At 41.6% G+C, this 103609-nt stretch overlaps 2 protein-coding genes and 1 long non-coding RNA gene across 8 annotated transcripts; 2 read left to right on the forward strand and 1 right to left on the reverse strand.

Moving 5' to 3' along the window:
• Positions 1–10319: 10319 nt before the first annotated feature.
• On the reverse strand, positions 10320–13863 carry LOC123979296. Of its 2 annotated transcripts, none has more exons than XR_006827198.1 (3): positions 13683–13863; positions 12355–12497; positions 10320–10773 (listed from the first exon to the last, which is right to left on the reverse strand). It is a non-coding gene; the product is annotated as an uncharacterized LOC123979296 (long non-coding RNA). The 2 variants fall into 2 exon arrangements; XR_006827199.1 differs by lacking the exon at positions 13683–13863 and adding an exon at positions 12879–13060.
• Positions 13039–28763, forward strand: vrk1 (VRK serine/threonine kinase 1). Of its 3 annotated transcripts, none has more exons than XM_046063161.1 (13): positions 13039–13195; positions 13735–13894; positions 14165–14220; positions 17204–17273; positions 17860–17947; positions 19215–19323; positions 20850–20942; positions 21747–21879; positions 22137–22257; positions 22459–22517; positions 24690–24859; positions 27563–27656; positions 28415–28763. In XM_046063161.1, the coding sequence occupies exons 2-13, from the start codon at positions 13735–13737 to the stop codon at positions 28579–28581; spliced, it is 1320 nt and encodes a 439-aa protein (XP_045919117.1). In that variant the 5' UTR covers positions 13039–13195; the 3' UTR covers positions 28582–28763. The 3 variants fall into 3 exon arrangements, with proteins under 3 accessions (XP_045919117.1, XP_045919119.1, XP_045919118.1); XM_046063163.1 differs by having other exon boundaries at positions 27566–27656; XM_046063162.1 differs by lacking the exon at positions 13039–13195 and adding an exon at positions 13270–13422.
• A 4449-nt stretch (positions 28764–33212) lies between these two features.
• si:dkey-288a3.2 (protein phosphatase 1 regulatory subunit 37) lies at positions 33213–90903 on the forward strand. 3 transcript variants are annotated; one of them, XM_046063467.1, is made up of 14 exons: positions 33213–33327; positions 33432–33711; positions 35901–36014; positions 36120–36299; positions 37558–37658; positions 48700–48745; positions 52320–52420; positions 52612–52731; positions 53587–53734; positions 56873–57028; positions 58034–58146; positions 61110–61251; positions 61972–62138; positions 89522–90903. In XM_046063467.1, the coding sequence occupies exons 4-14, from the start codon at positions 36149–36151 to the stop codon at positions 89672–89674; spliced, it is 1398 nt and encodes a 465-aa protein (XP_045919423.1). In that variant the 5' UTR covers positions 33213–33327; positions 33432–33711; positions 35901–36014; positions 36120–36148; the 3' UTR covers positions 89675–90903. The 3 variants fall into 3 exon arrangements, with proteins under 3 accessions (XP_045919423.1, XP_045919424.1, XP_045919422.1); XM_046063468.1 differs by lacking the exon at positions 35901–36014 and having other exon boundaries at positions 48703–48745; XM_046063466.1 differs by lacking the exon at positions 35901–36014 and having other exon boundaries at positions 33214–33327.
• Positions 90904–103609: the final 12706 nt, after the last annotated feature.

The raw sequence follows: 103609 nt of genomic DNA on the forward strand, positions 1-103609 counted from the left end.
ATGAAAAATGGTACAGATATTTATAGTAGTGTTAATGGTAACAGTCGTAATGTTAATGATTATAATAACAATAGGACTAGTAACAATAGTTGTTGTAGCAGAGGGTGCCGAGCAAGAACACGGGGGCAGCAGGTGACTCGCAGCCACAGATCCAGACTCCACAGCTCCAGAGCCAGAAAACCTGCAGGAAGTGATAGGAGAGAGGAGAGGGACGAGAAAGCACAAGACTACCGGAAAGGGGAGAAGTTGTGTTAGTAACATGCAATAATGGGATGAGGTTGCATACAGAGGGAGAGAAAGTAGAGGAGAGAGGAGCTCAGTGCATCATGGGAAATCCCCCGGCAGTCTAGGCCTATAGCAGCATAACTAAGGGATGGTTCAGGACTACCTGAGCCAGCCCTAACTATAAGCTTTATCAAAGAGGAAAGTCTTAAGCCTACTCTTAAATGTGGAGATGGTGTCTGCCTCCTGAACCCAAACTGGAACCTGGTTCCACAGGAGAGGAGCTTGATAGCTGAACGCTCTGGCTCCTCCTCAATTGAATAGAATTGAATTCAAATTGTGATGCAAATTTTATTGATTAAGCTTTTATTCAATTTAATTATATATAATACATATTTGATCAGTTTGTCTCCTGAAGTAAACTTAAAATATGATATTTCTGACGCCACAAGACATTTTGAAAGTCATAGAAAAATTCTCAGATGAATGCCCAGATGTTTTTTTTTTTCAAAATAAATAAATCATGAATATCAGACCCATGTTTCAAACACAGATCATGATATGCATACATTTGTGGGAGAAAACATTGAGGTTAAAAGATTCATCAAATGTATTCCCCAAATCCGGCACTTCCATGTACAACTACACATATGCATATGCATACACACACACACACACACACACACACTGGGCTGCGAGCAGGCATGTTTTCCGGGCAGACATCTGAAAGTGGATCCTCAGAGCTGAATTTCCATGTAGTATTGGACCCAGGAGAGCTGGTTTACAGGGCAAAGAACGAGCCTCGCTCATTTAATTACCGCCTATCTGTGGCATCAGTGTGGAGCTACCAGTTTAAATGGAAAGTGGGATGAAGCAGGCACTGGCATCGAGGGCAGAGAGCGAGCATGTCGAGCTGCTATAATAGTTTCATGCATAGATTTGAAACTTTCCTCTCTGGTAGCTGTTGTTTATCTCTCAGCCCTCCATGCAAATGCGAAATATGCAGTGATTAATGAAATAAGGCGAATCACGTGTGAGATTCACTCTGATGTCGTCTTATGATAACACATACTTTACTTAATACTAATACTTTGTTATGCACTAAGTATAATATAGGTTAGTTTTGAAAGCAATATGAATCAAACATAATTCAGATCAGTTATGAGATCTGTTTCTCCAAGACTTTGATGAAAAAGTCTGGGTCACCTGACTTTACGCTCACTTAATTTGAAATATAAATAGAGACTGTCATTTTCATAACCGTGGATGTAAGACTAGGAACCTTTGTACTCACAGATCAGTTTTTTACAGCAGCCGGGGAAGTCATAGGGATTCAGCATCTTTCTTGAGGACACATGAGCAGGAGGCCTCCTGACACAAGAACCAGTTGGACTCTCTGCATCCCCGTAAATGAACCTTCATAAAACATGTAATTTATTAATAATTATTTCCTTTCTAGTGACCTGATGTTGGTACGCCAGAAATGTTCAACACTTAAGTAAATGGTATGGGATGGATTAAGGAATTCATATTCATGGATCACAGAGATTGATTATTCATAAATTCAATGACCCCTTCCGCAATAATCCTAGTCCCATGATACCCTGTGTGAATAATGGTGCAACTTCCGTTATTTATTTTACTGAGAGTGACTGGATGCTATAGGTTGTGTTCCAACATCATTTACTTCCCCAAAATCTCTAAGAAACCTCCAGCTAACCCTGCCAGAAGTTCAGAAATAACAAAACGTTATTAGTTATTAGTCACACAAGTTATCCTGCAGGCAGGAATATGGAACCACAGTCAGGTTAAAAAGTCCTTTTGCTCCATGGTATGGTACAACATCATTTACTTGTAAAGTGCTGTGGACACAGAAGCATTCTTGAAGGGTCTCCAGCAACACTGGAGTTTCAGGGTGAGATCCACCACATCAGATCTGGCTTGTAAAAAGGGGGCTCCAGGACACCAGGACACTGTAATACAGGCCACAGGTGTAGCTCACAGTTTTTATCCTCTTTCCTCTTCACAGTATTACTTTCCCTTGGGTGCTCACAATAGCCCATGGGCCCTCAAGTCCTGAGCACTCTTGCATTCAGAGCCTATGGCAACATGGATGCACATTTAGTCATATTTTGACCCCCCAGAGCTTCAGCCGGGAGTCGTGTGCAAGTGGAGAGTTCACTACATTACACACGCTCTCTTCGCTTTTTTTAGTCTAACAAATAAACAAAATAAAGTCATGAGAAATGATTTATTAGATTATTTATTTAATTATTGTAAAACACAATGGGATTCAGTCAAACTGATTTGAAGTCATTAAAACTGTCTTGGTTAGTCTTCCCACTGTTCCAACAATCACCAACTCTGGTTTAGTGGAAACAACCCTTTAATTCGCCAAAACAATTGTAATTCCTACACTTTACACATTTATCTGTCTGGAACATACTGAGCATATGGATGGTTGGGATCCATTTTATTTGACCCAGATACCAGCGGAAGCCATTGCAAAAGACTGAATGCAAGCTGACCACAGATGCTGTTCTCCATCAGAGGAAACTACAAACCTTCTAAGGTATGTTGGGAATTTATCCAACACTTTCATATTGTTAATAATGAGCACCTCTAAGGGTGGTTAGAAGGACTAGTTTTGTATAATTGTCAAGAAGTGAGTCTGGTTTGAAAACCACACCTGTGACACAAAAGGTTCTCAATTTCAATGTAATTGGTCAAAGCACTTAACATTGTTCCTAATTCAGCAACAATCCCACGAGGTACACAAATGAATTCTGACTGCTAGATCCATTATTAATCCTATTTACAATTATATTTTTAAAAAGAAAACTAAACCCACACAAGAGAGGCTCAATCTGAGGACAAAAGGAAGGGTTAGATCTGTTCTCCAGCTGACCACAACTCTGATGTTGCTGAACCCAGAGAGTCTCACCACAACATTGTTCTGTGGCCCCGGTGTAGGACATTGCCTGGGGCTCCCCACCGGCCCTCAGTGTTCACTGAAAGAGCACGACTTCCCCATGGATTACTGACAAGCTCCTCAGAAGCCGTCCTCTTCCCATGTACTGCAGCCCAGCCCTGGTCAGAGAGAGCACTGCCTGGGGCCAGTCTACCAGCCGGACCCTGTCGCCACTTCCAGACATCCAGGGGAACAAAACAGGCTCCCCCAGGACTGAGCGCCCCTCCCCACATACTTTCTGAAAGAAAGTGGTGTTAGGTAGCTATATGAAAGGCTTGTGTGATGTATAGAACTGTGAAGTGTGCGAAGAACATGAAGAACATGATGAAAGATTAATTGGAAATTCTACTTTTCAACCATGCTTGGCTTCACCGTTTCTCTCTTGTGGCCATTCTGACTATAGGTCATGCTAACTTTGCATCTGCCTCTTCTGGTGTAGAGATTTTATACAGTCAGAATTAACACAAAACATGTTCATATGCACTATAGAATGTCAAACAATGTTATATGTTGTAACCAGCAGAGGCAAAGAGAACACACAGCACGATACAAGTTCCACATAGAGATGTAAAATAATAGTAATGGTAATGGTTTTTTAACATGTACACATCACCATGCACCGTCAGTGCCAACACAAATCCTGCATGCTGTATGAATGCATATATTCATCCACTCCATGTATACCCATTCAATATTTATTACTTTGCACATTTTTATTGATATATTTATATATACAACTCACCGAAACTCTTTGGAATTTCCTGGATTTCTGCATAAACTGGTCACAAAATGAGATCTGATTTTCATCTAAGTCACAATAATAGACAAACACAGTCTGCTTAAACTAATACCACTCAAGCAATTATATGTCTTTATGTTTTTATTGGACACACTGTGTAAACATTCACTGTGCAGGGTGGAAAAAGTGTATGAACCCCTAGGCTAATGGCTTCTCCAGAAGCCAATTGGAGCCAGGAGTCAGCCAACCTGGAGTCCAATCAATGGTTTGATTGATTGGTTCAAAAATTTGAGGTCAGCTGGGGTCAATTTTGAACAAAACTATAACAAATGTGCATATTCTTACCATGATTAAATCTTGTTAGATTCATTTCCATGCAAATGTTTGATCAAAATAATAATTTCATTTCATTTAAAAATGAGGAGCTATGGCCTTTTGGTGGAAGCTCGTGCAACCCCTTGCCGCCACGTCTGCTCGTGCTGCTGTGTCCAATATATGTCGTTATGATGGAGTCGTGTGTCCAAAATTTCCACGTCAAAGCAGCCACATATGAGAATAAACAAAAATGTTGGTAAATACAGTTATGTTACTTTTGTAATAATATCATAACCATATGTCTTGTCTGATTTGATTGAAGCACTGTAAAATTCCCATAGTATGATATTCTTCAAGCAGTCTGATGGTGCAAACAAAGAGCTCCCCTGATTAGCCTCCAATAGATGTTCCATGGCCTGAGGTGCAAATTACTTAATAACTATGTCCACATAGGTTTATTTCCTCTTAATGGCACTCCCAGCATGGCATCCATTAGTGGCTGTGACCCAAATGAAGAACCATCACTCACACAGCCAAATCAGAGCACAGGCATGCTTCTGCTGATTTTATGATCCTGCCAAATACGTCGACACACAGCAACTCCTGATCGGCGTGCAGAGAACAGGTCCGTGCTTTGGCCTGGGTGTCGTGATGTTTTGTCGAGGTGTGAGGTGGATAATGGGGTGAGACTAAAGTTTAAGCCTCATTCCGAGGCAGCCACTTCAGTGGTAGTTGGCATCAGGGTGTGAGGGTTTGGCCACACAGCATGGGACTGAACCAGCGGTATTGCAATTAATAAAATTGCAGCCATGTTCATACAATGTCTGACAAGAACAGTGGAATCAATCACCTCTATGGTTGCAACACAGGCGAAAGTCACACAAGAAAGTGGCACAGCTGAGGTCATTCACACATCCTTGAGAAACAGGTGGGTCGTGCTATCTAGCCAGGAAACGGCAAAAGCTAGAGGTAGCATCACTAGCTCGCAGTGGCTAACAGGATAATAAGTCAATACAGTTGTCTTTTTACCATTGACTCCCATGACTGATCATGAATTACGTTTTCTATTAAAATATTGAGGAACTGTTGTTAAGTAATGTACGCAAAAATGTTGATTATGTTTTCTGCCAAAATCTTGCATTTATACTATCCACTTTTAGTGATAACAGCATTGTTACTTTTTTATGGTTCATATATAAAACGTCAGCAGTGACTTGAGACATAAGATTTTAAACATTTAACAGCATCTTTCCCTAACCTTAATCAAAGTGCTTTTGTTGCCTTACCCTAACCACAGACTGGAGTCTGGACATGAACCCTGGATTCCATCCACCTCAACTACCTTCCTCAGCCTGTAGCACGGCACACAAATGTAGAGGTTCATTCGCTCAAAGACACGTTGTCGCTGAACAACCCAGGCAGCGACTACGTTTGTCACCACAACTTTTTAAGAAAACTAATTGGTAATGTACAAAGAACCCATTGGATCGGATTATGGCCATTCCATTTAAATTAAATCATTGCCCTGAAATGTTGTTGTTTTAAATGCTGGGATTAGCATCATTTTCAGTGATGACTCCTACACACTGCTCCTTGATTCACATTGCTTTATTTCTGCACTTAGGCTTCAGTCTTCCAGCCTTCCGAGTGATTAGAATCATCCCAAAGGTGAGAAAATGAATTGACAAGTGAGAACTTGCAGCTTTTAGCCAAGATGGTTCATTTTGATGACCTGCAGAAACCTGACATATGTTACTTTGGTTTATTTGGTGGACTGATAATAGACATAAAACAAATAAATTGTGCTCGTGATTTTGAAATTACCCCCAGTAAATGATTCTAATCCTTTTGACATATTGAGGTGATAAAAGGACCAAACTCTAAACCAAAGGTCATGCAATACAAGTCACTTCAAGACAGTTCAAGTTTTATTTATATAGCCCAAAATTAATCCAAATCAGAAATTTATGGTTTTAGAATTTGTACAGCATGCAACGCTCTATTGTTTCAGCCTTATTTAACGTAAACATAAAAGAGACTTCCCTCTTCATCAGACTGTGGTAAGATTATAGTGGTTGTGTTGTATTTAAATACAAAAATTATCACAAAGGACCTCAAACTTAAACATGAAAAAACCTTCAAATCTACCCCGTTATTCAAATGTGTCAATGTAGATAAATCACAGGAATGGTCAGAAGTCAGCGTCCTCATTCAAGCTTTAGGAAGGACGCACTGGAATCTGTCCAGCCCCTTAGTATTTAATACTACTACTACTTTGGGTCCTAGTTGCCTTCATCTTTGGAAGTCAAGAGATAAACAGGGTTTTGAATTTAGTGTCTGAGACTGGTATTAACGTGATCTGTGCCTGGACATCTCATGTGGGGAAAACATGTTAATGCAGGTGTAAATACACACTGAACATATTGCAGATTCCGCGAGACCAGTCATTGATCTCAGCTCACAGTAAGCTCACGCAGGTAGAATGTGTCCAACTTGACGGACAAATGCCATCCCCCCCCCGCCCCTGCAGTCACCTGCAGCTCACATTAAGCGTAGTTCACACTATACGATTTTTAGCCCGATTTGCCGCTCGGCGACAGTCAGGCTGGGGGGTATCAGTGGTCAATCGGCGGTCGCCAGTCATTATGTGTGAACTACACAAGAACTCATCAAAAAACCTCACCGACACATTTCTGCCACATCGCAGACGCCAGCCAGATATCTAGCATGCCAGGTATCTGGAAGAGTCGGCCGATTCGACATCCACATCCAGCCAATGAGAGCAGGCAGCTACTTTTTCACTGCAAAACACTTTTTACTCCCCTGCAGCTCTCTCTGTAGCTCAGACGATCCCTGCTACCTGTGTGTGCTAATCCATTCTTTCACCCAGATTCTTTGTCTTTATAATTGCTATCTTTATAATAACAAACAACAGCTGTTTCGTGTGAAGGTTGGCGTCATTTCCCGTTTCACATTGCACGTGTTTTCTTAACAAAACGTGGTTTGGAGTCCAGCAGCTGTCAGCTCATGTAGTGTGTGACCCCCTGTCACCAATCGTAGTGTGAATGACACAACGACTTCAAGACGGCACGGCCATTGGCCGACGCTGAAAGTCGTGTAGTCTGCACAAGACTATCAAGTCTGCGAAAGTCACCCGCAGTCATCTCGAACGCACCTATTGTAACTCTGCCAAGTGCATCTTGGTCTTTCTTTTCGTTTGCGTGCGTAGAGTCCTGGCTATTTGCGTGGTGGACAGTGCTGTAACTCCATCAGGTTAGGTAATAGGTAAATATACAGATATCTTGCTAAAATACAACTTTAAGTTAATGTCCTGGAATCGTTCCGCAAGCCGCCGGCCACTGGGTTCTCGCTTGCATCGCGAGGTAATGTTAACTGATAAAGTAATGAAGAAAGTCTCGGCAGTGCTGTAGTTCTTTGTTAATGTGAAAGTGGTACTGATTTGAAATGTTTTTAACTATTTCAAAGTAGACTGTGTGGAAGTGTATTTATTTGGTTTTATTTAATGTTTTTGGTCATTAGCCGATGCCCTCTGACATATCTTGTTTTCATTGTTTTTAAATCATGTTTTGTGAAATACTGCTGGAATATGCTGCTTTTAGAAAGGGTTCTACCTCATGCCCTAAAAGACCTGGAAATATTGTCAACATTAAAGATCAAGAACCCCAGAATGAATTATCCTGTGTGGCATCTCATTCCACGGGCTACAGTAGTATACATATAACAGTGTGTGTGTGTGTGTGTGTGGCGGGGATTAAGCGCTGATGAACACATCTTTTGATGACCATCGAGCCCAGTCAACACCACAGCCAGCGACAAATCAAATTAAAGCTCCCATTTGGCCTGCGGCCGGCCTGCTTAGGCACCCCTGTCCTCTTGGAAGAGTTGTTGACACTCATCGTGTTCTTCCCCAGTGAACACATACAGCCCTGAAAGACACGCACATGTATTTACAACAGGGAGAATCAACAACTGTGAGACTTGAAAGAACCTGTTCTTTTCCTTAAGTTCCCATTTCTCTGCTGCTTCTCCCTCCGAAAAAAAAAGAAATGAAATGTGTGTGTACATTTTATCATGTCTGCTATCGTCTTTTGAAAATTGCAGGTAGCGGAGTGTTTAACATTCTCTTGTCAAGCGTCCTCCTGCTGGGACAATAAATGCCTGTCCAGTTTTGCTCACAGCGGCGGCTGCAGATTACAAACAGCAGGAGCACGCCGGAGTCTGAACACAATACCGATAAGGACGCCTGTCTTAGTGCCGCCGCTTTGGCTGGCTTCTCTTCACGCCAGGAACCTGCTGCTTTCTAATATTTACACACAACTAGAATGGCAAATGTACCGTAACTTCAGCCACACACTCCCCCCACACCTGGACTCGGTGTGCATATGTTTCTCTGTTTTTGTCTTTTGGGCGACGGGGTCTGTTTTTGACAAAAAGGGGAGGGGGGGTGCTAAATTATTGCACAAACACAGTGAAATTTCCCTTGCATCTTTTCATTCAGGAGTTTTAGGAGCAGGTAGGTGTGAATGATTGCAAACTGTTGGAGGGGTTTTTTATTGTACTTTTTTTGGGTAGAAGGTGTGTGAGAGAGTTTCTGTTTGACTTCTTTTTAGGTGAGGGTGAAATGCACATTTACTGTCTATGCTGTGACAATTGAAGAGCCAAGGAACTGCAGAGGGAAGACGCGGGAGGCCACTGACACACTGACATTATTCACAACCGCAAGACAAAGAAGCCCATATGATTTAGATTAAAAGACAATGAAAAGAAAAATGACTTCTTTTTACCTTTTCATAGCTAATTCTCAGTCATAACAGTTTTCTTTTCAAACAATCTGTCGTTTTATTCCTCCCTTCAACTGAAATCATAAACTTTAAAGCTGCGTTGGTTGATTTTTATGGCAACTTGGGAGCAGCACAACAAGCTGAAAACACATCTGATATTGTCAACCTATAACAGCTGGCTATTTGGACATCCAGCAGACACAGAGCAGCATTAGCTTTCATCTGGAGTCCTTTTTGTGTCCAACATTCACTCTCCCTTTAGCTCTGCTTTGCTCTCTACCAAACACTCCTGAGGCTGGGATTGACATCAACTTTCACTGTAACAACTGTATATTACAACATATATTCCGTGTATTGTTTATGACCATGTGGGGGCAGTGCAACAAGCTGAAAACATCATGTGACATTTCCTTTTCAGCTAAATGCTCCACTATGTTTTATGGATGAAATTCCCGACGGTCTGTTTTACAGCTTCAGATTTAAATTAAAACCATGTTTGATTACTGCGCTTTGAAAACTCACAGCAAATACTGTCCAGTGTCAACCAAAGTTAGCAGCTGCATCTCCCAGACTCAGGCGCAGCATGCAAAGTGGCTTCGTTTTGGCTCAATGAAAACATTGCGGAAGGCAGTGACAGTGGAGATTTTTCAGCCTAGTCCTCAGAGGATTAAGGCTGAAGTGTGGTCGGATTTTGGTTTTTGTAAGAGTGCTGAGGGAAAGAAGATTAAAGTAGAATGGTGCGAAAGGAGGCAACACACATATCTTATGAGTCATCTTTGTGACCACCACTCACTCCTTTTTAGCTAAATCAAGGTAAGTTAACTTATAGGTCAATGCATGATGTGGGAAAATGTCTAACAAAACATGTCCCTACCATTCTCCAGCGACTACTGAACTGCCCCTAGCAATAATTTATATAATATTAGGGCCGCCGTTAATAATAGTAATCTGAGATTTAGAGAACAAATTCATAATATGAGAAAAAAAGTTGGACCATTTATATTTTAATAATATAAGTCTTAATAGAACAGGTTGCTAGTAGTCATACAGTATCTCACAAAAGTGAGTACCCCCCTCACATTTTTGTAAATATTTGATTCTATCTTTTCATGTGACAACACTGAAGAAATAACACTTTGCTACAATGTAAAGTAGTGAGTGTACAGCTTGTATTACAGTGTAAATTTGCTGTCCCCTCAAAATAACACATCACACAGCCATTAATGTCTAAACCGCTGGCAACAAAAGTGAGTACATCCCTAAGTGAAAATGTCCAAACTGGGCCCCAAGTGTCAATATTTTGTGTGGCCACCGTTATTTTCCAGCACTGCCTGAACCCTTTTGGGCATTCTGTATTTCTACTTTCTACTACTGTCACCTTTTCAAAATCTCCAGAAATAATTGTATTTCAAGCGTGTGATGATTCTTTAATTTGTAATTAAACTCACCTGCAGCAATTCACAGGTGCTGGCAATATGGAAATCACAACCAGTTCAAATGGAGAAAGGTTGACTCAGCCTTTGTGTTGTGTATCTGTGTGCACCACACTGAGCACGGACAACAGAAAGAACAGTAAAGAGTTGTCTGAGGATTTGAGAACCAAAAAAAAAAAGCAGGGACAATCTCAAGACAACAAGTCCATCTCCAGAGATCTTAATGTCCTGTGTCCACTGTCCGCAACATTGTGAAGAAGTTTACAGCCCATGGCACCGGAGCCGATCTGCCTGGATGTGGACGAAAGAGAACAATTATTGAAATATTGCAACAAAGTATAGTTAGAATAGTGGACAAAGAACGTCGATCGACTTCCAAGCAAACTCAGTCTGACCTGCAGACGCAGGGTACAACAGTGTCAGCTCGCACTATCAGTCGCCATCTGAATAAAAAGGCACGCTGTGGTGGGAGACCCAGGAAGACCCCGCTGCTGACACAGAAACAAATCTAACCTAAGGAAGCCAAAATGTCCAGTGGACAGATGAGACTAAAATGGAGCTTTCTGGTGAAGCTCATCATTCTTGTGTTTTCAGACAACGAAATGAGGCCTTCAAAGGAAAGAACATGGTCCCTGCAGTCAAACATGGAGGAGGTTCACTGATGTTTGGGGTTGCTTTGCTGCTTCAGGCACTGGATGTCTTGGATATGTGCATGGTATTATGAAATCTGAAGACTAAGAAAGAATTCTGAGGTGCACTGTAGGGCCAGAAAGTGTCAGAAAGCTGGGTTTCTGTCAGAGGGTTTGCAGCAGGACAATGACCCAAAGCATAGTCCAGATCTAAATCCCATAGAGCACCTCTGAGATCTCAAAACAGCAGTTGGGAGAAGAACCCATCAAATCTCAAAGACCTGCAGCAGTTGGCAAAAGAAGAGTGTTCCAAAATTCCAGTACAGAGGTGTAAGAAACTCACTGATGGTTACAGGAGGCGACTGATATCAGTTATTTTCTCCAAACAGTGTGCTAGAAAATAATTCTGTCCAGTCCATTTATGGAGTTCTGTGTGGAATGTCTCAGATTTGGCTTTTTTCTCTGCTTGTTCTGTGTTCTTCCAATGCAAGCAAAAGAAATAAACATGAGAATATCAAAGCATTTGTAATTGCAACAATTTTCTGGGAGAAGTAGTGCATTATGTGACAGACATGCAGGGGTGCTCATATTTTTGCTCATGACTGTATATCAATCACCCTTGTACTAGACAAAAAAGTTGTTTTGTGTGTATTCTTAATGGTATTTTAAAGTTTTCCAGGAAAATAATAAAAACTGACTGACTCATCCTGCACTGGGGGGCGTGTATGTATTTAGCGTCCATTGAAAAACTTTCTCAATTTTTACAACGCCGCTGGAGCATCACCAGGCTTCACTGATTACTGTACAAACACACAACTGTATTCACTGATTTGGGTGAAATCTGTGAATACTTCATAATAAAAGTCAACTTATGTTTCACCAGTTAAATATATTTAATGTGAAACTGCAGCAGTAGGAAATTTGCATTAGCAGTAATGTCGCCACAGACCCAGTTTGTGATACTACAAGTATATAAATGTTACAATACTTTCATCAGTATTTACCTCATTCAGCGAGAGATAGTGGCTGAACAGACATTTATTTAAATGAAGATCTTTGATATTGTTACTTTAACAAGATACAAATTTAATCAAGCGCATTGTAGTGCAGAATCTTCTGCAGTGTTTCATGGACAGGAAAGAATGAGAATGACAACAGATAGGTCTCACAGTGATTTTTGTATTCTGCATGTAAAATTCTTATAAACTTTTTTCTTTAATAGCAGTAATGATGTCATACTCACATGTGCCACATCACTGCGATTCCCAGTGCGTTCAGCTGGCCTTGACTCGATCTCTCTGAGGCAACAAGACAGTGGGATTCACAGCTGGCCCTTGCTCAACTTCCTACAGCTGCACTTGTGTGTTTTCACCCTGGCTACTCTCACTGCAAGACAAAACATCTGTAGTTCAAATTGTTAGATTACCAACCCTTTGACTAGGTTAACCATGTGGCAATTAGTTGATGATGATTTGATTAATAGCACATTAATCTGTATCCACTACTTAAGCACTTTACAAATTTCATCACAACCTAATCATGAGGCCACATCATGTAAAGGAGTAAGTTCAAATCTACTTTAAAGTCCTTTCTTTATTTAAACTATTTTTGAAATATTACTTTGCTTATTCAAGTTGCCACTAAAATAATTATTATTTTCTAACTCTTACATACACAGTGCACATAGATTTTGAGAGCTAGGTGGGAAAATGACAGCATAACACACATTACTTTATAAGCTTGTTTAATAAAAATAACAATACTAACACTAATGCCTTTGAAAAAGCTTGAGGGGTGATTTGTGGCTTTATTTTGCATGTAGAGTGTGTTGATACAAACACTGAAATTGCTGTCATATTTGACGTGCGCTTGCAGCGAGTGTAAACACAACTTGGGTGTTGAGCCTTCTTCCTTACGTGTGCAGGAAGCACAGCACGTCCGCACTCCTCTGCCGCGCTGTACGCAGTGTCATCGACCAATAGAATAGCAAAGTGTCATGACGCCACTTCCTGACCGGTGGCTTTGCGGGAAGTTTGGTCCTCACACAGCTAAACGTAGAGTCAACACCAAACAACACAGTCAAGGTGTGTATTCATGTTATGGTTTAATGAAACGTTGAAGGGGCTGTTTTTACTGACAGCGTCGCAGATATCTAAGAGCTTTTTGCTTTAAACGGCGCCATGTAACTTAGCAGCTAACGGGAGGCGTCGATGCTAACGAGACAGCGCGGTTAGCTTGATGGCGAATCTACATTTATAAAAACGTTTTCCGGCTCACCACCTAACGTAGCGCCTCTCGACCTGCTCCGCCGGTAAGCGCTTTTTATTTTAGGGCAGGGGCTGTTATCTTTGCGCTACACACGCTGGTAATGAACTTAGTGGTAACGTAACTAAAGCTACAGCGCGTTTAAAGTAAGTACGTCGTTAACGTTAGCTAACTTCGCTAAGTTAGTAAATAGAAGAACACGACATCCATGTAGCATCAAATACGAAACCTCATAGTTCTTTATGTTTCGATATGCTCAAATCGGGTCATATGAGAATTCGTTGGGATGCTCGCTATGTAACATACGTCAGTATCCAGCATAGCATGTCACTGAAGCCTTGATGACTGTGCGTTTCAGATGCCTCCTAAATCCAAGGCGGCAGGGAAAGGCAGAGCTCCAGCTAAGAGGAAGCTGGCTGAGGAGTTCCCACCCGGAGAGGTCCTGACTGACACTGGGAAGAAGGCTTGGAAGCTGGGGGCTCCAATCGGCCAGGGGGGCTTTGGTCTCATATATTTGGGTAAGAGTCGATGGAATGCTGATGACGCAGTTCAAAAGTCAACTATAAATGATATGACTGCATTTGCATCATTACTTCTGAGACAAAAGTTCATGTCTGAACTCAGACTCAAGGCACCCACGTTTGTAATAGTTAGATATGTCATGTATTTAAATCCAACAATGTACAGTGCAAGATATAACCTGCAAAGTCTGACATTGCAATTATATATATTATATATTTTTTCAAGTACTACTAAGTATTGAAAGTATTCTTTTTCTTGATCCCCAGCTGATGAGAATTCTGCCAAACCTGTAGGTGAGGATGCTCGCTATGTCATCAAAGTGGTAAGACCCCCCAAAAAACTCAAGACATGATCTGAAATGTTTTTCCTTTCATATACTATATGTACACATCCCTAAAAAGCCATATAAGACCTCCTAGAAACAAACATAGCCATCTTCCCTGCCCAGCGTCGCTCCTTATTTAATGCAATCTCCTAGTTTAAGGCAGTGGATTAGCTGTAGTTTCTTACCTTTACAAAAAGGACATACAAATGGACAAATCAAGCAAAATAAATTTTATACAGTAATATTCCTCAATGTCCCTTGCACTCCAAGCCAACATCGGCTGCCCCCTGTGCTTCTGTCTGTACTGTGGTTTGTTCACTGTAGCCTGTCATGGTGCTGTCAGACCTGAAAGCGAAGCGAGCGTTTGGGGTGGTGAGTTTACGTACGAAGTCAATGCAAAGACGCATAGAGCCGTGATTTCCTTTTGGGCAGCGAAACAACAAAACAATGCGAAGGGGGCGGTGCCGGCGACGCGAAGCGAAGGCACCACCACAGGTTGAATAGTTTCAACTCTCATGACGCTGAGCCTGTCAGCGTTGATATTGTCCGTACGTCACTGACGGCTTCAGAGCGTTGTGTGGAGAGGGCCAGGCAGAGCAGGCGATTGAAAATCTGCTGGCCGGCGAAGAGCTGCTAAACTTGGGAGAGAGGAGCCGGGAGCAGTGCTCCAGCTTTTGGACTAATAAACACCCGTCGTCGGACTGGATTATGCTCCTGACAACTTCGCTGTTTGCTTGTGGGAGGAGCTCGGAGGAAACTGCTTTTATTAAATTAGCTTGTTACTTTAGTTTTTGGGATTACAACGTTGATTTATCTTCACTGGAGCTTCTCAGCAGCTAGCTTCTGTGCACATCCGGTTCCAGTGTTGTTAGCGTTGTTAACCGGACAAAACTGGACATTGATGGGAGAAAAGAAAGCGAGGAGGTTGAACTACCTGGTGAGTTCAGAAAACATGTGTATGTAACTTTAGTCCAGCTATCATTGTACTTTACTGTGACCAAGTTAGCATAGCATAGCCCTGATCAATCCGAACTCCATTCAGAAAACAAACATTTTAGAAGTTGTTGTCCTGCTGTCTTGCTGACAGACCTGACAAAGCATGAATTAATTTGTTTAACAAATCTGCGTCATATGACCCGTTTATTGCTATTTAATCACAGCAAATTGTTTACTTTGGGTTCATACAGCTGTAGTAACGGTGAGTTGTGTTTATTCCGGGTTTATTCGCGTTATCGCGTTGTTTGTGAACACTCAGCACTTGTCCATCGATAAAACCCCTGTGAGGAGAGCGTTGCGTGGATTACATTCGCATTTGGTCTGAATGCCGCATTAGTGTTGCAGCGCTGCTCTCTCTCCGTAACGACAGCCGTGCTCTGCAGTGATGTTCTTACAAGAATTTGGCAAAATAGAAGGATTCTCTGAACTCCGACTGTAGCAAATCTGTTCTCTCTCCTCTTATTAGCTAAGCTTAGTGTACCATACTTTCAGGTAGCTGCTTCTCACTCCACAAAATGACACGGGTCATATCAGCTGTCACAAATTAACATCAATTCAAAGAATTACTTCATGACCGAACAAAATGAAACTTAGCTGTTGTCGGGTGTGTGTGCGCTCTGCAGCCGGTGTTTGTACTCATCCACAGACTGCTGGTGAGGTAGAGTGAGAGAAGAATGACTCTGTAATACAACTGTACAATTTCCAACAAAGTGACTTATTTCATCGTACTGGGTCTATTTCAGGAGTCACATTCTCCCAGTTAAACTTTCCTTAATATTAGATATATATATTTTCTGCTTAATCCTTCAATATTTAGATCAATCAGCTTGAGTCAGATGCATATTTAATTAACATTTAGGTAAATGACGGTATCAGATTGGACTCGATATCTGCACATACCCACAATAAAAGGACTTGGATCGGGATCAAGTCCAAAAAACTTGATTACGACATCCCTTGATGAAATGGTGTCAGTGAGTGAAAGAAAACTTGTTGTGAGAAGGAGATTAAGCTAGCCACACCTACATTTTGAGTGCACATGTATTCAAGCCTTTATGGTAACTGAAACGGCCCAGAGCGAGCTGACAGGCAGGTTAGAGACTTTATCCTGTCAGTTTGTCTCTTTACAAAGACAAGTGCTGCAGTATGAGTCCTACCTGAAGAGACGCTGTGAAGTCTTCATGTTACGCCGTACGAGAAGCACATACAACATTATTTATCAAACTGGGTAGGACTGGATGAATTTAGTGTGAGGATACACATGTGACAACGTCCGGTTTTCAAAATAAGGCGTCTATACTGGATGGAAATAAGATTAATTGGATTATATTCACAGAAAGTATGAAACATATTACACGTGTTAAATAAAAAAGTAAAAACAACAACAATAAAATGTTAGGAAAATTACTTATTCTGTTTTCTATTCTTTGATTTAGGGTTGCTGGAAAAACATTAAATAGGCTACATTTGTTGACTTTTGTTGCTGTTTTATCACCATTTATAGCTCTACAATGGGTTTTTGATCAAATAGTTTACTAGAGCACAACATTGTTTACAAGAGTCCAAAGTTATTCATGGATAGCCTCTTAATTTTGCACCAAATTAATGCATTTAACGGTCGTCTTACGTGCAAGTGTTCACTCGCACTGACTTTACTTGGTTTAAAACTTGGTAACCTATGACGTTACAATTCACAGTGTTCACAAATGTTTTGATTGTTTGATAGGCTGCGTCATTAACAAGCCCACAAGCGGCTCACCTGCTGCCGTGATAACGGACCGCGGGTGGAAAAATACGAAAATTTAGGGCGGGGTTTAACAATCACAATGCCTGCTCTACCATCGACCATCTGTTAGCCATCGCCAATGGACGATAGTATCGTCTATCGCCCTAACCCTAACATTCATAACAACACAGTCCCTTGTTTTTGCAGTGCTGTTGTTCAAACACCTGGACATAAATGTGCTTGTTGTTTTGTCCACAGGAGCCCAGTGATAATGGACCACTGTTCTCTGAGCTCAAGTTTTACATGAGAGCTGCTAAGCCTGATCTGAGTAAGCCACTTTATCATTCCTTCTAAACACACACAAACACCTAGAAGTATGTCACTAAGCCAAAGTTAGCCTTGTGATCATAACACAACATAGTCTATCACCACCAGGGCAAACAAATAAAAGAAAGCCAACTTTCTTAATTAAAAAAGACAATCTTGTAGCTGAGGCACGGAGGGGCTCTGCAGAGGAAGGGAAGCTTTGGGTGGCAGCGCCATTGGCCCCCAGGCCACAGCTTTGCATTTTCTATAATAACAATTCAAATGTCAGTCTCCCCTGACAATTAACTGTTATATTACTAAGGAACCAAAGGCTCATATTTTATTCATGCTGGAATCTCACGTTGTTGGTAAATATTTGTCCCAGCAGCAGATTAGCTTGCGGCAGTGCTGCCCCCACCCACCCCACGGAATATACTCTTATTACTTTGAGCATCACAACCATCACCTACATACACTAGCACTGGTTAGCAGTGTTTACAGGAAGTTGTAGTAACCTAACTGCCTGTGATTTACATGCTGTGTATTTCATAGATTTAAACACAGTTTCAGGCCTAAAAAAGTTCTATGACTTTCCTCTTCTCCTGCAGTTCAGAGCTGGATGAAGTCTCACAAGTTGAAAAGTCTGGGAGTTCCCAGGTACTGGGGCTCTGGTCTGCATGAGAGAGACGGGGGAAGGTAAGACTTTGACCACACGGGCCACACTCAATACCCATTCCCACTCACTCTTTTTGGGGAAAGAGTGACTTTTTTTAGTTTTAGGTTTTTGAAGCTAAATTATTATTTCGGAAGTATTTTTTCACAAGTTTTCAGAGTGAGAATTGTCCTTGAGCGAGACTGCAGTTTCTTGTTAAAAACTAAGGGTGTTACCGGGAGTCTCAGTAGGGACCCTTTCCATGATGTTGTCAGACACCTGGTGTAACAGTCTGAGCCTGTCGGTTGCAAAAATAAGCACTTTTTGTTGGACGTAATTTTGAGGGGTGCAATTTGCCAGAAGAAAGATGTTGCAGCTGGTTAACGGCTGCCGGCTGAAGCCTTCTACTGCACGGATTCCAAAACTTTTTGCACTTACAAGTCATTTCAACACCAAAATATGTGGGGGGAAAAAGGGCCCAGTTTTAAACATACTGAAATTATTCATTAACGACGTACAAAAACAACAAGTCATCAAACAAGTGCAACATCCAAAAATCATAGGAAGGGTGCATATTCTTTAGTGTACAGACAAACAGTTTCAGGGGATGTTATATTTCATCAAAATATTTAAAACAAAATACAAATCTTTAGGATTTTAAAATCTCCTGGAATTAAAAAAAGGTAAAAGCCAATTTAAAAGTTTGACCTCTTTTGTAAATGCAATAAAATTAGGCTATTTACTGTCTTACCATGAAATTTAGCAATTAAAATGAAAATATTAGTTAGAGAGAGTTAGAGTTGAGATCTGATATTTCTGTTATCTTGTAGGGTATAGAACGGTAAATTTACAAAATAATATTAAAATTTCTCCAATATGGCTGATCCATAAATGTTTCACAATAAGGCAGGACCAAGATTTTTTACAAATGGCACAGTGCGTTTCTGTATCTTAGCTGAGTTAACCAGTGCATATGTAAGATGAAATTTAGTTACTTATTAGATTTAGTTGAGACCCAGGCCTTCTTACATATTTAACAAGGAGTTTCAAGGTCTTTGTATGGGTAATAAAAAAATTATATATATATATATAAATAGACATTGCCAAACATTTTGTTTTCTCTCTGACCTAAAAAATGCCTACATTTCTAAAACCTGAAATAATTTCAGTCCATCGGAAAGTTCTGCTGTTCTGTACTGCTTTTCGTCTGCATTTGTCTGCTGCTTTTAGCACATTAACAACCAACAATTTAGTAATAGAGCTTGTCTGACATTTCAGAGGTACTAAAGAAGTATCCTTTGTACCTCCCAGGTACAGGTTCATGGTCGTTGACAGGCTTGGCACAGACCTGCAGAAGAAGTTTGAGGAATGTGGAAGGAGGTTCCCCAGGAAACTGGTCCTGCAACTCGGCCTTCGACTGGTTGGTTATTTCATGATCAAATGGTTTCATTTCATTTGCATGCTCCACTGAATTGCAGTTAAATTAAGCAGGAATGTCATGTTTTGAGGGAATGTGTTGCAAACATAGCATGAGGGGGAACTATCAATGTCCTGTTTAATAATAATTGTTTTATTTTGAGGACATTAAATGAAAGGGAATACTAATTTAAAACCTTTTTCTAGCTCAAAAACTCAAAAGTGGGTTACGTTGTGTGTTATGTAATCAGTGAGGCCTAGTCTCACGTAGCAAGCATTGTTTCAGCGTGGTGCCTCTAAGCCCCGTCCCTCTCCTGTGCTTGGACAAGTAGGCTTTCAGGAAGGAGGGATGAAAAGAGGTGCTGAAGCAGTGGACAAAATAAGAAATAAAATGTCTTTTTTGAACATTACAGCATGTGAACATTTTCTAGTAAAAAATGTAAATACAAGTATGAGCCTGAATATGAGGATTTTACGGCACCTTTAACTACTGACCTAACTGAGATGGAACACAAGGGAAACGCCGCAGAGGGTCCAGTGAGTTTGTAACAAGTTAATTTGTAAGTTATACAGTAACTTTAGTCGTCATCCATTATGTTGATAAGTCCGCAAGTATTTACTTGTTAAGTTAGAAGTTATTTATTCCCATGTTCTGAACAACGTAACACTGTTGATACTGTGTTGAAATAAATGATCATAATGTTCTGTGTCCTTGCTGGTTGTGTCGACACATTCTGAATCATTACCAGTTGTTCTTAACAGGCAGTTCACTGCGTGCCCCTTGCAAATTTGTTACATTATTTTATTTTATTATATTTTGTGTTTCTTTGTAGTGTAGCAGTGTTAACAATGTGACTGAAAACATTCTTCCTCAAACCATTTTCTGATGCTCCAAAATATGTATTTAAATAATTAAATTAATATCATAAACATGCGACGACTAGACGACTAGTTACTTGAACTAATGACTACTAGGCGACTAGGAAAATCTATAGTTAGGGGTAGCCCTAGTTGCTACAGTTTTTAACATTAGGACATCCCCCACAGTGTCCAACATTCATGGTGGTTTTGAAGTAATAATCTATTGCAGTCTCAGATCATCCCTAGCTTGGGATCTGACTGCAGGATGATAGGGGTGTTCCTGATCGTGCTACAGTCAGATTGTATCTGCATAATGACATCTGGGGTCATTGCATTTTCACATCGTATTAATACCCATTTGTTATCTCTAGTTTAATATGCAAATTAGCTGGGCAGGGATCATCTCCTGAAGTGATGCTGCTGTGTGGGTACAGGAAGAGGCGGAGTGAGGCAACACTTTCTAGGACAGATTTTTTACTAAGACTGTGTCCACACTGTACAGATGTCATTCACACTTGGCTGAGATCTGATCACAATGCAAGTCCCCTCCAAACGTGGTCTCCCATTGTGATTACAGTGTACAATCTGTGCGGCTTAACTGCATTAACGTGTGTTTGCCTCTTTTTCATCACTAATATTAAGAGATATCACTGTTTTCTCCTTGTGTAGCTGGATATTCTGGAGTACATACATGAGCACGAGTATGTGCATGCTGACATTAAGGCATCCAACCTTGTGCTGAGCCACAGTGATCCCAACCAGGTCAGTAGAAGTTAAAGCGTCTTATGACTAAAATCATCACATTCTATTTTGGGGGAAATGAAAATGAAACGTGCTTCCACAACCTTAACATTTTCAGCACTGCGTTTGCTAATGTTGGGAAACTAAAGTGCTCCTCTGACCCCAGCACTGCTATTGAAATTAGGGAGATGATTGTATTTTTGATCATAACACACTTGTGCTGCTTCATTAGATTCACTTAAGGGCTGGAGAGGAGGGAGGGAGGGAGGGTGTGTGTGTTCCAAACGGGGGCCGATTAGATGGCAGCAGCTAAGACATTCTCCTAGCAAACAAGGCAGGGGCAAATATTTAATTTGAAGATTAATAATGTATCATTGGTAGTGTTATTAAAGAGCTATTTATAAATGACAATTTAAAAATCGGCCCCTCTGGATTTTATTATTAGGTACGGTTGGTTCTTTTGTAGCTGTGCTGTGTTTGTTTTCCCCTGGACTTACGGGAATGTAGGTTTGGTTTTATTACTGTGTGTTTCTTTATTAAGGCAGATAACCCACTGTAGTATATAAGCACAATGCAGAATAAATAATAAAAATGAGGCTTATGTAGGTGGAATGACAATTTAAATTCTAAAAGGGTAGAATCATCTGCTCCCCATGCTTTCAGTCTTTGTGCTAAGCTAGACTTAACATGTCCCCGACGTCTATCTTGCATGAACACAGAAGAATGTTTTGTTCTCAATTGTACAGTGTGATTCCTGGAACCATTACAGATGTATTTGCGTTCTCGGTCTGTGCATGTCTGAATCGGTGTGTTTGTGAATTGTAGGTTTACTTAGTAGATTATGGCCTGGCATATAGGTACGCACCAGACAGTGTCCTCAAAGAGTACAAGGAAGACCCCAAGAGATGCCATGACGGTACCATCGAGTTTACAAGCATTGACGCCCACAAAGGAGCATGTAGGTACAAACCCACTACTTGTAGTTTTATGACCCCATATACAGCCTTTAAAACCAGGCTGCCAGGTCTTTATTCTCTAAACACTCAGGAGTGACTGTATTTTCCAAACAATACTCCATTAATGGATTTTGTTATAAGTTAGAATCATATTATCTTAGGAAGAATGTGGTCACACAACTGGATAACAATTCCAGTGGTATTGCTGCTATGCTAGTACCTAAAGGTAGCTGCTGAATGTGTGGTTGTCTGGCTCCAGCTGCATCTAGGCGGAGCGACCTGGAGATCCTGTGCTACTGCATGGTTCAGTGGCTGTGTGGACGCCTACCTTGGGAGGACAAGCTGCAGGACCCCCTCTACGTCAGAGACTCTAAACTCAGGTGGGAGAAGCACACCTGCATTCGCTGCCTCTCTGACAGAGTTCTTTTAGTGAATACACAAGGTTGTCTGCTGAATCCAGGCTGGAAATCATTTGGAATTTGGAATATTCTTTATTATTCCAAGCAGTTTTGCAAGTTTACCTTTCAAGTAGAGGGAGGTGTGTTAAACTGAGAATCTTTTTTACTTTTTTCACCCTTTAGGAGTCAAGAAAACATCTCTGAATTCATGACCAAGTGTTTCTCCCCTCAAGACAAGCCAGGTAAGAAAGAGAGAGAGACACACACACACACACAGGTGGCAAACAACAAAGGGTTGAGTGTAGACTTTCCATGTGCATTAATAACAATATAAAACCAGAAAAAAAAGACTAGTATTACCCATGACTCCTTAGTTTCTCCTGCTGCTTAACGGCCCAGTATTACAGAACTGTTTGTAGCTTCCAGCTGTGTGTGTGTGTGTGTCTGTTTGTTAAGCCTGTCACGATAACTACTTTTGTTGGATGATATATTGTCCCAGCAATAAGTGCAGTAAATGATTATTGTCATATAACTGCTATAACTGGAGGAGGTCCAGGAGGTCACCATTATTAGCTTAAACCTAGCGGAGTTTTCCTCTACTCATAGCTTTAGAAATGACATAATAATTCTACTTATTCATACTTATCTCACTCACTGTTGGTTTAAATCACTGCATCTCCCGACAGAGTCATCAGCTCGAGTAGTTCACCTGTCTCTCTCCTCAGCTCCACTCTGCCCCCTCGGCAGACCATCCACCCCCCATAACTGTCATTGCTGTCATCCTCTTGCTCTCTGATATTTTGTTTAAAGTTAATAATGTAGGATTACTATTTCTATTTTCATTTGTTTCTATTTGAGATTTTGGGATAATGCTTATATAATAATTTTTTAAAAAGTAGTTCAGTGGATGCAAGGTGTTTTCTAAGTCAGTGACTAATCGTGTTAAATGTGATCTCAGTTTTGACCAAAATAATCGTGATTAGGATTTTTGGCATAATCGAGAACCATGTAAAAAGAAAAAAACACACACACACACACACACACACACACACACACACACACACACACACACAGATAAAGTTCTGCAGATTTCTCTTGTCATGACCTCACCTGGTTGTGAATAGAAGACGCGTCACAGCAAAGCCCACAATGCATTTCTACACTTTCAGTGTGAAGCAGCAGCAGTATCAGGACCTGTTTGCTTTTTCATTCACTGTAACTTCACAAACAGAAAATTCATTATAAAATAACTATAATGTACCCTACTTCATCACATTTGATTATTTTCTTCTTTTATTTGGAACCAGACAATGTTTAATTTTTGTTATTTTCTCTGTTGAATTTCCGGAATCTTAATCCACAATATAAAGTTTGTTATATCAGTTAAAATATTTTATCGGCCTAGCTACCAAGGTGATTGACATCTTTCATTTACATTCATACATATCTAATAGAGGGTATGCATTGATGTCTCTGTTCAAAGGATAGCATACCCTCTATAATCCTTTGAACAGAGACCTACTTGGTTCTCATTAGGAGTTTGAAGTCCAATCACACTCACTGCAGCAAAAATTATTAGTGCAGACTGTAACATTAGTTGTCTCTCTGTGGTGAGAGCTGCCATTTTAATGCCGGCACTTTGACCTGAAGGCAGTGTGTCGGCTCAGGCAGAGGAGACGAACACGAAGAGTCACCCCTCCCTCCTTCTGCTCTGCTGAGCACAACCAAACTGTTGTTTACAACTCCGCGTGTGTGTGTGTGTGTGTGTGTGTGTGTGTGTGTGTGTGTGTGTGTGTGTGTGTCAAGTCTAAGTAAAGTCACACCAAACAGAATTAGACAGGACGCAGTGACCAGAGTAGCACATTATGGTGACAACAAAGTGTTGGAGCAAAGATAGTTAATATAAAGGTATGGGGAAAATACAGCACAACATTTGATATACTGTAGCACAGGGGTTTTCAAAGTCTGAGGCGGCCGCCTCCTGAGTTAACTTGCTTAAAGCTGGGGTAGGCAATGTTGGAGACCTTGCCAGAGACAGCTAGATTTAAATAAAAAAAGGTCTGTCTAAGGTATTTATTAGTTTCTGAGTGAGAAAGTGAGGCTAGCACTAAAATAACTCCTCCTGTATCTCTGAACTGTCACACACATTTAGGCTATTCTACATTGTAATACAGTCCAGACCAGCCTCCCTTTTATTAACTAATGTAATGTTTTTTCACTTCCATTCACTGAGCTTCCCCTGAAACAGTTTGGGGCCCCCCTGGGGAGGCGCGTCCAGGGCTGTAGCATATAAGAGGATATAACGGATAATACCTGAGCTTAATACATTTTCTGGTACTGCTGATACCGGCATAGAGGCTAGTAGGTTCGCAGCAGGCTTTTGGTTAATGATGAAACGCGTTGTTGTGTTGCAGATGAGATCCAGAGGTTCATGGAGGAGGTTAAATCTCTGGGATACCAAGACAAACCGCCGTACGACAAGTTACGCTCCATCCTGCAGGCTGGACTGAAGGCCATCCAGGCTAAAGATGACGGCAAACTGGAGTTCACTCCTGTGAGTGGAGCAGTATCAACTCCTACTAAGGTCAGCACACAAACTGAAAAACAACAACTTGAGTGATTCCAGTAATAATATCCTCGATAGGAATGCTCTGCTTCTTCACAAGTACTCAGATTGTTTGTCATATCACTGTGTAGAAGGTAAAGTCCTACATTCAGAACATTACATAAGTAAAAAGACACCACTACTGACGAAGTGAAAGTACAGACAATGGTAAAAGGAACCTCCAGAGACTCCCCTCAACTTTACAGAGCTTTATTGTGACTTTCAGCCCATTCCACCTTCACTGCAAGTACTGTATAAGGGTCTAAAGTGCAGTAATGTTCTTAGCCCCGTTGTAAAAACCTTGGTAAGCTTTAATGTTAGAGAATGTTTTTATCTTCTCCCAAATCAAACTAGACATCTGACATATCGAATAGAGTCAGCTGAACTCAGGACTGACTGTTTAACACACTGGTGTTTTCTGCTGGTGCCTTTTGAAATAGCTGGTTGTTAAGGAGCCGTGTACTGAAAGCCATGGGTCCTTTTGTAGGGTTGACTGATAACATAACTAAAATATTATCTTTGTCAGACTTGCACTCTGACTGGCACCCCGGCTCCTAGTCAAATTGCAGCGTTCCGAGCAAGTTATGAACAACTTACTCGCCTTGCTGGTTAAAGCAGTGCTGTGCATTCCGGCAACAAGCGCATCCAACAATAAATAACAATAACAACAATAAAGAACACTGTAAAATCGGTCTGTTTATTTAGCCTACTATTGTGGGCGGGGAAGAAAGAGAGCCCTCCATAGCTTAGCGACGTTCACGGTTTCCATTCTTACTGTTTGTTCAGTGAGAAGTTACAGCACACTAATTAGTCTATATTCAGTTTCAGTATTTTATTTACAGTACAGGCTTATATTTGCCTCTCTCTCTGTCTCTGTCTCTCTCTCTCTCTCTGTGCATATGGAAGATGCCACCGGGGACATGGCATAGTCAGCCGAAGGGTTACTGGGCCCCGGTGCTGGTTATTGTATGTAATTATCCCGCCAATCTGTTCACCTCAGCAGGCGCCGCTTGGTGATCATGAGGTAGCAATTGTCAAAATGGAGGCAAAAATGGGAAGGGGGAAGGGGGGTGAGTGATAGTTCAGGCTGAGAGTGGAGCTTCATTATAGAGGCCCGGGGAGGAGGAGGAAGGACGGAGGAGTTGATTGCCTTCATTAAGTGCATGACTCTCTCAGAGGCCACTTTTTCTTTCTCTTTCCTCAGCAGACGCTTTGATTTCTGTAGAGAGGACAGAGATAATAAAGTCGTAATTTATGGAAAACTCTTCTCTGTATTAGCAGTGATTCTGAGAAACCTCCATCTTTGTTGATGCCACTGTTTAAATGTGCTTTACGAGCAGAAGTCTGTGTTTCCCACCAGATTACAGTGTAACTGGTGTGGACGGGGGGGGGGGGGGTATGTCTATTTTTTATTTCACATTTTTATTCTTAATTCTCAACCTTAATTTAGTATTCACTCGCTACTTGAAGCTGCTCACCTTGCTTTTACCTTCAGTTGTCTTTTCCCCACACCTACACCTCTGGTCTCTTACCGCAAACACACCTGCTTGCCCCGCCCCTTCCTGTTTCTCTCTCCCTGCATGTGTCTGCTCTGCTGTTTTCACAGCAGCAGGTGTGCCGCATGTGGGGGAGACTTGTTAGAGATGTAACCTATCAAAACCAACGTGGTACCTAATGATATCTGCACTGGTGCGTTCACTGTTGCTTTAGCTGGTCTGTGCTTGTAAATATCCAGCATGTCCACATCCACATGAATAATACTAGATAACATCTCTCCCTGTGTTTCTCTGCTAAATGCTAATTTGGTATGCATATATACTTTCTGTACACTGGAGGTACAGAGAGTCAGAGAGTTTGTTTGGCGCTCTGTGCAGCCCTCCAGACTTGTCACCTTTTGTCAGAAAATTTCTGTTTTTAATCCAAAATAGGTCATTTGTGTGGTACTCGTTTAATATGACTAACAGAGAGTTTTTCTTGCATAGAGGAATTATGGGCGCTCCCCAAAGAGGTTTCCATCGGTGCCAAAATGATATGAATTGAGAATAGAAATGGCATTTCAAGTCCTCCAAATGTGTTTTAATCAGCAATTCATCAACGGGCAGAACCCCTCATGAGTTTGTGTCCTGTTTACGGTCAGAACAGCAGAGCATGTAACAGAACATTTTGATGGACTCGTGTCAGTGAGGTCTTGGTGGTGGTGAGATGGCAGAGCGTTAATTGCATTTGCTCACATTACACACACAGAAGGCTGGAAGCTCAGAAATGTCAGGTCGCCTCACTGCCAAGTCAAGGCCTCGCCTCCACGTTCGTCTCTTCATCCCTCCCGCCATCAGACAACGCTGCAGGCCTTAAGAGCTTCCACAAACAAATACAGGCTGGTTTTAGTTAAAAACAAAAATGTCTTCATTTAAAGACATTTGAACAAAGCTGTGTTGTACTTTGCATTTGGCTGTCAGACTCTTTAATGTCCATCAAGACATTTCCTGCTCAGCTACAGTAATAGAAATTGAAAACAAAATGTCAGGTTGTTGTTGCAATGTCTTAGAAGTTAGAGAAGGTTTCTATGTAGTCCGAACAAGTGGTGCAGCAACAACTCTCAGCTGGGTAACAAATGTACAGTAACTACACATGTCCGTGTTCACCCACCTTCCAGCTGATCTCCATTCTCTTTAATTTCTCCAGAAGACAACAAAGAGAAAGAAAGCAGCAGATGAAGCCGGAGAGAGTGAGACTGAAGGAAGTCTCATCAAGAAAAAGAGAGTCACAAAGAAAAAAGGTTGGTATAATTTGTCTCTGAACAGATACAGGTTCTTTTGTCCATTTGCAATATTATATTATATTATTTACAGCAACTGCAGGAGTTTTTACAAAGCTGTCACATGTTCTCTTCTCTGCCCACTTTGTTGCAGCCTCTGTGATACTAAATCTAAGTTATAGGTACTTATAGGTACTAACCTTAAAAAGTTTTTTAAAAACATTTAGAACAATGGGGCGTCACGGTGGCCTATGCGTTAAGACACGTGCCACGTAAATAGCAATGCCCCAGGTTCTAATCTGACCAGGAACCTTTGATCCATTTCAACCCTGTATCTCTCCTCACATTTCATGTCAGCCTCTAAACTGTCTACTGTCAATTAAAGACAAAAATGAAAGATTGGTGGACACTTGCCCAGGCATGCATTGGTATTTGGGGAGAGGTGGCAGTAGTTAGAAACCAAAGTGTCTGGCAGAAATGGGTATGCAGCACACATTTATAAAAAAAACATAAGCTTTATAGTGTGTGTTGTGGCGCAAACAAAAAAAACCCACAGTGGTTCTGGTTGCTGAAGAAAGCTTGAGAACAAAAATGCATATGTGTATTTTACAGTAGTGGCTGCAGGCAGTGTATGCCAAGTTGTAGAAGTTAAGACTGATAGAAGTTAAAGACATGAATAATAGAAAACAGTGTCAGATAATTTAATATTGCGGTGATAGTGTCTTTTATAGGGGGAGGCTTTACTGGCCTGCTTAAACATGATGGATTTTCCTCTGCAGAAGTGAATGGAGTGAAGAAAAATACCAAAAAGACTCCAATACCAAGGAAGGCACCCAGCACTGGAAAACAGGGTGACCCCAAATCCAGACTGGTGGAGATGGGCACCCAGACGTCACCCGGACTCGCCCAGAGAACCCGAGGCAGAACCAAGACAACCAACTCTTAGACATCCTCCTCTGTCTACCCCCCCCCTCTTACTTTGTCCTCTCTGCTTCTTAAAAAGTCTACTTTTTTAAGTTTTATATAGTAGGGTTTTCTGTCTGTTATGCACCGATAGATGCAGATGTTTGATTGTATTTGGTGTGGTTGAAGCCAAATCATTTGTAATAAAGAGGAAATTAAATTGTCCGTCTTGTGTTTGTAATTAAAGGTTTCAGGGTCAAGGGCCGATGGAAAGAAAACTCGAGTTTATCGAGTTTTACTTTTTCACACTTTTATTTAGTATCACCGTGACACGGGTATCTGGGCTCAACCCGGGTGACTATAACCAATCATTTTAAGAAACACAAGTGTGAGAGGAAGCCATAAAGGCTGGTGGATTAAAAAGTAGAGACACCCATTACCACAGTAAGGAGTGGGACCCACTTCTTGAAGTGAGTTTGAGAGGTGTCCGGTGTGTTTCATGATATCCCGGTGGGCACTAAATTGACAAAGGTCGAGGTCCCCACTGGTGCAGACTGCTTTCTGAGCATTAAGAATGGTTTTAGGGTTCGTGTTACAGTCAGGTTATGGTTAGGCATATAGTTGGGATGTTCCTGGAGGATGTAGCCATGTCTTGGGCTACTCCAGTGAAGTCACCATATGCTGATGGTCTAAGTAGAGAAATGTCCAAACCTTCATTAAGCTTCTAATGAGTTTTTGTTGAAACTGATGGAGTTGATTCAACTTTGAAGGAAATTGTTTGTGGTGCTGTTGAACGGCATTGCGTTTTGCTGCCGGGTGTTGAGTGTCATGATCATTTTTTCAAGTTGCTGTGAAATTTAGGTCAAATCATCAGTTATATTTCTATCAGAGCCAGACAGGAGAACATTTCACACACGAGAAGCTGCTGACAAGCTGTCCATTTCCCCTCCATCCACTCTCTAGCTTATGGACAGTCCCCGACGGGACCCTCCACCTCTCTCATTAACTCCCAACAGGCTTCCCTCCTCTCCCTTCCCATGGTGGAAGACATCTCCTCTAATATCAGTGTTGTGAGGGCCTCCGGGGGCCCCTGTGGCGGGTGGTGGCTTGCCATCGATTGTTCCAGCCTCTGCAGGAGTAAAGAGCCCCCCTGCCTGGCTTTCTTCTCCACCTCCCACCACCCCTCCCAGACACTGACCTTGGGGGCGCCACAGCCGCGGTCCCGCAGTAGGGGGCACTAGTACATAATGATAACAAATGGATGGAGGTGGGTAGGGGGGGCTTGGCTGGAGAGATGGAGGGTGAAAAGGGACAGCACTTAACCACAACACTAGCATCTTTTCTGCTTGCAGAGAGAGGTGTACAATTTCACCGCGGCCGGCCCTTTTCATTTGGCATGGACGTGTTATCCACTGGCCGGCCTGGCAGGCAGGCAGTTGTTGCCCAAGTGTTTGCTGTGGTCGGCCTCCGATAGGCGAGCTGGCGTAGCGTGAAAGCCTCGCAGCGGTGGCCTAACCACCACTCATGATACAGATGCCAGCCCTCCCCTGGCCCACGCGCCAATAACTCTTAACAGTTTCCCCGGCCGGTGGGTTTCCTGTGTTTGTGACAATTGTCAGTGTTTTGGTGGGGTGGGCCGGGAGGGGATCCAGTGTGTTCAAACTCAAATGTAAGGTACGGCTGAAGCAGGTTTCGTGCCGGGTCCAGAAGTTCAGGCGTAAGGAAAAGTAGACTTGGAATATTTCCCATTCCAGGCTTTCAGTTTTAGCAAAGTTTTGGATTCATGGATGAATGACAGACTGCAAAGTTGCATCAGTACGCTGCCATATTTTAATTCTCTGTATGATGGCTGTGAATGTCTAAATACATTTTGCATATTAAACAACATGAGAACCGAGACTACAGGACATAGCTGTGGGCTCCAGTCACATGCATGGACTCAGTCTGTAATGACAAATCTGATGACTTTAGACTGACTGGCTCTATTGGGAATCAGTCGAGCAGCAACCAGTCACATTGCAGAAGCAGTGGGGAAACTGGCATGCAAATAAGTAACTTGTTTAGGATTTGAAACACAAAGAAGAAATTTGTCCTACGTCAGGACTTCATAGTCAAGTCTTGAGACTTACTCGTTAATAACCACATCTGGTAGAATACAATGTCTTCAACTGAATGTGCTTACATCAAAGCAGAGAGGGTGAGAGGGTTTTCCTCAGTCTTAACCTGGCTTTAAGCAGTCTATTCTAATTGTTTGACTGCTTGTCAACCAATATTCTAGACAGCACCATGCTCATCCCTAGAGTGATTTGTGGACAAAACAAACTGAAAAATCACAAAACCTGGAAGTTAACTTCTGGAAACGGTGTAAGACTTTGGGTTTTGAACTGTTAGGAACTGTCAAAGAAAATGTGGCTGTGTGAAGGAGATGTCACAATGCAGCAGTGTGAAGGTTTAACTTGTTGCCATGCGTGTTCTGATGTAGCTCAAAAACCTGCCGGGGTGTGTTCTACCTTGCAACTTGGCAGCCGTCAAACTGGTCAGCCACAAAGTTCAGGGATGTCAGGAGACACCATCAACATTTTCCCCACACTTTCATCCTCTCACTCTTTTTTAAAGCAGCACTATTTTTATAAAAAGTGAAATAATACTCTAATAGTTACAAAGCCTTAGAGAATGATTATCAACTCTCCAGTTTGTGTCAGTTGAACCTTTTAGCCTGGTTTTCCAGCCTGCAAACACCACTCCAGCAGCTGCAGGAAGCTATTTAACACACCAAAGCTCTGAGTAGCCCTCTGTACTAGCTGCTCAGCACCAATCAGCAGACAGAGTTAGATACTAGCTGCTAAACTTATGAGAAATGAAACAGTATTAAAATTTCATTTCTCAATAAAATGTGCTGAAAATACACACTGAAACTATTTCAGAGTTTTATTGAAAAACACAAATAAAATTAGCAGCACTGTGCACTTCTTGTTTGCATAAACATTCAACAGCCAAAATGTGCATTAACATTAAAGATGTTAGAAAGTATATGCAGTGACCCCATGCACAACTTACATAAACACAAATGAGTCTTAAGAAGACAGTGATAGTAGATGCAGCGAGCCCAACGATTGACAGAAAAACAGCTCTGCAGCTTTTCACCTGACTGCTGGATGTTAAAGTTTGGTTAGGCAATTTATTTCAGAAGCTTTGTCTTTAAATTTGTTGAAATTCTGTTTACACCCGGACAGCACTTAATAAATCAAATGCTGTGACACAAAATGAAATAATAAATAGGGACCAGATGAAATGATTGTTTGGCCTACCTGCCTGCCAGTGTTGGGCAAGTTACTTCCAAAATGTAATACATTATAGATTACTAGTTATGGTCATTTGAGAGTTATTAGCTATATTACAATACTACTGTCTCGGAAATTGTAATGCTTTACACTACTTTTGCGTTACTTTCACTGCTGTTTAATGGGCACATTACAGTAAGATGTGTCTGCGTAGGTGGGTTCTAGTGAGGTGCAGAGTTATATCCGCAGATCGGGTTGGTCTTTGTCATAAAAATGAACCTTCTGATTAATTGCTGGTGGGTGGGGTGAAATAAGATGAATCGTCTCCCCATTAAGAAAGACGCCGACGCATTTACACAAGGTGCAGCAGCATAGTGTCATTGATTATTTGCATCTCAGACAGGATCGGTCAGGATGAACTGACAGCAGCCTCTCTGATCATGAAAGTAAATTGTTAAAGAAAACACACAGCCTATAGAAATCTATTTACACACGATCCATCAGGGAAGCTGCCGTCTTGGTAAGAGGAGCCGAGCTCCCCTGTAGTTTGCACCCTGCCTACAATCTCAACCATTGGATTCCTGCAACAGGAAATAACGTTACTCTTTTCCTCACATAATGTGTATGGTGAATTATTAAATAAAAAATAAAAACACCACTTAATTTTGTGTCAAAGTGCGTTGTAACTGGTAAAATATTACCGAATTTTATTTAGTAATGCGTTACAGCAACAAGCAATACATTACTGCACTGTAATTGCGTTACTTTTGTAACGCTTTACTCCCAACACTGCTGCAACGTAGCTCTTCTGTTCTGTGTTGCTTCCAGATGTTTCTCCTGTTGGTCAACTTTTCTCATTTTATGCTGAGTCAGCACACATGTAGGTGTGATTTAGTCTTCCTCTATTGTGTATTGTGTGTGGGGAAGTAATCTCTTTAAATGTGCATGTGAAACGTGTTCACCTCAATGATAATTGGATAAATTAAAACCCCTGGACTTTAATAGCTCCTCTGTTTTCTGCTCATGTTCAAAACTTCTATATCCCACATAACTTTGTTCTCTGACAATTCGACAATAATGTAGTAATATTTTCAGAAAGAGTAATATATCGAGAATAAATTCGTAATTTAACTTAATTTTTATTATTTTTTTAATTGTACCTGCCCTATAGGCCTACTCTGCTGTGCATTAGCCTGCGTTATTTCCCTGCTGATGTGGTAGTATCCCCTTGAGACTGACAGACACAGAACCTGTTTGGGACTGTACTGGATGAGCCAAAAATATGGGCACCCCTGCACGTTTACTTTCAAACAAAACAGAAGAATGATGAGCTTCACCAGAAAGCTCCATTTTAGTCTCATCTGTCCACTGGACATTTTGGCTTCCTTAGGTTAGATTTGTTTCTGTGTCAGCAGCGGGGTCTTCCTGGGTCTCCCACCACAGCGTGCCTTTTTATTCAGATGGCGACTGATAGTGCGAGCTGACACTGTTGTACCCTGCGTCTGCAGGTCAGACTGAGTTTGCTTGGAAGTCGATCGACGTTCTTTATCCACTATTCTAACTATACTTTGTTGCAATATTTCAATAATTGTTCTCTTTCGTCCACATCCAGGCAGATCGGCTCCGGTGCCATGGGCTGTAAACTTCTTCACAATGTTGCGGACAGTGGACACAGGACATTAAGATCTCTGGAGATGGACTTGTTGTCTTGAGATTGTCCCTGCTTTTTTTTTTTGGTTCTCAAATCCTCAGACAACTCTTTACTGTTCTTTCTGTTGTCCGTGCTCAGTGTGGTGCACACAGACACACAACACAAAGGCTGAGTCAACCTTTCTCCATTTGAACTGGTTAAGTGTGATTTCCATATTGCCAGCACCTGTGAATTGCTGCAGGTGAGTTTAATTACAAATTAAAGAATCATCACACGCTTGAAATACAATTATTTCTGGAGATTTAGAAATATATTATTATTATTATTATTTTGTCCAGTGCATTTTTAGAGTTCTGTGTGGAATGTCTCAGGCTTTTTTCCCTGCTTGCCCTGAGTTGTTCCAGTGCAAACAAAATAAATAACCATGAGAATACCAAAGCATTTGTAATTGTGACAATTTTCTGGGAGAAGAAGTGCATTATGTGACAGACATGCAGGGATGCTCATACTTTTGGCCATGACTGTAGGTGACTTATAGTATAAGCCATCATATAAAAACACTCCAGTTTTGATTTCATAGGGACTTTAAAGATTGCAACTTTAATGCCTTACAAACATGTCAATGCGACTTGGGGTCTCGGTCTTGGAGTGTACTTTGTGTAGATTTTGGATTGCTTACATCTTTTGCTGTTGACTTGTCTTTTATGCTTCGAGAGTTTGTGATAAATATGATTGTAGCCTCAGGTTCTTTTGTTTGGCGTGTCAACAGCTGATAAAAGACGAGACACATTGTAGAATTAATCAGGAAACACACAGCTCCATCTGTAACCTCAGCTCAACATTACTCTGTGATTCTGACACAGAACGTCCCCAATGTAAACCTTACAGGGGTGTTATTGGCTCAAGATGAGGCAGAAGTGGTACCGTCCTGATCATGTGCACATGTGCATGTGTACACCTTTTACAAGCAACACATTTTAAAAGTTCCAAAATGATATGATTGAAGAAAATTACAGTTATCACGTTAATGCATGTTTTATTACAAAAATACAGGTAATGTTCAAATACAACATAAAAGCTAATGTGTTCATTTACACAGTTAACATACAGCAAGCTGTTCAAGTCAAATATAACATCAACTCTTGTTTTCATTTATAGTTCAGGGTCCTCTTGCAGTGTAGCTGATGTGAAGTCCTGGGTATTAAATGTTAATCTGCAATTTTTCACTAGTTGTCCCAGTAATATTTGCTCTTCCTAAAGCATGTCACATGACATGGTTAAGCTTTGTTTGAGACTGAGAACATGACCACAAACACTGAATATTCTACTGGAAAAGTATTATTTATGTAGATCTTGTCCTGCTTTTGAAGCATTAAAAAATAATTTTAAAAATGGATTAAAGTAATCCCCTCACGCTTTTAAAGACAGTTTTATTTAAAAAAAAAAAAAAAAAGAGCTTATAATTTATAACATATTTTCTTTATTTTGCTGCTTTCATCAGTATATGTGGCAGTCATGTGCTCAGATATGGATATTAAACTTTTATGTTTGATAAAGTGGGGGGGGGGGACTAAATTCCTTACATTTCATTACAGTCGCTGTACAGAATGGCTTTCATTCACACATGTAGAGACACATAGAGCAGTGTTCAGCCTTCAGACGGCTTTTCTTTCGCTCTGGAAGTTTTGGCAGCGTCTTTCCCTTGATGATTACAATACAACATCAGCGTAAAGTCACAGAATGTATTATATTTTACATTAACCAGACATCAGGTGGCATCTTTAAATGCATTTTTGATGTCGACCTGCCTGCAATGATAAAATGACCAAAACAATTAGCAAAAACAGGCAAAAAAGTTCCAAAGAGCTGACAGAACCTGAAACAGAAAGTCTGGTGCTAATTATTTGGGAAGTTCAGACACATCTTGACCTCAGTGTAAGCTGTCTAAAAAACAAAACATGTTATAATCTATTTTGTAACAATAAATCAATTAATTTTATTGTAGTGAAAACAGGTGTGGAGCTTTAGAAAAGCAAAACAGTGAGCTGAATAGGCTAAAACAGCTCAGAAGTATAGAGGGAACCAATGAGTGATGTTAAAATGACCCATTTATCATTGTCACACATAATCATTTGAACTATTGTCAATATGGAATTCCTGAGTAGTGCAGCTTTAAACATGGATAATGGTTGTATGAAAATAAAAAAGATAAAGATCAACGAGATGGACCGCTATACCACACCTGTCCATCTCATTACATATATGCTCATCAATGTTGTTGTAAACGCTGAATTTACAGAGGTATGTAAATGTGCAGAGCCTTACCTATTTTGAATGTGAAATTTGACACAAACATATTGGGTTTCACTTGCAACCCAGTGCACAACTCATGAATAAGATATTGTTTCTTTCGTGTCTTTTCTTACCAAGTGATCACAGAGTGGAGCGAGCTGCATTTCACATCCAAGAGGGCCAATGGTACAACTGTTTGTACATCAACTGTCGCACACAGTTCTTCTCCATCTTTGCATTAGTATTACTTCAGTAAGTGTTGCCATGGCTCCCGGAGGTGATGGCAACTGTTGACACGTGTGTAAGTGTTTGCTGCTTTGAAGTGAACTGACCCTGTGCTTTCAAATTCCTATCGAGAGCTCCTTGGTGGAGTTCTAAAGAGAGGGATGACCAGCTGCAGTGACAGTGATGAGGGAGCAGAAAAACCCAACAAGAACCAGAAGAAGAAGAGAAGAAAAGGAGAAAAGCATGTGTCTTTCCCCCCTGATGAACAGATAGTATCCGGCTTTGCTGAGCACAGGAACACGACCAGAAAGGGTAAGCTGCTGGTGAACATTTGTTAAGAAAAAGTCTGATTTAATACCCGATTTGTATCATGATGTCAATTTGGTGACTTTGAGCCATCTGTATCTGCTCTGAGTTTTGTCACCTTTACATTGATGCAAAAAATGTCTGTTTCTTCCTATAATCTGAAAACCTTTCACCATAACCATAAAATATAGCATACTTTTCGTGAATTGAATATACACATTCTCTGTATTCTCTTACAAGTGTGTGGCTACATTAATATTTGGTGAATAAAAGCTATTGTTAGTTTCAAAATTAAATTAGGGATGGACAATTAATCCAAATCTTGCAAAATGTGTGAATTAAATTAGTAAAAAAGTTGGTAGAGCATGCGGCCCACGTACTAAGGCTGAGTCCTTATTGCAGCAGCCCAAAAATGAGAATAATTTTTTGAAAATAATCATTCCCTCCAATATCACAAAAATCATATCGCCATTGCAATATCTGTCAAAATAATCGCAATATATTTTTTCTAAATCGTTTAAAAATTATAAATGCATACTAGTGGTTGCCAGAAAGGCAGAAAAGTGGTTACATTGCTCAGTTGGTCTAGAGCAAGCTCTTTCAACTACTGCTTGCTTCAACTACAGATCGCTCTGACATTTGCTGTCTATATATTCAAAAAATTATTCTGTAACTGATGATAAAACCACAAATTGGCATTTTTACATTTCTGTACATATAAACAAATGAGATACAATCTGTTAACTTAATTAGTGATCGTTTGAGGTGTTCCATGGCGGGTCAAGCAAAAAAATTAAGTCACACACCCCCAGCATTCCCCCCAAACCCCCATTAATAATGAACAGTCCCTTTTTTGTCTTTGTGTAATAACCCTCAACATGTGCAACGTTTGTAAACTATGTAAACAATTGAAACACAGTCCAGCTTTTGAAGGATACACAAGGATCAAAATGTTTAAAGTGTTTCAGTTGTAGAATCCTCTGTAGTCTCTCACATCTGGAATAATCCATCCCATAAGGCTGTGGTTGATAAATCGAGATGCCTGATTGGTTGATTTATTGTTCAGACAGACATTCATGTCCTTGTCACTCCTCACCGACTGCCATCTTCCCTGCTGTACACACGGACACACACACACACACTCAAAGCACAGCACAGTTTACCGTATGGCATTTCTGAGCCCCTGAAGCACTTTTGAATGGTTGCTGGTGGCTCACTGGGATGCAGAGACATTAAAGCACTGAATGAGTGTGTTCTATTTTAGTTGACAGCTGCCTCACCTTGACAGAGGTAATGGCGGCCTACGAGCAGAGCTGCAGCAGACACCAGGTCCAACCCAGAGCGCACATCCTGCAACAGCTCCAGGTACACTGCTTCACATATCAGTGTTAGTCTCTGTTCATGTCAATCAAACAGCGTGAGGCACGTCTTTTTTTGGATTTACTGTTGAATTTTGAGTTGCTGTGGGTGGTGCTGTTCACTGCTCATTCTACTGCACACTAAGTTAGTGTGTGTCCCAACGTTGTGCCAAAATGTGGATCCCTGAGGGCAGTACAGGCATTGGAATAAATCACATGAACGCAAAATCTAGCACAGATCACAAGACACAACTGCTGCATTACTCATACTTTAACTCTGCTATAGTACCATGTTAATGTCACATGATACAGACTGTTATCTGCACAACTTACTAGTGCTTTATGTGGGCCTGTACTCACCGATAAGCAGTACCAGCACTCGCCGGTACACTTTTATGCCCTCTCAAGATCAGGTTCTCTGGGTGACTCATAATGGCCCTAAAGGCCCTCGCCTGCTTTTCTCTGGCGGCTAGTCTAAGTAACATTTTATACCTTAAAAAGACTGATGATGACCCAACAGAGTAAAATCCCACCCTGTCAGCTGCTGATTATTTGTGTGACACACTAAAAGTAGGGAGAAGAGAAAGTATCTCAGGATACACCTTTGAACACATACTGTATGTAAACATACTCACACTGACACAGTATACACACACACTAAAACATCTTGGATGATTTGAATCATTTGGTCCCATCAGTCGCAATCAGGCTTGTTGCTGTAGAGTGTTAACAGCATCTCCACTCCAAACAAGAGGGTAAGAGCAGGGTAACTGCAGGGCTCAAGTTAGTGTGAAGGCAAATCATTCACAGCTGTAGACTACATATGCAGAATGGTGTCCCACACTTTATGTACGTATTGAGGGAGTGTGGCAGTGTTTTACCTGTTGATCCTCTATTTTCTCTCTGTGATTCATACTTTTTTCTTGTTTCAATTGCTTTAATAATTTTCCACGAACACAAGTTGAAACATTTTCCTCCTCTGGATGCATCCTCACATCAGTTTGCGCCAACGCAGGTAAAGTCACCTTGCGGCCTTGACTAGATGACCCTGCGTTCGGTCTGAACACACAGGGGAGAAAACCCTTCTGATTGTCTTTATTGCTTATTCTTTCTTGATTTAAAATAAATGGATGCTGCTGCTGCTGCTGATGGCATGATGGCATGCCATGTTGGTCTATTCTGTTGCGCACATACATCACAATCACACTTGCATACACTAGTCTCTAGTGCAAGCAGGAAAAAATCAGTGACACACATATTATTATTATATATTATCTCCCTCTCTAATAAAATAAACTCACTTATTCTCTCTTAGCCACACTTGAAACAGTCTGCCATTTATAATTCATTTTATGTACATGCTTACTTTACTTGGACCAGCCATGTTAAAGCACGCTGCTCTCTACCCCCCCTGCTGCATAAATTTTACTTGAGATCAAGGGGAATTATTTGTGGAAAATTAGAGACTTAGCAGTGCTTACATTAAGCATACAGCCGCCGTATTATCTCTGAGGTGTTAATGAACCCAGTTGCATTAGAAACGAATGTAGGTGGTCCTCCTGAAAGAGTAAAATATGTATGGTTAAGCATTAGCTAAGAGGGGCAATATTTAGACCAAAAGCTGCATGCGAATGAATCCATAATAAGACGATGCAAAACGAAAAGATGAACGCCTAAAGAGTAAATTTATTAAATTAGGTCTTTTCAGGCGAGGGGCAATTCCCCCGAGGACCGGCGCTGAAGAATATTTAAAGCTTTTTTCATTGCACCCTTGGGCCCTTTTGCACTCCTTTGAAATGTTGTAAGTGGGTAAAACAGTATTGCTAGTGGTGACATCTTCATAGGAGTGGTAAACAATAATAGGTCGGAGCCAGCGGGGTCTAAGGCCGCCATGCTTAAACTCTCTGATTTCACTGTGCAAACTGTGAATGTGCATCTCGCCTCTCTGTTTCTGTTTGGCTCACTCTGTGATTAGGAAGGTAATTGAGATGATCAAGCTCCGTCTCTACACGTCTGTTTTGGCACGAGGGGAAGAGCTTAACTGCAGTGATTTATATTCAAATTGAGAAATAACTGTGAAACACATTAGTAGCTAATACAGGTGGTGCTGTAAGGTGGGTCTCTTGGTAAAGGTTTCCCCGAGAGAGAGGGGCATTATTTCGGTGATTGATTGATTGATCATTCATTTGGTATTTAAGTAAAAATTTAAAAATTGAAAACAGAAATGTTTGTGCAAAAGTTCTTGCACAACTACAGGCTTCTGCACAAACACACACACAAGCACATACTGTATATATGTATGCAAACACACATTTGCACACACATTGATATACATATTCTTACTGGTTCTGTGCAGTAACTGTGGTAGTTTACAGTATGTCATGCACAAAGAAGTGCCTGGCCCACATGGAATTAGTGCAATACAGTAAGTCCACGAAAAATACTGCTGCAGAGGTGAAACAACATTTGGCAGAAGAGAACAGAACGTTTCAAATATGACGTTATATTGCGAACGTTGTCTCTGTTTCAGACACTTCAAATAAATTCTGTTACTGAACACATCCCCACAGGTGGCTAAAACTTGTGTAAAGTCTAGAAAACTGCCAGATAGCTCTCAATCGAATCACATTCCAATTTGCATGTTTAAAGAACCCCCAAAACTAATGAAGATCTTTATATTAACATATGAAGTCACGTAACAAATCTCTTACTTTTTCATGGAATCACGTAGCCAAAATACTGTATATCTTTAAGAGATTTTTTTCATGAAATCACAATACACAAATAATTTATTTTACAAGAATAAATTTAATTTAAGAGTAAATTTTATTCGTATTTATAAGGCTGTTCTTCCTTCGTATCTACGGATCTACATCATACAAAATAAGTATGGGTAATTACTGTCTTTGCTCCCAGGACTGTCTGTACTGAATTGGAAAAAGTGCATTTAAAGGGTAACTTTATTTTCCCTATTTTCCCATGTTTTGGTGATTAATTGGGACAGTTTGGTCTGGTTCAGTATTGCGCAAGCGCACTGCAGTATGGAAAGGATTCCTACAGGGATATACATTGTTTTTAAAGAGTAAGATCCTTTTTGTTTAAACCAGAAACAGTCAAAGCCACCGCACTCCTTTGTTAAACAAAGTTAGTCAGTTAGTTTTTACCCATCAGGTTTCTTCAGCTTTCACTATGGGGCAAAAATCAGCCTTTAAAATCGAAAGAAATAACAATTTGATACTTATCGTGATAATTATCGATATCGAAAGATATGAAACCTTTTATCGTGATAACATTTTTGGGCATATCGTCCAGCCCTACTTTGGTGTTTTAAAGGGTTAAAAACAAAGTCACCCAATAACACAAACTAACCAATCAAAGCAGTGGTAGACCAGAGAGGTAAAAGTCTGCTGGCTTTGGCGAGAGCCATAGCAACTGTTTCTGATTAAACTAAAAGGACGCTACTATTTAAAAAAGGTCTATCTCTGTAGGAATTCTTGTATAATGTACTTTGACGGGGCGCAATTTCCCGCAAGGGTTACACTGCAGCCCTGTCTTGCTGCTACTTACTGCAGAGTGCTCGCTCAAAACTAGACCAATTTCAAAAAATGATACCCCAATTAGTCACAGACACAGAAAATAAAGTCCAGGTTGAAAACTACAGAAGTTACCTTTTAAGTATGCTGCCCCCTCTGCTTGGAATCAGTTGCAAAGTCACCTCAATCTACAGGAGCTCATTGGACGAATTTAACGTGATTCTAAATGACTTGGAAGCAGGTTCATAAAAGAAGGCTGTAAAAAAGGTGGATGGGCTCAATATTCCTTCTTCCCTAATGTGCTTTGACTGATTGATTGATTGATTGATTGATCTATTTCAGTTTACAGAGGGGGGAAAACCTGGTTGTTTCTAGGTTTTAAGTGGAGTATTTTTGAACCCTCCGAACACAAAAGGATTTTAAATCAAGCCAGCTCTGACTGTGAGTTTGTATTCTTTCCGTGATGTTTGGAAAATAAGCTCGGAATTAGTTGCATGTTGGCAAATCTTCTAATGAATAGCTTAGTGGTTGTTTCCCTAGCAGATTATTCAGTTGAGTGGACTGAAGAGAAATCAATTACCACAACTTAACTTTCATTATTTATCCTAGAGCTAAGGAAGCCGGCCTTACATGACAATGTGCCTCCTTCAAATTCGTGGGGTCAGATTTGATACCCACAAATGCTGTTTTCCCGGGATAAACCCCTCTGAGGAAGGGGGAGGAAAGAGAGAATCCCTCCACAAATGACAAGACAAGAGAAAATCTGTTTTTACAGACCACCGCTGCTTTCTCAGCTCTTTTGATTAGCATTAATGTTGCACTGCGGAAGTCTGCCGACACAACTGTTATAGCTCCACACACACACACACACACACACACACGTACACAGAAAGCTATATCTCCCTGCCTGCGTAATTCTAAAGGGAACATTTTTTTGCTTTTAAATTAAATGCATGCTGATTGTTATTGTGCCCCCCCACCCACCCCCGTGGAATAGTCAGCAGCGAGGTAAATGTCACTAAGTAAGTGGCACACATTTTCCTTGGTGGTTGTTAGCAGGGTTTGCATGCAAAGTAAAAGCACAGAGACGAATAGGAGGAGGTGGAGGAGTGCTCCTCTGTGCGTCTGGATGCAAGCGCTTATCAGGGAACAGCAGGGGGACCGGACATATGTCTCTCCTCTCATTACAGGCCGAGACGGCGATAACGGGGCGGTTAGTGGTGCATTTGAAATGGCGTACAGCGGCAGCCGCAGCGATCACGCACCAAAAAAAAAAGAGAGAAACGGGGAGTGTGGGTCGGGAAGAGGATCACCACGGGACCCGCCGCTAACACACTCCAGTCTGTCATTCAGATGGCCCTACACACACACAGCCACAACATGCTTTATTTAAAACACACTGACTCCACCGCCTTTCCTTTGTGGTTTTAGAGGATTTTGCTTTAATGCCGTTTGGGAAACAGCATGCATAACTGAAGAAGAATAAAACCTCGTCTACGTGTAAAAGAGTCCATTTTACATTCTCTGCCTCTAATTGAATTCGGTGCCGTTGCAGTTAAACTGAATGGCATGTGTGATGCACTATTGGTGGTGCACTATTAGGCTGAATTGAATTTGCATGGTCGGGTGGTCGCACAAGTAATATGAGCGCTTTTGTAAGTAGGATAATATTACAGGCCTGGATTCACTGAGGGTTCACACGGCTGAGACACTCGTCACCGGTTGTTTACAAAAAGCCAACACACATGTAAACGATATGTTAGTCGTGATTTCTCCTCACATTTTAATTAGTCGTAGTTGCTGTAGATTGCCCGTGTTTATGTCATAACTCCAACAAAGGACTGCATTTCTAGATACTGCATACAGTAGAGGGTCCACTGAGGTTGAAAGGTTCAGCTCACCTACATTACAAAAACACATTTTCTTATTTACCTCCAGTGGAACAGTTTTGAGATTTCTGCCTCCTTCCCATTACAGTCAGAATTTAGTTGGTGGTGGTCGTGGTCCTCAGCATTGCTTCCTGGCAGTTGGGGGTTGTGGAAGAGTTTACATTCTACAACTTTACACACACGAGCGGGCTCAGGTGTCAACACCTGACCAAATGACCTAACTTAGCTCCCATGATGACATCTTTAGTCTTTTCATTGGCTGGGCGTCTGGGAGGAACTAACGGGGGCTCGTTAAAAGGTATCTGTCCCAAATGAGCAGCATTGGAGGATGAAAATGTTGAATACTCTGCTATGGATTTGTCCATCATGGAAAAAGAGACCAGAGACACAGGAGAATGACAAAGAAAATAGGGGTGGGGTAAATCGATACAGCATAGTATCGCGATATTTTGCAAGGCAATATCGTATCGTAACATGAACGTCAAGTATCGATCATTTCTTATAGAAATTGTACATGAGAAGTTTGTTTTTGGCACTAATAAAATTGCTTTTTCAGTCCACTAGAAAAAGAATTTTCCTTTGGGGACAAAATCGCAATAATATCGTATCGTGACATAAGTATCATGATAATATCGTATCGTGACATAAGTATCATGATAATATCGTATCGTGACATAAGTATCATGATAATATCGTATCGTGACATAAGTATCATGATAATATCGTATCGTGACATAAGTATCATGATAATATCGTATCGTGGGGCCTCTGGTGATTCCCACCCCTAAAGGAAAAGGCAGCTTGTTACTTGTACAGTGTTATGTTGCTGAAGCCAGACACCCAGAAAAGGACAGAGGACATGACCTCAGTGCGCTCAGTTGTTTATACATGTTTATGTGTGTATTCTCAGAAGGGTAGATGTAATAATCTTATAATAACACTGTAAGACAACCCCTTCATAGCTGGAATCTCTTTTTAACATCAATTTATTCTTTTGTATTTTTTTAAGCTCTTAGATTTATTTTTTCAGTCTTAGTTTATTTGATCTTACAGGCCGAAATAAAGATTTTGCTCAAATCAAATCAAGTGTTCGTGCCGATGAACCGACCCTGGCAATGCTAGAATCCCAGGATCTCTCAACATTGACCAAACACTGCAGTTAGACCTGGACTAGTTTAGAAAGTGTTGCCCGGATTCAGAAATGTTACAAAAAGTCCACATGTATTATGGAGGCCAGCTTGATATTAAATAGACTCCTTAGTTTGAATGCTGTTCTAGAAAAAACAAATCATAAATAATTCTCATAAGCAATCTTTATCAAGTTTAAAATGGATCCAGATTGCCTGTGTTCCCTGTGTGTTCCTGTCTTTCCATCCAACGTGAAGGATGACAGAATCACATCACGAGTTAAACGAACAGCGCACAGATCAGACTGCTGAAGCTGTACGAGGCAAGGTTCACACACACACACACACACACACACACACACACACACACCCTTCCAGCACTCGCCACTCAGCCTTAAATGTGTACATTATTTTTGACATCAGCCATTTAAGGGGACAGTATATTTTACACAAAGTGGCATTAATTAAGTCACTAAACGCACGCTATCATGTATTTCAAAGCCAGTGCGGATGAACAAAGGCAGTGACAGTTGGAAATACTGTGAAAGTCAATTAGAATTTTATGTACGTTTTTAGATCTCTCTTTTTTTTAATGATAAATGAAGTTACTCATTTTGTCTGTGCTCTTTCTAGACACTGCAGCTTTAATTGCTAATTGTTAACAGTGAACGAATACATTTGCATATTAATTAGCTCCCAATTTACATTTTTAATTTGCTGCCTTCAAAGGGTGTGAGATAAAAGGTCGTGTTATTTTAAATAATTTATCCTTTATTGCAGGAAAGATGCTGATAGGAAAACGTGGCGGTGATTTTTAACCCCTAAGAGCTCTGAAAATGCAAGTGAAAAATCCATACAAATATATATTTATTAAGATTTTTTTGTCAGTTAATTAAATGGGCGAAGGAGAAAAATTGTGCTCTCAAACAGTTTTTAATACAAAGCCACGCGGAGAGGCAGAACAGCTCTGGACGGTTGAGTAAAGAATGGGGAATGCACCAGAGATGACTTCTGTGGAAGTCAAGTTTGGTAACCAGATCGCCCCTCTGTCTTTTCCTGCTGCCTGCGTGTGTGAGAGAGTGTGTGAGGGAGGGAGCGCTTTTCTTTTTATCACTCCATTTTGTCCTCTCTCCCTCCTGACACATCAATTGATTTGGCAGCCGGCGCCTTCAGTTTCCGACTTTCACCACGAGGCAGCGGCGAGAGGAGAGGGAACGAACAAGTTCAGAAATTCATTAAGATGAAAAACAGCCTCCACTGTATTTCTTGTGAGGAGGAGGAAGTGCTGCGTGTGGGTTTCTCTTTCTCTTTCTCTTTCTCTATGTGTGTGTATTTGGGAGTGTGACACGGGTAGCCAGCCAGTTTGCTCGCACATTCTTCCTAAGCGCCGCTCATTGGCTCTGTGCCACAAACAAACCGTTTCACAAGCAGTCGCCAGCCGGACGCCGGCACACAGTCAAGCTTTATTTTTTTTGCTGTTGTTGTTGTTGTGACAGACTAAACACAAATTCAGAGGTGACAGAAATGCATACAAAGTCAGTGAAAGAGATGAATGGAGCAAGCTGGACACCCAAAACCACCCAAAACATACCTCCTCTGCAGCTGGAAGTCTTAAAGTTAAGGCAGTTCTGCAACAAGGATGCAGGATCCATATAAGGCAGAGAGCCCGGAAAGAAAAAGATAAGTGTGACTATGTAACAGCTTTAAACCAGGATAACCTTTTGTAAAAATATATATATATATATAATTGTCTTATTAGCCTCAATTAATAGTTTAAAGACATATTTTATTTTCATACTGTACATGTTCCTAAACTGATTTTGCATTGGTGGTTGTGCAGTCACAGTAGGGCAATAACCACTCTCACTGATGGAGATCTAATATGATGGAAATGGATGACCCTGGTCAAAGATTTTGCGATAATATTTACCGGTAATAATGCACACAGGGGCCTTTTAGGGTCTGAGGAAGGGCTGAGAGGAACCTGCTGATAGTGAGGACAGTGACAGCGAGGGAGAACTGATCCACCAATCAGGATTAAGAGGCAGATATGTAGTTTTCAGCAGTCTAGAGCCAACACACAGAATTTAGGGTGAAAGTAAGGAAGAGTAGGGAGTACCATGAGGCCTCATATATATTGTGTTTCATATGCAGAGGCAGAGTGCAGAAAAAAATATGTGTATGGTTCTACACATAATAAAAAAACCTAAGATTCAAAAAGTATATGTTTTAAATTATTTAATTAATTTAATTTGATTGTTATGTAAAGAAACAAGGGACCATAATGTGTATGTTAAATACGACTGTTCTAATGCATATGTGTCTTGTTTTTACCCAGTAATTGCAGAAAAATCTGATTATTTTCTTGGTGTTTTTATACCCATATGCTATACACCATTTTACCAAAAACCTGCTTTATATATAACGCAGTGTGTTCTGAAGCACATATACACACATTCTTGCTCTGTGTGTATGTGTGTGTGTGTGTGTGTGTGTGCGTCAGTTAAGTGATTACGGGGGGATATTCAACCACCTCTACCAATTACACACCAGCCTCTTGTATACATAAACAGTGCAATTTATGTCCCATTGATCTGTCTAATTCTTTCAACAGGAGCACATTATGGCCGCCGTCTTTTTGTCTCCCGCCTTGCTCTCCTCTCTGCAGCATGAGAGCCGAGCGAGGGAAGCCTTCCAAGTCCTTTTGTACTCCCCGTGTCCCTTTGAACAATGAATCATATTTAGCAACAAGAGAGGAGAAAAAAAAGGCGCCGCTCACAAATAAGAAGGCGGCAATTCAGTGAGCCAGCCAAGATGAGTCGGTGTAGGCAGGAAGGCAGTCAGAAAGCCACGGTTGGACTGACATGAAGGGGTGACGGGGCTGAGACGAGACTTTTTGGGGCCCTTAGCAGAATTAGGCACCCCGCAACGCATTTCTTTTTTGTTGATGAAGAGAAACTGTAAATTACTGTCTGGTTTAATATTTTAAAGTGATACTTAAAGCTAGCAACCCTTGAAATGTGGTGTACTCACAGGTGGTACAACAAACCAGCATAAAAGAAATCTTCAGATTTGTGTTCATGTCTAAATAAGCAACAATCAAAGGTCAAGTCATTGTTATTATTTATTAAGAGTTTGTCTGAGAGATGTGCTTCATCCTGACTGTGTGGGTGTGGTTTGATCCGGTTTGATTGACAGTGGCCGGGCAGCAGAAGCACACAGCCTCACAACTGTCATCTCATGCTGAGTTAAATGTTGCTAAACCCTGATTGGTGGACGGAAATATGTGACAACACCTTTTTAAAGCCCCGCTCACCTTAAAACAGAAATAAAGACGAGAACAAACAGAAATATCTCATACCAGACAGCAAAACTTTGGCAGAATGTTTTGTGTTCTTCAGAGTAAGAAGCTGATAGAGAGGATAGTTTAGCCTTTAAGCAAAGTAAAGACAATATATTATCCCCAACAAAACTATAGTTTAACATCTTTAAAATGTACGTGGTGATGTAGAAATGTGTAAAACTATTATCTACTATGATTAAAAGCATTCAAATAAAACAAATAAACTCAATACAAACTTCAACTATATGTTTAGTACAATTTCCTTCCAGTGAAAAACACAAATACACAGTGAGGGATTTTTAATTTGCTCACTTTTATTGCCCCCTGGTGGTAATTGATGCTTCCACCAACTGCTATTTTAGATGAATATTCAGTTTTCATGCTAAACATCCAGAGCTGTGTTCTTAAAGGACCATTCTTTGAAACAGCATCTGATCATCAGGCAACAGTCCTCATTTCAATCCAGAGTGGGGAAATTCTTCCAGGGTAGCAGCTGTTGACCTCAGCCTGCCCTAATCAATGATAAGGCGCCTTTCATTACTGCCATTAAACACCAGCATAAATAACTTTGCACCTAACACAACCTCCCCCCTGTGACAGAGATGATCATGCTTATAGAAAAACTCTGCTCCATATATAAGCCCCAACGACACAGAATCTCATTTTATAAAAATAAGCTTAAAAAAAATCCTGTTCCCTTTTCCTGTTTTGCTTGTCAGTAGAAAAAGAAATCTGTGTTTTCCACCATCCGCACAAATCTGCCACCTCCGGTGATTGATGCAGTCAAATTAGATGTATGTGGAACACTGGCTCTGGCAAATGAACACATCAACTGATGACCAGCTGTTTCTAATTATTATACACTGGTTAATTAGGACGCCGTGTCACCATCAACGGCGGCGGTAAACTGTGTGAAATTCATAATTCATGCTCTGGCCTCCCTGATCAAACCGGTACAGTGTGGCATGGATGGAGAGGCCGTGCGGAAAGAGACTAGGGAGGCTGGGTGGTGCACTGCTGTTGCCAAATAGCTGTGTGTGTGTGTGTGTGTGTGTGTGTGTGTGTGTGTGTGTGTGTGTGTGTGTGTGTGTGTGTGTGTGTGTGTTCGCGCCTTTCCCTCACACCTCCTGCTTCTACCCCTCTCTCTGTCTCTCAGCAGGGTGTGTGTGTAGGTGGCAGTGTGAAATGTCTGGATCTCAAAGGTAAGCTGAACGCCTCACTCCGTCATTATTAAATATGATTGAGGACTTTATGTGACATTCATGATGCACGGAATGATTTTGTAATGTTAATGGTTTAGTTATAGAAAATACAAGATCATTTTTACAATTATTTGCACAAAGAAGAAAAAACTTAATAACAAACCTCTCAGTGGGATATTTTTGATCCTGAATCTCAGTACACTTCACACATACACACACACTTAGATTAAGTCTTAAACACTGGTACCGAGTCAAGTGTGTTGATTTATTGAAATGATTTTGTTAAACAAACGAGTGCGTATCCTTTGTTTGCCGCAGTTAATTACTTATTTTCATGTGTTTATCAAAAACACAATGCAGAACTTCCAATTGAAATCTGCTATAAAAACCGTGCGTGGAGAGAACTGCTGGGTTGGCATACAAAATGACAATTTTCCTGATGCAGTTTTAAAATTTTCACAAACTTCCAGAAACATGTCAATATATGAAACAACACAGAATAAGCAGATCACTAATCGGAAAATCACACCAATAAAATCCTTCAAACTGTTTCATTTCCAAACCAAAATCTAATGGTGACCTGATCATAACTGTAAACCTTATGATTATTTTGACCTTAATCCCATATTAATTAATCTCAACCCTAGAATTAATTGAAACCTGAATCAGTGCCTAATGCTGAATTAAATTATTTATTACTCAGTTGAAATACTGAACTCAATCCCAAATTGAATGTTATTGTAGCCCTCAACTAAATCTAATCCCAGTTCAAATCTTAACCCTAAATATAACAAAATGTAATTAAATGAAACGTCATTACATACATTTCACTCTAAACCTAGTTTTTACAATTTAAGATAAATTTGATTGTAGCCCTCACATTCAACTAAAACTAATCCTAGTTCAAATTCAAATCTTAAACCAAAGTGCTAAATTCAAGTTCTAGTTCTTACATTAAACTAAACCTGATTCTCTGATCCTAAATCCTGTGTCCGAGCCAAAGTAGTTTAGTGAGCCCTGGACAGAACATCCTCACTTTGAAGGTCTTAAAACTCCGCCTGCTCTCACAAGTATAGAAGCACAGCAGCAGACGCATCTGCATACAGCAGCAGTGTGAAGTTGTGCACGATGCCATGATGGGCGTCTCTGTCGTCACGCAATGATGACATCTGACTCCGGGTGTCGCTGCCTTATTATCTTCCCGACGCAGGGCGGATTAGAAAAATAGGATTTCAGATGGCTCTCCCTTCCACCTCACACACCCTCTGCCATCGCTCAGTTAAGTGATTATTGTTAAAACACAGGGAAAAAAGTCATTTTGGAAATAATTATGATAGTAATTATCATTCCCCCTTCTTGGCTGGGGAGATAAGAATTAACCCAGGAGAGAGAGCGATTGAGTCTTAAAAGTCACATGGATTTGTTTGATCAGTCACAGTTTGATTTGGAGTGTGACTCCTGATCAGGGTTGGGGCGCAACAGTAATCAGAATGCCAGATCTTAACTGTAATTCCTTAAATGCATTAATGAACACACATCAAATATAAGATTACTTTAAAAAATATGGGGTACGAAGGAGCAACACATCACTGTAATCAGATTACAAAATGGTGACAGTGATCCCTGATAATCCTAAAAACACAATAATCACTTTAAAACAATAGGATTAGTAGTTGGATTACTAAAATAAAATAAAAAATGTGGACGAGCGTAAGGAGAAACAAAAAGGAGAAAAGGTTTATTTCACAGACATTTGTACAGATGGCAGATGAAAGTTAAATAGTGAAAGTAACTCTGTACAGATTGTGGAAGTGGTGAGTAAAAGTAAAAATAGCAGAACCTTATTCAGAGGACATTTTTGTGCTCCAGATAAATATACATATGTAGAATGAATTTAGTGTTTATATCTTAGGGGCCTAACGGTAAATCAAAACTTTAGTAAGTGCCTCGGATTCTGTAAATATTAGATATTTTTAATGTAACCATTACGGCACTGGTACGATGGCATGTTGTCACTAAAAAGAAAAAACCCACACATGTCAGTTTATTGAGTTAAACTCTTTTTTACACTCCTCTGTAACCCTGGAGGTCCAGCTTCCCTGGATGACAGCAGGTTCTGCATGTTTGAGCAGAGCAACAAGATGACTGAGAGGTCATCACAAGTGGTTTAGCATGTGTGATTGTTTGTGTTTCAAGAAACGAGCCCGACTTAAGTTTTCACAACGTATGGACTCAGTTTTAGTCTGACCCACCTGCCATTGTCCAGTCTCACTGTAACTTATTCTGGAACCACTAATACTCCCAAATGATAGATCTTCATGTTCCGCTCGTGCTAAGACATTGACCTAACTAGACTTATTAAGCTGATGCGTCAGTAATTATTTTGTTTACAGGGAAGACAAAGCTGAATGTCCTGGATCAGATGGAAAATCAGATCAAAATGCAGGGTACCAATCTCAAATTTAAAGCAATGAATAAACAGTAGAAAAGGTTGTAGCTGTGTTTGTATGTTACTATAATATTACTGTACAGAAAGGCACATCAGTGTTATGTATGTTGTAAATTACAAGGATAGAAATGTAAAGTGCCATGTAAAAAAGAAGAAAACACTGAACTGCACGAAGAGGTGCCTCACACAGCAAGCAGCAAACTGTAGGAAAAAAACAGTTGAGCGTGATAATAATCCCGTGTCAGTGTCAGGATCACTGTCCAGCAGTAGGAGAGGGGCAATACCACAATTACAGTTAAAGTTCTGCATCTAAAATCTTACTGAGCTCAAATATGGTCAAATACAGTATGTAGGAAAATATAGTATTTATATTAATGTATATGGTACATATGGAATCAGAAGGAGAATACACATGTCTTATTATTGCTGATACATTTACATCCAAGCCGCCTTTTAATGTTGGAGCTTTTACGTTCTGTACTGTTGGGTTTAATCAGTAATTTTTTACTTTTACCTAACATTTTAATAAAAATTTTAATGTGCAAAGTACCCAGTAACTGTAGCTCTCATATAAATGTAGTGAAGTAAAAGTACAAAGTAAATGTTCACATTTAACTCCACCACTGGGTCTGGTAAATAAGAATACATTGTCAATTTCTATACTGTATGTACATATATATACATTATATTTGGTTACATTTTTCATTCCATGTACTCAATATGCTTTTGGAGGTAAAGTAATCAGATTACATTTAGGTTTTGGAAGTTCAGTTGGTTTATACAAGTGAGTTATTTTATTGATTACAATGCTCTGCAGACCGTCAGTAATCAATGGACACTTGAGCATTCAGTCTAATCATGAAAAACTGCTTCTTGTTCCTTGTAACTGGAGCTGTCATCACGATTTCTCCTCCTCTGTTTCTGATTAAGTCTCAGCACTTTATTAAAAGAAAACACACACGCGCGCACGGATAAACTTTACCTATAAAGGAAGTTGTTTTGTCGTGATTTTTGCTGAAATGTTCATTTCAGGAAAAGGATAAAGCACATTTAGAGCTGTGCAATTTTGCCTGTTAGCAAACAGCCTCCCAATTATCTCCCGTTTGATTGCTTGCCTCTATCAAGGTGAGCGATTAGACCACCGCTCCTGTGAAGCTCTGGAAGCCGTCCTGAAATCGCTGCACTTTGATTTCATCAATCTGCAGGCAGCCCAACTGGAAGAAAATGTGAGTTTTATGAGCAAAACTTATTTTCCCCATCTTCGTCTTCCAATTCCAATACAGTTTCATATTCAGACCTTCCCCTGTATCAGATTAGAGGCTATTTTTTTCCTTCCAAAAGAACTTCATAACATTCCTGTCAAATTTGGGGCCTTGCTTTCTTCATTTTTTCTCCTTCACTATTTTTTCTCTTCCAGGGAGCATCGTCCTTGCTGGATATGATTTTGTACTATGAATCTACAACCCATCTTGACATTTCTGACAACAGCAGTATGGGAACATCGTGTTGGAGGGCCCTCGCTCATTTGATAAAGCAGGTTGGCTGACGCAGTGGAATAGTAATCTTTTCTTGTAGGCTTTCTCCGGGGGATAATGTACGTCCTAGAAAGTGAGTTTGTTGCACATTACATGGATTGAAGACACAGGCCAGAGCAAACAGGGTGAGAAGTTCTCCCTCTGCGAGCACCGGCATCAAGGCATCAAAACACGCGCTGCATCACTGCAGCATCACAGATAGCATTAGCAGGCATAACTGATTAGCTGTGAGGTCTGAGTGCAAATATTCTTTCTGCTGACTGACTTTGTGTCTGTGTGATCAGTGGGACCAGATGAGAAAAATCAATGCAAGGACTTAGAGTTAAGATTATTTTGTCATAAATGCGACATCTCTGCTCTGATGCTTTTAAGAACTGACGTTTGTTTTGTCAAATTGACAAAATTGACATTACTTTGGGATGTGATGGGTCTGATGTTAAAATTGATCTATGGAGGGCAACTCAATCATGTCTCTTGAAAAAATAATGGAATTAAAGACAAAGCAAGGGTAAACTTTTTCCCAGAGAGTGACAAGTTCCTCCTTGAAACTGGTGGTACTGGAATGGTGACGCCCTGCTCTCTAAATGTCGGCACCATAGTGGAGCATTTAGCAGCTGTAGAGGCAGAGATTTCCCTTAGGAGGCGGTAGAGACCAAATTCAGAGCTAAAAGAGAGAATATTGGACTTGGATTCATCAGGTGACACAAACACAAAAACAGCATTGCCGTTGAACATAATAATCCTCTCCTTCTTTTGTTCTTTCTCTACTTTTGAGCAGATTAGACATCTAGCTGCGACTCGAACTGCTTCTCTTTGCATTTGACTGTAGTCACTGTATTTTTGCATGTGTGTTTCAGAGTGTGCGTCTGTCCAGACTGGATGTGAGTAATGTGCCGTTGGTAGACTACCCAGCTCAGTCTCTATCTAAAGCTCTGCTGACCAGCCGGCTCACAGTGCTGCACCTTCACAATGCCCAGCTCAGCGGCATGCCACTATACACACTGGGTATGATGTACACACACACACACACACACACACAAAAGCAGTTTTTCCTCACTGAACACTCCTGAGCTCTAGCTTCTGAATACTCACTTATAATACACTGAGATCATGTTTGTTTGTTAAATCATTTCTGTGTGCCAGTGTGAACTGTGAGTATACATTCATGTGTGCCGACATGCATTTGGAAATGTGTGTGTGTGTGTGTGTGTGTGTGTGTGTGTGTGTGTGTGTCCTGTTGCCAGCAGGACCAGATTTTGACCTGTGACCCTCTCTGCAGGTCTGGACCCGGATTAGAGGCCTAATCTCCTACTTGTCACTTTACACACCGCTGCACACATCTAGAAAGTCTCTGGCAGCCAGGACGCACACACACACATACACACACATACACACACACACACACACAGATATTTACTATAACAGAAGTACAACCTGAGATATACTCATTTTTTTCATTATATATTTGCTCTCTACACACCATCACGCATAATACACACATGCCACCACACACATACTTACAGCATATGAACACTTTATTTGTTTCCCACAAATGACTAAAAATGTCATTTGAAATCTAGAATGAACAAAGTACAGTGAATTCGGCGAGGTCTGTGCTGAGAAGAGGAATAGTGCAGTGGGATTACTGGATGATTAAACACACATATAAATACACTTACTGCGGGCAAACACAACAGTCAGAGGGGGGGTGAGTGCTGTCCATGACAGACAGACACACGGACAGTCATGTGCAACAGGGATAGTTAATGTGTAGCAGTAATCTTTAGTAAGGCCAAAAATGTATTCATTCAGTCATTTGAATATATATATCAGTAATCAAATAAAAACATAATAATATGCTGTTTTGTTTTAATTCTGTACATGAGCAGATTTCATGGTAAAACAATCTCCGTTTGTGACTTTTGGTTGGGACAAAAAAATCTAAACTGTGAACGCAGCCTCTCCTCTCCTCTCAGCTGGGAGCAGAGAAAGAACCAAATGGACGCAGTATGCTGCCCACTCTTCCCGGCAGCAGCTTGCTCCTCCAACATTTTCAGCCATTTCCTGGATCTCTTTGATATGTTCGGGTCTCCCAACCCACCTCCTCCTCCCACGCTCATCTCTCATCCTGCCCCATCCTCCCTGCCTTTACCGTGCCCGCTGCTACCTCCCCTTCTCCTCTGCCGGCGGGGGGTCCCAGCTGAGGATCATTGCCTTCGATCGGAGGGGCCTCTGATTGCAGCGTTGGGCGTTCGCGGTGGAGTCGACCGGATCAATCCCACCGATCCCAACATTTGGCTCCCACTGTGCCTGATGACAATGTTGGCATTCCACATGCAGCCCAACAGGCTTGATCAAATCTGCAGCATCGATCTGGATGCAAGGGCAGACAGGGCCCAGGCAACACGGACACATGTGTGCCACAGTACAGTACACATCACACAAATACACAGGGAATGTCCACCACACACATATAAATACACACATATATCTCTGAAAAACACCATTAAAGATGTGATAAAGTACCATAATGGAAAGATTCTAACAATGGCATACACACTGACATTTTGAAGAGAGGGCCTTGAAATTTGACAGGTGTTTTGTAAGGTCTCCTGTGCTGAGGAGTCACAACTCGGGCTTCAACAATGGCTCCTTCATGTTAGAATGGTGAAGGAGTGCCACTTGATCTTTACCGCAGTAATTACAAGAGGCGGCGATTCCTGCTGTGCTCTCGTTTTCATGCTCAAGTTCACTCGCCATCAATCAGTCTGCCGCAGTTCCAGCCTGGAGGCCCCATGTTTGGCTCTCAGAGGACATGCTTGTGTGATGGATCCTATCTAATATCAGTTTAAAACAATCTAAATGTCTTAATGCATCGTCTGCATTTGTGTCCTATCCCCGTCGCCTCACGCTTACCCACCCTGACAATGGAGCGTCACCAGTTGAATGTCACGTGCGGGAGCTTCATGTTATCCCTGTGCCAAGGATCTGGTCCCCAACTGGCCTCCCACCAACGACCACTGCACTGTTGTATCTTGATTAGGATCAGTGGCCGAAGCTTACAACTCAGGATACTTACTCAGCTGAGAATATCTAAAAAAACACTAGTCTCTTGTACTGTTAATGAACAGTTGTTTGGTATTTTTCAACCAAGGTCTTCTAATCATAATTGTAGCCATGTGTCATGCTAACTTTGCACAAATCGGAGAATTTAGACTCAAACAAGTATAGGGACAAGCAGTGAGAGCCTGCTAATGCTTTTCATATAAACTTCAATTTTACATAAATTATGTCTTATTGATATGATGAAATATGAGTCCAGCCAAAAGTTGACAAAGAAATTGCATTTAGCGGCCACCGTGGTAGCCTAATGTTTAAGGTGCACACCACATAACTGCAACATCCACAGACGGATTCCCGGCTGGGGGAACTTTGTTGCATATCACACTTTACCACACACACACCACCAGAAACAAACCACTTCGCTCACTGTGCCCACTGATTTGTGCTCTGTTCACTCCAGCATTCAGTCCCTTATCTTCAGTGACATCAAGTTTGGAAAGAGTGATGCAGAGACACTGGGCCCATCAAAATGCTCATTACAGTAAATAAAAGTGAGCCAGGAATCGTCCCTCGCGTCAAGAGGCTCCCATTTCCTTCGTGTCGTTTGAACCACAACCGCCTGTCTTCTCAAACGCTTTGCTTACGGACTACCAGCAGCTCAGTCCTGGAAAACCCCGACTGGGTTCACACACTCACAGGAATGACTAAATCTATTTAGTAGGAAAAACATAAACAACTTCTGACAAACATTAAATGCCAGGAGAAAGACCTGGCTGGCGCTCCTGGCTGTCACTATACAAATGCCAAAGAATTTGTGCGTGCAAAGTTAGCAAGCCTTATAGTTAAAATAGCCATAATTGTAATAATAAAACCAATGTTCAAAAATACCAGATTCTTCCATTAATATGGATTTCCGTAATGGGAAAGCACTGACAAAGTTGATTACGTCAAATCAAATTACACAAAATATGATTGCTAGCATTTGTCTGGCATCGAACTAATTCGTAACATTTGAGGAGAGTAATGTTGGATCCTGTTCCTGAACCTTTGAGCACTCTTTTCTTTTGTTGCTGCTTGTAGTTGGTGCACTGAAGTCAAACAAGGCTTTGCGAGAGCTCCACCTTACCAACAACCTGCTGAACAGCTACCAGGACGCCCTGCATCTAGGAGACTTGCTACGCTACAACACCACCTTACAGACACTGGAGCTCAGCAACAATGCTTTGGCAGATGCTGGTAGGAAATTCATCTTTGTTACAGAACAAAAATATATATTTATTCAGAGTAGCACAGCGCAAGGATGATATATAAAAAGCCATGTGTTCATCAATATGTGGTTCTAGAAGAAGAGGCAGTTTTGTCTAATTGAGAACCCATTGGTTCATCCTGTTTATGATGTGTAGTTAATGGAGGACATGCTTGGTGTGGGGAGTGCTGAAGGATGTGGACATAAAATAACAATGAAATAAGGATATATGCTCTGTTCGAGAAAAGAGGGGGGAAAGAGGTGCTGGTAGCTGTTTTTATTCTTGGACAGAGCCGGCTAGCTGTTTCCCCCCCGCTCGTGCCTACACCTCTAAAGCTCACTAATCAACACATTGTTTCTCGCTTGTTTAACAGTAGAAAAACAGACATGTAAAAACAACAATTAGTTGTTTTAGAGGGAGGTACATGGTATAACTATTTCTGGACAATCTTCTCATCTCACAAAAAGCAAAAGAGCGTATTTCCAAGAATATCGCGCTATTTCTTCAAACCTGGGGCAAAATAGTTTCGTCTCAGAATGCATTCCTGAATTTAATTTTAATTTAAAAGTTACATTGATGCCAATAAGAGGTAGGGCACATGTTTGCAGAAGCTGGTTGCAAGTGTGACACATGATCTTATTTGATTATTATTAATTACAGCAGCTTCCAAGGAAAAACAGCAAAGCGACACGGTAGGTAAATATAGTGGGAGGGATCGTCACACTGTCAGTTGCAAACTTGCACAGTCCAGCTTTAATATTATCTAATTAATATAGATATGTGAAAAGGTTAAGCACATAACAACCTTCTTCATAGTTACTGTAGCTCAAGTCATATGTAGCACTGCAGCAACACTCCCACTAAACATCTGTCGGTGCCATTTAGCTTACAAACACAAACACAGACAAGTAGTTAAGGTGAACATGTTCTGCTAATTACCATATTTTCATCTTTTATTTGAGTTTATTTTTTGTTTTTATTTTTTACTATCCAGGTTTAGAGGAGCTGTGTGACGGTCTGAGGCGACAGACAGCAGGTCTGAAGGTCCTGCTGCTGAGGAACAACCAGATCACTGCAAAAGGCATGGTCCATCTGGCCGAGGCCCTGGTGAGGAACATAGTACAGGCAGCAATTAAATATATTCCAACACCCAAGAACAGACCTTTTCTTTAAGCAGAAATACCTTCAGCCTGTAGCTGCAGACTGAATGCTGTGTCCAATCATTGCCTACAAAAGGCAACTATGTTGGAGGCAGATTCAGCAACATGGTCCCTGCCTGTAAGACAATGGAAGGACAAGACGTGCAGTAGAGCAACACATAGCCTTTAAATAAAAGCCACTTTATGTAAGACTTCCTTACTTTGGCTCTTAAGCTCGTTATACATCACTATGTTGTAAAATGATAAATAAATCTACCCTGTATGTGGTGGTAAATATAAGAATATAAAGCAGCAATGCACATTCTGTGCGGTTCGAAGGAAGTGCTCGTTGGATCATCTAACTCCTTCTAAACCCCCCCTTTCTTAAGGCAAAGTGGGGGTTCTGATTGATGTGCAAGGTGAGAAAGTAAAGCTGGATTTATAGTCGACACAAGAGGTTAATGGAGGTGCTGCCGAAGATAACTACGGTGTATGTGTTGAATCATGCTTTGCATCGGATTTTCCACCGCCGCAACATTAGACGCATGTTTTTTACAGGATCAGGCTGTGTCACATTCTTTCATTCCCTTTGTGATACAAGTGAAGGGCATGAGCTACGCGCATACTGGAGTTACATCCGTGTCATTTTGCCCCGTCTCGTTACTGAACAGGACACAAATGTTGTGTTTCAGCTCATTCATTCATAGAGGAGGGCGATCAGAGGGTTTGGAGTATACTGTCTTTTTTAGATGTGCGTCACTGAAAAGGAGATGAGTATTTTTCCAACTTAAATGTTCTCCCCAACAATCTCCATCAGCTGTAGATACTGGTGAGAGAAAACACAAGCAGGCTGTGCTGACCGATCACAGCGCAGTTCCACGTGGTATCTCCGTAGCAGCCGTAGCACCGGCGTGTAGTTCCATTTTTGAGGAGGTGCACATCAACCTATACTAAGGTAGCTGCAGTAGGTATGCCATAACCCCTTAACACAGAGGGATAGGTCATTTTTCATAGAGCTGCTTCTTTCGTTCTCATGTGTACAATCGAGTGCAACTCCCTGAATGCCTTCGAGACTTTTCCTGCATCAAGACTACAAAGAGTTCATGGAGAGATGATGGGGAGGCAGTAAGATCCAGGAAGCTCTATAAGGACTTCCTTGTAATATAAGGTAAAATCATTAATTACAGTAGTTACTGTAGATTACTACTATTCAGGAAGGAAACACTATTCAAGGAAAGAGAAAGCGGGAACTTAATGCAAGGGAGGATATCCACTTGATTCCATTCTCACCATGAAGTGATCGGAGCAGCCCTATTGCCTTTGTGCAAGCTGAGCCGAGCTGTCGGACTGATACCTGCTTCCCTCTAGCCAGTATTGAGGAAATGAAGAGCAGTGAGCCTCATCCAGAGAATTCCCGCTCTGAAATCGTCCCGCCTCCGCATGATTCACTATACATGCCTAATAACATGCATTCCTTCCGCCTGATTGGCAGCATAAACTGCACCTTCCTGTCATGTGAGTGGCGATTGTGGAAGTCAAAAGGCTAGAAATTAAAGGCCTGCCTGGTACGCTCACACACACACACACACACACACACTTCTCCGGTTTCCTCCAGTGCTACCAAAAGAAGGAACACTTTGATTAAATAATAGATGTGTGTTAAGGAGGGGTGCTCATACGGCCTGCCAGTCACGAGGATAAGTAGATGTCCTTGCAGGCCATAATGATGATAATTAGACCCGTAGCTGGTCGTGTCGAATATGATGACGAGGAGAGCTGTTATTAACCTTTCTGGTTGGTGTATGTGCTTTTCCTCTCTGTCCTAGTGGCTTGTTGGCTTGTCTAGGGGAGCAGATGTGGGCCAAAATCCACTTGACTTCCAGTTCTAGAATTTTGCTAACGATGTCTAAATTTACTCTTTGTCCCAAAAAGTTGTACAGGTGATAACGGTGAGGTGAATATGCCGTGCAGGGCTCTTGTCTTTTCTACTTTGCGTCCTTCTGCTGTTGTTGCGGGTTTTTTTGTTTAAGGCCAGCATGTCATGTGTGAAAGCATACTGTGTTTTTGGTGGTTTCACACTCCTACCCCCCTCAAACTTCTCACTCCAACCCTCCCGTGGTTTACGTTTGACAGGCTTCAACCATGCTTGACTCTCACACACTCTCAACCACGCAGTCGCCTCTTTAATTGTCTGCTATTATCCCTCGTGCATATCCATTCGAGATGCTCTTCCTCCCTCTCCTCCTCCCCTCTTCACCAGAGAAGCTTCTCGCCACGCGTTGGATGTAGCATTTCCTCTGTGTGCTGCGACTCAGTGAGGGGGGGGGGGGGCTCTCAAGTGTGTTTGTTGTCACCGCGGTGCAAATTAACTCGGAAGAAGACGCTCTCTGGGTCTGTCGGTTGCCTTCCTGGCTTCCTTTCCACCCCCGCGCTCCCTCTCTCTTCAGAGCAGTGACCAGAGGAATTTAACAAGGGTGGCGAGGCGAGGGGGCAACCGAGGAGTGGGTGGCGTGTTCCTCTTCAAGCTGTTGGGCAACATGGGCCTCTTGTGCCCCAGACACCCCCAGCTTTATGCGCCAGCTAATCAACCTTCAATGCTAATGTGGCTCTGGAGAGTGGAAACAGAAGTTCTGAGCATTTAACATGAGAGGAAACAGTCTGAAAAGGAATAATAATCACCACATAATAATAATGATAATAACTAAAAAAACTTCTCAGCCTTATCCACACTCACTTGCACACAGAAAGTAGCATCCTACACAGTCTCAAGCTAAGCTTCATTGTCGAGTAAAGTCATTGAACTCACTCAGAGTTACTTTACAATTTAAAAACAGGGATTCAAATTCTAAAAGTCCGTGGATCCAGTTTGAATTGTGTTTAAAACCTCAGACAAATGCTAATCAACCTGACCCCAGGATCCCTGTTTCGCAGCCAGCGCTGAAGGTCCTGCAGGTCCTGGATTTGGGTGAGAACCTCCTGGGAAACGAGGGGATCCAGGTCATAAGGGAGCCTCTGATGGTGAACTGCTCAGTGCTGCAGCTCAGCCTGGCCCAAGCCAATATCAGCTGTGAAGGTACAACAACATAATGCAGTACGGTTTTGATTAAAAGAATCAATATTTTATTCTTTAAAATCTAATTTTAATATAACGTACTGTATATAGATTATAGTAATGGTGTTGGTTTTTGTCACAATGTGGTTGAATTTGTGACCAAATTATCAAACTAATACTGTTGCAGTTCTATTTGTTTTGCAGCATATTAAATCTGTGTTCATATACATTTGCACATCAGTGATTTAACTCTGGATTCATGTTTAGTTTTGAATAGAGATAGGGCTGCAACTAACAATCATTTTCATTTTCATCTGCAGTTTATTTTCTTGATTAATCTTTTTTTTAAATATCAAACCAACAGTCTAAACTTCAAGAAGATTGAGTTTTCTTTAATAATAAGACTAAGACTAAGAAAGAAAAAGTGGGAACAGATTATTTATTTGAAATTAGTGCTTGAAAATGATTACTCAATTGTCACTCTAATTGAAAATTGTCTTTGTCATTCAAATAATCGATTATTCAACTATTATGTTAAGCTCTAAAAAGAGAATATCAGTGTTGTGTTTTTAAACTGGCAATGTTCCTCTTTGCATCAGTGACATTTATTGCTGTCGAGTAGCTTATTTAGGGTAGTGAGCCAATTAGGGTTTCAAGATCATACTAGTCCTGCAACTGCCTAGATCAACTACTAAGCCCCTCCCTCTAAGCTTTCGACGTTGCACGTTTTCTTTGCTGAAGGTGCTGTGGCGTTGGCAGAGTTCCTCGCAGAGAGTCGTCAGATTCAGCGGCTGGACCTCCGTCAGAATGAGGTGAAGGTTGGAGGCCTGATGGCCTTGTGTCTGGCCCTGAGGATCAACCACTCTCTTGCTAGCCTGGATTTGGACCACATACCCCTACAGGAGCAAGTAGGTGCAGCTATAATTGTAGTTACCGACCTGAAGTCACCTACGCCTTTATGTGCTGGATCACTGGACTGTAGATGGTTGTTCCCATTTTGCATTCTCAGGAAATGTTAGCATTTAGACCGTGATGTAGACAGAGCTGCACTTGTCGGTACACAACACAAGCTGTCTTCTATTACTAAGGTCCATTTGTAGCTGTTGGTCATATCACACTTCATTAGTCTTCCTTAGTCTGACCGCAATACTGATCATATCTAATCTTTAACGGTGATCAAAGTGCAGAAACAGGAAGCACTGTGGAGCACAATGTAGATCAAATGAAGCCTTAACGAAGCAGGAACACATAAAATAGTTACAATAATAGCTGTATTTGTGTAGAACTGTTTAATACAGGTTACAAAGTGCTTTACAGTCAATCTAAAACACAACTTTTTTTGTAAAAAGAGCCTGATCTCCTCTGGTAGATTGTTCCAGAGAGGGGGGGCCGGACAGCACAGGCCGACTTTGGTTTTCAGCGTAGACTTTGGAATGGCTAGCAACACACTACCAGAGGATCTCAGTCTGCGTCCTGGCTCACAGGGGGATAGGTGGGATGTGTGAGACATGTGTCCATGAATCTATTACCCCAGTGCATGTTTGGAGGGTTCCCAACACACCTACCTCGTGTACCTGCAGCCACATGATCCGCAGTGATGATCATGGTTTCCGCTCTCTACTCATTTTGCCTTTATTTCAAAATAAGATACACTGTACAAGAATAACTTCCAGGATTAAAAAGTGAATCTTTAAACTGCTTTCAAAGAATCAAATTAGCTGAGTGAGAGTGAAGCCTGATCATAGCTTAATAGCCTGAATTAGCAGCATCTAAAGAACAGGGCCCTGGTCTTATGAATTGTGATTTCTGTTTGTTGACCTCTGTCCTGCCTGGTGGAAATAGAACAGGCTACTGGTGGTGCTGTCATAGTAAAATGGATCCAGCTCTGCAGGAAAATGACTACTGGTGCTTTCATTTAAATGTTCCTTCTAACTCAGAATGAAGGGTATTGGTGATTTGAGGATTACTTATCCTTAACATCTTGTCTTTTGTGATTTATTCAGACTCACTGTGGTCACAGATTTGTCACTTGCAGACACAAGTAAGTCATTTGTGTCTCAGTTCATCAGTGGTACTTGCTTTGTTTTTTCTCTCTACCATCCATGGCTGCAGAGGCCTGAGGAAAACGATGCCATAACTTTAATACATGCCCCTGCTGGATTCACAAAATAATTACCCACACTTGCCATCTGTTTGTCATGATTTTATCTCTGCTAACTTATTTGCATATTAAAGCATTAATTAAAATCTCCAAGGAACGGAATGCTTACTTTAAAATTAACTCTGAAGGCGATCCGTGCACAGCTTCCAAAGTTGTTTTATTTTAGTTTGCAGTGGTTTTCTGTTTGTCTGGGTGTTGTTTACACGATTAAGTCTGATTTTTATGAAATGTCTCCTCTGGCTAAAGTCAAGCGGCAAGATGTGCCAGATTTTGGAGAGGCAGCTTTTAAGAGCCATGACGCTTCTGTGAATGTGTGTCATTATAGCTGGGACTTCTTCGTCTTCTTCTTCCTCACTTTTTGCACATGCACCAAAGCCTCCATATTGGCGGCTCTGTTTTCATGCTCCTCTAAGCCGCCAAGAGACGTGATTAGCATTTCCACTATTGGTGGGAGTTAGTGTGGCTGGGTATTTTAAGGGAATGGTAATAAGGGAATTTTTAAGCTCTGTCAGGTTTTGGAGTCACACAGCTGGGATTTGTCTTGGCGTGGCATATCCAGGTGGGAGGAGTGACGATTGTATTAAAAAGCAAATCTTTCCATCAGAAAACAGCGGGTGGCCAGATCAAGTGTTCTCGCTCAGTCACATTCCCCGGGTCGCCAAGGAATACGTGAAAATTTCATTCTTCTGAAGGAAAATAAATGTGGGTATGAATGTGAGTGAGTGACGGAGGGGGTTATGGCAGTATTTTGTGTGTATTTGACAGAGTCGCTGATATGGAGTTTGTGTGTTCATACATGTGCCTTTTGTATGTGTGTGGTTTTACGACGGTGCGGGGGGCGATTGAAGATGCGCATATTTAAAAGGCGAGAAAAGAAGGTGGCAAGAGGGGAGGAAATCTGGGTCCTCTTGTCTTTGTTTACAAGAGTCAGATTTTTCATGTCTGTTGCCACGCTGCTCCATTTGATCACTGGCCTGTTTGCTGTTAATTATTAATTATTTACCCATCTAAAATATTCATGCACCCTGGCCCTAGTGGAAAGCAGCCTTTTCCGAGGGGCAAGTTCTCTCTGTAGCCACTGCAAGGTGGAGCTGTTTATACATCCTTATCAGGGGACTCTGTCAACCCAGCTAATGAACTAAACTTCCCCCTGCCCAGCGCTCTCTTAATCGCGGGTCGGACGAGGGAGCCTGTTTACCTGTTTGATGCTTAAATATTTGGTTTGGGATTTGGCCGCCGTCAACTGTTCTCCAGCAGAGGAGTTTAGTGATAACGCTGGAGAGTGTCCTCTCCTGAATGTCGCATGTCAGCAAGGTGTAGCTGTTAGGGAGTGATTGTCTCACTGAGTGATAATTACAGCAGCATGGAGTGTGAGTGTGTGCAGGAAGGAGAGGCAGCAGGAAGGAGGTTGTTCAGTGGTCCTGTGGAGGCGGATGACAGGAGCAGTTGTAGTCCTTTGAGAAGCCAAAGGGACAACAATGTATATATATATATATATAGTTACTAACTTTATTATACACCCACCCAGTCCCAACTTTATTATGTACACTTGTACAGTCTATTGCAATTTAATGCAACAGCTCTGGCACAAGTTCTACCTTTACAAAGTTTGTGTTCATTTTTTGTTGACATTGTTGGAAATTGGAATTATTTGTTTATAACTGAGATGGTAGTTAAAGGTGGTGGTGTACTACAGTATGTTGAGATGTGTTTCTTTTGTCCTCCCATTTTACATACATGAATATTAAGAACACATCTGAATATAATGCAGTCCGGTACAACACCAACACTATGACCTCCGTGATAAAACATAGAACTGACTGTCCTGCTTTAACCACAGTGTCTACTACTAAAGGTTTGATAAGAGAAACTAATTTCTTTACTTGTTATTAACTCTGTGTCTTAAAAACAACAACCCTCATCATCTTGGACCAGTTGGTCTAAGGGGCAGGGCCAGACTAACCTACTACAGGACAAAATCTGAGCTGTGGGGCCCCTCTGAACATTAAGTTTCTGTTGCCCAGAAATACCCTTCTTTTACAGTGTACATGGAGCCCTAGAAAACAACAAGTACTCCTCTTCTGGGATACTACCCTGCCCCTGCCTTGTTATGTATCAGTGAGCTAATTTCATTTAACATAAAGTTATTTAGGAATAAACAGCTGTAAGGATTATATTATCTGAAATAACCCAGGGTCCCTCTACAAACCAGGCCTGAAGATGGGATAAATCTGAGACCTGCATTAAAGGCCGTATCATTTCAGTTTACTTTTGTGGTGCAAATTCCCACAAATATTTGCAGCTGATCAAAGAACCACTAGCCAACTGCCAGATGAACCTGGGACCTTTGAGGTCCCGGAGACATTGCTCACTTTGCCCACTTTGGTAATCCAACCTTAACAATGTGACAGATTTTAGTTTTAACACTAGAAGCTCTGTAGTTATGGTGTTTCCAATATGTGGGGGCCGTTGCCAAAGCAATACAAACAATTTATATGTATACAATACTGAAATGTTATTATGAATCTGTGTTTTATTAGTTGAATCTCATGAATTTCCAAACTGAATATCTGTCCCAGACACACAGCAGGACTGCCCAGCGGTCTGTCCATATCTACAGCACATTCGATTTAGCAAATGTCATTTAGATATGGCACTTAACATATTGTTTTAATGGAAACTGTTGAAGCACATTTCATGGTCCCCTTATGTGAGCTGTAATCACATTTGGTGACCCCCTTATTTTTTATCTAGTGCCATCATAGGGTCAGCATCTCAAGTAATTCAGTGCTTCGGTTTATGAACAAGTACCTGCAAACTTTACCTAATAAATGATAAAGTTTAGACTGTCACTCTGAGCACGTTATCATGTGGGTGTTAGCATTTAGTCCATAGCACCAGCTAAGTACAGCCTCAGAGATGCGAGCTTGACTGTAAACTCATGATTGATCTCTAGTGAGAGACAGCGGGAAAAAATGTTTGACAAAACTACAGCTTTTGGATACAAATAATATTATAATTAGCAATAGATCAAGGTTAAGGATGAAATACAGTGAACCTTTCTTTAATTGAACTAGAAAAAAATAATTACAGTTACTGTCAAAACCCAAAATGGATGCAGCCTCATTGTTTTTGTGATGGTTATTCTTACTTACTTGTAGTGAGCTTTGAATATGTAGCCATGATGAAACAGACTGGCTACTGATGTCTGTGAGTGGATCCGCTCTGGCTATTTTTCATTTCATCCAACAACCTTGATAGTTCACTTCTCAGGTTAGTTTACTGGCTTTAGATTACATTTCCGTTAATGCTTGCGGTACAGGAGTGACATCTGAGGAAAGGTACATGTGTCTCTATGGGTCTGTGGAGAGTTTGCTGTGGGAAATGTTCTGCACAGAGGGCACCGTTTGAAGGAGCGGGAATTCTTATTTTAGGAACAGCGTGAAACAAAGAGGTCTCTTGGTATGTTTTTGGGCACCCCTGTCACGGTCAGTCCCAGCAGGGCGGCTAGGTGACAGGACGGCCTGGCCATGCATGTAGTAGGCACTCAGGTTTCAGTTGCATCATGATGACACCGGGGCTCTGGGGAACAGAGTACGTAGGCAGACAACAGCAACCAGGCAGAACATGCCTCCCAGCAATGCCTCAGAGGGCAGCAGGGACTGGCTCTGAGCTGTTGGGGGGACCAGGGTTCACACTGCTACCAGATCAGTCAGTCACCTACTGGAACCACACCACACAATACAGCTCACATAGTTTGGCCTAAAGGAAATACTGTTTTTAACAAGCATTTAACCAAGTGAATAGCCAGAGAACATCTCATTTTTGATGACCTAACAAAAGAAATTCACCCTTTAGGACAGGAGGAGACACAGTTTCAACATAAGTGAACTCAGCACAACCAGAATTTAAATATGCACTCTTTTAGTTTTTAGGTGGTGTAGTTTTTTTTTATTTTATGTCATCCCAAACATCAGTCCCAGTCCACATGTACAAATACAAAACAAAACTGTAGTAATTAAAAACTCTTTTGAAAACAGTTTCCAACAAATAGAAAGTGTTATATTCTTAGATGTATCTTAATGCTTCCCAACCTTGGACCAAACTGCATTCAAAATGTATAACCAAGGGACAGACGGGGTGATGCATGCATACACATATGATAAATGACAACCTGGGGTTAATATATAGTTACAGTTAAAGCATACTGTACTCCAGCCCAATACAATAGAGATGAATGGAATTTAATTTGTCTGATTGAAAACTTTTTTTTAATTCAGTAATTAATCAAATAGTGACCGGGGCCTTTATTTACCTGAACTGCAGAGGGCACAAGTCCTTATTGGAAGCAGGCTTATATCAGAGACAGGCACCAGGAGTTTATCCACCCAACCTGTATTTGGGACTGGTCTTCATTTGATCGTGGTGACCACAATCCTGCCCTTATTTGGCACAGCCTTCTCAACACTGCCTGGAATGGAATATAAATCTGTTTGCCACATACTGAATCTTAAATGTAATCTAATACTACCCTCCCCTAGGTTTTCTTTGTGTCAATTAATGTGGGGCACTTTAATTAAAAACTATTTTAATTTGGAATATGTACTTCGTGAGCACAGAATAAATAAAAATAATTACTATAAACTAAATTTCAACACAGCACCCGTCTTAGTTGATGTGGTGCTTGTATTGTATTAACCCTAACCCCTAAACAAATTTACAGTTAATCATATTTCCACCACTTCACACAAATTGAACCTGGGGTTTTTGTGGACCCTGGCGTTCTGGAGCTTAGGGCCGTCGCATGCTTTTCCAGGTTTCCAGGTTTCCAGGTTAGATATCTCAAATCCTGGACAAACCGAAAGTATCTACATCTACATGGGAGGAAACTTTTATTTGTGTGTTCGTGTGAACTAACCCCTTAATGTAAAAACATTAGTTTAAATTTTATTAAACATTTTTGAATTTCATTTTGACCCGTCCAATGAATCAGCATTCAAGATGCAGACTGTGTAGTCTCCCAAACAAAGAATACGTTTTTGATACCCATAGTAAATACAATGTACCAAGGAAATGAAGTGGCATGCCAGGTTTCCAGTAAGTCTCCTATCAAAACAAAACTGGACCTTACAGGCAAGTTGATTTAAGTGTCATATAATCAGTGTACAGAACATGAATATTCAAAGCCACAAAATTCCTGTTGTCCCTCACAAAAATGCAACATTAGTTGTGCAGAGAGTCAACTTTTCCTCCTGATACCTCTGAAAGGGACAAAGCTGGATGAGTCACTCCAGCAGACAAGGGGGGGCTTGGGTTGCTGAGGGGGAGTTGGTGGTGGAGGGGGGCAATCCCCTGTCTCTCTGCAAACACAACAACAGCAGCAGCAACACACTCCTCGCTGCACTCCTGATGTATTTTCAGGCAAAAACAGGCATATTTGCCAGCTGTGTAATTTACTGCAGCTCTCATTTGCATATTAAAGCCTTAATTAGCCCCTCTGAGCGTGTGTGTGCCTGTGTGTGTGTTTGAGTGTGAGTGAGTGAGGGGTTGGGGGGGATCTAGTGTAATCACTTGGACGTGTAGTCAGGGGAAGGAGGGGGGGGTGGAATCAGCATTTCGCGGTCTGGATTGGGGCCGTAGGGGGGTGGAGTCGCTTCCCGTCCCGGTTCCCCCTGTGGACTGGCTGGTTCTGATACGGAGCGAGGTGGAGCGCTTTGATGAATAACACTCGACATGTCCCCTTGTCATTTTTAATCACTTCCACTCTTCCAAACCAAGAGGTGTGACCTGCACTATCACAGGAAGAAGGGATGTGTTTTTTTCCCCTCTCTGTAAGTGGAGGTGATGGAAAACTGACAGTCAGGAGAGAAGGTGGGGACAAGGAAACACTACTCAGTCTTTATACTGTTACAGTCAAACTGTAACAGAACTTTTGCATATCCACACTTATCACAGTGTGAACAAGTGTCAGTTTGAAACCTCAACATTTTTTTCCCCTCTAGGAGCTTAATTTTTGTTTTTACACATATTCTGTATCTGCTTGTTCCAGTTATTTACCAAAGCTGATCCACACTACCAAGTTAAATTAGGAACCTAAAGCTGCACCATTACATCAGATAAGAAATTCTAGATGTCTTGTGCGTCATTTAATTTCCCTGACAAAACTATCTGTACAGTAAGATGCCAGGAAACAGAGAGGAAACATGTTTTTTCGGAATTTGGGTTAGCAGACTCTTTTACCTAAGGATTCTGACGCTCAAAGGACCCACTCCCCCTTCAGGTGATAAGGTCATTTCCTGCTTATATAATAATATGTAGTAATATAGTGAGCCCCACAAAGACACTATAATACACCAAATGTACAGTTTTAGTGGTGATACTAAGTTGCTTTATCAAAACTTTATTCACTCAGCAGACACACACCAGACAGTTTGATTCAACATTTTTTAGGCGCCACAAGGTCGTTTTATGCAGAGGAGGCTTTTCTCAGTGGTCATAGCCCAGTAAGTCCCCATTCCCCATTCAGACATGCAAGTCGCTCGCTCAAACAACTTGGCATAATGACCAAAACACTGGAAGTTCTGCAATTGATATGGGCCTCCTCTGCATAAGGGGGCATATGTATATAAGCCCCGCATAAGTGGGGGTATCAGATCGCATCGCCTTTCAACGGGCATGTCCTGAGGCGCCACGCTCAAACAGTCACCCATCAGCAGCTGGCAGCCTCTCATCTGACTACCATGAAGCCCCATGCGTGTCTATCTCTCTCACTTCCTTCATCCACAAGCCATATCCCTTTCACTTTTGAATGGCGGGCTGACTGCAGAAATTGCCCCTGTCCACCATGCGCGCTGAATATTTAACCATGAATATGAAATATCTTGGCAAGACTTCAAGCACCTTCAAAAGTGAGGGCCCCTCCAACTCTCTCGGCATGCACACACCCTCCAAGTATCCCCTCTTTTTTTGCACTCATGGATCGATCGTCCCATCCCTGTATGGAGAGGAAGTGGTGAATGATCTTCTCCGGTTGGGCAACAAAGTCACCAACTGAAGGCGAAACTCCCGACACTAAAGCTCTGTGGATCATAAGGTGAGACTCCAACACGGTGCAAGGCTCTGGTGGAAAGAGGAGACTGACAGAGTGAGGGAAAACATAACGGCTCAGGATTTCTGCTTTGGCAGTTTGCCTCCTTTTGATTTTCTCTCCATTCAAGGCTTCCATCCTCACTGCCAGACATGTTTCCCCTCTCCTTCACCTTAATCCGCACAGAGGACAGCTGTGCCGATTGCAGATCAATACTGGCCTGCGATGATCAGCACTTAACATGTTCCCTCCCGGACCATCAGTAGGAACCAATTTGTTTATGGAGATTTAATTGAGTTAATGTTTAAAAGCAGGACACTAGCTGGGCCAGTGTCAGCTCATTTTGTTTGTGTTTTGTCAACCTCCACGTCCCGCCTGCTTGATGCGGAAATAAAAGAAGGACCTATAAATGGGGTGAAACAAATTTGGACACGTTCAAGGCCACGGTCAAACCGTGCTGTCTTTGCTCTGGGCCAGCAATCCTCACCTGATGGATCCCTAAGGAAGGGAATGCTTATATTTGACAGTGTCTTAGCAGTGACTTTCAGGATATTCAAACAGTAAGGTAATTGTTTGATACTAGAATACTCTACAATACGGTAGAATCTAGAGATGAATTGCCATGGTGTAGTTAACAGTTCACAAATGCTGTCCACATTCATGCTTCTCAGAGGAAAAACTGATTACAGTTTGGTTGTATGGTCTCGTCTAAATTTTCAGCCCACATAGCTGAAAGGCTCTAAAGTAGCAAGTCAACAGAGACATTTCTTTGTCCTGATTTTGATGTTTTACAGCCTGAAAAATACAGTAACCCTGGGATATCATCGGAAGGCCAAACAAGTCTCTACGCCAGTCTTGTGTCAGTATACCACCTCTTGTCCTACTGTCCTGTCTCGCATGTCCCTGATCCTCTATCCTAGCAACATCCTCCACTGTCCCATTGCCCCCCCCAAGGCTGGTCTAGGCACCATGCAGGGGAGGTAATTGGATTTGTTGTCACCTCCACTGGCTGGCAGGCCTGGCCTGTCTGCTCAGCTTAGTGATGAAGACATCAGTGTGACAGGGACCCTGGGAGAGGATCAGCTGGTGTCCTGGATGCCACTAATAAAGCTGTGGTCATGCCACGGCCATGCCGCCACGGCTGCAGCCAGCTGTTACCTCTGCCACCTCTCCTCCAGTGTCAGTGCCCATTCCACAGCTTGGCTAGTGGGAGGGGTGACATGGTGAATGAAGAGTGGGCAGCCTTGTTAAAGCAGATGCCAGTCCTCCCTTCGCTCTGTTGGACAGGTCAAAAAACACTCCTCTGTGGTTCCGGGCAATGCTGGCACCAGACGCTAGTGTCCTGGCATTCCCTGTGACGCACTGTGTCACTAGGCAGCTTATGAAAGCACTGACAGGAGGCTTGCCATATTCAATGTCAGTAGTTTAGGCTTCACTGCAGTTGTCCCCTGGTTCACCCCATCAGGGATCAATGGGTTACACACAGACTTGTAACAGTATGCTAATAAATGCAAAAAGAAACTCTAGTTGATTTTTTTTTTTTAAATGTCTGTGGCTTTGATAAATAGATGGTTGATAATACAGAAATAGAGGCGGGAAATATTTTCCTCTTGCAGCTTATGAAGAGTGCATGGGGTGGTGGATTTTAGTTACAATGGAAAATTGAAATGAAATAGAAAGCAGCCATTATGTATATCAGTGTTTCTGCACAGCAGTTTGCAAGCATGCGTGTACTGATACAATACTGTACATCAGTTATGTTGGAGCATGAATGAGGCTGACCTGGCACCTATGGCTCATAGCATGCACACTAATGATGTGATGGCATTGATGACTAAAGTTAGTTAAGCAGTAATGACAGTAGTTATGTGGTTGTAATAATGTGTCCACATGTCAGAAGTTAGGTTGTGGCAAGGTGACGGTGGAGCCTGTCCTCCACAGAAAATCGACCATATAGGTTGTTTTAGCCACACAAAAGTATGACTCATGTTTACGTTTATTGTGGCAGCGACCTCTAGTGGCTGTACAGCGCACATGGCAAAGATGGGCATGTATTATAAATTGCCATAAAGTTGTGCTCCGGTGGTGGTGGTTTGGCTGTAAGGAGAGTAAGTTAGATGCCTGTCACCCAGGAGGCCGGCGTTCTGTTCCCATGGGAAAAAAGATTGATTTGTTTTTTTAATAAAGTTAAGTATTGTTAGCTACGTTAGCTTCATAGCATTAGCGTTAGCTAGCTAGCTAACTATATTAATCTTAAAGGCATTGAAACCCCCCCGTAGTTGGAGTCAGTCAAACATTTAAAAGTTGAGGTGCAGCCTTGCTCTGCTCACATTGCGCATTATCAGAGGTGCTGAAGTTAAACTGTGTGGATTTGCAGTTGATCAAAAGCTGATCAAAAGTGTTTTCATTTAGTTATTTTTCCCCCTCCTTGTCTTATCCAGTACAGAGTATAACAACAGAGTATAGGACAGGTAGTAAAAATATTATGAATTCTCATTAATGATGATGAAATGTTATTCTCGTAATGTTACGACTTTTTTCTCAACGTGTCGGAGAACACAGATATGTGGGATAGATTTTGAATGTGCAGAAAGTTTTGCACATTAAAAAATTCACCATAATGCAGGAAATGAAGTGTTTCATGCTCACATAATAGTCTTTATGCTAAGCAAGGTGTGATGGCCACAGCCCTGGCCTAATTGGACACTACCACTGCTTGCTATGTCTGGGGGTGGCTTTATTCTCTCAAATATTTTGGGGTTTAGATTTATATTATATTTCAGTATTTTTGAGTTAAGGTTAAGTAAATGTACATTTCTTTTGGAATAAGTTTTTACATAAGTTTTGTTGTGTTTGTAGTTATGATGTAGTGTTGTTGTTGTTGTTAGTCTTCCCCTGTGTGTCAAAACTGGTCTGATCAGCCAATATATAAGTCCCCTTTGTAATTTGTATAGGAAGTCAGTTGTATTTTTGAGTCTCTTATGTTCACAGCTTTAGTTATTGTTTGTTTATTTCACCTCTTTTACGGGCCCAAAACTTTATCTTTTGTTGTAAGGATTTTTTGGAAACTAAAACCCTTTTACTTTAAATTTCCCTCTTGACTCCTTATGCCTAACTGCCTGGTCCCTCACACTAGGCTAACCAGGTTCTCGCTCTAGTTCTGTACTAAATGATAGAGGTGTTCAGTACATGTACGAACAAATCTTAAGCAACAAATGTTTAAACTGAACTGACTGTACTGAATCACCCGTGTAACTGACCTGCATCAGTTTGTTTTAGCAGTGAAGCCGTTGTTAGCTCAGTCGTGATACACTGTCTGTTACTTCCTTGTTAAAGGCATATTGAGAGGCTTAGAAAGCCAGAAACAACCAGAATACAATAAGTGTTCTTAACCTTATGTACAGAGCTTGTATAGGCTATGTATAGAGTGTTTTACTGACCTGAACGCAACAGCTAGGACTTCATACAGACTGAACACACTACTGAACTGAAGACAGACAGATTTAGCTCTGATATTGGGAGTCTTGGAAAGACAGCGCGTTTTCCCAAAGACCTTTCTAAAACCTGTACATGTCACCAGGTGGTTATAAGGAGTTTTCAGTTTGAAACATCTACCACATGAAAGGATCGGCTGAAATGAGAGGATTACTGCTTTGGAAGAGATATACTGCATTCAAAACAAGAAAACATGGCTGATCATCGGCAATAGGCACTGAAACCCCTTGATAGACCCTTGCATGTACCCCCCAAATCTCAGGTTCATATCCAAGAAATGAGCTGTGTTCAAGTCATTTCCATTCTGTCTAATCCTTCCTTTCTCAGTCTGTTCTACCTGTAAGCACACACAAACTGTCAATACTTTGAAAAAATAACTATGAAAGAAAAGACATTCTAACATTCCACAGAAACTTTAATGGCCAATATAGAAAGAGAAATCTAGATGAAAGCCAGATGAGCAATGCATGTGCCCTTAAGGAAACAATAGTGCAGAGTACTCTGTCATTATTTCTTTATTTGCAGCATGTATTGCTTTTGTCTGTACTATGAATTTAAATATGATTCATAAGGAGGAGACCTTTTAGTGTATTTCACTTTTCATAAAGCAAGGAAAAGGCTGCTGTCCATTTAATGTTAAAGCTGGTTTATTAGATGTTCAGTGGTGAGTGCACAATCCAAAGAAGTAAAAAACACGAAAAGAAACTTCCCTCTGTAATTGTTGGTTTTTCAGTATGTCATTTAATTTACTTACTTACTATTTATTATCATTGTTTGTATTATTATATACACTACAGTTTATGTTGTGATCCACCACCGGATTTGTTCTGTATTGCTTTATGGCACAAAACAAGGGCACTGTTCTTACAAAGCAGTTAAAGCCAAAGGTTTTCCGTGTGACAGAAAAGGGATTGTTGTAAATCTGAATTTTCCAAGTTCTGTTACAGTAAGTAACGGAACTGTAGTGGATGGGTCTTCCACTGCCTCCACCATTATATCGCTATATATTATATCATTAGTGTTTTAACCATTACATCATTTCTTGCAGGCTAAAATCAACACTTTGAAATAATACCAGTGTACACAGGATACTAATATGGATCACATTAGCTGGTAAAGTAATGCGGCAAGCTATACAACTTGACTATTTTGCACCGGATAACGTTTGCAACTGGTCGGCATCAGCCGGCGAGCTAACATTATCTAACACGAGCCAACTAAAGCCCAACATCACAGTATATTTCACATGCTTTGCAGTAATATTAGTGCTGTCCAATCGGATGAAAGCCAACTCTGTGTCGGTTCCAAAACAAAGTGGAGGTCTCTCTGTGACTCAACCCGCTCTGATGTTGACAGTGTTTCACCCGACACAGCACAACTTTGTTGTTGTTTTTTATCGTCACATTTTTTGGTTTTGCGGACTCGATGTTGTTAGCTGCGGTGTTGCTGCTGTGTGTACGGTACAGAATCAATAGGCAAGAGGCTTGGGAGTGTGGATGCAGTCACAGTTGATGGATTTTCCAGAAAATCTGACCCGCAGTCTTCACATAGTATTAGGCATTCTGGCCATCAGAGGTAACAGAAACACTGTTGCCACTTTTGTTGCCATTTTTCATTCATTCCTCCATTGGGCTATTGTTTTCCAACCAGCAGAAACAGCCTCAGTGGCCACAGCACCAGACATGTTTGAATTACTCATCAAATTTGGAGATGGTGGTGATTCAAAGGTCTGGAAGCAGGCTAACGTTGCTCAACATGACTTTATTTCTTATTCCACATAAGATAATGATTTTAGCTCTCCTTGTAAGGATTTACTCGAACATTGCCACTCGCAGCAGGCAAACTTCCAGTCTGTCCACCACAAGCTGACTGCTGTTCAACAACACAAGATAGCTTGTTAGCAGGTGGACAGATGACCTGTCATCGCTAAGGTGTAAGTGACCTATATTCCATCCACACACCCCTCACCAACACGGTGACCTCGGAGAACACGTTGAGGGTGACTGTTCGTCTCCTCCGAAACATTTCTGTACAAATGGCAGCTCTGCTCAGGTGGAAGCTGCTTCACATGGGCTTCTTCCTCTCTCCTCTGCCTGTCCCTCCACATTTGTAAATGCATTTGTACACACGCGCTCTCTTACATACTATATATAGTACCCACCAACATACTTGCATAAGCCACAAGTACACATGTATGAAAAATGTTTGCATTTATATTGACGAATGACTTTATCAGATAATTGCTGTGTGCTGATTAATAACAGTTGCCATCAGCTGATGATACAGATTCCTCTCTTGTCATCTCAGTCCTACACAAAAGGCACTTGAGAAGTCAACCTTTAATTTTTATCTTTCAAATTCCAGTTTTAGGGTGGAACGAAATGCCACAGTGCACAAGTCTTGGGGGGTGGCGCTCTGTTTTCGTGAGAAGTATGACTTTTAAAATAGTCTGTAATTCAGCCTCCCTTACAGACAACACAGGGACAAAACTAATGGCGAGGCAGTCCTCAGGGAGTCCATTTGGGAAATGTCACGGACATGGAGGCTTTTTACAGAGCCCCTGATTGCATATTCACCTTTATAAAGACCCAGTCACAGGTATCGCCACGGCTGCTGTCGACTCACTCAGAGTCATTAAACACCTTAGAGAGGTAGCGTTGAGGAACGTCAGGAAAGCTGAAGAGGAGACAAAATGCAAAAAGCTTTGGTAGTGATGGTGAAGGACATCCAACAAGTTTTGAAAAAAAAGTTGTCCGGAAGCAAGCAACAAGTGCGCTTTATTTTTTCTTGGCTAGCTAGCAACGAGCGCACCGACTTTGTTTGTGAGAGTTTGCCTCTGTGTGTGTGTGTTTGTGCTCAGGAACACCAGTTGCTGACACGTCATTTCCCTCCAGACTCTCATCCACGTAACAATACATTTATGAAGTGGAATCATAGCTTCAGGATGAGTGAACATTTTTTGACAATGTCAGCGCACCGCCTTTAAAAATTCTCCGCATGATCTGTCTAGACACACTGTTTAGCAGGTTAGCAGTGAGGTAATTAGCATGAAAGAGAAAGTACAGTTGGCTGATGAAAAAGTCTTTAGTTTTGCAGAGATTTGAACATAAACCAAAGTATCGACCTGATGATGGTGTCAGGTCAGAGGATCACCAAAGCACTTACAGTTCACCCAGAGGGAAACATTTCACTGTAGCCGTTTTTCCTTCACCATTTTGAAGCTTTCACATTAGCAAAATTTGAACAATATTTTTTTACGCTTACTTGAGGTGGTTTTTGCCTTTGTCAAAAAAGAGTTAATGCACTAAATGAGAGATGGAACCACTTTTGCCGAATAAGTTCTGACGTAGCGAACTTGTAACTCACATCTGATCAGCTGTTTCCGCTATCGCCGTCTTGCCGGATATTCCCATAACGTGTGGAGACATGGCTGGTAGCAGTTTGCCTGCTTGAAACACATTCCTGAGGACCTCTCTCCATTTTCCTAAGATCAGGTCCATGTGACTGGTTTTGTTTCTGGTTTGGAACCCATACGTCTTGTTTATACAGCCATGTGTAACGTCAGCTACTGATAGTAGTAGCCTGGTTTATTCGTTCCAAACCAGCTGAGGGAAACGCACCTGTCTCACATTGACTTTTTTTTTTCAATTTTGCGACATTCGCATGACAATTAGATGGCAACATGGTTAATGTTTTTCACAAAATTCTGCTTACGTATTTCAAGAGTTTGATTTAAAGATAGAATAAGAGAAAGTTTCAACAACATCCAGTTAAAAATAATAAGAAGAAATGAGTGTAATCTCCTCCAGCCTGAACATCCAAACAGAGTTTTTTACCTGTGTTGATTTGGGGAGGGGAAAATGTAACAGTGTGAAGATCAATTAGGCAGAATTAAAGCGGCGCTGGCTTGGGAGAGCATGGCCGGGGGTCTCTGCGGTGGTCTCTCCAGATAATCAGCAGCCCAGGGCCCTCCATGATCACATGGGGAAGTGTTAGCTTTCGCACACCGCTGCTAAAGAGAGGGATTAGAAAGTCACACAGCCTGATGGAGAGAGGAGAGAGCAGGGAGGTGTGTGTACTAATAGGTGGGGTTAGGAGTAGCCAGATGGAGCAGTTGTCTGTTTTGTGGGGAAGAAACTAAAGTATGCAGAAAGTTTACCAAGTCTACCAAATTAGAAATGTAGTTTGTAAAAGTTACTGACTTTGATTGCAAAACCAGACATAATTACATATGAGAATTCCCACGCAGCGCTGAAAAATGACAGTACGTCTATGCAGGATGATTGTAAAATTCACAAGTAGGATCACAGACTAGCTGTGTTCATGGGCATTTCTGTTTCCTTGTATCTGAGACCAGAACTGGGTCCCAACCTTTAATGCAGCCATGATCTTGACTGTGTCAGTGTCTCTGTAAAATTCAGTATAAGCAAAATATCTTGATCTACCTTTAATACATAAACAAACATTCTTCATTACAGTTGGTCATGAGTCGTCTCGGTCTCACTTGTGATTTTTAGATTAGGTTGACATGGTGTTGCATCAAGGAGACAGAATCATTTTCATGGGTCCTACTTTTAAACAGTCTGTGGCCCTTTTTGGAATTATCGGGAAGTGGAGATCAATTATAAATCCAGCCAAATGAAAGCAATTTAAATGGAATTTGATTTACAGCCCAGAGCATGTTTCATTCTCAATTTCATTCATGAAAATAGTAATTCAGTATCTCTTGTCATTTATGGTCATTGTGTTAATTAAAGATGAATATGCTTTTGGTCAAGTCTTGTTTCAGTTGGTCCTGAACACAACACTCTTCTGCATACTGAATAGAACGTATCCTCAATTCACAGTGAGCTGGTCACTGTGAAAGCCACAACTGTCATCTGTGACAAAGAACTGAATATTTATCTGTTAAATCTGTTAGATAGATTTTTTTCCTGATTTCTCAATTTTGCAATATTCCTCAGCCCTTAAGCAAGCTCGACATCAACCAGGCTATAGGCCAAGCTGCTGTGGATACATTTAAAACCTAAACTGGTTTAACCTATTCTCTGAACATCCACAGATGGAGTCAAGTTTATGTAGACAGCCGTCAACCAAACTGCATTACAAAAACAGAGCAATTTAAAAAAAAGACAAAGCGCACACAAAAATCAGTCTCTAAAGGTAATAAAAGCCTGTTGAATTGGTTGCTTCACATGAGATATAAAAGCTACTGAAACACACTGACAAGAGTAAAAGTCATATGCTGAGAATGTGTGTGTTTCAGGAATATTTTGTTTGATTCACACACCATATGTTCAGCCTCTTGTTTCCAGTCCTATGACTTTTATTTTGACTCTATCTTTTTTTAACCGCGTCTTTCACTCCAGTACCACCTCCCACCCTTGAAGACCAGTCGCACGCGCCTTTTTTTCACTATTGTTATAATGAATACTTCAGCTCTGGAATAATCCCTGTTATTTTTTTGTATTTGTATTTTTTGATGTTATATCTGTGTGTGCTACATGTGATGCTACAGTGCAAAATTAAAGTCATTTTTAGGACTACATAAGGTGCAAAAATAAAATAAAATCAGCAAAGTGACTACCTTAAAATTGCCCTTTAACACGATTTATCTTCATTTCCTCAACAATCAAAATCCAAAATGTAATTTAGTTGTGTTGAGCTTACATTAAAGTGTTTATCTCTTATTTAAAGATCACCCAGCTGGATTAATTCTAATGGATTTTTTTGTCTGTTGTACCCCCTGCATTGTCAGAACTTGACAGTCAAACGCCTTAAATACAACATAGCTTTGTTTCTCCCTGATGAACATGAAAACATAGTCTCTCATCTGACACACACGCATACACACAGCTTCAGAGAGCAGACATTTAGTGTACAACAGTGACATCTTCAGTTGGAGTAATGGAAGGCTGCAGACAGAGCAGAGGACGAGGAAGAGACATGGAAGGGAAGGAACAATAGGAAAGCATCTTACAGCAGCTCTGTGTGTCTGTCAATGGAGGAAATGCTGGTAATTACTGCCATTTCTAGAAAGAGAAAAGCGCTCTGTGAATATGCTCAAAGTGCATTCATTAACATTTACTCAGCGTTTCTCCACCTCCACTGAATAACAGAGTGAGTCCTCAGTTTGTTGCACAGTACGAGCTGTTCCTGATGAAGGAAAGCAGCTGATTGACTTGATGCTGGTGTGTACAGTCTGTGAGAATGGGTGGAGGCTTTAACAGAAAGCATTTAGCATTGAAATCCTAACCGAGTCAAGTTGGGATTCTCTGTTGCAGAGAACTGGGCTGCAACTTCCTTAGCTGGGTTTTAAACATTAGTACTTTTTTGGTACTGACCGAAATGTGTCCATAGCGTCCAGTACCACAAAATGCCTTGTCAGGTTTGTATATTTCTTGTCTTTAATGAGATATTTACTAATTTAAATCCTTATTTTGCCAATTATATACTGTAATTTATTTAGGTTTAAGTCTTTGTTTAAATGTTTTATGTCTTAATGTTTTTATTCACTTTTTGTATGAATGTATTCACAGTGATGCACAGTAGTTCATTTACACGAATGCATATTGAGAATCTGTATATTTGTGAATCCAAATTTCAGTGTGCCGATTTCACTGATTATGACGCCTAAGAAGTCATGTGATGTTTGCGGCAAATTGTGTCACTCTGTTGACCGGGGGGGGGGAAATAGAACACCGCTGCAAAAGTTCTGTCTTCTTATATGTTTAGAGCATATTATATGTTCATGTCCAAATCATTTTTCTACCCACCCCAATCTCCAAAACCACCCCACTTACCCCACCAACCCAAAACTATAATGTTCAGACATCTTCCAAAGATCTACAGGTTTATCCACATAGAAATGTCACACATGCACAAGTACACCCAGTGTTTCATAGGAGGGGCTTTATAGGAGGAGTTATGATCATTGAGAAATGCATGAATAAACTTTTATAAAAATGTCCTTATATTTGCTCACAACTACATTATAGTGTAGTACAAACCATTCAGTGTTTACATGCAATGCTAAATCGAGGGCATTCAGTGTTACCCCCTGACCTCTGGCCTGTCTAGATTCAGGACATTTTAATTAAGAACAGTACCAGCAATGTAATCTCTAAAGAAATTCATATTAACATATAGGAAAATAAAAATATTTTGTCAGTCTGTGTACAAAATTGTGGACTGTCCAGACCCAACAAAGGTGTTTTTTTTTATTAAAGTGAAACACTGACCAAAACAAAACCAAAGTCTAACCAAAATCTGTTTTTTACTATGACTTGAGTATTACTATATTAACAAAAACAGAAAAGTGTAAAATAAATCATCATTAGATTTTTTTTCTGAATGTTTTTACATTGTGAATATATCAAATATATATATATATATAAGCGTACAAATTATGGTTTGTGTAAAATAATATTTTATTTAAAGGGACTTTATTTAAAGGCTTTTACACCCTGGCAATAAATTCAAGGAAAAAACAGAAAGATAAATCCTGGAATTCATTTGAAATGTATCATATGTGAGTCAGTAAATATGTTGGTTGCACTGAGCCCGGGAGGAAATTAATAACTTACACACCTCCAAATTTAAAGCACTTGCATTGTTGATCAGCCTCAACAATATGACTTAAAAAAAGACACAATACGCCACTCGCATAACACTTGAAACTGGCATCTGAGATGTCATTTACATATATTAGCATATAAAGTAATTGGCACAGATGCCAAGGAAGCAGCCGCAAACAGATTAATTGTCACCGAGCAGTCGTGGTGACATAGTTAAAAATGAGCTCCTTTTAAGGCACCAATTATCAGAGAATTTCCAAAGTAACCTTTTTTCATCAGCGATTTCCTTCCCCACTGTTCGCCTCTAACACACACACGCACACACACACACAGTGGTAGACAGACATGTAATATGCATAGTATCAGCATCCTAAATGTATAAATATTGTAAATAGCTGTCTGTCGTCTTTCAAGTTGTGCCTTTGAAATCAGGCCACGCTGCAACCCGCTCTGAAAACGAGCACATGTGCCTTTGTTTAGCCCGAGAACAAACGGCGAATTCTCACACACGCTCATTGTGAGAATCCGTAATGAATTTTCACAGATAGAAATAAGAATGCCTCTGCTGGGGCTTCCATATGCTGTTTTCTTCCCTTTTTTTTCCTTTTTTATGAACACATTTTAATGCTCTGTGAGCCCTGGTTTAGGCACAGGTATTGTTATGCTTTGTGCGCGTCTGTATGTGTGTGTGTATGTGTGTGTGTAAATGTTAAAATTGATCCGCCTCTGAACCTGCACATGTTCACATTCGACAAAGACCATTTTCTTCTCCTCTCTGTCTCCGCATCTCTGCGCTGATTTTGAAAACACACCTCCTCATGTGCCAGCTTTAGTCTGACCCTGTTGACCCTTCAGTGTGTGTTTCTGTGTGCCGGCCCGTCCTGAGCCAGGCTAACAGATTGGAGCCGTTGCTTCTTTCCTCCCTGCTAATAATAATTGGATAGTGGCTCCATTTGTAAGGTTGTCTTCGGGAATGCAGAGCTAACAAATGAGCTAGTTTAAGCCGCCTGCACCTCGGAGAGCTTTAAACGCTCGTTCCCGGCAGCCACCGTGCAGCCATCTTAACTAATGTTGAGACGACAGAGAGGGAGAGAGAGGGAGAGGTGATCCCATGTGGAAACATCAGGCGAGGAGGACTGGGGCAGAGTTTTCAAATCAGAACCTCCCAAATGTGTTGTTGTTGAAATTAGAGTTCAGTATCAGCCACAGCTGCAGGAATGTGGTCCGGCATAGCTGCCAGTATATTTAGTTAAATTCATTTTTTGACAAGCTGAAACACACCTAAAAGCCAGGAATAGGTTTTCATCTGATAGTTTTCAATGTGACTTTAATGGCACAATCCATGCTATATGTAATGCATTCAGTGCACATTAGAAAAGTCAACACTTTCTTTCCCTTAAAGCTGTGGCCCATTATCATCATCACATTTTAGATTATTACTAGAATAATCAAACATGTGACTGCCATCTTCGTCTTCTCTTCATCGGCTCTGCTGTTTTTGTTTTCTTTTACCAATGTCTCCTTGCTCACTCACAGTACAGTATGGACTGAAGCTAACAATCATGTGTTCTGCTGTAGAATTGTTTTTTGGCCGTGGTGCAAAGTAACTGCGTACATTTACTCAAGTACTGTATAAAAGTGACATTTTAAGGCACGTGTGCTTTACTTTTGTGCTTCCTTAAACTCTTATTCCATTACATTCCAGAGACAGATGCTGCACTTCATTTATTTGACAGCTTTAGTTACTAGTTACTGCAGATTGCAAATTGTAAAAGTGTAAAAAAACTAACTGTAAACCTCTAAAATATGATGTGTTTTTGTAGCTCTGTCTTCCCAGCTGTAAACATACTGTATATATGAGTACATTCTTTTATGATAATACCTCTTGTATTTTTCACCAAGTACAGAGTTTATTGTTAGTTTTACTTGAGTAGAAGGTCTGAGTACCTCTCGCATCACTGTTTCTTGGTGGAGGCACTGTACTGTCTTGCATATTTATGATGGTATACAGTGATTTTATAACATATGTTGTGGTGTCTTTTTAACTTCTTTCCAGGGACAACAGATGGAAATTAACCTTCTAGACTAACTCTGGCTCATTTACAGGTTGCTGTTTTTTTCTGCTGATCAGTGGTTGTCCCTGTTGAATAAACTTGTAAAATAAAATTAATAAGAAGAAAGAAAGAAACTGTTGTCCCATTAGCAAAATTAAAGACACAGGACTGGAAACCTGCTGCCACTTCAAAGGTGATGGTCCTTTTAACGCAATGACTAACACAGTCAGCAAATCTAAGTTATTTATGTTTTGGATGCTGTTAAAGGATAAGTCTGGTGATATTCTATATTTTTTATGTCAGTAAATCCCATGTGCAGAGCCAAGCCAACAGTACTGTGTGTGTATCACAGCCTGATACTCACAAGCACCAACTGTGGCTTCATCTGCAGCTGAAAATAGTCCCCAACAGATGCACTATTACCTGCTGTTTGGGTCTTTTGTTTTTTTTAATGAAACTAAATATTTGTGAGTGATATTTAAAGATTTGCGTCTTCAGCGGGACCCAATAGCTCAGCTTGCAGCTGAGAGCCACAGACAGGAAGTCTGACAGTACTGAGAGATGGACTAACAACTCCTCGTCCCAGGGTACACATCTGTGCTTTGTGAGCAGTTTTAGTTGCATATAGTTTTGGAGGATCCCGACCCCCAGGTTGGTAACTGCTGCTTCAACAGAATTTGGCCGCACACATTTTTAGGCTCCATTATTTGTACACTGAGAAGCAGCACTTTCAGTACAGGCCATCACAGAGGTCTATCGGCCCAGGTGGAAATATAATATTAGAAAACACACACATGCCAACCAGTCAAATGGAGCCTTTGACACTCACAATAGCATTTTGACAAGGCAGAAAATGGAGAAGAATGTGAAGAAAGAAGTAATTGTGTAGTGACAAAAAAGGAGTTCCCCCTGGCACCGAGTCGGGAAACAAGAGTTTGTTTGGATTTCTAGCACTGACAGAAGGTGTGGAAGTGTGTGTGTGTGTGTGTGTGTGTGTGTGTGTGTCATTTTGAGGTTTTCTGTACTGATTGCAAAAGAGAAGCAGCCATTGAAATTGTTAAACAGAGCATTTTAGTGCACGAGTACCTTTGCATTTCTACATGTATGCACATGTGTACATATAAGTGTGTGTATATGTGTGTGTGTGTGTGTGTGTGTGTGTGTGTGTGCGTGCATGCGTGCGTGCGCCCATGTGTGTTTATATTCCTTAATGACTTTCTAATTCAGGGCCAGCAGGAACCTGCCTTTATCTCTATTAGTTTAGTAGCCGGGCAAACAAAGAGAGTCTGTGGCCATGGCACTGAGCCAGAGGAAGACTCAGCCGTAAAAGCACTTGTCCATCTGCGTCTCCTCCTCCTCCCACACTCTTATTCCTCCTCTTTGGGTGTGAAACGTTCTCCGCCTCTCTGTCTGTAAAGGAAAAAAAAAACCCTCTTGATTCCAGACTCAGCAGTCCGCTTTCTCAATCGAGAGGTATTGATTCTTCCACTTTCTGATCAAGTGCAAGAAACAACAAAACACAGATTGGGGGAAGGAGTGGGTGTGTTTGTGAAATCAGTTTTGCTTTGCTGAAAGTCTGGCACCTCTGCTCCATGAAGTAAAAAGAAGATGTTAAGGCATGTCATCCCCATCAGATGTGCAGTGATTTTACCCAGAAAGAATCAGATGCTAAAATATCATCAATATCGGGTCAAAGATCAAAGAAACTGGGAGGAAGTGGAACATGATGCAAAAACTGATGTTTTTTAAGAAGCACAGGCGTTGGGCCACTGACCCAGCTGCTGTAAGTGACACTGAATGGCCAAGTGGGTTCAGTGGAATTCAGTAACATGACGTGTCAGATGGAGGTTAAAGATGTCAATCCTAATTAAAACGAATAAACTTAAACTGAAAACTCCGCGAGAGATATTGTGCCCCTTGAAAACAGGCCAAGTTTTGATTATATCTATCCTTCCAACCATCGTCAACCGCTTATCCTGCGTACAGGGTCGCGGGGGGGGGGCTGGAGCCAATCCCAGCTTTCATCGAGCGAAAGGCGGGGTACACCCTGGACAGGTCGCCAGTCCATCGCAGGGTCACACATAGACAAACAACCACTCACACTCACACTCACACCTAAGGACAATTTCAGAGACACCAATTAACCTAGCCTGCAAACTCCACACAGAAAGGCCGGGGCAACCGGGGTTTGAACCCACAACCTTCTTGCTGTGAGGTGACAGTGCTAACCACCGCACGCCCCTATATAAAATTATAATTATATTTATTTATATTTATATAAATATAAATAAAAATAATTATAATTTTTGAAGATGAATGTTTATGTAAAATGTAAAATGTAGAGACACATAAAAGAAGAGACATCAGGCTCACACACTTAAACACATTAAATACATTAGTGTTGGTTTGGATCTGCACACACGCAAAATATAGAATATCACCAGACTTATTCTGATTTAGTGCTACATCAAAACTACATTTAACATAGGGTGTGAAATATATCACACGTGTGATCATTTTACAAACCAAGATAACCTCTGACGCTGTACTCAGGTCAGATATGTTTCCTCGGGCTACAGCAGCTTGTTCCTTTGTGTTCACCTTGTCAGCCTCATTACATGGCATATGCTCCTTACTGCTTTATGTTGACTGTGCTTGTTTTGTGCCCCAGCGCTGCCAAAAGGATCCCATGTGAGTGTGGAGACAGGCTGGGGACATACTGACATTTAGCACCGCAGATAGATGAAAGATGCAGAAAGTCCACCAACTGTCCAGGAGCTCTCACCCCACCATCCTCCATGCCTTTTCCTTTCCCCTTGGCACATGTTCCCTTTGAACAATGAATGCAGTATGGAGGGGGGCGGTTAACAACTATGCACTCCCCACTCTGCCCCCTCTGCCCCCCTTCTGTGGAAGTATTCAGGGGTTACGGAAGAGGTGGGAGTGGTGTTTAAGTCGTTTGTGTGTGTGTGTAGGTGTGCAGACGTGTATGAATTGTGTTGCGGAGGCAAAATCTGTTCACACACATTATGGGGACTCGTCTGCCCTTTGTAGACAAACACCTGGTCGGCCCATGTTAACCATTCTCTGTCACTGTAGGGTTATGGTAGGGCTAGGCAAGATCAGGTTGAGGCATGTACAGTCTGGGTTAGGGCTGAAGTGACACATCTGTTTTACAGAATGAATGAATGCACATAAAGCAGATATAATGTAAAAAGAAAATCTGAAAAAGACTCTTTTAGACTATTTAATATCAAATACACTTCCCCTTTGTTTCATAATGGACAGAGTCAGAGTGGATTGTCCTTTCTGATAATGAGATGTGGACTGTATAAAATACAAATTTCTGATTTTATTTTTGGTTTTTTTTGGCAGGGCAACTTTAAGTCAGGCCCAAATCTGCATCACTTCACTGGTTGTTTGTGTGTGGACCGTAGGTGTCTTTAAAGAACTCCATCAGCCTTTTGCATTTTTGGCCTGTAGAGCAGGAGGAGCACTGGAACTCCCTGCACACATGAATAGCACGACTGATACGTCTCTTTGAAACTTCTTCAGACCTTGTGTCTCAGATTGTGTTTGATAATGACTGTTTATAAGGAAAAACCCAGCAGGTCACATGATCAGCACCTTCAACGTTGCCCACTACACCAAAACGACCGCACCGCTCAGAGCGCTGTCTCTGGTAAATCAGCTGCATCCGGGGTTTGTGTGTGTTTGTACTGTGTGCTCATACTGTAGATACCCAGCAGTGTGTGTGTGTTCCTAAGTCTCTTTTGACCCCTTTGGCTCCTGTGTATGGTGTCATATGCATCCCTCTTTCTCCCTGTCCAGAAGGCCGTGGCTGTGAACTCTGCCCCCCCCCGAAACACACACTCACAAACACAGACAAACTTCTTCCACCAGCAGAAGGCTGCATTGCTGTTCTCCACATGCCCGCCTCTCGCCCATCCAGCCCCCCTCCGCCCCCCCACCACCTCACCTACCCCTGGTGTTGGCAAAGGCATCTGGGTGTGTGTGTGTGTGCGTGTGTGTGTGTGTGTGTGTGTGTCAGGCGGGCTGCTGCGTGGTGAGCGTGCCCCCTGTCATTCACGCAGAGCAGCCCTGTCCAACTGTCACTTCCTGACAGGCCAATAATCAATCTCTTTATTAACTGCTCTGCTGCAGACCGCCGCCACTGAGGGGAGGAGGAGGGGGAGGAGGAGGGGGAGGTGAACAGAAAGGAGGGGAGGAGGAGAAAAGAGAGGAGCAGGCTGCAGCTTAGAACATTCAGTTTAGTTTTTGTTGAAGGAAAAGGTTCATTTTAAAGCAAACTTTTATTTTGGAATCAAACTTAATGACACAAACACAAACAACAATGAGCGGTGAGGAATAGTCAGTTATTATTAATGACAAAAAGGGGATATGGGAGTGTTTTTCAACATGGGGGTCGGGGGCCCCAAAGAGGTCGCAGAATAAATCGGAGGAGTGAGGTGTTGATTTAGTTTTTTTTTATCTTTAGCTTTTTTCTTCTTGCAGAAACAGTTCAAATCAAAACTATTTGTCTGGGTCCCGTGGCTTCATTTTAAGGCTACACAAGCCAAAAAGGGTGCCCGTGTTTTTCACACACTCAGGCTTCTGTCCCTTTACACTTTTGGGCGGCTGTGCCTCAGGACGTAGAGCGGGTTGCCCGTTAATTGGAAGATCGACAGTTCAGTCCCCGGCTTCTCCAGGTTGCATGTCTTAGTGTCCTTGGGCAAGACACTGTTCCTGATGGCTGTTCCACCGGTGTGTGAATGCAGATGTAGTGTAAAAGCGCTTTGAGTGGTCAAAAAGACTAGATACAAATACATTTACCACCATAAACGGATCCTTTAAAAATTGCTGGCATTATAATCTATTTCCTCTGTTTAAAAGGACAAATTTGAGAGGGTGATGACAGATTGGAAAGAGAGACCTGCTGCTGCTGTTGGTTTTTGGGATGCTGGGCTTTCCTGACAGCATCACACCCGTCAAAGCCAGGAGTCAGCCCACTGCCCGTCTTCTGCTCCGTCCTTTTATTCTCCACGCTTTCATTTATTTCTTCTGTCACTTGTCCACTCCTCCCTTCTTCCTGTCCTCCCATCCACATTTAGTTTCGGCAAAATTCTCCAGGGACGTTCTGGTTTTTATGTTTCCAGGTGCTTCTTTTCATGTCTGTGAATTACTGGGAATGTAGGAGCTCGCTAACTGAAGAGGAGGCTGAGACAAAGTGGGTACTATAAAAGTATATTACAACATTTAATCACAAAGAAGAGGCTGATGGCTGATAGCAGCCATGCCTGAGGATGGTGTGTCTGTCCACCCACCACCAGAGCAAGACATCCTAACAACTAATCTGAGATGAGTCGCCATGAAATTTGTGGACATGACCTTTCTTTAGTGCCACTATCAGGTGAGCATTTCCACAAGAAATATAACTATAAAACAGATAGACTTCTGTGGAATTGATGCACATGGGTTTCCCCAGATGCCACCATCAGGACAAAGTGTCAGTTTTGCACACAAGATGATTCATAATGTGGTGAGCTGATTGTTATTTAAGTATCTGAGCGCATTCATGGTCCCAGTGGGACGAACCAGTTTGATTATAATGAACGATGACCCATTAAATGTGTCGCAGTGTAAGACGAGCAGCTCCGAAATAATATGATGTCGTCTGATCCTTGAACAACAGACATAGGTGGACAAAGGTGTTTGTCTCCGGACAGTGGTTGCATTTTCCAGAAAGTTTTGCCAGGTCAGGGAAAAGAATCAAGGTTTTTTCATCATTCATCACAGAGCAAAACAAAGAATCACAGATGCAATCATGTGTGTCACTGTATGTGTGTAAGTAAATGTTTCCTCCTCATGTTTTTTGGCATTTGCTATGCTAACCCTCTGTTTTTTGTGTGATCAACAGGATGAGTTTCTGATGGAGACTCAGACAAGGCTTCGGTCAGAGATCACCCGGCACTGCCTCGCCAACGTCAGCCGCTCCCACCTCGCCATGGAAACCTGTGAGACATTACCCGCCGAGGCCGACGAACGAGCTGACAGCGCGGCCACAGCCTGAGCTCCCACACCCAGCACACAGAGGAGGGAAAATGGTTAACCTTGTACAGATCACCTCAGAAACCACTCATGGATTCAGTCACACAGACGCTGTCTCCCAGAGTCCCAAACCCAAACAGCTGACTAGCAGATATATGCGAATAATAATTCTATCGCAAATAATGATAACCATAAAACTCCAAATCCGGGTAATAAAGGCGGAGCAGAGCTCCCTAATGAAACGCCGCCTCCCTGCTGTTTCCCGCCTAATGTTCCCGCCGAGCCGCTCGCCACTTTCCATAAAGCAATTTTGCAAGCCCACTTCAAACGTGAATCACCTAGAATTGAGGAGAACTGCCCTCCTCACACCCCACCCTTCTGAACTCCCCCACCATCACCCCTCCCCTTCCTACAACACTCACAACTGCTCTGTGTGTCTGTGTCGCAAATCCCTGTTTGCTTGTGTTCCATCATCACTTAATGTTCACAGTGATGCATTGCGGGACACTCCTCCGAGGTGCGCGTGTGTGTGTGTGTGCGCGTGTGTGTGTGTGCGTGTGTGTGTGTGTGTGTGTGTGTAGGGATGTAGCATCATTACTCTGACATTGGTAGCAGCCATGGACTCAGCCAAGTTCCATCTGCATTAATCAGCTGAGAAGCACAGGCAGGCAGACGTTCGACAGCAATACAATGTGGAACAACTGAGCCCAGTGCATCCAGCTACAGTAAACAGGGCTGTGAGGTGTCTGTCAGAAGGCCTGCAGGGTTGTTCTTTTCACTGGTTTGCTGCTTAATGTTGTCAATTTAGCAAACTATAAGCCTTTGTGAACAGGCTACACTAACGCTGCGGCCAGACTGCAGGCCAAAATGACCTAAATCCAGTTATTTTGCTCATATGTGACTAAGACCTGATCTTTTTTTAACAGTGTGAACAGGTCAAGTAACATGGAATCTGATCTTTTCCAGTTCAGACTTTCATTTGTGGTCCAAATCCACTGTGGATGAATGAAAAAGCTCCACAAAAAGACATTATCAACATGTGACTCTTTTTCTTGTTCGCATCGCTGTCATCTGCTCACAAATTCCCTTTCTCACACCTGAAATCCACCTGACCGCGAGCTCTCTTCTGAGTTACTACTAGCTGCTACTTGTGTCTGTGCCGACATAGCGGAAAGAGAGAGAGAATGGGAGTGAGTTGCAGGCAGTTACGTTGTACAGCGCCAGAAACTGTAATGAAAAGAACAGAAAGTTGTGAACTTGTCATTATTCAGGAGAAATGTGACCTGTGAGAGGACAATAAAGCCCCTTTTCCACTGCACGGTACAAGCTCGCCTCGGCTCGCCTTTTTTTTGGTTTTTCCATTGTGGAAATGTTGCACCTGTACCTCCTTCTAGGTACTTTTTTCGTATCACCTCCGTCGAGGTTCCAAGCGAGCTGATTCACTGCATCATCATTGCGTGCACCAGACAGAGGCCAGCAACAGAAAGTTTTATATTTTACAGTTTTCGTATGGAATTTCATCACTAAATCCACTTCTGAGAAGTTTTGAGGTGAGAAATCAGCTGTGTAGATTTTGAATATTGACAGTTTTACGAGAAGTGATGGAGGAACCAAAAATGTGCTTGAATATTTTCGGAGTTGAGGAGCTCAGCAAGTGGCAGCGGGGGAAGCCTGCTGTGACCCACGGGAGGAGCGTGTGAGGCCGGCCAGCCGCCCGTTCACAGAGCCCTCTGCTCCCGCCGTCACACAGACCGCTGCAGCAACAACGGCAGAGGAAAACACAGCTGGAAGCTTTTCATACCGCTTATCTGTCTTTACATTCTGAGGAATGTTCAAACGTTTTAACTTAAATCAAGAGACACCTGTGTGGATCACTGGTGTGTGTGTCTCATTGAAAATTACATCACGGAAGTTGTGTGTGGCGTCACTATGACAACCAGCTACATTGAGGGGTACTGTCACTGGGTACTATCTGCAATGGAAAATGGAGCACGGCCAAACCAAGGTGAGTAGAGTCGAGTTGAGCTGGTACTGGTAATGGAAAAATGGCAAATGGTTAGCAAGAAGGAGCTAACCTCGGTGGCTCTGTTTAGCCTACTTCTGCACGACTGCGTGCTGCGTGTAACACCGTGTTATTCTTCTGCGCATGCGGGTCACTTTCAGGCCGTGAACATCACACTGGAGTCTGCTATGGTCCACATTTAAACAATAATGTGTACTGTGAAACAAAAAAATTGGATCTGGGAAAAAAATCGGAATTGAGCATTAAGGCCTGCTGTCTGAATAGCCTAATTCTGAAGTCGTGGTTTTTCGGGAGTCCTTCAACTTGGCAAGTTAAACTCTGGAGTTCAAACTCCTGAGAACAGCAGGACACAGTACACTGAATTAGCAGTTGACCTAACAGCATTCTTGCTCAGGCGCAGGAAATGACTCTTGAACACAACTGTCAAATCTGAGTGTTATTCGTTCTTTTCATATTCAATTGATAAAATGTATTTCGTTATTCATTCATGAATGAGTAACAGTTTGTTTTTCGTACTTGCTATTGAATGCACAAGTCAGACAAGAGGCCCACGGGCTGAATTTGATTTTGATATTTAATGTGTCCAATCTGTGTAACCAGGAAGTTGCTGACTTCTTTGTGTTTTGCAGCAAATACACTTGGGCGATGGCAGTACCTGATTTAAAATGGTGTAGGGCAGTGGTTTTGCACTGTTTAATCCAGCAGGTGGCGGTGATGCCAACCGCTATAAAACAACAAAGAAGAATCAGGCCCCCATCAGACATAAAGCATAAAGCTTTTTTGGTTGAATTTAGAAAAGAGCAAAGCGCTGCGGTTTGTTAATGTTGCTAGGCAACCACTGAATGAGCTGTCCTGTCAGTGTAATCAAAGATTATAGCGCCAGCGATCTGTAATCTTTGGTTTGCTGCTAAGTAATAACTTTCATATTAGCAGAAACCTGATCACAACTCACAGGTCTGAGTCTTTTGTTGCTAAAAACATCTGCCAAACGCAGAGCGTCTGCTCTGGCACTGTTTTGAGTGTGTGAGGTGTACAAATAGCTTCGTCTTAATGATTGTCGGTTCAAGGCGTATTTTAGGATGAGTCGGGGAGAGTCTGGACAATTCAAGCAACTGTAAACTTCCGTCAGCACAACTCTCTCCATTCATCAGATTGGACAATGGGAAATTGCGAAATATTTTCTACTTCAAAAAGGGGTCGGACTGCCAGAAAGGTTAAGAACCCCTGGTGTAGGGAGTTTATTTCAGAAGCAGTTTTTAGTTAAATTACTGAAATGAAATGATTGTTGTGCCTGCTTGTCTTCCTGTCTGCCTGCACTCTGTCCATGCACTCGCTGCACATGAACATGTGTTTTGGGGGAGTGGTTTGGAGGGAGGTCTGAAGGGAGGGGGTGGGATTTTTTCCTGTTGGATACTTTCAAAATCTAGCTGTCTCTTGCTGGTTCTCCAGCTTTAATGTTCTGAATATGTGCTTGAATCAACATCAGCTGTTTTTTTTCCCCAACAAAGTATTTTGGGAATCTTTTCCTAATATGCAACACACAGTCTAACTCCCTGTATGCGTGTGCTGGGACTGGAATGTGCTGCTGTTTCTTGTAAGAGTCTTTTCATTTTCATTTTTCAAAAAACACATATTGATGTTCATGCTCATATTCATTACACTGGATCAGGTAGCAAGTGTATTTGCTGCGAAGTTAGGGAATGCTCGAGGAAGTAAGTAACTTCTCTGTCAAACAAATCAGACACATTAAATATCAAAATCAAATTCGGTCTGTTTATCCTGTCCTAGTTTTGACTTGTGCATAAAATAATAAAAGTATGAAAAACAAGCCGTTATCACTTCTTTGTGTTGGATTCATCGAATGAATAACGTCATAACATATTGTTTTTTCATTTTCTGATGGATTCTGTACACCTGTTATCTTACCCATACTTTAATTCTATCCACGTATGTATGTGTATATATACACACTGTATATATATACAGTATAGAGCGTTAAAGAAAAGAGAGTGGGGAATGGCGATAATAACAATAACAAGTTCGAGCCTATGGCAGAGGTTTTCAAAGTGGGAGGCAGGCCTCTCCGGGGGGGCCCCAAACATGGGAGGCTCAGTGAAAAAATACTTTCGCCATTACATTAATTATCAAAAGGACAAATAGAATAGCCTAAATGTCTGTGTTTTGGTTAAAGAGATGGTTCAGAGATCCAGTATTTTGGGGGATTTTACAGTTTTTTCCACCTTCCCAGAGACTGATTAATACTTAGGATGGACCTTTATTATGTATTTTTCCTAACTGCTGAGTGTCTATGTGATCAAATAACCTAAGAAGAAAAACTAAGGGGGCGCCTTTTTCCAGGCTTTCCAAGGGGAGGTGAGAGACACAAAGCCCACAGGTGGATGCGGGGGTGGAGGTGGGGCTTTTGAAATTCTATATGAAGCGCAGCAGCAAGTGACAGTTAGCTTTCAGGTGGGCGGTGGGCTTGCACGTGTCTCAAAAGAGTGAGCACTGGTGGCCCCGTCGAGCGTATTCCATGTGAGTTCAAGTTGACTTGCCTTAAAAGTTCTCCAGCTTCGCTTCATTATTATCATAGTACTGTTTTTATTATATATATAATATATATACATAAACAAATGTATTTCACTTAAGAAATGTTCTAATAAACATCAGGCTTTTCCTCGTCAGAAAGCCTCAATCTTTGAAAAACTACATGTGTGCAGTAGAGGATTGAAAACACTTACTCTGTTGGATTATATTTTATAACTCTTATTTCCATGATTGGACAGAAGGTTCAAAAATATCTGTGTCACAGTTTCTCAGAGGTCGGGACAACTTTATTCATCTGTATGCACAAGTTAAGATCAACTGAGGCTCTCTGCTTGTACACAGCTGTACCAGATGTAGTAACTTCACAGCCTGTGCGATAGCTGTAGGACTGACAGACAGGCAGAGGGTCTGCAGGGAGGTGTGAGTTAGTTATGCCTGCAGCCCCGGCGGATCTGTTCTTCCTGCTATCGTCTGAAGGCTGCAGGGCTTCAAACTAAGTTGTGCGCAGATGAAGTAGACGTACATGCTGTGATCTGCGGTGCTGGATGTGACAATATCAGTTTCATCACTCACATGACCAACACGTCCACAGCAGCCTTCACCCAGTGCACCCCCCCCCCACACACACACACACACACACACGCACACACACACACACACACACACAATCCACACATCCTCCAGAGTGGGAGGTGGGTGTGATTTTTCTGTGTGTGGAAGCAGACTGACAGCAGCATGTGGTCCCCTCCCCCCAACGTCACCTGATGTTTCAACCCCTAGTCTTGATCCACCTCCACCTCCTTCATCATAAACCATGTGGGCATGGCGACCTCCCAACCTCCCTCTCCTCCAGCCAAAGTGGAGTGGACTGGTTTCAAGTCCAAACCAGAGCCCACTCATTGGACCGCCCCATCTCCCGCCCCACCTCCTCCAACCCTCCCTGAAGCCTGTGCGATCTGAACCAGATCCAGTCCTGATGGCAGAGGTAGAGGAGGCAGATGCCTGGGCAGTGGGAGCAGGGCAGCGTCCATGACAGGACCAGGCCTACTTTATCATAGTTAGGAAGGTGTGAGAGCAAGGCATGAATATCAGCACACACACACACACACACACACAGAAATGCATAATAAAACAGTTGAATTGAATGCTGAAGTTACAGCAAATGACAGGATCCAGTACAGTATGATACTTGAATGGAGTCAATGTGTTCTGTGAATTCTCATGCAATGTAATAAATGTTACTTTATGTTTTTACTAAAATGTGGAAAGAAGTCAGACTAAACTGCACACTCAGAACTGAAGAAGTCCTTTGGATGAGGGACGAAACGTCTTCCAGTATCTTCAACCAAGTCCAGTTGCCCTTGATTTTAACCTTCGTTGGATAACTATGACCTGGATGACTGAGAATCTTCATAGACCTCTAAACTGCACACTGTGTTCTGTTCTAAAAAGTAAAACGCTGGTTCGCAGCTTTCTGATTGAACTACACCACAGACTGGACGTCCACTGGGCTGCAGAGACGATCCGCTGCCATTGTGCCATGTGTCCACCTGCAGCAGCTCTTTTCTCCGCTCCGTTAAACAACTAAAACGAATACCTGAAACTTGTTAAAGTACACTCTGTAAAATTTATTAGGTCCACCAAGCTAAAACGAATGCAGTCTGTGGCTCTATTGAACTGTATGGCATTATACATATATATAAGAGGTGTAATATGTTGGCCACCACATTTAAATCAATAGTCGGATGGAGGGAACAACAGGATGAGTGTTCCTATTCTTGGAGCCTTGTGAAGTTCAAATGTTTCTCCTGAGGGTGACAACGGGAGGGACTTCCATCAAGTGTCCAAAATAGAAAGAAATTCTGACCTGCTGATCGTGCAGGAGGAAAGGTGACGGCTAACCAAAAACATTAGGTCTTATCCTTATGGGACCAGGAATATCCACAACTCATTTAGTGGGAATCGGGCCATTATCTTTAAAGACGCCATGGCATGGTGGAGGGAAAGTTTGGCCTGATGGTGATCAGTCATTGTCAAAGAATCACCATGAATATCCATCCCAAGAGACGCTGCCAACAAAACTGTTGGATGGACAGACGAACTGCTAGTAGCAGCACATTTTGAAATGATGTGACGTATGACCCCCACATATTGTGGAAATGACCAAAGGGAAGATGCAATCATTCATATTTGTGAATAAAAAGTGTTTCCACAACTTTGCATGGAAAGACAGACTAGGCTGTTGAAGTATGCACACAGTATGTTGTCTCCTCCTTTGTCCCTCGGGGGGATGATGAGGTGAAGTTTTCCTCCGCACTGATGGAAGGAATAGGTCAGCACGGTTGTAATCACTCATCGCAGTCTGACATTATGGCTGAGCAATTAGGCAGGACAGTTGTGTACTTTACTAATGAACAATGGTTGAACGAAGCCTCCCTCAACGCTCCCATCCATCACCCAGAAACATCCCCGACTTCTCCAAGCTCACAAACACAAACACACACACGCACGCGCACACACATACGCGCACATACCGCTGGCTTCCTAAAACATGAGCATCCACCTCACACACACGCAAACACACACAAACACACACGTCCTGCTGTTGCTGGGCTGCTGGAGGTGTTTCCACCGGTTTGATGAGTTTCTGGCCGATGCTCTCAGCCTCCCTGCTGAATGTGTGGCTGCCTCTGCTCCTCCTCCTCTTCGTCTTTCCCCCTTGTCAACACAATCCCTCCATCCATCCGTCCTGAGGCCCGGGCCCGGCGGGGGCCGTTCCACCCCTCGCTGCGTCCTCTGGGTGCTCTCTGCTTCTCCTCTGGTCCCCCTCCCACTGCACACACACACACACGTTTGTCTTTGGATGCCAGTGAGGACCTTTGATTTATTACATCGGTTCTCTAAACCCACACCCTGTTCTACGGTTCTGGATTAGTTATCAACCTCAAACCCAAATCTTTTGTAAACCCGCCATGTTCAGCTAATGTTACATGGACTGGAAACCGGTTTATTTGGCCATCATCAAAGTTTGTGTGGTTAGTAATATTCTTGTTTTTGGCTTTATTTTCAGCACTTGGTTTACATGTAGCTGGTCAAAACAAGACTCAAACCCTAAAGCCCCATCAACAGACCCCAGAGACTAGAGACTAAATAGTTATTTATATTTGGATGGAACTGATAATACCAGGGAAGAGTGCGTTTATGTAAAGCGCATGAACCAACACTGTGACACGACTAACATAAGTGGTTTCCGGAGTATTTTCCACACTGTGGATTCCTCCTGGATAATTTAACGATGCCATAGGTTTATCGTATCACCATCAGCTCTGTTCGCTTTGGCAAAGGTGGATGGCTCTACATGCAACCACTCATTCAGAGCGCACACAAAGCAACCACATTTCTTAGGTGTGTCAGACTGAAATGCACCGTGGGAGTTGTGGTTACCTTTTACACAGTACGTTTGACTTGAATTGTATGCGCTGATGATTTAAGAGGTAGAGTTTCATGTCCATCCAAGACCTGCCAACTGTCTCTGCAGAAACCATCAGGACGTTTACTTCCAGAGGCCCAGGTGCCGGTAATAACTCCTCCCGCTTTAGTTTGATTCAATGAAGCCGTCTCCACTGACTGGCTGCTGGCATTCCACTCACACAGCACACTTTACTGTGACCAGGAGTAGGTTTTTACACTCATTTAAGCATGTAGCCACACTGTGTCTTTTGCTGTGAGCCCTGTAAAAATGTTTTACATTAGTTCTCACTGCAGTACTGTGGGTGAACTGTGGACACAGTGTGACATGACTGCAGATGCTTGCTGCTGTACTGTTTTCACCAGAGGAAAATCAGTCTGATGAAATGATGAAATGATCCTGTTTAGCTTGAGAATAACAGTAGAAACATAAGAAAAATAGGAATTCTTGAATTTGATCACTGAGACATTGTGCAGGCTCATGTAGCTATAAACCAATCAAGTTTTCTTTTGGATCTTACCGTTATGTCAGGATTGGTTTATTCAAACAAATAAAGATCAGTGCAGTTAAAATCTTAAAATTAGGATCAGGCTGAGAGGAAGGCTATTTCTCAGGAGCTGAGTGTGAGAAAAAATGGCATGTCAATCAGCTTCAAAGTAGGGGTATAGCGGGGCGAAAGTATATTATATATTATACCAACAGAATATGCCAGGAGTGAGGGTCAGAAAGACAGACAGAGGTCTGATTCAGCCAGATGTTTTCATGCACATTTTGGAATTACGTATAAAAACAGCTGGATAGAAACATGACTATTTTTGAATTTTTAAAAGAATTTATGAATATTCATTTTCACACTGTTCATATTGTTGAAGAAATGTTTTATAAAATGGATTGACATTGCCAATAAAAAACATTTTGAACAACTATACGGTTTGGTTACTTTTGAAACATTTGAAGAAACTGTAAAGAGATAATAAATAAAATTAAAATGTAATTTATACATTTTTTGCAAAGATAAAGGACAAAATACATTTGCAGTTTTACAAGGTCATAGTCAGGTATATTTAATAAGAACAAGGGAAACAAAAAATCTAGTTGTGTTACTTTCGAACCCAACTGATGGAGTTGAAAGTAACAATGTGCTGCTTATGTTTAAAGTTAAATTATACGGAAGTCATTTGGACAAAATACCACCTGATTGATATACCACACCTGTGAGTTAGTGACCACAGCAAAAATATATCACTGTCTACAACATCATCTTTTAAAATCAGGTTTTTCTGAAAAATGGTCCTTTCGCCCCTGCTCTCCCCCACTAAGACTTACCAGCCTGCAGGTTGTTCACCATTTTTAGCATGCTAACATTAGCTAATTAGCAGTAAACATAAAGTACAGCTGAGGCTGATGGGAATGTCATTAGTTAAACCAAAGTTATCACAATTCTAATCTGAACTAAAGATGCACCAGCATTACCATCCCATGTAACAGCAACGTCCTGTGGAGAGCATGAATGTGCTTAGTAAATTGAATGGCATTCTGCACATTAGATGTTGGTTTTCTATGCGTAAAAACTAAAATAAAAGTGTGACTTTTGCCCTGATGGTAAGACTAGATGATATCTACAGCAAATTTCGTGGACAGTGTTGATCAATGGGAGAATTTGACCCAAAAGTTATCAAAATCCATAAATATCCAAATGTACACCTCCGGCTCGTGTTGTATAGGGAAAGATGAATGAACCACATCCTGCGCTGACTGGTTGCTTAGGTTCTCCTTTGATAAAAGCCAAGAAGCTGCTAGTACTCATTAGTGGAGAAGAGGAAGCAGACTGCTCCTCTTCCTCTCTCGAGTTGGCCTGCTTGTAGAAATGACACATGCCCATTCATTACTGGGGAAATAGGGAGTGAGGAGGAGGAGGGAACCGCTTCTGCAGGGCTCTTGTGGCCGTGCCAACTCTTGGGGAAACAGACGACAGGAGTGGAAGCGAGTTAGGGTTCAATGTATCCTCCCAAACAACTCCAAATTTGGCTCGTTCACAAAGGCTGTCGAAGTGCCGCTGAATGTGGAGATGTGAGCAAGTGTCGGAGCACTCATTGAGACTCCAGGTCTGTTTGTTAATGATGACGGAGCGTCAAGAGTCATGACAGGGGGTGACGCACCGGGAGGAAAGTACACAACTGGAAATATGACATTGATGAACAAAAATTGTAGCTGGATGTCAGGTTGTGATCACAAATGTAAGCTTGGCTACAAGAGATACAAGTTCACCCATTACAAAATTGTACATAGATCTTATTTTACACCCGTCAAAGTGTTTAAAATGGGATTAACCCAACATGTTCTATGGGGTTGTCCCTTGGTACTGCCTTTTTGGAAAGCGATGCTAGAAAAACCCCAGAGTTTGGGCTGCAGTAACAGGTTAGATTGTAGCCACCAGTGTTGGGCAAGTTAATTTGTAATTAAAACTACTATACTACGATACTACTAGTTACTTATTACTCCTTAAAAAAGTAATATTATTACTTTACTTATTACTGGGTGATAAAAGTAACTAGTTACGTTACTATATTACTTTCCAGTGTTTCCCACAGAATGACAGCGGGGGGGGGGCAGGTTTGTGCAGCGGCATTCACGAGAGAGAGAGAGAGAGAGAGAGAGAGAGAGAGAAAGAGGGAGCGAGCCAGGAGGTACTGCAGGAATATATGCTCTTCAATACAGCTCCTTAATCAAAAATGATTTTAAATACGCCTAATAAAAATTTGGAAAATCAATATGTGGTGTCAGTGTGATAATTATCCAAATTAAGGGCTAATTATGGGAAACACTGCTTTCACTACATTTTTACATAACTGGGAGAGCCCTCAAAGATCAGCGTACAGAGTGACTTACACTCATGACAGAGACTGCTTCCTTTGAAAATGTCCAAAGCAAAACTAGACAAACCTGGGATACATTTCTGGCAAACATTAAAAGTGCAATATCTCAGAGAGGGTTTGAGATATTAGTTCATGGTAAATGGACTGTACTTATACAGCCCCCTTCTAGTGTTCTGAACACTCAAAGTGCTTTACACCACATGTCCCATTCACCAATTCACACACATTCATACACTGTTGGCAGTGATTGCTGTGCAAGATGCCAATAGAGAGCCTAAGTCACTCACTTCCGCCTCCGGGCCCATGGGACCTTATTTCAGATATAACTTATGTTTTGATCCTGTTTGAACTGTGCTCTGAATTATACATATGATGTTTGAAAGATAATTTTGTCCTTCAAGAAAGTTGCAGTTTGTCCTAAAACAGTAAAATTAAATTTTGTCATTTGTCATTTTGTGTGAAAACAGTTCAATGAACTACATCTCCTGTCTCACACAATATACGTCGGCAAAATGTTAACTGAAGTTAAGATGTAGTACTTCAGATTTTGGATATTCGGTATATGACTGTTTCAGTATGTCTAGGGTCACCAGACGTCCCTAAAAATCCGGGACAGTCCCGAATTACAAGCAGTTGTCCCGACTCCTTTCCGGTTTGTCCCGAAAATTAGACCTAACATGAGTTTTGATCATAGCCTAATTAAACATTAAATACCGATCACTGTATAGTTCTCTTGCTCCAGCAGGGGTTGCAGGTTATCTGTACATTGTGTCAACAGCGTTGTTACAGCCGCAAAGTAACACTCGTCGTGCTCTTTTCCCCTTTTTGTTTTCTTATGGTTAGTGGAAGTCACAGTCGCAAGGACAGGGAAGGTGTAGCTTCAGGCAGCCACGGCGCAGAGATCTGACAGGCGCGTTGCGCACTGCACTGATGACATGAATAAAATAAAAATAAAAATTAGGTAAAAGATCATGATTTACCCACTGTTACATATCCACGGTTGTTGTGGGCTTCCCAATGACAAACAGGCGACTTCATGAACAAAGATAATTAATTTTAGCATTGTGTTTAGATTTTCACGTGTAGGAATGTTAAATTGACCCCCCCACTCCCGAATTTCACTCATTCTCATCTGGTCACTTATGTCACTTATGTGCAGCAGCATTCAACACTTACGTCACATTATTACACCTGTTCAATTTCCAAACTTGTGTTAGTCTATTACTGCAGTCACTGAGAGAAATAAATAAATTTTGGGGGAAAAGCGATCTCAGAAGGGAGGGGTTTCAAGCTTTGGCTTCTCTGCACTGGCCGTGATGCTAGTTCCTAGTTAGCGAGAGGCTGGGCTGAAGTGTGCTGCTTGTGTAGCGAAGATTTGGTCCGCCACTTAATATGTCCGTGTGGAAACTCGGAATTTATGTATGTTCCACACACAAAACAAGCCTAATATATGACGTAAAAGACTGCATTCGGTGCACATGTGCACCGTTCCGAACGTCCTGTACCGTAACGGTCCGGTACGAATACATGTACTGTTACACCCCTATTGACTATTGAGAATGAGGACAATGATATTAAGGATCAACACTGGGTAGGTCTCTATTTACTATTACAATCATTAAAAAGCAGAGCAGTTGGGCTATATAACATTGAATTTAGTAGTAAGTTAGCCAGCATTAGCTAACTAACATTAGAAACAACAGACAGCCAACATTTTCCTGGATATGTTTTAGGTTTTGGAAAGTGAATAAATCGTACTACTTTCAACCTCTCTGGACTCTAACTATTAGTGCCCCAGGAACATCTTTGACCATATCTTCGAAAAATACAGCAAAAAAGCTAGAAAACTACTCATTTTGCAGTAGAGTCAATGGATCGCATCCATGGACGTGTCGGACCTCATTTAGAGCGAGTGCTATACTGCGCTGTGATTGGCCAGCTGAGTATTCAGGCCGTGGCTTAGCAAAGGTTCAACTGGGCAAAGTGTGCAACTGCGAACAGGAAGAGAACAGGCAGACAGCATGTCTTGGTGAAGTAGAACGTAAGCTGAATGTCTGTGGGCAACAAATCATGGCTAGAATTGCTGGAACAGTGTTCCGTGGATCGGAGCAAGCCCTTTGTTTGTTTCCAATTTACAGATCCAGTTTTAAGTATAAACACCAGATTTTTTTCAGCGCACACACAGAACAGACAGCTAGTGGACCCTGAGGAGACATTCACTGATTGTGACAAAAAGACATGTATTGGATTAGAATTGCTTACCCCACTCTTAAGGCGGGGGGGGGAGGCGGACACTTGAAGCAAAGAGACTGTGTGAGGTGCACCTGCATGCACCAGGAAGTTAGTTACTCTAGTTTGGCTGCTGATTTGGCTCAGCTCATCTCCACAGTCGGCAACAGGAGCTGCAACAGGGCCAAACAGACCTAAAGCTCATGGAAGTGATTAAGACACTAAAGCCATTTATTCTCAACATAACTCAAAGCTGAACATACAGACATAATACATAACTGTTCACATATCCACTTAGAAAAAAACACTCCTTTTAACTGCAGAATGTGTCTGAGAATCATCATGTTTTTAAGTTTTCTTCCATATCAAAGTAATCCAGTGATAGTTGTCTGTACATCCATGGGTATACTGCAAACAGGTGCTGCTATGTGTTTAATGGAGCCGGTTTGACTAAATGTACACAAATACAGGCTAAGAACATGACAGGTGCAGGTGTCTTGGTTTTGCCTGAGAGGAGGCCTGGGCCTTGGGTTAATCAGGCCATCATGGTCAGCATGTATGTATGAATGAGTTTTGGCATTTGGATTCTGTCCAGCTCCGCATTGTAGCACCAGTATATTTTCAAGTGAATCATGCTTTTCCTCCTCAGCCTGCTACCTAAAGAAAAGCAAAACACTGCAGCTCCTTACCTTGACACCTGCCACAGCGCCACGCAGCCATTTTGATAAATTCACATTAAAAGAGGTGAGGCGTCTGGTGGCGGGATCTGCCTTCCACCACCTTTAATCAATGAAAACCCTTTTGTGGGCCTTC

This window comes from Micropterus dolomieu, linkage group LG11 (assembly GCF_021292245.1).
Source record: "Micropterus dolomieu isolate WLL.071019.BEF.003 ecotype Adirondacks linkage group LG11, ASM2129224v1, whole genome shotgun sequence".
In the NCBI taxonomy this organism is placed as follows: domain Eukaryota; kingdom Metazoa; phylum Chordata; class Actinopteri; order Centrarchiformes; family Centrarchidae; genus Micropterus; species Micropterus dolomieu.

Coding starts and splice junctions, on each gene's coding strand:
- vrk1 (XM_046063161.1), top strand. CDS start 13,735: ATGCCTCCTAAATCCAAGGCGGCAGGGAAAGGCAGAGCTCCAGCTAAG. Junction 20,943..21,746: donor GCCACAGTGATCCCAACCAG/GTCAGTAGAAGT, acceptor TGTGAATTGTAG/GTTTACTTAGTAGATTATGG. Junction 22,258..22,458: donor GTCAGAGACTCTAAACTCAG/GTGGGAGAAGCA, acceptor TTCACCCTTTAG/GAGTCAAGAAAACATCTCTG.
- si:dkey-288a3.2 (XM_046063467.1), top strand. CDS start 36,149: ATGACCAGCTGCAGTGACAGTGATGAGGGAGCAGAAAAACCCAACAAG. Junction 36,300..37,557: donor CAGGAACACGACCAGAAAGG/GTAAGCTGCTGG, acceptor GTTCTATTTTAG/TTGACAGCTGCCTCACCTTG. Junction 37,659..48,699: donor ACATCCTGCAACAGCTCCAG/GTACACTGCTTC, acceptor TCTGTCTCTCAG/CAGGGTGTGTGTGTAGGTGG.